This window comes from Anser cygnoides, chromosome 1 (assembly GCF_040182565.1).
Source record: "Anser cygnoides isolate HZ-2024a breed goose chromosome 1, Taihu_goose_T2T_genome, whole genome shotgun sequence".
Lineage (NCBI taxonomy): Eukaryota > Metazoa > Chordata > Aves > Anseriformes > Anatidae > Anser > Anser cygnoides.
The window spans coordinates 195,358,208-195,502,386 of NC_089873.1; the positions used below are offsets into that span (position 1 = coordinate 195,358,208).

A 144,179-nucleotide genomic window follows, 5' to 3' on the forward strand; every position below is an offset into this window, starting at 1 on the left:
CCCGTGGGAGGGACCCCACGGGGAGCAGGGGCAGGGAGGGACCGTGAAGGAGCGGTGGAGACGAAGCGCCAGGGACTGACCGCAGCCCCCATTGCCCTGTGCCAGTTGGGGGGAGGAGGTAGAAGAAGTTGGATGAGGGGAAGGTGGTTTGAGTTCTGACTGCTCTAGCTTGTTATTAATAGGTAATAAATTTTATTAATCTCCCTATTCTGAGTCTGTTTTGCCTGTGATGATACTTATTGAGATCTCCCTGTCCTTATCTCAGCCCTTTAGCTCTTTTCATTGTATTTTCTCCCCTTTCCTATCGATGGAGGAGTGAGAGAGCGGTGGTGGCGAAGCTCAGCTCCCCAGCCGTGTAAAACCCCGGGGAAAACCACCCCGAGCCTGAAGGTGCCGCGGCTGAAGGCCGGCGGGGTCCAGGACCCGGCCCCTGCAGCTCCCGTGCTCCCAACCCCGCCGCGGGGCTCAGGCGCTGCGCTGCGTGCCCGGGGCCGACCCGTGCGGGGCGCTGTTCGCTCCATCGCCGGGCGGGGCCCCGCCGTTGCCCGGTTCCCGTTCCGCCGCACAGTGCCCGCCTCCCGCCCGGCCCGGCTCCGCGGGGGCCCGAAATGGCGTCGGGCTGGCAGAGCGAGGCGAGCCTGGCGGCGCTCAGGGAGCAGCGGCGGCGGCAGCGGGAGGAGCTGCTGGCGGAGGTGGGCGGCCCGGCCCCGGGGGGAGCCTCCAGCCCCTCGGCCGCGGGCTGGGGGTGGGTGGAGGAGCCCGGGGGGAGCCCGGGGGGAGCGGGGGACGGGCAAGGGCTGGCCGCCGAGTGATTTCATGGGGGTTGTGCTGGGTGGTGGGGCCGGGCTGGCCGTAAGGCGCCGCCGAGAGCCCGCCTCTGCATGCTCTACGCCTTCTGCTCGGGTGTTTGTGTGCTTTCATGAGATCCCCCCAGCCTTCTCTCCTCCGGGCTAATCTGCCCCGGCTCTCAGCCCTTCCTTCCCCTGAGACACGGGGCAGCAGCTCGGCCCTTGCCGAGGGGCCGGGGCTGTGCCATGGCAGCCACGCTGCAGCCACAGCTCGGGCAGAAGGAGCAGGGCAGGAAGGCCTTGGGGGGCAGGAGGGCTCCTGCTGGGCCTCCCAGCTGCAGCAGCCCTCTCACGGGTGCTTTGCTGGAGTTGCCCTGACCTGGTGGCCTGTCCTGATCCCCGTGTGTTTTATTCAAGGTCTGCCTGCACAGTGTTTGGCTGCCGATCCTTGTTTTGTGACTCGTAGGCAGAGCAAGCGGTAAAATTGTAAATCACACACTAGTACAAAAACGTGGCTCTTTAGGAAGTCTAGGGAGTGGGGGATAACTACGCAGAAAGCTAAGTGTAAGGGGAGGGCAGGGCACGGGAGGAGTGTGAGGAGGTGGTGATGACAGGCTTGGGAGAGAAGGAAGGCTGAAGTCAGCAGCAGACAAACCAGACCGGACAAAGGTGTTTCTGGAGCAGCGGCGAGGTGGCCTGGCTCGCCTGGTGCTGATGTCTTTTCCCATTTCTCAAAGCAGAAGGCAGAGAGGGGGCTTTAGGTAACATGTGGGTGTCTCCCCGAGTCCACAGGGAGCTGTTCCTAAGCAGCGGGGCTTCCCTTCTGTGACTGCACAGGTCTGGGACAATTCTGCCCTGTATGTTCCCCTCTTCTTACCAGCAGCTGGAGGGAATGGCCTTTCACTTAGCAATAAATCATATTTTACTGCTGATTTTTTTTTTTTTGTGTGTGTGTTATTAATATCTATCTTGCACTTTCTGCTCTGTTTAAATCGCTGTGTAATAGTAGTGTTAGGAGTGCTCCCTTGCCCAGTTCAAACTCTTGGATGTCCACAAAATATTCTTAAAGAAAGTGAAACTTAAGTAGGGTACCATTATCCTGCGTTACCCCTTCTCATACAGCAAGCTGTTTGGGAACGTGCAGCTCTCTTTGTAGAAACATTTTACACTGTCAGGCGTTGTTAGAGTAGTTTATCAATATCAAATAATAATTTTTCTCTTTTTTTTTTCCTTTGCTTCTACTTGCATCAGCAGTGTAATGTGAAATAGAAGTGTTCTTGTTCTGTGAGGGTGTTGTTTAAAAATTTTGACGTAACTTAGTCTTTCCAAATGTCTGTGGATGGCCTTTTACGTCTTCTAAATATCTCTAAAATACTGTTGACTTTAAGTAAGAGATACAGCATTAAACATTTATGTGATGTTTTTTTGGTAACTGGATGGTGATATTAAATATGCTGCGATCTGCGGAAAAATTTAACCTGTCATCACTAAACTAACTCTAAATTCTGGGAGACGTAGTAAAGCTGAGAAAGGTTTGGTTGCAGTAGTGAAACACAACAGCAGTGAAACTAAAGCTGCTCTCATGGAGAAAAAGCTGAAGCTGGTGATGAGGGCTTTTACTCATGCAGGGGATGCAGGGGGGAACGGGATGGAGGTGGCTTTGGCGGAGGCTGAGCTGGTGCTAGAAAGCATGATATTTTGGCTGTAGTGGCTGCGATTCTTGCTCTTGGGATATGTCTCAAGAGGTCTTTGATGGTAATGTAGCTTCATGGGTCCTAACTCTAAGTGTTGACACGTTCCTCTAGCTTTTAGATGCTGCTCATCAGCCTTGCTGGAGAATAATAGAAAATCTGATTTTGAGGTTTTAGGTTGGAACAAAATCTGAATTTATTTTTCTTTTCTTACCAGTAAGTTGTGCTATATTACAAGATATGCTATGTCGAATTTCATTATTTTTTTCCTTCAATTTGACCAAGAAACAGTATCGTTATATTATTCAGCTTGTTTTTAAAATGCCATGAATATGTTTTATTCCTAGGTGGAAATATTTAAAAAAAAAAAAAAAGTACCCACAACTTTTTTTGCAGTGCTAAATAAAACCAAATGCACAAATTCTACTTCTCTCTTTCTGTACCACTTGAGGTATTAATCTTGTGTTCTAAATCACGACCAGTGGAGGAAATACTCTTGCCTTTTATTAACAAAAAATATACAGCAAATAATTGCAGAAGGATGTGATAGAATCATAGACTCATTAAGGTTGGAAAAGACCTCCAAGATCATCTGGTCTAGCCATCCCCCTACCACCAATGTCACCCACTAATCCATGTCCCTAAGCACCACGTCCAACCTTTCCTTGAACACCCCCAGGGACGGTGACTCGACTACGTCCCTGGGCAACCCGTCCCAATGCCTGACTGCTCTTTCTGAGAAGAAATGTCTCCTCATTTCCAACCTGAACCTCCCCTGGCACAACTTGAGGCCATTCCCTCTAGTCCTGTCACTAGTTTTCTGTGAGAAGAGGCCGACCCCCAGCTCCCCACAGCTTCCTTTCAGGTAGCTGTAGAGAGCAATGAGGTCTTCCCTGAGCCTCCTCTTCTCCAGACTAAATTCCGGTTCCCTCAGCCGCTCCTCATAGGACTTGTGTTCTGGAAGGATATTTCAAGATAGCGTTGACTGATCGAATTTCATCTCTCTACTTCCTTAATGTAGGTGAGAGTAAGGCAGTATGTGCGAGGAAGGCAACTCTAATTTACTGTATACAACAGTGCTCACAATTAATTTTTATCACTCAAAAGTAATAACTGGGAAGAAATATTGATCTATAAAGATGCTGTATCATTGCTCATTCAAAAGCTATTCAAGTGGTAGAGATTATTAGGAATGGAGAACAAAGGAAATCATTACACATTACATCTAGCAATAGCCAATACTCAGTGGAGTTTGAACTCAATTTTTTCTTTGAACTTCCTTAATAAACTCTCTTTTGAATGATGTTAAAAGCAGTTTAGTTTTTTTTTTTTTCTTTTCTTTTCACTGTCCGCTCAGAAAAGAAGACAGCAGGAGAGAGACAAATTAAAACAACTCAGTGGTACTCTGCCTGAAGTTTTAGGCAGGAAAAATTGCAAATGACAAATTGGTGGTTTGGTTTTCCTTACTGGGGAAGGTAAACAGTCCTTATTTGTAGAAAACAAAGTATTTCTGGTTTTGTGAACTCCTAAAGATGTTAGTCTGTTGATTAATGTGTACGTAATTGATAATATTGACAAGTGAGCACTGACTAATATTTTAAATGTGTTGACTTTCTCTGCTTTACTTAGATTAATCTGATTATGGTCAGACTGCATGTTGCTGTAGGAGCAGAACAGAATTGGGAGGAAACTACTGCAAGACTTCATCTCTGTGAGCTTTGACCATCTTGCTCGTGAAGGCAAGAAAGAGATGGGCTTAGTTTGACAGACTTACTGCAGTATGCGTGGCTTAAAAAAAGGAGCAGGAGGCCCAGTGGAGGTTTGGAGCTCTTTGTGTCAGGGTGGTAGTATAGCAGTGACTTTTAGCTTGTGGCTCATGTTCTCAGGGCATTTATTTGGTGGTTGCAGTCTTGGAAGCTCCTGCTGTTTGTTTTGGGAGAGGTAACTGGGAAGCTGCATATGTCTTTGAGTGTTCGCTCCTAATAGTCTTAGAGGTTTATGGACATGAACATAAACACTTCAGTTCCATTTCTGAAGGACAAGATGTTGAACTGACTCACCTTAATTATAAAATATGACCTGTATTTGTAAATATAAATTTACTTATCATAAATAAAATTACTCAGCTTGTGATTATAAAATATTGAAAAATTTTAGACTGTCTTCTGCTCTATAGAGAATGTAGTTGGGGCAATGAAGAAAAGGAAACCTCTGACTCTGGTCACCAATACCATCTGTTTCTTGATAGCTAGGACAGTGAGGAGTCCAAGGGAACTCTGCTGTATCTTCAGAAGCAATTCTGCCAAAATCACTGAGCTCACAAGAAGACGCTGGGATCAGCTCACCCTTTTGTATTTGCAAATTGCACATCCACAAAAGTCAAGAGATTAAATATGTTGCAAATTTTGAAACAGTTGTAGAATTGATTTATTACCTTTTATTTTTAAAACAAACTGGACAGAAGAAGTTGCTTCTTGCTGACTTTTTTTTTTTTTAATTACATTTTCCTGGTTTTACTGGTTTTGATTTTATCCTACTTCTTTTGCAAATCAAACCAACCCATTGATTGAGATTTCTCTTTTAAATTTTGGAAATGTATCTTTTATTTGTGTAGTCTGTCCTCCCAACTGCATTTCTCAAACCCCAGCAGCTGGTAATGTTTATGGATAATGATCAGTAATCAAATAATTAAGTGTTGACATGCAAATTGTTATCAAGCTCCAGAAATAGCATCTTGTTTTGATGAGTATGATATGTTCATGATACTACTGTTTCAGTTTGCGAGTTTAGAAGGAGAAGATAATTTGATAGATGTTTGGGTAAGTGCAGGGATGTGTACTTTTTCTAGATGTGAATACATTTTTTTTTTGTAAATACTGGCAGTAATTCAATTTTGAATTAGTCCCTGAATCTGTGCTACCATGTGTATTTTTGTTTTTCAGCGTTACAGCTCTGTGAGTTGGACCTTGAGTCTTTCACTCATTGGTCTCTGAGGCTGATGTGATTTGGCCATTGCTTATGCAGAAATTGTCTTTTAATCATTAGGGATGGTTGAGAGATTGCGAGTTTCTCTTGGTAGCAATACAGAAGGATTAAAAAAAAAAGACGTGTAAGTAAATGAGAACTCAGTATTTTAAACAAATAAGATGTTCATGAAACGATATAAATGAAGTGATTCTTTGAAACAGGTTTGTGGCACAAACAAGAAATGGTGTGTTTTAGTTTTACTCCTTTAGATTTCTGAAGAAATTTTGAGATATGTAATCCAATATAATTAGGAATGCGTTTGCTTTTGACTCAGAATTCTACATTTATTTGTATTTTACATTTTTTATTTATTTTCTTTGAAAATACAGCCTAAATAAATAATAAAAAAGTAGCAGTAATGCACTGTCTTTGACCTCCAGATAAGCCGTGAAATCAGCATGTTCTCCTAAGGTATGGTTAGGTATTTCCTCAGAAGAGCTGCTGGGTTGTTGCGATGACTAGGATTTGCAGAGGTGGTGGAACGCTTTGGCAGCAGCCGACACTTCAGTTCTTAACAGAAAATTACAGGAGCTTCTTGTAAGATGGAAATTAATAGGAAAGCATCTCACCGTTGCAGGTTATAAAGGTATTATTTGTTGGAAGCTGCTTCTGTGCAGTAACACTGAGCTCCCTTTTCTTGCTCTTGCCCTCTAAGTCTGTGATGGAGCGTTACATCCCTGACACTCTTCCAAAGGGAATTAGCGTGTCAGTGGTACTGCACCCACATTTTTGACTAAAATTAGAGGAGTAACGGCAGTGAGAAAGGAATACTGCCTTTTCACAGAAGGCTTTCAGACTTCTTATAAACCACTTTGATACGCATTTTTGCAAGCAGTGCCTCTGGTCGAACAGCCAGGTTACTCAGAGCCCTGCTGCTGCCTTCGCTGTCAGGCTCTGCGAGTCCTTCCTTTAGGGTGCTCTTGGCTGTGAGTTCTCTAGCCTCTTCTTTAAACTCTGTTCTGTAATGGTTGCCGATCACGAGGAGCTTGAATGTTTTAAATCTTACCAGTGATCCGTCTTGTGCACCCTTTGGCAGGTGGAGATGGCAGAGAGCAGTGATGTGTCCAGCTGGCACGGCTGGAGCAGGTGGAGGTTACCAGCAGCCTGGCACAGCTCTGCTGTGGCAGCTTGCGGGGGAAGCTGAGCCCTTTTGCATGTCCTCCTTGGTAAAGCTTCACGGGTGGAAGGTTCATCAGAATATTGAGGGGAGGAAAAGCAGTAAGTGTTCGTGAAAATCGGCGTGTTCAGCTGGAGAACTGGTGTAGGAGCATTGGGACGGTAGGAAAGGGGTATGTTCAGGCTCCCTGGAGATGTGCGCTCACGTAACCAGGCCTTTCCAGCCCTGAGCTTTGTTGTGGTCCAAGTTGGGAGAGCAACACCGGCCACAGCGACCTTTCTGACAGCTTAATATCAGAAGTGGCAAATGGATGGGACGAGTTGTATGGTAGGACAGGAGATAGTTCTGAAATGAGAAATTAAAGCTCAGTGTTTAGATTTTGGGTGCCTTGTTTTGATATCTTAAGGACTAGGCTAGGTGTTTTCTCTTTTGAACTTGCCTAACAGAAAGCTGTTGCCAAAAGGAGTTTTTCCACGCTCCTTTCTCCCAGGACCCCAAGTGCCCATCCTTTTTCTTCTTATTTGCAGGGAAACTGGTAGCCTTCAAGACCTTGCCCGAGGGCCAGCTTGGAAGCTTGTGTGCACGAAGCTGTACCCTGCTCTTGGTGGGGTGCATTTTCTGCCGGGGTAGTTCTCGAAGTGGCTTCCCCCTGAGGCCAGAGTACAGCAACAGGCAGGGAAATGGAAGGAAAATAGTGGGAACGTTCAGGGTGGGAGCGTGGAGGAGGTGCAGGAGTGGAGCCCTGCCCTTCCATGGCAGCTGGCCGTGAGAGCAGCTTGGTTTCCTTGTCGCTTGTCTCTGTCATGCTGCATTGATCTAGTGGTGTGCTGCGGAACTTCTTCTGATTGTTACTTGGAAGAAAAGTGATTTTTTTCCCTCGTTTTGAATGAAGAAGTTGACTGTTCTGTGGTGATGTTTATCATCTTACCCTGAAATGCCAGAGGTTGTCCACGAAAGAAGGTTCGTGCCCACTTAAAGAAGGGAAACTGCGTAGTCTCTATTGTGGTGTGGAGAGCTTTCAGTGGCCTTGGTGAGAGCTGAAATGGTGAACAGAGTCAGGAAAGGGTGTTGGTGGTCAGGGTTTTGGCGTGCTGGAGAGGGAGTGAGCCCTAGGTGAGGCGTGCCCACTTCTGGACATCTGTGAGGTACTGTCCTGTAGCAACCTCTCATTACTGGGTGCCCTACAGACTTTGCCCACTGGCAGTGCGTTTGAGCCTTTCTGCTGCCTCCTGGAGTGACATGCTGTAATGTTTGCAGCTTTCGGTGTTTTGTGCATTACAGGCTGTTGAGAACGAGTTTTTTACTTCACGCAGCAATTACTGTGGTTAGCAGCCCTGCGGGCCGGGACTCATGACCTGTCTCAGCTCTGTAATGAAAACTAGAAAGCAATTTCACTGAACTTGGTTTCCTTTCTCTCTCAGATGGGACTGTGAAATCCAAGATCCTTTGGCCTGCATGTGGTAAAGGCTGCAGAGTTTGTTGTGCTGCCTTGGCAAGCAGTACTAACCTAGTGCTCAAAGTGATTGCTTATATGACACCGACAGCCCTCGCAGAGAGCTTTGCCAGCATTAGACTTCACCTCGTGCCTGCTGCAAATGGGACCGAGCAACTTTATTAGGGTACTGCAGAAATATGTAATGAAGTATGATGCTTGCCCTTCTTGCTAGCTAGTAGCTTTTAGTGGTCCTCTGTGTTTGGTGCGCTCTGCCACTTGCGGAATTAATACATTACTTGGCAGCAGAGTTATTTCAGAAATGAGACATCCTCTATTTATGGAGAATCATAAAATGGTTTGGGTTGGAAGGGGCCTTAAAGATCATCTAGTTCCAGCCCCCAGGAGGAAGCTTAGCAATGTTGTTGCGGTGGCAACCTAAAATGTACCAAATGTTAAGTGCTCGTCTATAAAGGCAAAAGGGTAAATGGTATTAATGAACTTTCATTTGAAGTGAAGGCTTGAACTGCTGTGGATTGAGAGCTGTGAAACTATTAGTTGGCCTTCGTAGCATAGAATAAGGCTGACAGCGGACTTTATTATAAAATGTAGAAAAGGAATTAAAAATAGACAGATGCTAGTAAGCCCTGCGTGATTGATTATAAAAGGCAAGTGGAATAGGAAGGACGTTTGGAGCTAGTAAAGTAATGCAGACAAATCCCCTCCTCCCTGGTGACAGTTTAAATAATTAGGGGTGTGCTGTGAGGGGAAAACATTCACCAGCTATAAAAGTAAATATTGTAATTTGATGGTAGAGGGAGATAAATAGTTTTTAGCAATTGGAAGATCAGAGGTTGTTGCTTCTGGCTTTCTAGCTGGGTGTTAAATTGGTAATTCAGGTGAAAATGTATCTTTTTTAGTCTTTCTAAATCACCAGGCAGCTTTGTCTTTTGTGTGTGGATATTGTTACGAATCTTCTATAGTATCTCGGTGTAAGAAGAACCAGCTTTAGGCTGCTGCTGTTGTGCCTCCCTCTTTTTAGCAGTCTGGTGGTATTGCCACTACAGACTCATCTCGCGCAAGCCTGTTCCAGCCAGAATTTGGGAGACAGCGGTCTGCAGCTTAGTGCTGACCTCGGGTCGTTCTGTGTCCTGAATATGGATTTGTGCACTTCAGCCAAAGCTATGATCAGCCACTTTTATTACGATCACGTATCTCCTTTGCATAAATACTGCCTGTGTTTTTTTTTCTTATTTGTAGATCTAATCAAAGGGATAAAATTTTCCTTTTTACCTTATTTGTAACATTAGCTTCATTTCACTCAAGGTATATTCGTAAATTTTGCAACATGAAGGAAATAGTAATTTCATTTAAAATATACTTTTTTATTACAGAGGAGGGTAAGAGCCTAAAACACAGGAAAAAAAAAAACCAGCAAATGTGAAGAAGTAATGGAAAATAAATGAAAGTGCTAATTGAAAGGGGCCACCTCTGCAGCTCCAAATTAAAAAGTAAATGTCTGAAATGTGAAGCAGAGATGGGCTTGGAGGGCGGCAGGGGAGTAAATACAGGAAGGAGACCAGTGAATGATGCTCAGGAGGAAGACTTGAAGAGGAAACAGAAAAGGGTCTGGAGAATGATTTTATGGTTTGATACTTTTGTAATGTGTGAAAGGACACAGTCGCTTCCCACGATGTAACATTGTCACTCTTCTTGTGTGCGGTCTCCTGGTTTACCATTGCAAAGGCTGTCTGGTAAAACTCTTGAGACTCAGGAAGAAAACCAAATTTCACTTTCAGCTTTTGCTTTGACTTTTGTAAAACTTGCGTGGTTTATCTCAAGCAGTAGAAAACACTGCAGAAGTAGAGTTGTAATAATATAAAATTTTTCCTGTTTAATCAAGTGTGATGATTGCATTTTGGGATAAACAGCTTTCATAATGGCAAATTATGTTTGTGGGAACTTGTTTGTGAAAACCAGGCTTGTGTTGAATGCAATGGAAACTTCAGTGGCTGGAAAGGTCCTTATTTTATTCACATAGTTTACCAGAGTCCTTTTCAGGAGTTGAAGCTACAGTGATTATTAATTTTTCAGAAGTAGTAGTAAAAATATTCCTGTTTTTCTCTCCATAACCAGAAGGGGTAGAACGTCTGGCAGTCCACAGTGCCAGTACTTCTATGCTTCTTGAGAGCTTGCACTTCTGCAATCCAAATTTTGCACCTGGCTGAGATACTTCTAAGGATGAATGTGCATGAAGATAGACTTGCTAGCGGTTACTTTTAAAATTAATAGAGAGTGAGCTGTGCTTGGCAGTGGTGTAATTGCCCAGGTAATTATTTGAAGTAGAAAATCAGAAGGTAAGTCCACTGTATCATATACATATTGTATGCAGTTCACGAAGGCTGTAAGAAGAGAAGATTTCACTGAAATAAGAATGGAAGTTGAATGTCGTTGCCTCACTTACTGAGGATGGTAGGAGGAAATCAGTGCTAGAGGAGCTGCAAAGCTGTAGCTTGAGGAAGGAGCGTGCATAATATGCTAAATGGGAAACTCAGTTAAAACATAATCCTAAAGTATTTTTATTGCTGTCCTCTGAAAGGAGAAATTCTCAAGTACGGTCCTTAAAACTGTGTGTGATTGTGTCAACATGGCTTACAGAGGTGTCTGTACTTAATGCTATTAACTCCATTTGGTAATTTTTCTTCTCTGTTTGTCTTAGGCCAAAATTAATTATGAGAAGGAGGAGAGGCGCAAGCTGAAAAAACATCTGCGAGGTGAAGATACGTGGATGCTTCCTGATGTGAATGAACGGGTGGAACAACTGGAAAAGGTGATGCAACTGTACGTCATTGAATTGTGTTGTTGGCTCTGCAGCATGTCTGTATGAACAGGAAGCTGTGAGGGCTTTAAGGTGCTACAGAAAACCTCCCAGTTTCTGAATTCCTTATGCTTCAAAATTAGCTTAGTTTAAGTGGAAATAATCTTTTGCTCAGAGGAAAAAAAAACTAGTCATTCAATTCCAGCCTTAATTTCTACCACATGCAGATGAGCAAGCACTACCAGATGAGAATAGGGAAGAATTCTGGAGGACCTGAGACTTGGTAGTAAGCCCCTGCGTGGTAATTCACAGGAGAAGCTGTAATGGAACCAGCCAATATCACATCCTTAAGTATTAGTTTAGAAACTTGTACAGGTACTTCAACAAAGGGCACACGCATTGTTGGAGTCATTCCTGAGGAAACAGATCTGGCTGAAACAAACATAAAGATGATCTTCTATGTGGAGTTGTAGTGCCTTAGTTCCGGTGAAAAGGTACTACTGGGAGGGGAGTTGGTTATGGGTGTGAGGCATAGCATATTCCCCCCGCTCCCCTCCACCCCAAGGTGAAGAGAGAGGGTAGTAGAAGTAAAAGGTAGCTATGACCAGCCGTGTGTTTTACCTTTCTCGGTGTGGTTTGGTAAGTAAGTTGTGATTGTTTCTCTTGTGTGTGGGCGATTTGGTTTACTGAATCTCATTTACAAACATTTACTTGTAGGAACATTCTGTGCAGAAAAAAAAGAAAAAGGATAAGCATTCAAAAAAATCTAAGAAAGAAAAGAAGAAAAGTAAAAAACAAAAATCTGAAAAGAAGGATGACTTCAGTGATAGTTCTTCAGTAAGTAACAAACTTTAAAGTGCTTCAAATGATACTTTAAAAACCTGCACCGTTTTATTCTCCAAGGGTACACATGGTTAATAATACTAAGACTGACTCTGTCGGGAAAAACTGTGGCAAAGTTTCTCTCTCTAATATACCAAGTACTTAATCAATTCAGAAGATGCTGTGAGTGCCTCTGAACTTTAGAATGTTCAATTCGCTTATTAGGAAATAATGGATTTACAGTTTTTCAGCAGAGAAAATGTGGGGAAAAAAATCTTGATTTTTGGGGACTCCTAGGATAGACTGGAAAAATTTATAATTCTCTGCAGTCAGTGGTATGTGATAGAACGGTGTGTCTAAATTTGCACATTTGACTTTGATTTTAAGCATGTGTTACTGCTGCCTTTTTCCATGGATATTCAGCTGGGAGTTGTACACTTTTCCAGAGGAAGGCTTAGGCTTGTGCATTTGCATCTGTAGACAGTACAGATTTTGCATCTGGCAAAACACTACAGAGACTGCATTACAAATCAGGGTGCTGCTTTCTGGCCACGTTCTGTAAAACATCCTTCCCAGTGGTTTGGTGCAAGTCCGGTAGCAGTGTAATTGTTCTTTTCAGAGAACCTGCTTTACTGAGTGAATGAACGTGCAGTATGAGGAGATTTACTTTCCAGGGACAGACAATCAGAATTGAACTATGCTTTAAGTATGGGATGTAACCCATGCCACAGATGTCCCACATTTACAGTGGGAATCACCAAAACTCCTCAAATCATATCAGTGGGTCCCAGGATACAGCACAATCCCGGTTCCTTTGATCCAGAGTCTCTTTTTCTGATAACAGGTTCATATAAATAGCAAAGAAATTGTATTCAATGAAGTGCCGTTTTCTTCAAGTGTGAAGTCACAGTGCGTGGTTTGCAGGTGTAGGAGGTCAGGTAGGAAAATGGGAGAAGATAGCCTATAAAGAACTTTAGATTGTACTGTGTTACTGGTTTACTTTTTTCATATAAAACATATTAATGAACATAGACTTTTTAAATTTTGCTTTTGTAATGCCATGACAATATTTGTTACTGTTTTTGTTTTGGTGGTTTTAACTTTAGTAACATTATGCTGCTAGTCAACTGCTGGTCTGAACTGGTATTACGTACTGTGATGTGCTCATGAAGTGTCGCAGTATGTTTTGATCTTAAAGGAACAATTTCCTTGTGGGACTATCAAAATTACATTTTTATTACCAATATTTAAAAATAATAAACAGTATTACATTAGTAGTGCTTAGCAATCAGCATCAAGTTTGGCTAGTTATGTACTTGATAAGTATTATAAATTTTATCAATGTATCTTAAGATCTTCTTCTTCATATTAAATTCTGTATTTAGGATTCTTCAGTTGAATGGGTTGAGTCAAATGCGTCACAGTCAGATAACACAGAAAAGGCTTGGAAGGTCAACAAGGAATCAGATGCTGTGAAAGGACCCTCCTTGCAGGTGAGCAGTGTGATAACTATTCCAGAAATAGATTCAGCATGACCAAATGTGAAACAGGCTTAGGTTTCTTGACAGTTCTTTTGCAATGTATTGAACAAAAACTGTTTGATAGACAAATGTCTATGTTTATCTGGGTAAATGTTACATTTCATTCAATGGAAGACTTCTTTATCTAATAGTTACATAGTATTTAACAAGGTACAGCACTTGCAGTTGTCTAGTATTAGTTCCTTTCATCCTGTTTTCAAGCTCTAGGAACGTGGCCTAATTTTCTCAAAAATGGCAACTTAAAGGTATTGACTAGAGATGCAGCTTTTTCTGCATAATTTAGGTCTGTGTTCTACAGTTGAATGAATTCTTGCTTCTGCAGTAATTAGTGATACAGGTATAAGGAAGGGAGGTGCAGAACTTTTCACCAACAATAATAATGGAATCAAGGCCTATTGATTTCCCTAGGTGAATTCTGTGCCCAGCAGGCACCATTTATTCTCGTTAACAAAGTTGTACTGTTGTAATCTTAGCTGCATAAATGTAGTGTCGTGATGTTTTCATTTGTGTGAAAATGATGATTTTGTGTTTAGTGTCTAGTTCTATTCTTGTTTCTCGTTCTGCAGTTGTGTATATTGTTAAGAAAAATAAAAAGGATCTCTGAATCATTTTTTTTAAATGATATAATAACAAAATGTAAATCCTTATGTGTGTCATGATAATTTATACTGTAAAGCCACTATTTTTGCCAAGCATTTCTTATATAAAGTGACTTGTCCTGTGCATTCTGGGCATGTCTACTTTTGAGTGAAGAGTGAATTTCCATGTCATTCCTACCTTCTGTGTTTTGGATCACTTCATGGAACAGTTTTGGAGCAAGTAAACCCATTTCATATATATAGAAGAATTTGGAGCCAGGCTCTGCTCAGCGGTGCCCAGTGCCAGGACAGGAGGCCATGGGCACAGCCGGGCACCCAGGAGGCTCCCTCTGAGCACCAGGCAGCACTTCTGTGCTGGGCGGGTGACGGAGCCCTGGCACAGGCTGCCCAGAGAGGCTGTGGGGTCTCCTCCTTGGGGATCTCCAAAAGCCGCCTGGACGTGGTCCTGGGCAGCCTGCTCTGGGTGTCCCTGCTTGGGCAGGGGTGGGACCTCATGACCTTCAGATGTCCCTTGCAGGTCTGTGTCTGTTGATCCACATTGCTTAGTAATGTGAGTGTAGAAACTATTGAATCACTTGAAGATATTTTTCAGTTCTTTCTCTTTCTTAGAGGAGATCTGAGAAGTGGAGTGTTAAGCTTCACCTCCAAAACTCGCTGTTCTGTGGTCTAATATAATTTCTGAGCAGTGGAGAAATAGTACCATTCAGCATCTGTTCAGATTGACAACTCAGACTTGAACTTTAATGAAGAGACGTGAAGATACATCTGCAAGGACGTGTTTCAAAATAGGTGTAGGCTTCTCATTTTAATTGCTATGATATACATAGAAGAGTTCTAAACACTTGCTTTTGCATAGTGGTTGTTAATAATGTGTATGTCACTGCTTTCTTCTGAGGCTTGAGGTTTTGTGTGTATAAAGAAGTGTTTGAAATTTGAATAGGTTGTTTACATGCTGCTGTTCTATAGACAGTAGTCCTTATTTTTAAAACGCCCTCAATCTGGCTTAGGTTTAGTAAATGCATCTACCTGCTATTGTGGGTACAGTCCACAGAATTTAGATGAACAGCTGTTTAATTTGAGGGTGCTGTTAGGTGCCTAGATGTCCCAGGTATGAACTGTGCTCAGTGACTGATGGCAGGCTTTGTATATGCTTGAAGAGACGCAGCAGTTCATGAAGACAAAAGCAGCAAAGTGAAATTCTGTAATGATGGAAAAGGAACTGGTCTAGATGTACAGAGTTCATTTAAGCAAAAAATAAGCTGTCTATATGGTTTGCATATTACTAGTGTCATAAATACATTGGGAAGAGTTATTTCAAATTACAGAAAGATATGAAATCATGCTTGAATGCATGAATATTAAAAGACTGAAGGTGTTAAAATCACATTTGCTTTTCATCAAAATATTTCATATATATTAGTAAAACCTATGTTGTTTACTGTCAGTAGCTTTTGACATTAGTTGCACAGGTTGGATTTTTTTTGGAAGTAGGAACACTGATTCTTTGTGTATTAGGTTGGACTACTTTTACTTTACTACTACTTACTACCTTTTTTTTTTTAAGAGAGAAGAATGGATGAATTTAGACTTTGTGTCTTTGAAAACTGTGCCACTAGCATCTTGCAAAAGTGAAAGAGAGAAAGAAAAAGTACTGAAACGACAGAAAGCTCAAGAAATTGAGCAGGTAGGAGGAATTAATATACCAATATTTTCTACATTTTTACTACGTTTTGTATAATAAATTGGTTCAAATACATAGGTTTCTATGTTATTAAATTATTTAAATTTATGTCTGATATTCTGTATGATAGTGATTCTATTAAATTGATCAGATATTTGTTCTGTTTGGGATGGGAAGGATTCATACAGCAGGTTTATCTTGTGGAGAAAAGTCCTTAGTTGTCTTACGGGTAAGAAGAAAGCCAGCTTAATAAGTACTAAGTTCTGTAACGTTTGAATTGCTTCTGAGATGTTTTGTTTAGTTACAGACTGTTGGTCTGTTCTTCTTCCCCATGTTGTGTGTGTGAGGTGCACTGTTGTTTTGTGTAATAAAAGCTCACCTAAGTTTCTGTGTTAAAGCATAAGGTGCTGAGGCTGTTTTTTCATGAAGAAATAATTCAGAACATTTGCTGTGCTTTTCATACAGTAGTTGGACTCTGAACCTCCTGTGTGTTGATGCACAGTTGGGGAAGGCATTGCAGTTATTAAATTAGTTCTATTTACATACGGTTGTTAGCTGCTTCATTTGTTCATTCAGCTCTGTAAATGCAGTGTGGTCTGTTCTGAAAAGATAGTGGCTGATCACAGCTTTTTGGTACTGTTAGGTTTTCCAGTCGTGTTGTTAAGAACTAGACTGACCTGGAGTACTGTTCTTGGGTGCCACGCGGCACTTCAGTTATTGTATTTTGAACAGGGATTAATCTTTTTATTTTTTGAGGTAATATTTTGCTGAACATTTTTTCTGACCTGTTGAAGGACCATTACCAGAATGTCAGCATGTACTGTGTGGTTAATGACAATTTATATGTACTTTTGATCCTGGAAGAATATGATTTTTGTATCCTCTCCCACCAAACTACTTGCTTTCCATGCAGGTTTATACTTTTGTCTTTTCTACACCACAATGCATGGCCTTTATTTGATCCCCAAAGCAATATGTACTACAGGTGTATATAACATGCTGGTGGTGGTGATGAGTTGAAAATATAACATAGACAAACGTAATATTTTATCGGTGCAGGAGTTGCCTATTCAGACTTTTCTCCAGGGACTTTCTTGCCTGTTTCCGTAGCAGTCAGCTGACAGAATCACAATAAACAATCTAGTTGGAGAAAGAAAAACAAGATCTTGAGGTAAAACTAAGAGCCCCTATATCCCTCCTTCAGACACAAGTGCACATTACTGCTACGTAGGCAATGAAGCTGAGCAGGAAATCTTTGTGTAACATAGGTGCCAAGTAAGCTTGTCTTTTGAGAGCTTTTACTTAGGGTGGAGAGCTATGTTTATTTCTGCCTTTCTTTAGCCAGCACAAGTTATGAGTAAGCTGTTCTATTCCCACAGAAGTGTCACAAAATTTATCAGATATTCTCGAAAATACAAACCACCATATGCTGTACACACATTCATATTCTTTCTGTTTTAGGCTATGCTTTCTGAGAGAGAACTCAACCCCTACTGGAAAGATGGTGGTACAGGTCTGCCACCGACGGAGGGTGAATCAGCTTCAGTTAAAAAAGGTAAATAGCAACTTCATTAATGATCTTAAATTTCTGTATAAGCTCTGTGGTCTCTGGGTTACTTGCCAAGTTACTGCTAATGTTGATGTAATAGGATTATGAATAAAGTAGAATATAAATGAAAATTCAGTAATGAACATTGGGTTAATATCATATTACATTGTTTTGCGGAGCTTCTCTTCACTGGTTTTTAATCTTGAGTCATTTAACCTTCAAAATCTTCATAGAAATTCTCAATTTTGAACTAATTAAAAGAAAGAAGCATCATTTAACCAAGACAAGATACGTTTTTGTCATCTCATTTGGTTCCTTTCATTCCGTTATACAAATTATAGTTTTAAGATACTCAACTACAGAAGTCTGAGTCACATTAAAATGAAGTACATTACAGATGCAATTTGTGAAAAATATTATTTCTGTAACCTTTTTTCCTTACTCTGGGGTTATCCTGTCTATTTCCAGTAAGACCATCTAGAAAAATGTTTTTCATAACGTCATGAAACATTTATTTTGTGATAAGAAGCGTCCTTGTATTCTGTCAACAGGGAACAATAGGGTCCCTGACATTTCTCTTTGGGAGCCTTTCCCTGTGGGCAGTCTGTCCTGCAAACCATTAGGCTCATGCCCACTTTTAGGAGTAGCAGAGATCAGCGATCTATAAAAGCATCGGTGAGTATGTGTCCTGAGTGTTAAGACCTGTGCTGTCTTCTCAAATGAAAAACAATGGGTTACTTGTTAATTTTATGAGAAGGAAAATGCACTTGTTTGTACAGAGGAGTGTGCCAAAGAATGGGCACAGAAGGTGAACACCATGAGAAGTTCCTTTAACTTCAGTAAAAATAAATAAATAATAATGCCACAGATTCTCTTGTGCTGCTCCTGTCTTGTATGTTGTGTTCTATGACAAAATGTAGAAGCTTAAATTAAATCAGAGGTATGACTGAGGTACATCCAGCATGGACTTATAAAAACATGTAATTGCATTATTATATTCCTTCTGTATTTCTTGTGCATCCTTTCAGTTTTTACATTAACTTCTGGTGAAGGTTTAATGTCACATACAGAGTAACTGTTAAATAGGAGTGACTACTGAAATACAAAACCATGATCTCTCATTGTTTTATATTTTAGTTACGGTGGTAGAAGATGCTGGATTAAGTTGGTTACGAAAATCATATCAAAGGATGAAGGAGCAGGCTGAGAGAGAGAAACGCAATGTTGAGGAAATTGTAGCTGAGAGATATGGGGTAAGATTCTTATTATTTTTTTTTCATATTAGTAGATGCTTTGAAAAGGTTACTTTCCTATGAAGGCACGTGTACTTAATGTGCAGTGTCAGACACAGGAAAGAAGCAGGAGAAAGCAGCCTTTTGAGCTTTTCTGAAGTGATGAACAGTGTAATGGTACCCAACTTAATTTTGTATCTCTTTTGTTAAATATCAAGATTTTCTGTAGGATATATTAAAATACTTATCTTCTACATTGGGAAGATCAAATGATCCGAGTTACAAAGTACCAGAGTGCTTTCAAAATTATGATGTTTGCTAGGAAATAAGTTTTTCTCCTGCACATATAGTTTGTAGATAATAGTAATGTCAATATAACTTAGAGAGATGTGTCAAATTTTACCAGATATAAATCTTCTGGCCACTTGTGATCTGCTCAGTCCAGATGTATTGAGAAAGGTTCTTGCATCTGAAGTGTTTAAAAATGAATTTAGATGACTATTGTGTTGTCTGCCATGACATTATTAACTCTTTAAGGCCTGTCCCCCTTGCATATTGTAATACGGACCTTAAAAGCATTGGTCAAAGGTGTGGGGAGTTCAGTATGTGTTAGCCATGGTGCTATATTTGAGTTTTCTGTGGTGGTGGTTTTTCTTTTTCTTTTTTTTTTTTGGTTAGGTTGGCTTGTTTGTGGAAATCTTGGATAAGACAGTATGACTTCATACTTGTCACTCCTGAATGGTAAAACAAACAGGGTCAGCACTGGTGGAAATTTGTTGGTGTGAGTGATTTTAAAGAATATTATTTTTAAGAGTCTTTTTCAAGAAACTAAGGTACAAACAACCTGAACACTCTAGCTGCTGCGGTACCAGGGTAGTGATTGAAAGAGATCCTTCCCTGATGTACCTCAGTATGTAACGTTTTGAGCAAAATCGTGTAATTGATGGCATTTAATTCAGCTCAAAAGAGGGAAGAGGAACACTCTGCATTTTGTATAATTGCCTAATGGATAGAGTATTTGTCCAGAAAGCTAGAGACAGAGATTCAAAGCCTGCTTCAAGCTAAATATTTTGAACCTGCTCTCCCGTGTTTTTTAGAATTTAACTGGATCATAAAATGGTTTAGTGGGAACATCATTGGTTGTATAGAAAGAGAGCATCTGGTGAGCCTAAGTGTAAAGTTCATGAGCGAGAAAGAGGAAGCCTAATCTCCAAGTTACCAGGAGGAGACAGTTCTGAGGCTTTGGCTTCTGTTTCCAGGAGTGCTTCAGCACTTTACTATAGAGTCACCAAATGGAAGTTAGAAATAGTCTAAGAGAAGGGATCAAAATGCCATCCCAACAGAGCACCTCAGACGCTAGACTATAAATTCTCTTTTTTGTATTAGTCTTCCTTTCCACTCCATGGCTCATAGCTCTGCACAGTGACTCATTTTCACAGAATGGTGCCTTTCTTGTAATACTTCTTAGAGAGTTTTACAATACCCTATGATCTTAAAAGCAGTATGACGTTTTTATTCTTTCTTGCAGTCAATGGAAGCATTTCAGTCACGGTTAGAAGCAGCTGAAAAAGTTGCATCAAAAAAGGAAAATTATTATAGAGGTGATAGATGGAAGAAAACTGATTATTCAGAAAGTGAGAAGAAAGAACAGCATATGAAAAACACTACACAACACGAAGATGATAGGAACATGTTTGGGAGACATAAGAGAGAGAGGTATGACAAGGGATGGATGCAAGAAGACAGAGGTTACAGAAGAGATGGATCAAGAGAAGACCAAAAACGTGGACACAGTAGCAGAGACTCAGAACTGGGAGGTTACAGCTCCAAAGCTGAAAAACACATGGATGAAAAACAAAGTCAAGGGAAGAGTCTCTCTCTAAGTGACATAAAACACAAATTTCTGAAACCCTCTGAAGATGATTTATCATCTTACAGTGCACCTAAGGACTACAAGCCACAGCAGTCCTCTTCAAAACTGCCTGCTCATAGCTCTTTGAATAGTCGTTTTCAAAAACCTAGTGAGGATACTGCATTGTGGACACAAACACACCCACAAGATAGCAATGAACAATTAGTATCTGATCAAAAGTCATCAGATGCTGTGGCAAAAATTGATGGTGAAAGAACTCCAAGTGATGAAAAAGAGAAATCACAAAAGGAGTTCCAAGGTGATACCTCTGAGAAGAAACGAACATCATCTGATACTAAAACATCATGTTCCAGGTATTTTACTACACCTAAAGCTGTCTTGTCTTTGTGTAGTATTAGTTACATGGTCAGATCTCTTTGGTTAGGAGGACGCTAGCTTCCCATCTTTTTGCAGCCAAAATGTACCTGTTTAGAAGTAATGAACACCCCTACTTCTTCTGTCTCCTCAGCACATTTGAGAACTGCCAGCGATGGATTATTTTGCAGCTTCTTTATAAAGTTAGTGCACACTGCAATGAAATTGGCTTCTTAGCACCCCCCCTGCCCCAAGCAAACAAACAAACAAAACAAAAACAAAACATGTTTCATCTGTTGTTTGATTTAGGAAAGACAAAGATTAAATGTTAGGAAATGCTCACTAGCAGCATAGTCATTACAGCAAGGGATAGATTTGTCACCTGTGAGATATGCTTATAAGCTAAGGTAATAGTGTATGAAAAATAGTAGAAGGTACCGATTACAAAAGTGTATTTTCTGTAAATGAGAAAAAAAATGAACCGGAATGGGGAGGAAAATTCAAGGTAATATGTATTGGGAATTTCAGTCTGCCTGACCTGCTTTACTGGAAGACAATGGAGAGTAGTAAGGAGAGGTGGTCAGAAACATCAGTTGCAGACAACTGAGCTGTTACTCTACTCAAAGCCACCTGTTCTCCATTATTACCAGCTTGCTGATTCTTCCTGTGATATGAGTAGTCTGGTAATTACTGTAAATGGTTTCCTTCAGATCTTTCTGATAGTAGGTAAGCATGTGCAAAAGCGTTTGAGTCAGGGTGGTGTTATGCTGGCACATAGACTTTAACTGCTTGGGAAGGTTGGACAATTAATTATTCTTGGCCTGAGTATGTAAGGTGGTTGATATGATTTAGTCAGAAATAGCAGTTGATGAAATGCAATCAAGTATTAATTCCTTGCTTCTCATAAGCTGCTGTCACTTATTTGTGTAAAAAATTATAGTGACATCATGAATTTATTTTTAATGTTTAATTGTTGGATTCTAATAACAAGGCAATACCTTAAAATTATTTATTTTACCTGCAACTGTTTCTACACACAGTACTTGCAAATACCCTGCTGTGTCTTTGCAAAGGAAAATTGTACATTAAATCATACCACATGGTCAACCAGAAACAGGCGGCTGTGTCTACACAGTTCTTTGTATTGCACAGGCTGGGTAGTTCTTCCTGATTTTACTTACTACATTTTCTGCTTTGAAGGGAGCTAATGAAATTTACACTTTCTTTCATAGCAGAAGGAGAGATTGCATGATGTATACTAGATTTTTATTTTTTAAACATGAGTTTGAGCATGCTTTGTGGGAGAAGTAGTTCCCAATTCTGCCATGAGCAGTTTGCATACATTATATATATATATATATATCTTTACTTTAGTTATTCTGAGAATAGTACCTGGTAGCATTAAACCTGCAGTGTATGTGACATTTAGATGGTCGAATCCAGCGATCCTTTTTGTTTTTCCAGATTTTGCCCAAGTATTTATTGCCCTGTAGTGCCTGGGGCTTACCACTTACGTGCAGTTTGTAAACGTCTGGTTAGAATGATGTATGGCCTATCTCAGCTGGAACCCGTGAGACTTGCTTAGTTCCTGAGTCGTGCTTTGTTCATGACTTCATTCAGGTGCCAGATCTGCACGGTCCACACTTGGCTTCTGTCTGCTTTGCCTTCCATAAGGAAACCTCGGTGTTTGTGTAAGGAGGGATGGTGCTATCGGGAGCTGGAAGAGCACAAAGTGCTCTTCAGGCACAGGCTGCATGAAAATGAAAATATACTCAGAGCTGCATGCCTGGGGAAAATAAAAACGTGTTAAGGAGAAGTGATCCATAGCTGTTTTTGTGCACAGATTAAAAAAAAAAAGGCACGATTATGTGTGGTAGGTTTTTCCCTTTGTCTTAAAAATCTTGCCCTTTTTATATAGATATGAAACTTGTATCTTGTTAATGTTTCACCGATTAGCAGCAAATGCTCTGTGTAAATGTCATATAATCCTTTAGAAAGTCTGCGTAGACCTTAGCTCCTTTTGTCATGGAAGAAATGAAAGGGAGAAAAAAAGATCCTAACACCTCTGCCATACGGCTGGTGTCAAATACAAGTTTTGACACCCGGTGTACCTTCGTTTGACTATGGTGAGCGATTAACAAGGGAGTTTTGGTGATCGTCCAGAGTGCAGATACTGAGAGAGGCCCTATGAAGACCCTGCATCTGTTCTGATTTGCTCCATGGATTTTTGGTTCCTGGGGGACTGGGCTTTGTACGTGCAGCGTTCCCTCCCAGCTGCTTGCCCACCCCAGCCTACTTGCTGAGGGTGCAGAGCGAGACACAGAGAAAGCACTGGTGCTGTACAAGCACTGCTCAGCAGTGGCCAAGACGCTGGTGTGTTACCAACCCTGTTTTAGTCACTGGTGTAAAACACTGCACTGCACGAGCTGCTGTGACGAGCGTGAACTCCATCCTTGGCAGACCCAGTACAGCACATAATGAACAAGCAGTAGTTAGTGATACAGTCACAGAATCCCCAAAGCTCCCGTGTTCCAGTTTGTGCCCATTGCCTCTCATCCTGGCACTGGGCACCGCAGTCACTTCATTGTTGTTGTCTTAAAGCAAGCAACTACCGCTTTACAATCAGATTTTTAGTGTTTCGTTTAAGTAATGGTGACTCACTTCTTTGTATGAGAAGTACAAAAGCTGCACCTTCTACCTTTTGGTTACCGCGTGTAGCAAGTGCAATGCTAATTGTAGCTGGGCAGAATGGAAAATTTGGGGTAACTAGATTGTGTACGGAAGTGGTTTGCTTGTTCAAGTACATTGAATTAAATTGTTATGATAGAAAAGGTAACTTGAGGTAATTTTCTTCTTTCCTTCACAGAAGAGAATTAAGCACAGAAGCTATTTAGCTGATACTTTCTTTTGCATGTTTTCTGTTTTAGTACTGTTAAACCCAATTGTGCATCTTCTTTTATATCGTAATTCTATTTCTTAACCAATTTGATTACCGAGCTGATTTATTAGTAAAGTGAAAATTACTTAGGTCTGGAAAACCATGGAGTCTTTTTACTTTTTTTATTGCCTTATTTTCAAGCTCCTTTAAGCTGACTCTCAGCTCCCTGTGTGCCTCGTCTTGCTGTGTTTGAGACAGCATCTGACCTGTCTCCCTGCTCCCTTCAGTGAGAACTGTGGTTTGTTCTGTCTCTTGCAACTTTTCAGGGTTGGATATTCGTGGCAGTTAGTTTTGGGAACAATTTGAGCTGCTGCTTTCTTCTTCTTCCTAAGGTTTTAAGGGTTGTAGTACATGTACGCTTCCAGGGTTGTTCAGTCAGTCTCAAAAAGTAAACTTTCACTGACACAAAGACTTGAATTAATAGGTGTTGCTGGTTCAATTCCTCATCTCTCACACTGACGATGTACCTTTTAGGTTTTATTGCTTCTAAAACACGGGGAGTTTCTTCAACCTATAAATCAAAGTGTTTTGGACAGTTATGACACAGGTTAATTAAAAGTGCTGATTGGATGTCCAAGGGATCTCCCCACAGGAAAAGTCCATGCAGCTAGTGTTTGCTGAAAAGCACATTTAATAACGTGACTGCTTCAGAGTTTAATCTGAGACGGGATAAAAAACACGTCATTAGTCTCAAAATTTTAGGCAATAGATGATTCAAGCATTAACACTGCTTTAAAACAAAACATACAGAAAGTAATAACCATCTCTTGCTACCTTTGCTGAGGTGCTCTGCCTTGTTTTGAAAATACAGGTTAAGGAGAATTGAGAACTTCATCTATGAAGATTCTCCTTCTGGTGAAGTTAATGTAAAGATTTTTGTTGACTTCTGGGTTTGAACATCTTCAAAACAGACAAAAGTAACTTTGGCAGTCTTTCTCCATGAGAGATCTGGCAGTTAAAAACCACACCGTCTTCAAAACTCTCCCATTCTTCAAATCCTATAGGATTTAATCATACTGAGTAGTGAGTGAATTGTTTTCATTTTAATAGCAAGGACCAGTATCGTAACTATATTCTTATATCTCTTTTGTTAACTATTTTATTTTCAGAGTTGGTTGTTTTTAGTCTATTCTAAGGTTAGAGAAAATGAGCAAAACTTGTTTACCTTTTTACAGTAGTTCTTAGAGGTGTTATTTATTATAAGAAGCTATTAGCAGTAGTTTGCTTGGGAGATTTCATGTTTTAAAAATGGTACCAGTTAATTTTCCATGGAAATTCTGCCATATCAGCCCTAACATTGTTATAAACAAAGATTGTGCAGTAAGTAGATAAATTTGGGCATAGAAGTAGTCTTTGAGATGGCAGACCACTTGGCATACAGAAGAACTAGGAAACGGGTGATTTTTGCTGGAGCTGACATGTAAAAGAGCATTGCCAAAGCCAGAAAGGATGGATACAGGATGGGTTTAAGTTACTTTTTCTACTCTTTTCCTTTCTTTTTTTTCTGCTTATAATTGCAACTGGCTCTTGACTATCGTTTCATGCTGAGAAAGTGTTCATTAGACAGTGCGTTTCATTTTAATGACCTCAAAAATAAAATGAAACATACCTTGAGAAAGTTTTGTTTAAGCTTTTTGGTTTCAGACGCCTTGGTGGTGTTCTTTGTAAAAGAGAATTGTTGTAAGCAATGACTGCTACTGACTGCAAATATATTTCTGTGGTACATTGTTATCGGTTACTTTGACAGTTGGAGCTTATATGCCAATAGAGTAGGTATGTAATAATTACACAGGTGAATACTGCATTGTTTTGGGATGGGTTTAGAGCTGCTGTGTTTTACAGGCATACGGCACAGGACGATCCACCTCGGGTGCTTAGTGAAGAGGAGATGAACAGACTGGGAGCCAGGATTGTGAAAGCTGAGCTCATGGGAAACACGGTAATGTTTTTGAAAAATTGTCATGTTTTACTGGAGTGCTTCGTAGAAGCTAACAGTACTTTAGTCTTCAACAACAGCAACAAAAGTATTTATTCTGGCAATTGAGAAGTTCTGTGAAATTTGATCAGATAAGATTTAAGATACTACTTTTAATGTAACTTCTGATTCAAATGCCATGCTTCATAGACTAGAGTAGAGGGATCAGGTTGCCAGGTTTGTATACAAGGCAGCATATCCCAAAACAGTTGTTCTCTTCCTTTTTTTTTTTGTACGATTTAATGTCTTTTTATTAAGCATGGAGCAGGTGAAAACTGCAAAGCTCCCAGTCAGTGTTTACAAGACAAAGTATCTTGAGCTTTTTGTTATTTCATGAATTTTGTCATAAGAAGATGCTTGTAATCCCTAGCTCTGCTGTATAAGCATAACACGTTAGGTTAGGATTTGGAAACTGAAAAGAGTCACACAAACTGTTGCATCCAGCTGTGCAATGAGAACCACTGTGTAATGTTTTGTGGACAGCGCTGCAAAATGCCTACCCTGCTTGATCTGCATGAGGCTGGGAGCTGAGATCCACCGCTGCACATTTAGTGTTGCTTTGGGAGGCTCGTTTCAGACAGCAGCCTGATGGATCACAAATTTACTCTTTTTGAACACTGAACTCTGGAAGTACATTTTTATTACATTAGGGATGGCTATACTGAGTTATTCAGATTCAGTAATACTGCCGGGAAATTTCAGTTATAACACGGTCATAATTTTAGTTTTTAATGTATGTTTTACAAATGCTTTGAATAGCTGCTCTAAAGTATCAATGACTTTTTATGAATATTTTCATAAGATAGTATTTTTAGAAGTAAATCCTATCACTGTGGACCTTTGTGTTTCTTTTTTTTCTTTTAAGATTCATTATTAGTGCACCTGTTTGCCTCTTGTAACAGCCTGTGCACCAAAATCTGCATCACTAAGAAGTAACGAGCAAGGCATGCTGTGAATTCAAGTACCAGGCTAATATCTTATGAGGGTCACTGATTCTTTGTAGGAATTTTTAGGATGTTTTTTATACGATTTATTGCTGGATTAGGCTATAGTGTTAGTCTTTCTCAAAGCTCTTATCAAAATTTAAATTTGATAGGAAAAAGTGTTTGATAAATATTTTTAAACATTTTATGGATTTTTTTTCACAGCCTTTAGACACAAATGCATGTATGTAGCTTTATAAAATTTGAACAAGTATTTTTAACTCAAAAGTGAATTAGAAGTAACTTACAGCAGAGTATTTTCTACTAAGACATAATGAATTTAAACGATTTAAATATTTGCCTCCATGTTTTAATCTGTATTTTTTTTCTAGTTAATATGTAGGGATAGAAATATGCTGGTGAGGAAAAAGTGTATTTATGAATGAATGTAATTATGTTACAGGATTGTGATGGACTAGTATCAGCAACTCAAAGATGTTATTTTATAGCCTTGTGTTCCCATGGGGAGGATGGTTGAAGCTATCTATACACTAATTCCTATAAAGTGTGTGTGTGGGGTGTGTGTGTGTGTGTGAAGTTTTCCAAAGACTATCATGAAGACCAGCAGAAATTTAGACTTTTTTCATCTTCTGCTGTGCTTCAGTAGCATTGTCCAAATGAATTTTTGAGCACAAGTATATCTTCTTTCTTTTTAGCTGGACAGTAATAGGAGTCTTTTGAATAAGCATGCAGGTGGTGTGTGAAGAGAGTAATTCTTTAATTATTCTATTGTTTTGTTTTGACCAAAATCATGTACCAGAAGACACATTATAATTTTGTTGTTAATTTTATATTTACGTTTTTTTCTACATGTACACTCTGAATTAGTTTAGGAAATGAAAAAATGAGCATGACCCCAACAATATAAGTCATAAAATTACTAATCTTTGCCTTGTTGCTCTTTGAATATTTTCTGTGGATTTTGTTTGTTCAGATCGAAAATGCAGCTTGTTTGAACAAGTTCACCCCACACATCAGAACAGATGGTTATGTAACAGGACATCCTAGTGGCTGGAGCTCAAGGTTGACCATGTGGGACAAATGAAATCTAAGTTTGTTTTTGGTGCTGGCTCGCTGCATGGCACTGATCAAATTACTTAATTTTGGGTGAGCAAAGTGTTGGCATGATTGCTGCAGTCCAGTCATTGAAACTGGCAAAATGGTCATAGTATAAATGATTGTATTTCTTATAGATGAATAGGTTGTCACCTGATACTTTTTAGTAAACCAAGAGCATCTAAATTGCCTTTTCCTTCATGAAGAGATGGGCAAGAGAGCAGGAGTGTCAAAAGCAGTTTTCTCAAAACTGTGTATCGTTCTCATTTTCCATCTCCTCTCCATTTTAACACTCAAAGTGTCAGGTTTTAAGTGCCAAGCTGGACATGTGATGTAGAGAAATGTAGAACTGCATTAGCAGAAATCTCTGAGAGGTTTCTCTAGACCCACTGTGTGTGCACGTGCGTGCGTGTGTGTGTGTTATACACTTGATGTGTTCAGGCTTCCTTATCTAGCTTCTTTATAGTAAAAGAAGTATAGAAGTAGCATCTGTGCTTAGCTACACAAAACATTTATCATTAACTCTGTAATGTTTAAACATATTTTTTCTTGTGTTCTTATTACAATATATGTTTCTGTACTTCAGATACCTCTGTTCTGAATGATTATTTGTGTTTTATCTCTGGTAAAGAACTGTGTGAATTATATTGAGATGTTTTCTTTAGTCTTTTTTTTGTTATTAGGGTTTTAAGAAATATATCAAAATGCAAAGAAATTGAATGAATAGTTACTTCTTATAGAAAGGTTTCTAAAAGTTTAAAATGGTTCAACTAATCAGTAATACCACTTTATTTGAAGGAGTTAGCTTCAAAACTTCAAGAGGAACTTGACAATGCACGCAAATTAAGAGAGACTCAGCAGCAGATCCCAGCAAAGTCTGGTGGAGAGGTAAGGGGAAAATATTACTCTTTTTGTTGTGTGAACACAATGGTATAATTCAGGTAGAAGATGAATCACAGAGAACACGAAATATACTTAAGAATATTAGAAGGCATGACTTGTAAGGAAGGGTCCATACCATCATTTATGGGCCATGGTCCTCATTGATGGAGAAGAGACTTGGACAAGAACATCACAGATTTACCTAATTTGACTCCAGTTCAACAGTAAAAATTCATTCCCATGTTGTCAGCAGAGTTCAAATAGCCACTAATTTTTTTCCAAGAAGAGTTCATCTCAGACCTCTTCTATTGACTAGTATTTCGCTTGTCATTAAGAAGGCAGACTGAAATGGAAGTTGACCTCTATCCTCTACATCATGACAGGCATACTAAAGTATTAAGTCTCAGTCCCTGAATTAACAAGAATTTAATATTGCCAAGGCTCTATGTAGGTAAACTGTATGCTTTGCTGCAGTCCAATTCTTAGGCATGATTTTTTGTGCCTATACCAAAAAAAAAAAAAAAAAAGGCAGACTGGAGTTGTGTAATGACAGAAAAAATACATTCAGGTTTTAAAACTGGAAATAGACAGTGAGGTTATAGGTGGTCTTCAGAAATGTTTATAAAGACACATTCCTTGGAAAATGAGTTACGAATAACAATTTTGAGCAGCCTTAAGCCTTAACCATGCTCTGATTTTTATCTTAATTTTGATATAAATTATTTTTAAAACTAACAACATGCGGTCATTGCAAAAGTACAAAATGTAAATACTGCTTGAATTTTCTAAAGGGAGAGTCATTAAAAAAAAAGTGAAAATATATTTAGCATGAGGCTATTCTAGCCCTTGTCATCCTGAGAGCAGGTGATCTCCTAGCTTTTGCTTTTACCAAGTGATAGGGGGCTGTGCTATGTGGAGATTTCTCCATATGTGCAGAAGCATTGAGTTCAGAAATGCAAGGGTTTGGGAACCGAGAAATTAAACTTATGAAGAATGTGTTTGCATCCTTCTGGTTAGGCCTGTCATAGGTCCTAATCAGTCTTTGTACTGGAATCTTAAAAATGTTTAAGTAGTCCAGAAGGAGTCTTGCTGAGGAATTATAGATATGTTGTAGACTTTGCTAGACTAGAAATATCAGCTTGCTGCCCTGAAACCTTGAAGGAATTATTATTTCTATTCAAGAATATGCTATAATTACGATTTGGACTTGGTGATCTTTGTAGGTCTCTTCCAACTGAACTATTCAATTCTATTTGATTTTTCTTGTATCTTTTGTGTGCCTGTCCATTTTCAGTTTTGCACTCTTCTGTGCTTATAGACTTAAGTCGGGTCTGCAGACTTAAAAAGCACCTGCTCCTTCTGTATTCCCTTTAAACATCGGGGAAAAAACCTGTTAATACTTCTAGTCCACGGGGGCTTGGCTAAGCCTCCAGTGACCACCTTAGTGTTGTGATTGATCTAAACTTTATTTGAAGATTGAAGGGATTTAAAAACAGGGCTCTTTCCTTTCTGAAGTGTCTTGGATGCAAAACATTTACCCTTGTGCTTTCCGTGTTGGCTTTCTCTGAAGCCCAGTATCAACATCTTAGATAATTCCTGTGCATACAAACTTGGTTTTCAGGTCTCTTCACCTGAGAATGCTTATTTTTATGTTAACCCAGCTGTCTTGTGGAAACGATCTTTACTTGGTGAGAACCGGGCCTGCTGACAGTCCTAGTGTTATGGACTTCCCATGGTTTGCTAGTGGAAATGGTGCCCTCCAGATGCGGCAGGGCTGGTGTCAGGGATCCTGTTCACGGTTAGCTCTTGACCTGCATCAGCCTCTTTGCAACCTGCTGTAAAGTTGCACAGCTTCTTAGGCTTGTCATAAATTTCCAGATACCCCAAACCACTGGGAAAATGTTGCTGTTTACATGAAGTTACTCTGGTGACTTTATTGCCAGGGCTTGCTTTCCAGAGAGTGAATGTCTTCTGGTAGGTTTCAGAGGCTTGCTGTGTTGTCATTATGAATATGTCTTGCTTGTGCTTGTTTCACGGCTACTGCTGGCCTGCGTTAGGTGGGTTTTGGGTGCGAGTAGTCCAGCCAAGCCGACAGCTGCTCTGTCCTGAGTCCTATCCCCGGGATAGTTGTCAGGGTTGTCCTACCAGTCGTACAGCTCAAACTGATTTTGGAGTTTTGAGACACAAGCGGAATGGCCCCGCATATCAATGTCATGCATGTAGGAGTAACCTGAAAGTTCAGAAACCATCCTGTAACACGAGCGGCTGATTTGTGAAGTATTATTTCATACTGTTTGAATCGGTCGTTCTGTAGCATTAACCGCCCAACTGATAGCCTCAGTCAGTTCAACCAGCTGTATTCCAAATGGGATCCCTGAAACACTTTCCACAGAAGTGGTATTCCAAAATAATGTCCCAACAGTCTCAAAGTTTGATGTGTTTGCCTCAGTTACCAATAACCAACATGAAGCATTTTGTTTCAGGCAGGTTTCTCTCTGGTTCCTTGAAGCAGCATGGCCAACATTTGTCCCAAAATATGGGTTTGCTGTATTTTCATTTCTGTTGGAAGAACTGGGGAGATAATTCAGGAAGCAGTGAAGGCAATTCTGAATGAATCTCCCTAGTTAGTTTTTTATTTTTTTTCTTCCTTTGTGATTAATTGAACATGGATCAATTTCCCAATTTGATTCACTGTGTGACCGAATAAAGACTCATGCTAGTGTAAGGGGGCATGCACGGGTGGCTGGGGATTGTACAGAGGACAGGATCAATTCTTTTGACAACAGTGCTGGCTTTATTCTGCCTTAAAGTGATCAGGAAACTGCAGAGGAAAGGGACTCTCAAGTGGTGGCTTAAATCCCGCTTCATTTAATTTAAGTGAGAATAGAGATGAACCTAGTTTTTATAGTTGGTTTGATTTGGACAAGAATTCTACCCCAAATGACTCCAAATTGTTGGTTTTATGCACAGTTTTCGAATGCTGATGTTTGGTGTTTAAGAACCTTACCTGCATAGGCTGATACCTTTCACGAAACCTACATGGCCTGTTAGGACCGTTTTTTTTTTACTTTGTTCCTTTTGGCCAAAGTCATGCTTAGTTTTAAGACCTGCTGCTTGGAGTGCCTTTAGAAGTTAAAAGTGGAGATTTCCAGCTGAAAGAAGCCAAAAAGCACGAATGTATCCATCTTTCTGAACCTAGAATAGCAAGAAAATTGTACATGATACTGAAGCAAGGGAGAAGTCCATAGCTGCATTTTGAATAAGCCCATTTGGGTAATTGTGTAGCTAAGATTTATCTTGAGGAAGAGGCTTGTTGTTTTCTTTTTTGTTCTTGGTAGTTAAAGTGACATTTCTATCAAAGTGAGAAACTGCAAATAATAACATTGTAAGTTTCTATTGTATAAAAGTATCCCAGATTAAAATTCAGCGCAGGCTAAAGCACCTTTGGGTTGTCTTGATATTGAAAGAAAAAATAATAGTAACTTTGTCTGAAACTGTTTTTCAGCACTATTGAAGTTTTTTTTAATGCACTACTGGCCCTCATTTTGCCTGTCTAGCATTTAATTTGTTTGCAACTGCTAGCCTTCCATGTGTACAAAGTGCAGAAATGGTAAAATTTTATTAGTTGAATTGTTCTTAAATTGCTTGTGGGTTTTGGGTCTCTTCACAGAAGAAATTATTTTGCCTGAATTGAGATATGGATTTTTAAATAGGTTTTATAGGGTTAGAGAGGTTGGTTTTTATATGTATTCCTTTTGAGTGCATGGGTAGCTGTTATCTTGCTTTTCTGGTACTTCAAGAAAAATACTAGAGAATGTGGTTTGGGGATATTGGCTCACTGAACTTATTTAATTTTTTCCACATTGATTTTGATTTTAAATATTTTATTTCTCAGTTGCACTTTTTCCTACTTCTTTCTCGTACTTTATGCTTTTGATAAAATATCTAAATTTCTACCTATATCCATATCAAACACTTAAATGGAGAATGAATTATTTTCAATAGCCTATGAACTGGTGTGTTACGGCAGTTGTGTTAGGAGAGCTAAGCACTGCTAGTGTCAGGCTTAATGCCTGAAAGTGCATTGAGGAAGATGCAACTTTTCAGTGCTGTCACACTGCTGCCTCTCAGGCTGCACTAAGTTAGCAAAACAGCTCAGTAACAAGGCTTCGTGGAACAGAACACCAGACTAGACAGGAAGACAACTGGTAGTAAAAGGTAGATTTATTAGTATTTCTTCTCTTCATACCTCTAAATATGTCGGTATCTGATATCCGTAAGTGCTTCCCAGATTATTTTCTGTATTAGTAACATTAAGTAACATTCTAATGCTATTTTTCTACTGTGAAACGTGGAATTAAGTCAGAAGGACAGCCCATGGTTAAACACTCTAAACACTGAACAAGCCTGACGTTTGGTGCATTGGATTAAACAGCTCTCTTGGGGTAGAGACTGTGTGTTTGTTGGAAATGGGAAGTCTGTAACTACAAGTACAAATTGCAAAATGCACAGGTGTTTCAACTGTTTTTGCATGGTCAGCTCCAGCGAGAGAGACGTAGACAATACTCGTGTTGCATTTATACAATTACAGCGAATGCATACGCAGTGAACCTTCTTAGGAAGTGAATTCAAAATGTAGGTCGTGCTTGTTTTGTCTTTGGGCACAAGGCAACTTTCTCAGTCTTTGGAAAAAAAAAATAAAGTGTGAATTTGCAGAAGAGACATTTGGATTAAAGCAGAATTTAATTTTAGATGGAATTAAATGATGCTTATGTTCAAATGCCTACGTGTAAATGTCTTTCAGTCTGTTGAAAAAAACAAAGATGCGCTTTGTGCCCTAGTGAAGCTGTGTAAGAGAAGGCTGCTGTGCCACAGTGTTTCTGTTTTAGCATAGATGACAGAAATGAGTACTTATTGAATAGAAGGAGAGAGTGTTACCGTAAAAGCTGGTTGAAGAAACTTTCTAAGACTCAGTTTGGAGTTTTAGAGAGCAGGCATTCTTTTATTGCGGTGCAAGGCGCACAGGGAATCACTCCACCTAGTGTGCACGCAGAGTTGCCCAACTACAAAGGCTACATGCAATCAAAATATACGTATTTATTAGATTTCCAAGGAATAGTTAACATATCCGTACTGTTTCCCGGAACTCATTAACATATGCAAATGTACCTGACACACGCACATTTGTTTCTGCTGGTGGTCTTTTGGGGTCTGCTGGTGGTCATTGATAGTCTTCCTCACTGCGTTTCCTGGTTGAACCCAATTCTTGTGCATGCTCAGGTCATCTTGATCTTTCTTATTTTACAGTTTCAACCTAGGATTGCATACTAAGCTAAGTCATTTACACATCCAAGGACATGTGCATACTGTGAGTTCCCCACCTAATCTTGCTAAACATTCTCAAAGCCGGAGTCATCTTGTCCTCTCTTTGAGATACAAGTCTGTTTTACAGATAAAACTGACTAATTATTAAGTAAGGTAAGATCAGGGATACAAAGTTTCTACACTTCCTTCTATCTAATTAAACATAGTAAAGGTTTGACCTATCTGCTTGTAAAGCATTTTGAATTTGGCTCCATTGCTCTATCAGGGAGGAAATCATATGTCCTTTTGGCTCAGTATCAAGAAAACAGAAAATTGTGGAGGCTTCAGCATTTAAAAAAAACAAACACAAAAACTTCTACCTGTTTCTGGTTTATCTCTAAGCATAGTTTGTATTTCTGTTGTCTGAAAGTGCTACACAAATTCCGATGTGAGTGTGCATTAGTTATGAGGATGTTATCTCTGCTATTGTCAGTACTAGTCATAATTGATATAATTTATGCTTTTATTCTCTGTTTTTGTTTGACAAAATCTATCTAGAACATTATCACTCTTTTGATGCAGCTTGTTTGCAATGGTTTTTAGTGGTACAGAGACTAGGAGGTAAACAAATTAAACGAGGTAAGACAGATTGAAAATAAATGCAGAAAAAGTATTCTTTGCAGAATGGTTGGTCTAAAATGTTGTGGATGCAGGAAGTTTAGGACTGGAAAAGTTCATGAAAAAGAAATCCCTTGGGAATTGTACAGAAATGGTATCTGGCTCTTAAGTCACCGAGTCACAAATGCTTGGAGGGATCCTTTCTTCTTATACTCTTAATTAGGTGTTTACTTTTTGCCATTGTTAGAGAAGGCATTTATGCTTTAATTTGGAGGTAGAAAGTGTTCTTTATGATGATTCTAAATAGTTTACAATGTGCTTTGTGTCCCCTACCTTTTTGCTTTTTTTAAAAAGATTTTTTTCCATTTTCTCCTCACACTTCTTTCAGTGCTCCCTGCAGTTGTCCTCTAAGAAATAGTCAAATCTGTTAAATGAAAAACAGTCTGCCTTTGTGTTGCTAAAAACTGGCTTAATTGTTTGTTTTTTCTAATCAGGAAATATACTGGCATGATACAGAATCAGGTAAATCTAGAACTCTGTTCATGGTGGGGGCTTAAATGTAAATGTATGAATCTTATAAAAATCGTTAATGCATTTTATACTTGGAGTTGAAAATAGATACATTTTAAAGGGGGGAAAAAAACAATACAAAGCAAAACCAAACCAACCAACTGAAACAAAACACAAAAATCACCGTTCTCAACCTAAAACCTATTATTGGATTCCACAGCACTTAATCAGTATGCAGGAAACAAAAAGTAGTCTGTGCTGAGTGATTGCTAGAGACAATTCTTAATAATGATGAATTGTGTTTAAAATGCAAAAACTAATACAAAATTGAATGGAAGGTAAAAGGCGGTACTTTAAGCAAAATAACATGGTAGAAAATATACTGTCATAGTGTATTTAAAAGGGAGTACAGTTCTGAAAAGTAGAAAAAACAATAAAGGCTTTTCTGTTATGCACTTGAGGTAAATTGTAAGGAAAATGTGAATGACTACAGCATAGCGAGTCTTCATTTGAATTACTGAATTTTCTGTGACAATGCAGCGGTCTTTACTCTAGTAGGATTTATTAAACAAATATATTTAAAGTGTAAGGAATAAAACAGCATTCGATATGTATTTTCCACAAAAAAGAGCAAAAAACTCAGAAGATATCTGATAATTTTTTTTCTAATGAAGCATGTGTAGTGCTTCTGTAAAGTCTTTTGGGCAAGATATCTGTAGAACAATAGTCTTCAGTTTTGGCAGGCAATGTATTTCACTTTAGAGTGTGCATCTGACTAACATGACACTGCTTTAAAGAAATTTTTTTTTCTAGACTACCCATTTGCTCCAGACAATGATAACACTCTCCAGTCCATTGCTTGTGCATCTCTCAGATGGAGGGCATGTTACAGTGAAAGGAAAAGCTGCTTCTTAATTTAGCCAGTTTTATGGCATAAATAGGGCTTATCTTTTAGTGAAAACCTTTATAATATCAGGAGCTTGGTATACTTCAAATGCAAAAATCCATTACATACCATTACGTATAATTACGATTGAGCAGAGACTGGATGGAACATAATGAATCTTTATCCGAAGAAATTCACAGAATTTCAGAATGGTAAGGGTTGGAAGGGACCTCTGGAGGTCATCTGGACTAAACCCCCTGCTCAAGCAAGGACATCTACAGCAGCTTGCACAGGACCATGTCCAGATGTCATTGGCAGCACAGTTTTTATCCTGAGACAACTAAACCATATGATAGTAGGATTAGGTGATAGGAATCAGCTGTGGAACAAAACTGAAATAATTCTAATAGGGAGAAATGTGAGTTTTTCTTCCGCCCCCACCCCATGTTTTCAAGATTGGCTGCTTTTCAAAAATACCTTAAAAATTTAAGTGATTCCTTGGAAAGAGAACCAGCTATGTAAATGCCAGGTTGTGTATATATATGTGTGTAGTATGTGTCTAAACTTTAGGCAGTAGTTAAGACTTGGGAACAAGAAGTGAAAGAAGAAATATAGTCAATACCTCAGATGCAATGTTTAGAAAAATGAAACAACCCCACCCTTGAAAAATAGCATTCAAAATTGCATGTGTACCAACATTTTAGGTTTTGGAAATGAGAATATAAAAGCAGATTGTTTTTCTGCAATAAAAACATTTGGTTGTCAAAACTTACCTGTAATATGTTTTAATTTTACAGGGTTGAATGTTTTTTTGTTGTGCCAAACCCAATGCAGAACTTAAGTACAGCTGTAGTAAGTCTCTAAGACTTAGGATATAGATAAAACATTATTTAAAAACTATTTAAAACTTTCTTGTAAGAATACACCTGAAACACCTGTGTAAAAACTGGACTGTTGAGGGTTAATGATCCTTGCTAAAAGCATGATGAAAACCTGTGATTTTGTTTGGCGCTTTGGATGGCGTGGAGATACTCCAACAGATGGGTTTTGGCCTGATTACTCTCAAATGTTTTCAGTGCATCATAATTTCTAATCATTGCTGTTCCATCACACTTGAATCTTGCCTGCAGGATGGCCGTGCTATTCTTTTTTTCAGCAAAAAATCTGTTTTCCCCATTCAGAGAGATGACTCCCTCTAACTAGAACAAGGAATAATAAAGTGGGCATCCATTTGCAGAACAGCTTTAATAGTATTAGTGCTTACTTTTCAAAAATAATAGGTATGTGCAGCTTCTGTGAGAGTATTTCCTGAAAACTCTTGTTCATGTCATTTAGAGAAGATTAAACAATTATAAGACAAAAACATATTAAGACAAAGTTTCTTAACTTCCTAAATGTAATTTAGAGGAAATTGTTTTTTGTATTTAAAAAGTACTCAAGAAACTGGATTAGCAAATAAAAGAAATATTTCTTACTGCTTTCAGTACAATTAACAGGGATAAAAGAGCACAGTGAATAAAACTTCAAGCAGATCATATAAAGCTTTGGAGTATGCACTGATGCTAGGAAACAAAAGTCCTTTTCAGGTGCCGTGCCGCACTTGCACTCAGTGGTGCCATAGTTCTAGCTTGGTTTTTCTCCTAATAATAAGCAGAATTTCTGCATATTTTTACTGCACCTTCACGGTATTCCCTCATAATGAATTCTGTTTTTCGTCACAAATTTCCCTTCTCCCTGCCTCAAAAGAAAAAAAAAAAAAGAAAAACAAAACCATTCCTGGAAAGCCTTTCTGATGCAGCACACACTTCTGATTTCATATGGAAAGGAGGAACCTTTTTTTTTCTATTTTTTTTTTTTTACATATACTCCTTTAATGATGATTTTTCAAGTTGAACTACCTGTCCTGCTAATGAAGATGCATTATTAAGCTCCCCCATATGCTTGAATGACTGTTTGTTAGTTGGGGTACTCTGTTGCTTTTGGTTTGTAAAGCTATCTTTTCTGATACATATTGTTTGAAAATACCTCTTACAGCAGGGCTAGAGAAAATCTCTTTTTTAAACAGGCAACATTGTGGCCTGAACACTTCTGAAATTTCTTGCAGTATTTTTACAGGACTTAGAATTCTATTTACTTGTTACTAAATCTTCATATTTAATGTTCATATTTACTTAAGTAAATAACATATACTTAAATACCATCTTCATTTACACATGCCAAACTTCTGCTTATCACATTGCCAGTCTTATATTACATTTCTATCTTTGATGAGATGGAACAGGAATTTGTGGACTGAAAAACCAATATGCTGCAATACCTTTATTTTTTATGGTCTGAGAATTTGGGTTGTATCTGATGTTCTTGCTATAAAAACAAGCTATTGACTCTTTTTTTTTCTTCTTTTCCTACATCCCATGCTTATAGTGGCGTATTTATGCTATGGTTATATGACTATTTCAAAATGTAGCTAGCAATTTGAAATATCGAATTGCATTTTTAAACCTTCTTCTAAAGTTGTATTCTCAAGGTATGTGGCTTGCCGATAGCCAGTGTTATTGTTGTTAACCTTGTTAGTTTTCCCTGTTACTGGCCACATCACAAGCTGCTGTGCATTGCACAGTACTGGTCCTGATCTTACTTGCAGAGGCTGGCAGTACGGCTATCTGAGATACTCTAAGAAAATAAGTACTGAGAGCAAACAAAAATTATTGAATGCAGGGTTGATTGGAGGTGTTCAGTATAAAGAGGAGAAGAATAAGAAGATCAGGTTAGTTATTCTGAGTAATGAACAGTTTAGATAAAATATCCTTTTTCATAATATAAGAACAAAAAATTAAATTTAAAGGGCAACCAATTTTATATCTATAAGACAAAATTACATTTTTACATAACATGCAATTAATCAATGTCACTCAGTAACTGGGGAAAAAGAGACAAAACAATTAGTAGTTATATATATCTAATCCTTTTGTAATAATGAATGTTTTCACTTATGAATTAGAAGCTATGACTCTTTTTTGGGTCTCATGCTTTCTACATAAACCTAGCACCACCTGATGAAGGTTCTCTTATGTTGGTACTTGGTTGCTGTGTTACAGCCTGTGTTAGATTTTCTAATGCATCTCCCCTTTGTTAAATGCAGGGTGCTGATTATGGTACATCAACTTTCTAATCTTGTAAAAACTGCATTTTTAAATTTTTTATTTTTTTAAATCTTCACTCACTATTAGCCTAATCCCTTTTGAAGTTGTAATAGTGATGCTTATTACTATGTTTACTGGGTCTTTCTTGAAACACTAAGTTTCTAACCTGGGCTGAACCTCTTGCTTCCTTGTGCTGCTATTTCCCTATATTCCTTCATCTTTTCTTCTTTTTTTCTCCCTCTCTACAAGAACCCAAACTGAAGTTTTATACTGTGGCCTGCTGCTACAGACCTGTAATACTAACTTCACCTCGCTATGAGAGCCAGACCTTGGTCCTGTTACGGAGAATGCTGTATCTATTGATTTTATAGGTATTGCCTTCGAAGTTTGCACTGCCATTGTTCACAACAAGCGGCAGACCCTGAAGGGTAGCCTCGGTGCTTTGAAACTTACCTTTCATGGGCATTCAAGGTAGTGAGTACAGCGGTGGGACCCGCTCTTACAAACGGTTAGCACTGAAGGAGGCAGACTATTCATCCTGAATGGGGTTGACTCTTCCTTCTGGTAACTCAAGTGACGATGTGTAAATGCAACCACAGAACTGAGTAAGAGGTAATTGAAATGGGGGAAGAAAACACCTTGAGAGGAAAAGAGGCAGAGGATGGAAGATAGGTCTTCTGCTATGTCCAGCCCGCTGAGAAGTGCCACGTCTCCTTGACACTTAATCCAATAGATGAATAAGAGAGCAATGGATAATGGATTCAAAACATTTCCATTCGCCGTAGACTGTAAGAGAAAGGAAACAGAAAGGAAAGAAAAAAAAAATATATCCTTAATCCAGCACCTAATTTGTTTGAGATCAGAGTTAGTGTTTGGTTGTTGTGGTTTGTCCTCGCTGAACAAAATCACCCAGCTTTGATTTTTCTTTCATTATATCATGTTTGCTTAGGTACTCGGATGTCTGTTCCTGCACGTGTGGTGGCAGAGCATTCTCATTTCCTTCTGCAAGATTACGGAACAGACACAATCTCTGGAGAGTTCAAAAATCTTTTTCAGAACTGCATTTTATTTATGTATTTAATTTAAGCATTTATCTTTTGAAAGCAGACGTGTCTGCTTTGTTTTGTTCAGTTGTGTTAATCGCTCTATAGAGTTTTGTATGTTTGGTGAGAACTACTGTGCACTTTGCATATTTAATTGGCCTGAAGTAGAAATTTATGTTCCTTCACTAACGACAACAAACAAGTCCAGTCTTGTTCAGTAAATTCACACAATCATTGTTTTTTTTTTAGGACTGTAAATTATATTTGTGTAAAGAGTCATCATAAGGTTCAAGGATGGTGACTGAGCCTCTTCTCCACTTTCAATTTTAACATATAATAATAATATGTATCATATTTAATATACTTTATAACAGTAATATAACCAATATTACCATTATGGTAATATCAGAAAAATATTTAGTAATGTCATCAATTTTGTATTTATAGCATAAAAAGTTTAATATTTATTTAATAGAAGTCATTCATTCAGGAACTGGAGAAGGTTTAAAGTAAGCTTTGCAATGCCGTGTAATGCCATGCCACCGTGTGAAGAAACAGATCAATTTTCCAGATATTAAAAGCAAGTTAAAACAGAAGGAGAATCCAGACTCAAGCAAATCTCTGTTTAAAGCACAAGAAGATAATTGGTGCCTCTTCTCTGAAAGATGGTACAGTTCTTGGGAATATTTGTAAGGTCTTATGGGTGATTTCAGAGATTGTAGGAAGAAAGTCGTTACTCCATTCTTGTTCTATGCTGAGTGGATATTACCAGGTACTGTGTCATATAGTCATAGGAATGCAAACCTATAAATATGTTTAAATAAAATAAAACAAAAAACAAAAACAGATAAAACGAGGGGAGAGGAGTGATAATTCTTCTTACATGTGAGGTTTTATGGTGCATTTCTGAATTAATTGAGGTCACTGACAGTAGTTCAGCAGATAAATGAGAGTTGTGAGTGTTCTCTCTTAGTTAGATGGGTAACCCCATGGCTTTAAGTCCTTCAGAAATGTCTAATATTGCTGCGAGTCATGACCTCTCCTTGCAGAGGCTCTTTCCCAATACAGCACACTTGCTCAAGTGTTTTTATTATACTTCCGTGAGTTTGTCCATTGCAAACATTAAATACATTGCCCTGCAATTCCCAGAAATCAGCCTTTGGCACATTTAAAAAGATTTATGTTGTACTTGTCACGCTGTACTATTTTTGTACGGTGGACTATTTAAATGACAGGATGTGTACTGAAGGGTGTGGATGTTATCTATTGGAATTGTTTTTTGGAACCTGAGAGAATCATTTTTCGTGGTAGCTTTCTTGGAAACCTTTTACTGACATTTTACTTTGAAGATGATTGCTAAGTTTTATTCCTTGGTTTAATAAAATAAAATATGTGGAATAGCAACATCTTAAATTTAGAATGCAAATAATTTATTTTTATCATTTTTTGATATTGCCGTAACTGCTTGATCATCTCTTATTTTTCTGTCAAAAAGCTTTCTGATTCTGGTGTGTTTAGAAATAGTTTTAGTGTTTATTTTTAGTGAGATCCTCTTCAATATTAAATTTTGCCTTAGTTTTTTTTTAAATTTACAATAAGCTTTCCAAATTTATGCTGTTTGTAGTTCAGTTATATTTAGATAGGATTTTGACTACTGAAGGATGTCTTTACCTCTAATAACTGCTTTAATCTTCTGAATAACCATGCCTGGCATATTTGATCCATTGGATTTGTTTTGGTTCATAGTATGCATTTACTCTTAGTCTCTCACATGACTTCACATTAACCTTCGTGCTGTCCATAATTATGTTACCCTTTTATCTGCTTCTTTTAATTTCCCTTTGATGGACCACTTTTTTTTTTGTACTTTCTCTTCTAACATTAAAGATTACTCTCTTTTGTGCCTTCTCCTTTTCTCTAGAATATTAAATCAAAATACGTTATGTGTGTCTTGTGTCGGCACTCTGTGGACGAAACAAACAAAAACCCCTTTATCTGTAGGGTACCAGTTCGGAGTATGTGTTACATCTGTTTGTCCTCTGCAGCATTTCATGTGTAAACAGGAGCCTGTTGAAATCTATTGCTCTGCTGCCTTCATCTCTAGTTTCATTGTACACATCTGGGTTTGTCAGTAGTTTTCTAGTCTGTCTTGTTTTCTTAAAACAAACAAAAAAACATGTTCTTCTTAGGCAATTGTACTGTTGTTTTACAGTCTTTAATGTTAGAAGAACCTTTCTGCTACCTAACTTCCATTTCTTCTGCAATTTTAACCCTTTTCTTTTACGCTTTTTATTCCTCATGCAGTTTGTTTGCCAAAACCTTTTGAGTTTTTGCAGCTTACTAGCATGTTTCTAATTTTGTGTATTTATTTTTTCAACATTTTTAATTTTTATTTTTTTTTAAGCCTTTAGTCATTCTTGTTTTTCTCCAGTTTCTCTCCTGTTAAGTTTGCCTCTTTCTGGAAGTGTAGGGCAGAAGGCCATCTGAAGTCTTGCATGTGGAAAAATGGAAGTGTTCCCCCTTCTGCCTGTTCTTCTACCTGTATGTTACTGTGGCAGCAGGCAGAAATCAGAAAAAAAACAGAATGCAACCGTTGTTAGTATCTAGCATTTTGGAGCTTGTCTTCAGTAGCATGTAACATCTGTTTTTGTGAGATGTAGAATACCTTGTAAACTCTTCATTTTGGGAAAATAATCGCTGCTGAGCAATGGCTTCCTTTTTGACATGGCTGCATTTTAAAAGTTGTAGTGAAGTCACGTAAATCTTGAGGTGGTTGTTCTCAGAAGGAATTAGATGCCTGTAAGTTGAAGAATCTGTTTATCATTCTGTGCAGTTCCTGAGCAAAGCAACATTGTGTTGTAATGTCTGTTGTTTTTCATGATTAATCTTTCTGAAAAGTTGTTTATACAATGAGGTGAAAACTTAGAGACTGGGAATGGAAATGATGGAGCCATTCTTCATGGAAAATTTTCGTCCCTTTTCTTGACTCCACAACATAAAAACATGGGGAGAGAGGGACCTAATTAACTCAAGCATCTTTTTAGAAACTCCATAGCAACTTCTGTTTAAGGCAATGGGACCCATCACAGTTCTCAGGTAATAATCTAACAAGTAACCATTTCTGAAGAGTCCTGTTCACGTGAAATTCTCAGTCAGGTGCATCTTTCCACTCACCTGCCTCATGTTACTTGTGTCTCCTCCTGCATGTGGATTTGCCTTGCCCTTATGGGAGAGCTGCTCTGTCCCTGCTTGGCCAGATGGGTTTGTCAGGTTTAGGACAATGTTTTTTTTTCCTTTAGAAATGTCATTTTCATTTCAGACTAATAAACCAAGCTCTGGGTTTTGAATGGTCACTGCAATGTCTGCTGTTACATTTTCAGCTTCCGAACTTGTAGAGTTATCCAAGTCTTTAAAGAACTAGGACATTTATTGTATGTTTCTTATGATATGTTATGTTATTTACTTTGTCTTTGCTCTCCTTATTTGCAGTGCATAAATGTTTACAGTTATTCCCTTCTTACCTTTTCATACTGCTCTTATGATTTTTCCTATACCTGGTTATCTTGCAGTAAGGGTAAAATTAGCCAGCGCGTGCAGTAAAGGTAAAATGTAGCCAGCATGTGCATCTGCATCTCTCTTGTCTTTTCTACCATTTCAAATGAAATTTTGTGGTTATTTCATTCAAGCGTTGCAGATGGGCAAGTTTCTTGTTGTCAAGCAAAGTGTTCCTCACGAAACTTTCCCTGCTAATCCTGGTTTTTAGAACTTAGTTTTTTCTTTGACTTTCCATTCTCCAGTTCCTTCAACTGTTAAAATTATTTCTACTACCACAATACTGAACTATGCTAAGTCATAGGCCATTTAAGCATTACAGTATTCACAAATGTCTACCTGTTTTCTTGACATGCAGAAAGAAATGACAAATGCCCTAGGCATCTTGCACTGGTTACCTGTTTGTCATTATGCCCAGAGTACTCCACTTGCATTTATATCCCATTTAAGCTGGGTGTGCGTCCTGCTTCTTTTCCACTCTCGTCCTTTGTCTTTGCTCATCTAATACTGAGTATTTTGTTGCCGTTATGTTTTCAAAGTAATGGTGCTTTTGAGCAGGGATGATAACTAGCTCTTAGGTCTGTCTGAACAGCACAGCGACGGTGTGAAAACACAGCGTACCCCCGCCTTGGTTGCCAGTCTCAAACCTGCCTATTGCCGGGTTTGAACTTCACAGTATGGGAAGTGCAGGGTGAAGACACACAACCTTTTTTCCCCGTTTCAGTGAATCACCTCTTCTCTCCCTACCCTCTCCCAGGAGAGAGAAAATAACTTCTGTTCTGAAAAAGTAGCAACTGAGGCGAATAACCTGGCTGTACAGGGAACAAGTGGTGGTGTATGCAAAGTGCCTCCCTGAATACACTGGAGCCCGACCAGTGTGGGACATCTTGGTTTGCTCTGCAAAAACGAGATTTGCCTTTGATACAGAAGAGAGGTTTGGTTTACCTAGACAGTTTTTTGTTCCATAACTTCTAGCTTGGTGTCACTTTTCCTGAAAAATACGATTAGGCCATTGGATGCATACTTCAGCATCTACAGAACATTTAGACTTGATTGGGGTTTCTGGGACAGGCTTTCATTAGGCAAGGATGGCAGATGTAAAGCAGACACGTCAGTTGTTTGGTGGAAAATAGCTTCAAATTGAGATTAATAAGGTTGTTTATAAGACTTGACAAAAGCTGTCCTAATATCACCAGATTTAGTGATGTCCCCCTTTTTGCTCTAATTTAATCATCTGACTTACCTAAACCTTTGTTTTTTATAGTAATCAAGAAGCTCTCAGGCTTTCTTTTTTAAAATTTTTTATTCTTAAACTTTCCATAAAGTTCAATACTTATTTTTATGGTGAGCAATTTCTGCCTTTTCTCTTTTTGTTTATATGTGCAAATGTATCTCTGTCTGTCTATTATCTTTATTTAAATCTGATGCACCCCTGTGCAGTGGGAAAGTACTATTGCCGCTGTTTTGGAGGGATCTGGGCTGACCTGGCTCTTGACAGGATGTTCATTGTGCAGCTCAGCTGTAAAGACGGTAACTTCCATCCCAAATGAGGACCCTGGGTGGTGGGAGATAAATTCATAAATTGATAAAGGAGTTTTTGCAGTTACAGTAGTGGATGAAGGTATGAGAAGACTGAGGGCTGGGTTCATAAAAGGGGTGATGTGAAGCAGTACCTCGCCCTCCTGTGCTTTCCTTCTAAGCAGCTGGCAGCGGTAGTATAAGCTACGACTGTGAGTACCTAGAAATGGAATTTGTGATAGCTGAAGTACAGGGAAGTATTTAAGAAGTCATTTGGGAAATGAATATATTCATTCATCTCCCTGGTATTGTGTCAATAGGACTGGGATCCATTGGGGGCCTTCATCACTGGGGTATGTGATAACCCTTCCTTTTCAGCTGCGCCGGTAAATTGTCTGGCTAAATGAGTCCTTCGTGTTTTTTCTTCAGTCTTGCTTATTCCAGGCCTCTTCCTCTTCCTCTCCTCCCTGCTTGGTGGGCAGAGAAATCATGGGAGGTGGATTTGTAACTTCTTGAGCTGCATTCAAGTTAAATCTCCCATGTAAATGAATGATTTTCCTCCAGAATATTTTCACCAAAAGACATGTTTTTCTGCACGGAATCTGTGTCTTGCAGCCTTTTTTGGGCGATTCAAGAGTGTTAATAAGCATTGGACATGAACTAAGCCAACCAGGGATAAAACTTAAGGATATAGGTGCTTAGTCCAGGCATTCTGATTGGGTTTGGATGCAGAATAGATTTAAGCCATCCGTCTCTGGCAAAGTGGAAGCGGTTTTGAGAATGCATGGAGGAATACCTCAGTACAACTCTACAACTCTACTGATAGATCTTGGGGCCTGTAAACTCTTAGCTGCTGAAGGGTAAACTGCGATTTTGGGGATTATACTTTTCTGTCCAAGCTAAAATGACCTCATTTGTAGGTAATTGCTTGAGGAAGATGTTTGCTTCTGGCCTTTCAGTCTGAATATGTCCAATATAATGAGGAATTACATTATCTGGCAAAAAAAAATAAGGGGTCTCCTGTGTGTTTATATGAATGATAGAGACTTCACCTGTCGCTGGCTGACAGAATGAGCTGAAACCAGGCAATTGGCATCTTGTTTCATGGATTCTGATGAAGTAAAACCAACATTATCAGTAGTTTTGGAATTAAACTTCTGTATCTATGTCTGACAGTAAGGACCACTCTGTAAAATTCTTTCTTTCTTTCTTGCAGTGCCAGTTGTGTAGGAAATGAATGTCTGATCTAATGGAATGTATTCAAAAGCCATAAATAGCTAATGTTTTGACTAGCTATTCAGTATTACCTATTGAAGTATTCAGAAGCATTGTATTTCTCCTGGGGATGAACCTTTATGAGAAAAAACAAGGAATACAAGCATGGTTCTTTTTGGAAATTTATGTTTGCTCTGGACTTGAGTAGTTGGATATGTATTCAATATCCTGTCCCTTTTTAATGTGGAAAAGAACTTGTGTAATGTAGCGCTACCTGCTTTGAATTGTAACAAACATGCAACATGTAAAGAATATGGTTTTTTATCTTTAGAGCTTTAAACATTTTAAATAATCTTTTAAATAAATGCTTTTTATTTAGTGTGAGATTAGGTGCTTCTTTTGTTCTTGTCTGTAACCTTTGTTTTAAAATACATCTTAAAACCTGACACAGGCTTCAAGCCGTCAAGAAGATGAGCAAGTGATCCTTGTCAGAACAGATCAAAGTGGAAGGGCATGGCCTGTGACCGCATCAGTTGAACCACAGGAGCCTAGAGGAGGACGCAGAAAGAGACAGATGGTAAGTTTTACAAAAGTGAGTATTAAGGAGTGAAATTCAGAAATGATTTTGTAGATTTACTTCTGTGGTGCATGAATTGATGTGAGTGACTTATCAGACTGTCGATAGGTAGTTAAAAAGTGCCCTTCAGATGATGATTGTAATTAAGTGTTAGAGAACATATTGAGCATATATTAAGTTTATTTTCAGACTTATGTTTCCCTAGGGACTGTTTTAGGGCTTATTTAAACGCACAATCAAGGAAAAGTAAGTCTTTTTTCAAATTATCAGTCTCTTAGCTAAGCAGTTTTTATTGCATAAAATTTGTAAATAATAAAGTTTATCAGAGCTGAATATTTCCAAAATATCTGTGGGTAATTTCACTCTTTTCTGATCAGAAGTACTGTTGCTGATAATAAAAATTATGACCCAACTTTTACAGCAAAGTCTTTTGGGGGACATAGAGAAGCTTGGAGGCTGGAGGAACATTTTATTCTTCTGATGTTTGCAACAGTAAATAAACTAGTATTTTGAAATTCGGGCTGGAGGAGCATATAATACCTTATATTTCTAGTACATGCTTGATTAGTACAACAGATCAGTTTGTAATAGTGATGTGGAGGATTGAAAGGAACAAGAGGTGAGGAACTGGTTGTCATCTTCCTGTTCTTTCTGTTTTGGAAAAACGCCACCTCTGCTATGTTAATTACCATACCCTATGATTCTGCAGTATTTAGTTTCATCCTGCTCTGAAGGACAAATTCTGTTTTGTTGTGTACTCTTAAGATGGGAGAGGTACCACATTTATAAAGTTTTCAATAATGTATTTGATTGCTTTTTCTTTTTTCTTTTTTTCCTTTTTTTTTTATTTTTTTTTCTTTCCTGGCTTAACTGTCTTAGTTTAATTGAGAATTCAAAAACTTCTGTAAATAATGGAGATTACTTTTTGGAATATTCCATCACTGTGAACTGATCAACCATTTCAGTGAATTACTGTGTGACTTTCCTGAGTTGGTAGTATTGGAGCTCTGACAGCATATGGATGTAAGAGATATAGTGATTGTGAAACAAGGCAATATTTTTATTTAGACCTACTGAAACAATTGAAGGAATAGGAAATACTCATTGCTCCTTTCCGTAGGTCAAATGAAGCAGTAAGCCCAGTTGTTTCAGATGTGCTTAGCCTGATCCTCTGTTCTTTAAACTTGTTGAAATTATCAGGGTCTGAATTTCATTCTCCATCTTTCTCACTAGGTTTTTATTGTATTCAATATGTTTGTTTCCAGGTCGCTACTCATGTAGATAAAGAAAGAGTAAGGTACTTTCCGGATGATGACAGTATGAACCTGCAGGATTTAGTCAAAAATGAGAGGACAAAAACAGCAGAGGATCAAAATGCACTGTTCATGCGTATGGCATCAAAGGTAAGGGGTGATGTGTATCGGTTTCTGATTGAGCATTTTATTATAAGAAAATTCAAAAGAAGAGGAGGCAATGGAGCCTCGCTGTGCAAGGTATGGTGCTTTTTGGTGAGAATTCTGATTGTCTTGAATAATGTTCAAGTCTGTTGGATGATTTTACTGACATCAAAGAGATAGAAACATGCATGCAGGAAATATGGTGCATTCAGCTCCTTCATGAACTGATTGTGCCGTTCCTCTGCCTATAGATTTTGATGCTATAAATGCAATCTTCTTAGCTTACCCCTGAAGTTTCTAAAATTTATGGAAAGTATTTTTTGTGTATTCATATATTTGTTGATTCCAAGTTTCTTCGCTTCAAACTGGAAAGATTCTTAGTGTGTGTTCAGTTACCCTTTTTCATTTTTTGTATTTTTGACATTGTACTAAGATAACTTTTAATGCAAGGACTGGATTGTATGCAGGGAAGAATAGCAAACTTGAACGGAGATCAAAGACTTCTATGTTATTTAGTTTTCTAAGTCTTCAAAGGGAAAATTCTGATAATTTTTCTTTGTATTTTTTTGGCATGTAAATGTGTGGGTTTTTTTTTTTCTGTTCAACTTTGAAATATAAATTTTCTATGTTTTTGATGAATGAGGCACTTCATGTAAGAACACCCATACCAGTGATTCACTCAGATTCGTTCTGGGCTGTGACTGTTTAGGTGGAAGTATAAAAGCAGGTCACATTTCTAGTGATGCATCCTCTGTGTGCTTTTCTGGCCATTACCAATTTGAAAAAAATATATAATAATTCTATAGCTGGTATTTCTTTCTCCTTTTGGTTTATGGATTGTTAAGGTAATTGGGGATTGGACTGAATATCCCCTTTTACTTCCTTTCAGTGACTCCTTATCTCCCATTCTATTATCTGTACCTACCGCTAAAAGCTATGGGCTATAATTACTTGATTGGAAGAAAACAAAAAACCTGAATCCTGTGTGCATGGCATCTTTGGTTGCAATCTTGTACCTGCAGGCAGTTCCTCAAAGATCTGTTACCTGCATTATAAGGTTTTCTGGGATAGTGTTGAAATTTAGTCCAGGTAGAAATGGGACTGAAATGGCCTGGCCTCAGTATGTAGCTGTTTTAAAAATAAAAATTCTACACAAATGATCATGAACCTTGGCAACTGAACTACTGCATGCTTATAGAGGAAACTGTAATGTAGTGCTTATTTTCTAAAAAGAAGCAATTACGAAAAGAAAAAAGATGCAGTGTCTATTTACTGGGAAAAGAATACATAAAGAGAAAATGCTTGCAGGCTGTAAGGAATCTCTAGTGCTAGATGCTGACTGCAAATGTGTGCTACTGACAAAAACATTCTAAGGGAGAGAACACCTCCAAATGGGATAAAACTTTATTTAAAAATAAATCCAAGGATGGGCGAACAGAAGAGTAAAGAGCTTTTGGAGGTTAAAAGAAAAATCAAATCCAAAACTTAATAATTATTTTAAAGTACTTGTTATGTCCAAATAAGGAGAAGGGAACAGTACCTGAGCTGAGCAGCCTGAAAGTAAATTTTGATAAAAAAGATTGAAAATTGATCTAGAGAGAATTATATTGAGTAAATACTTTGTTTGCTAAAACAATAAAGTCAGGAATTAAACTCACTGGAAGAAGCCTGCAGGAATGTTGTGTTGCTAAAAACTGATAAAGATATAAATAAAATATTTAGGAAAGATGAGTGCTTGACAGAACTAATGAAATATTTGCATTTGAGGAGAGAGTAAGGGAATTGGGGTTGTTTAGCTTGGAGAAAGGGAGGCTGAGGTGAGATCTCATTGCTCTCTACAGCTACCTGAAAGGAAGCTGCAGTGAGGAGCATGTCCATTTCTTTTCTCAGGTGACAAGTAAGGAAATGGTCTCAAGTTATGCCAGGGGAAGTTTAGATTGGATATTAGGAAGAATTTCTTCATGGAGAGGGTCGTTACGCATTGGAACAAACTGCTCAGGAAAGTGGTGGAGTCCTCATGCCTGGGGGTATTTAAGATGTGACATTAAGGGCCATGGTTTAGTGATAGGACTCGTTAGGTCAGCTTGATGATTGGACTTGATGATCTTGAAGGTCTTTTCCAACCTAGGTGTTTCAGTGGTTCTAATATTAACTATAAATGAGGTCTGAGAAATTCCTACGCATGAGCTTTTATTTATGGACAATAAATGATTAACTGTCTCAACAGTGTAAATGAAATGAAAGTTAGCTCCAGTTTATAAAAATCCATCATTTTAAATCCAAACTTTAATTTGAGATGAATAATAACAAATGACTAAAACCAAATGGTCCCTGCTTAAGTAGTGTGGAAACAGTCAGATGTGACACTGCTGAACCACAAACCGGTGAGAGCAACCTTTACTCATCCATGGTGCTGAGGAACAGAGGATGGCAAGTATAAGGGCAATCTGAAAAGAAAATAGAGGACAGGAGTAAATGGTTAGTTTTTATTATAAAAGGAGTTTGCTAATAGATTCTTCAGGAGTCTCTTCTGCTTAACAGGTACATAAACCATCTGGAAGAAAGTATAACCTGACAATTTGTTACTGTTACATAACTATTCAGGACTGTCAAAACTAGAGCTTACTGTAAAGAATTGTAGAACTTCAAAACAAAAGGCTGAGATTCTTCTAATGTTATAAACCTTGAATCTGAACTGATTCTCAAGATTCATTTTGGAGAGTCACTGGAGAGAAGTACGTATTTTGGTGGTGTGAGCCATCCGTCCAATTTTGAAAGGCTGCTAAAGGATTTTTTTGGCTATAAAAGGAATTAAGAGAATTAGCTCAGACACAGTAAATTGTGTTTCAGACCTCTAGAATGAAGAGAAGGAGATCCGATCATAGTAAATTCAGATGAATGTCAGATTTGCATTCCTAATGCAAAATGGTGGTCATTATGAAGCTGAGTGAAACTAAACTGTGCCTGTACCACATTACTATAGAAGCATGACTATAGGATAAAAAAAAAAAGTTGAAAATTGATTTTTTTTTTTAACTGACAGTTTTATAATACAAAATATATGTGAAGTATTCAGTTTTTATTACTATTAGCTTTAACTAACATGTCTGTAGTTCCTTCTGCCCTCATCTGTAAGTCGTACGGAATAAGTCGTTCCATTTTCCCAAATTCATGCTGTTAAAACTTATGTAATCCTTTCATTTCATCAGTAGATGCTTGTGGGTGTATAGAGACTGGTTTCTAGAACATTACTTCAATAGAAATTACCTTTTATTTGTGTGCAGAAATTCTACTAAGGCATATTTTTTCCTTTTTGATTGTTTTACTAAAAGCAAGTGAGAAAGGTTATGTTGCTCATCAGACCATTTAAATTTTGCCCATAAGCTAATTTTATTTCAAAATCTCTGCAGTAATCTGTAACATGAATTTAAACATATAAGACAATTATTTATAAGTACAAAAGTGCATTAGTAATGCTGGCTTTCACTTACGGATTTAGTAAAGAGAGATGCTGGTATTACAGATTAGCAAACAGGGCATTTACATGTTACCTTTCCTTGGTTCTGGAGTCTGTAAAATGGGAAATTGCTTTCAGCCTTATCATTTTCACTTGCTGTGCAAACCTGCCTGTTGTACATATTTGCATTTCCATCTTCATAAAGCAAAATAATAGTCTGCAAGCACTTTACAAGCTAAACTAAAAAATGCAGGATGTTGCTGCTTCTACTATTATGTAATAAATGTTTTTCTTCTTTCTTTACCTGGTGAAGCCCTTCTAGTGCAGCATTTAACGCACCTGATAAAACTCTTACAAAGCTCTTGTGCGCTGTTGCTTTTTACATTTACTTAACCATCTAAGCATGAGCATGGTGTGCTGTAGAAACATTAATACAAAAACCTGAGGCAAATAGTTTCAAGCATCTTGTCCTGCGTTCCACTAGGTTTCAGTTTAATACACTAGACAGCTTTCTGTGTATATTGTGTGGACACAAAATTAAAGCTGTTCCTGTATGTGGAACTGAATCAACAGCTGCAAGAGCTAGATTACAGAGGAAAACTTGGGAAAAAAGAGGAACTGTGTGGATGCAGCTCATAGTAAATGACTGCATAAGCGTTTCGTGTTCGTTAAGAGTTAGGTTAGAATTACCAGGTGTGTCACAAATGAAGACTTATGCAGGACGGCCTTTTTTATGACTTAAAGTCATCGACAGGGATAATCATAAAGTTAAATGCTAATCATTTGCACTTCTAACATTGTGTGGCTGAAGGTATTCTGTTTGGCTTGCATTAAATGCAGTCGACTTTTACATAAAATTTTATCTGTCCTGATAACTATTTGTAGCAAAATGAGCAATTTTCATTTCAAGTAACAGAAACAGCAAGGAGCGTGGTCCCTAACCCTGGAACAATCGTCTGTTGTTTGTTTCTTCCTTAACTTTCTGCTGCTCCAAGGTGGTTCTGAGCTACCTTGCTCACAGCATTATTTGTAATGTTCTCCTGTCAGTGACATAGGACTTAAAAAGACTGTACACTGATACGTTAAAATCCTTTGATGCTGTATGTTTGGTGTATGATTTCACTGGGAAGATAGCTTTTGGAAATGCCTGTGTGTTGAATTATTTGTGGAATAAAACCTACAAAATCAGTTTCTGTTGTTGTACGGAGGTTGGAGTTGTAATAATAAAATTAACATGATAAAACTTTATCTTGATACGGCTTGAACAAATGCAGTTTGAGGTCAGGAAGGCTTTTTTTCTGAGGTGATTTTGTTCTCAACAATAGGTGCTAAATGCTGACTAAATTTAAATGTGGTGAGATGTATTCTTATGTCACTCAGGTTTATATTCCAAAAAAAATAGTTTATTCTTTTTTTGCAGCTTCCCAAAATATATGATGAGTACAACATTCCACAGATATTAACTCTGTCATTTAAGGTTGAAGACGTCAGTGTTGCCATGACAATTTAAAATCAAAATGGTACATTTTATACAATCTATATACATTTTTTTCACAGATTTTCCAAGCAGATTTACTTTTATTAGCTTATATGGAAGTAACTTTAAATATGATTGTGTTAGAGAGAAAACAGAAGCAGCAGAAGTTCAGCACATAAATAAAAAATAGAACAAGAAAATAAGCTGAAAACCTACCTGAAAAAAAATGCAGGAATATTTCGTTACCATGCTAATTGCGTTTAATGGAATTTCCTGCTTCATCCCCAAATTTCAGAGGAAATCTGAAGAGGAAAAGGTGAGCTCAGTGTATTACGTAGGCAGAATCCCCGTTGATTAGGAGTTGTGTCTCTTGAGGTTAACTTCAACAACATATTAAATTCTTTAGTAGGGCTTTCTTTCCATAGGGTGCACCCAAAGAGCAAGTGATAGCAGCAGAGGGAGAGATAAGAGACGCAGCATGCTTCAGATTGAATATGGAGGCAGCCAGCACTGTATAGGACCCCAGGGGTTTTACTGTAGCAATAAGAAAAACAGAATCAGTGTAAAATTAAACTGAGAGACAGTTCCAGTGATCTGAACAAGTGTTGGCAGAAAAATGAGGCTGACTCTGGAGTGTGTTGAATACAGATCTACAAGAGTTACTTTCGGAAGCAGCCCCATGCCAAGGTGCCTAATGGCTTCAGTAATGTTAACACTGGAAAAAGAGAGAAAAAAAAAGAAGATGAAGTGAATATTATATAATTGCTTACGTAATGTGATAATTAACATGAATAATAAGGATATGCTACAGATTTCATCAGCAAATACAACATTGTAACTTTTCCATCTCAAATTATTTTCATTTATGCACAGTCAGATGCTAATCCTTTCTTGAATTCCTGTGCTGAATGGTTAGAGGTCTTTTTTTTTTTGTGTGTGTGTCTGCCACATTTGCACATTTGCACTGTAGTAAAGCTGTCTAAATGAGAGCCCAAAGGATGCTTTTTGTGCGCTCCTGAAAGACATTTGGATGTCTTCCCTGACTGTTGCTAAATGTTTGTATATTGCAGACCTTTGTTGGCCAGGGCAAGCAAAATTATGATGCTGTCTCTGTTGGTTAAACCAAAGCTGCATCCTGGTTTTGGAAAACAGATCCCCATCAGATGGGTGGTAGAAACCTGACTGTTGCATACCATGAGGTGTAGGATGCTGTGGTGCTAAGCATACCGAAGCTGCCTGTCTATTCTCTGGTTAATTATTGCTTGCCAAAGGAGAAGTTGAAAAATAGAGGGCACATAAGAAAGAAGGATGTGGCAGATCAGCCCAGAACAAAGAAGTGAAATGCAAAAGAGAAGACAAGGGACTGAGAAGATGCTCTCTTGCATGAGGGTGTCAGATCAGCTCTTGTGTTTGGCTGGAGTCCGGTAGGAACAATGACTTCAGGTGCATCATCTTTATAGATGTCTGAACTTCTTATATAAACTTTGGGCTGTTCAGAGATATATGTAGGACATCCAAACTTAGAAGTGATACATAGGTGACTGCCTATTTTGCTGTGCAGCACCTGAAATACAGTGTGCGTAGCATCAAGCATGGCCAGGGAACTAACTGCACAACTTCCAGATGCAGTGTCTTCCACGTCTAACAGGTGTGATACTTCACCTGATGCAGCACAGGGGCTTTCCGGCAACTCTAATAGAGCAGCATAGTTTCTTCTTAGGGTTTGTACCAGCTCTCTCTTTTGTACCGAAGAAAATACTTATGAAATAAATCAGTTTTTATTCTTTGCTTATCTTCTAGCATTTTTTGAGAACTCTCTTGTTGTTCTTTCAATTCCCTAGTACCTTGTTCAGAGAGATTTCATTATAACTAAATCATGCAATTGGCAAAACATACTGGACACCTTATTGGAAAAGCAAGAGAATAAATTTTTGCAGAGAGAATTTCCATTTTCTTCCTGAATAACTTATTTTTTTTTTTAAAAAAAAGCTAATGTTTAGAGTAGTAATTGAAGAGTACTATCTCATCGGCTCTAATAGCAGCTGCATTTTCTTGTATTTCAGTGCTGACACAGGTGCTTGGCATCTGTAGTACTTGAGGGAAGATCATATTTAAGGACTTATGGCCTTAGAGGCCTTTTCACTGCTACTGGCAAAGAATGTGTTAATGATGTTCATTGCTACTATTCCAATATTGCAGGATATTGTACGCTGTCTTTTTTTTTTTTTAAAGGCAGCAAAAACATTGCTGCATAGATTAACTGACATAAGCTTGTAGTATATCTTATTTCAGTAGGAATGCACAATTCTTGCTGGATAATGTTTTTGCTTGTCTTTAGGTTTCTGAACTTTTTTGAACTATTTTGAGGTATGTTGGAAGGACATTGTGATAATAGGGAATTCGCAAAGAAAATGTTTTTCCTTTTATGACTGTTGTTTTTAAAGGCGAAAATATGTCCCGTTTTTAACATTATTTTAAAGTCATCTAAAGGATGTGAAAAACATGACAAGAAGTGAAGACTCAGGGACAAGCTGACCATATATAACTGTGTCTCTTTGTCTCAAAACTGTGGTACAAGGGCACTGTACATTGGTGTGCTAGATTTATTACTTGAATAAAGGTCTTGTAAACTGGTTAAGTGTGTGAAAATGGGGAAAAAATAATAAGCCCTTATTTTTTCAGTTTCCCCTTGCCTGTTCTTCAGCAAGGGAAAGGTATAGTGCTTGAGGAGTGTAGAGCTGGATGTGTGTTATTAGTGGGTAGGCTTTTTTATTGCACAAGCAAGTTGAAATAACTTTCTTCTTAGATCTTGTTTATTTCAAGCACTTATTTAAGGTCTGAAACTGGGGTGTTGGTTTCTTGAACTGCCTTACAGCCTTTGGTGTCTTCTGTTATTGCAGTGGGATCTGTAATGATATTTCAGTGTGTGCCCTGGCAGCCAGGAGGGCCAACTGTACCCTGGGGTGCATCAGGCCCAGCACTGCCAGCTGGGTGAGGGAAGGGCTTGTCCTGCTCTGCTCTGTGCTGGTGGGGCCTCACCTCGAGTACTGTGTGCAGTTTTGGGCACTGCAATATAAGAAAGACACAAAACTATTAAGAGAGTGTCCAAAGGAGAGCTACAAAGATGGTGAAGGGTCCAGAGGGCAAGACGTATGAGGAGCAGCTGAGGTCCCTTGATTTGTTCAGCCCAGAGCAGAGCAGGCTGAGGGGAGGCCTCATGGCGGCCTGCAGCTCCCTCACGAGGGGAGCGGAGGGGCAGGCGCTGAGCTCTGCTCTCTGGGGACAGCGACAGGACCCGAGGGAACGGCATGGAGCTGGGGCAGGGGAGGGTCAGGCTGGGGGTTAGGGAAAGGTTCTGCACCCAGAGGGTGGTCGGGCACTGGGACAGGCTCCCCAGAGCAGTGGTAATGGCACCAAGCCTGCTGGAGTTCAAGAAGCGTTTGGACAGTGCTCTCAGACACATGGTCTGACTTTTTGGGTGGTCCTTTGGGGACCCAGGATTGGGACTCGATGAGCCTTGCGGGTCCCTTACAACTTGGGATATTCTGTGATTCAGTATCTTGTTTGTTGCTAGAAGAGATCCAAACCTGATCTGTGCATATTCTATGTATCCCTTTCTTGTGGCGTCTATTGCCAAAATGCTGCACTGCTACCTACCTTTTTCTTGTTCCCTTATTACTCTGAAGTAGTCTTGTGTCTATGTGATTGAGTTCCTTGACTTTGCTTAATCCAATTCTATTGAACAAAATGTTACATCTTAAACTAGAATTGCATTTTCCAGATTTAGTTTTATAATTTTTATTATTCAATTCAGTTAAAATACCAGTCAGGTGGCTCTTAATATATAACCCTATAACTTTATCTGTTTAGTATTTTATAATTAACTCAGTTGTTTGGTACTGAAAGTACTGAGCATTTTCAAAAGAAACTGTTGATCTGCTTTAGGGAACCTCAGTATTCAGGAAAAGTAAGAGCTGTTGTCTGTGTTTTGGGGTGGAAAACTACCAATATACCTTCCAAAATAAAGTTTTGGTTTTTGTTTTTTTTTTTGGTCTTATGTTATCTAAACAGACTACTGCTGGGATACATGGAAGATTTTCTTTTATTAGGAAGATGCGTTTCACTTATGGCAGTTGGTTTTGATATTGCTGTTTTCTTAATTGCTGGCTACATTTGAACATTAAACATGGCAGACCACTCAACACACTGTATGTTCTTTGAATGTATAAGAAAATTGAATGAAGCAGGCACATTATGTGAAATATGTCGAACATACATAAATCAACAGTCCATCATGACAGGATTTTTTTTTAGGTCTCATTACAAAGGAGATAGTTCTAAAGGGTCTGTCACTCAGAGGGTTGGTTTGCTGAATCATTGTTATTTAGCTTTATATTCTAGGTATCAAACATTCAAATATTCAACTTAATGCTGTTCGCTTGTATTTAATAACTGTTTCTGTAGTGAGATAAAATGCCTGTAACCAAAATATCTGAGAGACTGTATTTGAAGAGAAGTCCCTTAGATCAGACCTCAGCAAGTAATAAAACTGTAATGACACCCTTGACACTAGATCTTTTTGAATCTTTTGAATGTTCACAATATGTGTCTGTAGGTTCAGGAGTCCTCTATACCCAAAGGAAGAGACATTTAGCAAATTGACTACAAAGATCTTTTTTTTTGCGTGTGCTAGATATTAATATTTTGCTTCAAAATATTAAATGTAAAGTTTTTAATTTTCAAACCTGCTCTTTGTGGGAAAAAATACAACTTTATTGTCTCTGCGGGCAGAATGTAAGCTTCAGCTAGTCTAAGTACATCTAGTGAACAACGTCATTCATGTCAATGTTATTTTCCGTGAGAGGACAGTACTTCAGGTCTTGAAAAGGAAGAGAAAATGGATGTACAGGTCTTCAGTTATTCCCTGGATAGATGTTTCTAACTGCTTTAAGAGAGTTTTCAGAAGGTTCTGTTTCATTATCTTGACAAAGACATGTCATTTACACAGTCACAGAAAGCAATCTACCTGTTGAATAAAATGTCTTCAGTTACCTCTAGCAAAGGACTAATGCTACCCCAGTCTGTATTTTAATATGTATTAGCATTTGTTGCAAAGACACCTGTGCTGTTTCTTGAAGGAAATGCTATTGCTAATTCTTGAAGGAAAACTACTCATACATAAATCTGCCAGTGCTCTGAAGGTCCAGCACCTCCAGTACCAAGAGATCTATATAATGTGTTGTTTTTTTCCCCTGTCATTTTGATAAGGAAATTACTGAAACTATTCAAGGTAAAATTGCAGTCAGGTATAGCATAAACGTATCACAGCATAAGGACTTCATTTAGTGAGGAAAAACTTGAAAAAATTATTTTGAAAGCTTTTTACCTTTGCTTTAGTTGTGTATGTTGAATGTTTAGGGTATTACTGGCACATTTTAAAGCTATATAGAGTAGCCAGACAAGTAAGTGGATAAATACTTTCCTAAATCCTTTACAGTCAGTCTTTGCAATCAAGACTTGTTAAGTCTTCATTTAGGCAAGACAACATGGGATTTGTCATCAAGGATTGATAAAGGCTGATGTTACACACACATCCACGTGTGTGCTGAGTGGTGAAGCTTAGTGAAATCTTCTGTCATTTAAGTTTGTCCTGTGACCCACACCCACACGCTTTTCTGCCCTTCCTTTTCTTTCCATTCACTGTCTCTTGCTGCTGTTGCCCTGTCACCATGCATCCAGTTCCTAGCTACAGACTCCATTCCTTAGAAGTACTGTCTAGGTGAGACATAGCCATTTTGTCTGGGTTTCCATATTATTAAGATCCAGTAAGATACTATCGACCCTCAAGCACATCTTCGTAACAAACGCTAAATATTTTCAGAGCTTCTTTTAAATATATGGCATTTAACTAAAATGTAACAATTAATAAACAAACATACAAAAATGTGAATTATTTGGCCTTGTTTCTGGTAATGTTAGTTGTGTTGGTTATGCCTATCTAGCAACAGGTACTTTCAGGAGAAGACTTTTCTTCACAAAATGGCTTAGTGTTGTTCACCTGAGAAGAACAATTGTTGGCATGTTTCTACGGAGTACGAATAGAAGGTGCAGAGTTATGGTCCATCTATTTTACAACAGATGATTTAAAGGGCAGTGATAGTTGTAGTAGGAGAGGAGGAGGAGGAAAGGAAAGACTGAAATAAAATGTATGATAATACGTGATGAAGAAAAAATTGTGTATCTATTTAAAGCTGGAGTTATGTCAGGGTAATATTGAAATACCTAGCCCCTAACTTGAGATGGAATATAGTAATATATTCCTCTCACTACTGTCACACATCTATACTTTAATATCTGTGCTGTCTGAGATAGTGTATGACTGCTCTCAGGAGAAGTATCTGATAATAGCATGTCTTGCAGGTGCTGAATGGATTGCAGCACTGCTACTGCTGCTACATACTTTATCATTTTCTCAGTAAAAGATGTTCCAAAGAGCTAAGTATTTTTTTTTCTTGCCTATTTGTATATAAATGCACTTTTTTGTGTATCTTTTCAGCTGATGGAAAAAACTGACAGAGAGTACTACACTTTGGATGACATGTTTGTTTCCAAAGCAGCAAAAAGAGCACGCAGTGGGGAAGAGGAAGAAATACAAAGAAGAAAAGCAATACGTGAGCACCAACTGCTTGCTGCACGCATGGAAAAGTGTCCATACTGCTTTGATAGCAGTGAACTTTCTAAACATCTTATTATTGCAATTGGTACCAAGGTAAGAAAATAGTAATTTAGCACAAAAGTAAAAACAGAAAAGAAATAAAAGAAGGGAGTGTTAATGGTAGAGTGCCTAAGTTTAAGAACACAATTGCTGCTTTGAAATGTTTTAATGTTCTTCATCTTACTCTCCCAGACCTTCCTATTGATTTCAAGAATTCCTTGAGGGTTGGGGACAGAAAGATACAAGTCTGTCATGAATTATAAAGCTAGTCTTTGATATCAGAACTTCTGATTTGTGGAAGACAGAAGCAATAATGAAAGATTGGAGTGCAGAGATTAGACTGTAGGCGGATTTGTGAAAGACTAAATCACACTGCACTGGAGGAAATTTGAACTGGTTACGAACTGTATCTCGATGTCAAAGAAAGCTAAGTGGAGAATTCCATTCTTAAGCCTAAAATCTTTTGAAATGAAGAAAAGTTTGGTACAGTGAACCTTCTCGTTTCTGTTAATGCTTTTAAAATATGTACAAATATTTGGATTTATAATGTCTGAAATGCTTCAGTATAGGCTTTTTTTGATCATTATGCAAGGTTGTCATTTATTATCGATATTTTTCATTTGATTTTAATTTTTATAAAAATTTTATAGACCGAGGAATTAAATGCACATGCATATACCTACATATATGTACAGATCTGTATGTATATATACATATCTGTATGTATATATATATAAAAGATAAAAAAAAAAAAGCATGTGTATTGTAATGGACAAAACCAGTATGATTTCATAATAAACTGGTTCATAACTGGTTGGTCTATTAGCCTGATATTACTGCCTTTTCAGTAGAGCTGCTGTCTGGATACTGCTGCTTCATTCGAGCTACTGATGGATAATGCCAACTGTCACAATCACAGAATGGTTTGGGTTGGAAAGTGCCTCTGGAGGTCACCTGGTCCATCCTCCTTGCTCATGCAGGGACACCAAGAGCAGCTTGCCCAAAACAAACTTCAGCACAAGAAAAAAAATAAAAATCTTTCTTTCCGACTTGCTTAGGCTTTTACTGAATGTGGTTCAGTAGTTGGGACTCTTTACCAGGGATTGCAGTGACAGTACAAGGAGTAATGGTTTTAAACTAAAAGAGGGGAGATTTAGATTAGATATTTGGAAGAATTTTTTTTATTCAGAGGGTGTAAAGGCTAGGTTGCCCAGAGAAGCTGTGGATGCCCCATCCCTGGAGGTGTTCAAGGCCAGGCTGGATGGGGCTTTGGGCAGCCTGGTCTGGTGGGAGGTGTCCCCGTCCATGGCAGGGGGTTGGAACCAGGTGGTCTTGAAGGTCCCTTCCAACGCAAACCATTCTATGGTTCTGTGTTTTTCAGTCAAGTTCATTAGCTATTGAAGAGTTAGGTGAAGAGCAGAAAAGCTAAGTTGGTTTAAAGTCCTTGCTCTAAATACCTTGCTGTAAGTAGAAGTTAATGGCTTCTATTGGTTTAAAATCTATCACATAATGTAATTCTTAGCCATAGCGACGGGAAGGTTTTTAATGCTAGAAGAATGGGCACTTCAGTTTTTGTTTACTCTTTGTAGGTATACTTGTCTCTACCAAGCAACGAGTCCCTTATTGAAGGTCACTGCCTGATAGCCCCCTTACAGCACCATACTGCGGCCACGCTTTTGGATGAAGAAATCTGGGAAGAAATCCAGGTTAGCTGAGACACCTTCTCATGTTCTAAAGGTTTTGTTATAAAATATTGTTTTGAATAATATTATACTTGTCATATGTATCTGTTTGTATAATTTCCAGCTTGTCAGCTCTTTTTGGTTCTACTAAGGGGCAGAACATTCTTGCACTATGGTTGGAAATTAGTGGTCAAAAATTGATAAAGGGAAACAAAGGGTAAACACTGAAGAAACGTTCCCATTTATAAGCTCTAGAAAAATGTTGCCTAAGAATGTTGCAGAACTTCTATCCTTGGAGGTCTTTGGAAGCAGGCTAGAGGAACATATTAAGAAAAACATTAGGTACAGCTGATCTCTTACAGAAAGTGGAATAACTGGCTTGGCAGCCATTAAGAAAAAGATTGTCAGGACAGAAAGATCACTTATAATAAAAAACACTGGCTAAAGATATGTTGTTTACATGAGTTTTTTTTAAGCTAATCTGGTTTTGTGGTGGATAGCAAGACAGAACTATTTTCATTCTTCTTCATATAAGTCAGGTCCCTGTTAGAATCCAATTTCCTACTTTTTTTGAAAAGAATTATTAGAATAGAGTGCCAAGCATGATGGGTCATGCTTTCCAACTGTCATATGAAGACACTTTGAAGGTTTTCAGTTTTGTTTTCTTTGGAAAATGAAAATCAAGGGAGAAATGTAACAAACATGCCTAAAAGATTGACAGTGATCAGCCTCTCTCCCAGCCCCACCTTTACAAGGGAAAAATAACTTACAACCGGTGTTTTACATCAAAATATTGGAGACTACTTCAGACTATGGAAAAAGGTCATTGCTTGCACAGTTGCTTAGATTTAAAAACAGGTTAATCCCTGAGTTTGAAATGGTTTGAGTAACTTTGATCTTGCCTCAAGCCTGGCAGATGGATTCTCTTACTTTGCACGGTTGCTCCGAGCATTGATTCGCATGGCTGGTGTAATTTTTATGCAGTGTTGCTTTGTTAATTATGCTCCTCCCAAGCAGGAACGAAAAGAACTTTTGCATAGGACAGAAATGCCTTAGAAAGTTGTATAAGAAGCAAATAAGTGTGATGAGTAGGATCAGGAGTTAAAACAGAGCAGTGGGGAGAAGCGATAACTATATTTGTCCTGTATCCTCTATTTATCCTGCTGGCTTTTAACTAAATAGGGGTGTAGAAGAAACAGTTATAAGTAAAAGATGATCACTTTTCTAAATGTATGTGAGAAGGAAAATAGGATAAAGAAAAGATGAGCAAATGCAGTTTCTGTATTCAACGCTAGACTTTTCCTTGCTAGAAAATGCAGCTAGTTGGTAAACCCACCAGTGCTGTGAATGTAATAATTTTCAGTTTAAACATTTCTTTGTAGGAAAGTACTTAGGGGTGATGGACATATTATTTTTCAGCTCCTGTGTAATTCAGTAGAAGGAGTCTGGAAGGCTTCCACAGGAGTATAAACATACACTTAGTCAGTGGCTAAGCTAACTTAATGATGCCAGAGCCATATCTGATATTGTGGTTGAGGGAAAAAAACATCTCTGTTACACTGGATTGAGCACATGTTTTAGCTAACTATTTTTGCTGGGATTTTTTTCAAGATACGTTCAAATGAAGCAGGAAAGGTTCATTTATACTGTTTGGCTTCTGGCACTTGAATTTAACATGATTCATGTTTTAGACTTTTATGCGCTTCCCTTGCCAAAGTAAATATGCATGTAATTTTTTAATATGAAAAGATATAAATCTGCATGTTCAGTCGCTTGAACAGTGGCGTGTATCAACATCCTCTGCATCTGAGCATAAGCCATGCTCTCGTTTGCTCTTACGAGCAGTTTTGTCCTTTCCAGTGCTGATTACCCTTGGTATTTTGGCCCACTCAGAATTTGGAGGAAAAGTGCAATGCATTTAAAAAAACAAGAAACTGCAGTCTGGGAAATGTTAGCTAAAATCTGTAGATATTCTAGGCTTTTCAGTGGATTTGTATTTCACTTGTTATTGCAGGGTAGCAACTTCAAGTAACAGTAATTTTCAACTTTTGGTTTAATGTTTCTCTTATCTCACCACAGCTGCTTGCTTTGGTGCATTTCAGCAGTAGAGGTCTGGGAGGTGGAGGGGGGAGAAGATAGCAAGCTCTTAATTCAGTTATCTGTCTCTGTGCCCAGTAAGGTCCCGTATCAGTCATGGCACAGTGATCTGTTCATCAGGCGCAGTGAGCTGTTCACTAGGCAATATCTTCCAGCTGTGTTTCGTTGGTTGTATTTGGGGAGGAAGGTGTAGCACTGTCTTGTCACAGGGTGGAACAGCTTAGTTATGAGGAAGAATTCAGGGCACATGTGCCCGCTTCGGAGAGCTTAAATACTTGGTTAAGATGCAGAGATTTGATCGAGTTTCCTATACTTTTGGTCTGATTAATACTGTGGAAGATGTCAAAGGGGTGGGGAGAAGAGACCTCAACTTCTAGTTCCGTTGTGGTAATGATTTGTGGTAATGCTTTGTTTTCCATCTCTTTTATTGTAGTACTTGATATATTTATGAATGTCTGTATTTGCTCATGTCGGATTTGTCAACTTTCCAATTGCATTAAAATAGGAAATCTTAAACCTCAGATGGGATTAGCCTTTTAATTGTGGTGTTTGTACTTCTAAGTGTTACTTATCAAGAATGAAAAAAAATCAATGCAAAAAGGCTAATTTATGACTTATGTAAGTAACGGACCTGTGGTACTTGTGGTCTATGAAGAGCACACAGTTTCAGTGAATTCCTGGCTTACAGTATGGGAGTGGTTTAGGGAGTGGGTGTAACACAAGGGCCTTCATTTAAATAGCAGTTTTCAGGATGTTAACTTGAGACACTTTCTGAAACATCCATCCTGTCGTAAAGTCAAAATCTTTTATGCATTTGAAAATGAGTCTGAATGGGTCTCTGAAATCATCCATTATACTCAATAATTTAGTTCAGCGTCTACACTGCAAGCTGTACAATTATGCTCTTGCATCTCTTAGATGCAAATACCAACTGCCCAGAGTCAGGGAGCAACAAGAGCAGGCTGCTCCCCAGGGAAGGTGACGGGTGGAAGGTGACAGCAAGTCAGGGGAACGTCACCTCACTGGCATGATGGTAGACAGGGTCAGCCACAGCCAGTGATGGCCAGACATCTGCAGTGATGAGTGAGGTTCAGGAGCAAGGCAGGACTGATGGCAGCTGGGTGCGTGGCTAGGCACAGGCATCCCTGAAACTTTGCTCGGGCAAGGACTGAAGCGAGGGCCTGAGCTGGGGGCTATTTTCCTAGGCTTCCTATGTTTGTGCCATAATAAATGTAGTTCATATTAAATTGCTGAATAATACAGGATTTTCCTACTATGATTGCTGCCGTTTCATTTTATTATTAATTTCTAAGGAGATATATATATATGTAAGTAAAATAATATAAAATATTACATCTGAAAGTTTGAAAACCTAATTCAAATTATACATTCTTTTTCTTTAAACAGATGTTCAGAACCGCTTTGGTGAAAATGTTTGAAGCAAGAGGCTTGGACTGTGTCTTCATAGAAACAAATATGAGTATGAAGAAACGATATCACATGGTGTACGAATGCATTCCTCTTCCAAGAGAAGTAGGAGATATGGCTCCAATCTACTTTAAGGTATCGGAGTTGGTTTTTTTTTTTAGGTCATTTGAATGTGTTTATCGTAATTGATCTATTTTTGAAAAACTATTTTTGGTGTACAAATACCAGTATCAAAAAGATGGATTTATTATTGATGAAGAAATGTTCCTTGATCTTGAAACAAATCCTGTGAGGTGATTCTGTTTTTCAAGTAGTCAGTGGAAGAGCTGTATGTCAGACTGCAATTGCCTCAAGTCTGACTGCACTGACTAGTTCTGGAAACAGATGAGAGATTCATCGTTTGTTGAAGAGCTGTAAGGATTACAATACTCCTCGCTTAAGTCCTGTAGTATAAATTTAAAAACCCATGCATGTGCCTTGGGACGTATAAAATAAGAAAGTAATGATCTACTGATCTAACAAATATCATTATATAATGTTTCATCTTTATTTTATTTCAGTAGGCCAAATTTTCACGTGTCCTAGGTTTCTGTTGAACATTAGATAGCATGATAAATATTTTTTCTATAGGTTTTCTGGTCTCTTTCAACTAACCCTGTAAGGAAAAGGTCATTGATGCTTCTGCAGGGCCTTTTGACTTTCAGAAACTGGATTGTGATTTGCCTTTATTCGATTTAGTATCTGAAAAAACTTTTATAAGGGTAAATATGGCTGGGTGCACACATACATTAATATTTATAAGTAAATTATTTTATTTGTTCTTTGAAAAATTATTTGTGTTTTCTGGAAATAAGTAATGTGGTTGTTTGTTTTTTGATGAAGTGGAACAGTCAGTGTGACAAATAGCAATGCAGTAACTTTTACCACATTTGAAATCATTGGTTATGCTTTAAGTGCTAGTAAAGCTTGTGTTTTCTCTGAATACAAAGAGAAAGATGAAGTACAAGCTTATACCATTAAAATATACAGTAAATGAAAATTAAAAGGTACCACGCTATACCCACTTCCATACTACGGAAGATACAGAGGCAGCTTTATAAGTATTTGAGTGCAATCAGGCTTCTGATCTGGATTTTTCTCTTAAAGAAAAGAAAAGAGAGAGAAAAAATGCTAATATAGTGTAATAAAATCACAGTGGGTTTAATATGCGCTTAGTAAAAAGAAAGTGTGACCTTTTAGTCCCTAATAATTTTAAAGTTTCTTGTTAAAGATAATTTGTGTCAGGCAAAAGATAAATTTCAGGAAAAATAAGAGGAATAGAATTAAGAGAGTTTCAGGATATTAAACCATGCTTCTATCAAGTATGTAAGTTCTTGAAATCAGAAAGCTTGCCAAAATTGAAGTTACTTTGTTAAGAAATAATTGGTACTTGCAGTGCAAAGTACTTACAATTCACTTTACTCCATTGAAAAGTTAATACTCTGCTTGCTGTATGAAGGACTATTCTCACATCTGGATAAAAATGATTTTACAGAAAGCTATAATGGAGTCTGATGAAGAGTGGTCCATGAACAAGAAGTTAATTGATCTTTCTTCAAAAGATATTCGGAAATCTGTAAGTAATGAAATGTATTGAACACTGAATTTCTCAGCAAATTATTTTCATCTATTTTGGTTATTAACTGTTTCAAAGAGAGAAGAAAGGGAAAACAATTAAATTAGTGGATCAGGAGATGGCATAGTTGTGATGAGAATTAAAGAGTCTGACTGAACTCCTAATTGACATTAAAAAAGATTCCCATTTATTTCAACAACAGATGGACTGAGCTGCAAGCATTGGTTGAGAACAAAGCTGGCATGCTGAGGCCACGTACCAGCATAATTTTCTTGATTAACTTTAAGAATTAAGATAGATCAAAAGGCTTGCAAATTACTGTCCAGAAAAAAATACGGTGTCTCTTTTGCCTTGACCCGGAACAGCCTTTTGTGTTGCTAAATTTATGAAGTGAAGATATAAATAGTATTATAAATCTTTATTTCTAAAAGAAAGGAACAGTGCTACGTCTGTCTCCTGGATACCAAATGGAAACATCTTTGTATACAAATCTTAAAGGAATAATCCCGAAACTTTTAGGTTCAAAGATCAGTCCATCGTTTTAATATGAAAGCGAATGATGTTTGGTGCATAGCTCTTACCATGTGTAGTTTACTACTGTGTAGTAATAATACTTAATTTCTGAAACTATCTTTTAGTAAATATAGCGACTTTATGCTGAAACATCCTAGTGTAGGAGAAAGAAGAGGAGGTGAGTTTTAATAGTGAGATATGAAGCCTTATATGACATAGAGAAATTAAATGCAGAAGAGTAAGAGTTTGGGTGGCTGCACAGTATGAGAGGCTTTGTATAGTGTGAGGACTCAGCTGGAAAATTCGGCTCTGGTTCTAAGACAGTTATAGAGGAGGAGAAAAGACTTAAAGGGGATGAGATGATGGTTTCGTGTATATAGTTTTAAGGACGATAATATGTAGCTGTTCGCTTTCACCAGCTCTGTTAGGTGCAGACAAGAAAGATTTGCTGATTTGAAGCAAAGACTTAGGGAAGATGTAAGGTGAATGAAAACAGAAAACAGAACAGGCACAAAAATAGACATGGTTGAGACATCTAATGGGCTAATTGTGTGCAGAAATTGGGACTAGTGTCCAGAAGCAGAACCCCAGCACATGAGCCTAAGCAGCCAACCCTTGCAGAGCATCAAAGCCTGCTGTGTTTCTCACTCTGCTGCCTGGGCTGGGAAGGGTCACAGCTGGGACAGCTGACCTGGCAGAAAGCACTGTTCAGCAACACCTAAAATGCTGGTTTGTTATCAGCATTGTCCTAGTCACTAGTCCAAAGCACAGCTCCAGGGGGGCTGCTCTGAAGGAGAAAATGAACTCCATCCATGAGCAATATAAGGAATGTTGCTTGTGGAAATTGCAATTATTTGGGTTGTAGCAGAGGAGGTGCATGAGTTTGAGGCTTTTTAAGTCTTATCTGTGCAGGAACATCTTCAACAATTAAGAGTGGAAAATAACTGAGTGAATTATGAAATTATCCAATTTGGCAGGTTAATCATAACTTCCAGTCATGTAGTGGGATTTTCCAGTAATCTATTCTCTGTAAAGCCATTTTCCTTTCTCCCCCTTCACCCAGAGTATCAATATTTCCTGTGGGTAAATATTTATTCTTACCATAAATCACCTGATCTTTAATAAATGCAACTTGCTGGTAATGGTCTTAAAATTTCTACTCGTCCCATGTAATGCAGAGCTGTGAAGTCAGGACGACATTTGCTTGGTGTGCATGCTGCTGTCTGGCTCTTTGCTTGTGTCTGTCCTTCCCAGTCTCTTACCTGATGTTCAAAGGTGTCCTCTGTGGATGTCCTCTGTTCTGCCACCTGGCAAACTGTTTCTTCTGGTTTTGGTGTCTTTTTAGCAAGGTGACATGTATTTTCTTTCCCCATACCTGTTGGTTTTTCTGTTTCTCAGTAGCAGTTTTATACCACACATACATGGTCTGAGAAGTAGTTTTAAATAAAATGTGATACTGCCAACTGTGTAACCGCTTTCAAATTCAGGAAGTTGAGGGGAGATGAATTAAATGCCTACAGTCTGTTAAACATCTAAAAATGCATTTTTGTGCGTATAGGTTCCTAAAGGATTGCCGTACTTCTCAGTGGACTTTGGCCTTCAGGGAGGATTTGCTCATGTCATTGAAGATCAACACAAGTTCCCCCATTACTTTGGAAAGGTATTGTTGTGTAAAAGATCGATTTACCAATTACACTCTGTTGTGTAAATTTAAAGTAATTAAACCAGTTGCTGCCAGAACAGTCACTTTGATGTACCTTATCAAAGTTCATTGCTTATCTTTTCATGGTGAGTCATTATAACTCAGCTTGTGAATAAAGAAATTGTTAATTTCTTCACTGGTTGGTCCTCAGACTTATAGATCCATTTTTCTTTTGAATCAATAGGGACTCTGGAGATTTGATGTGTAGATAGATGGAAAATACTTGCAGCTATTAAAGAAAGAAAAAAGATTGGTTTTTAATGACAGTGGTATCCTCATATAGGTACACTGACTCCTGCTTGAATAAAATAGGGCACATACACACACAGGCTCACAGACAATTCCTGCTGTAATACCTGTGTGGTTAAATTACTGCATGTGGAATAGAGGGTATATGCAGGAAGTGCTGCAATAAAATCTAACTTTTCTTATTCTGTCACAGCGATCAATTATTAAAAGAGTCAGTAGTGCAAAAATGTTAAGAGAGATTGGGGGATAATATAACTTATTTGAATTAAAATGGGTAGCTTTTTTTCTAAACTTCCTTTTTTTAGTCACAAATATTCCATCAACAATCTTGCAATGTTAGGACATTTATGCTGTGCGTTGCTGTGTTGTACTTTAAAGAATTTTGCTGAGGCAATCATCTAGCAAGCTACATTTGTAATTTTGAATTGGTATATTTTTCAGAATTTTCAGTTTCTATAACTAGCTCTCAATAAAAAAACGTTGACAAATGGTTTCATAATTGGGGAAAAAAGTCTTTTATTTTTTATTAAAATAGCATTAAGTGATATGGTATTTTAGCATTTATCATTATCTTTGTTCTACTTGCAAAGGAAATCATTGGTGGCATGCTGGACTTGGAACCACGGCTCTGGAGAAAAGGAGTGAGGCAGAACTTTGAGGAGCAGAGGAAGAAAGTGTTGCAGTTTGCACAGTGGTGGAAGCCGTATGATTTCACCAAGAAGAAAGAATGAATACATCCTTGAGGTCAAGGACTGTATAAGCCATAAATTATACTAAAGGATATTTCGTATGTTAAATACGACACCGGTATATTATATATTGCTAGTATGTTTTAAACCCAGGGATATTGTTTAACTGATTGTCTCTTTCTGGTTTGGATAGTGCGTGTTATCACATGAACCTGCAAGCCCAACAAACCAGATATGCACAGTGTTTCTGTTTTTTCATTTTTTATCTGAGCCAAAATAATAATGTCCCCATGGCTATCGGAATTCTTCAAGGTATAGCTTTTTACTTTTGGAGTTTTTTATAGTACTTGAAACAACAAAAAATTTTATCTTGTAGCATAGATCCAGTACTTAATTATTGCAGTGACTTTTTCTATAAAATGATGTAAATCTTATGAACATGTTGATTAAAACCAACACATTGTTGCACTGCTTTGAGTTTTTGTATTCTGTTGGTTGAGGCAATTGCATTGTAAATTGGTTGAAGCCATTACAATATAAAAGTTCAGTTAAGATGTGATAAACCTCCTGTTGGCCCTCTGCACAAGAATTAATGTCATTTTCTGTACTTTCAATACAAAGTAATATTTTTAAACCGACTTGTTGCACAAAGAACGATGAGATTGTCCGTAGTAGGCAGCAAATTTCAGCTTCAATGGTAACAGTTAATGTTGATGACAATAAAAAATGAAAAGGAAAAAGAGAGGAGGAGGAGGAAAGAAACTTAAGAGGTTAAAAAACAACAACAACAACAAAAAACAAAACAAAACAAAACAAAAAACACCTCTCTGATGGACAGTCAGAAAGAAAATCATCACAGGGACCTCCCTAAATTATTCTTTTCCCTGAGCATCCTCAGGTGGCAGGTGGTCTGCCATAATACTTTCCTGATAATAAATGTATAGTTTTCACTTGTTCCTGCTTATGTAATTGGAAAATGCTTGTCAGTTGTTTAAAGAACTACTCTTTACCATGTTATTCACTAGGTTTTCTGTTTGTTTTTTCCTGTAAAAGTTTACAAAATTGGAGGTGAGGAAAAGGTGGGGGGGCGGGAGGGGAGATTCTCGCATCACTAGCAATCAATCGCTGTGCATGTGAAAGCTGGAGCAGCAGTCCCAGGCTTCTCAGGTGCAGAGCTGGTGGAACAGTACAGGGACAGAAGGACAAAGATGAAGACGATGCCACAGCATGGGTCCCCCCCATGGGTAGAAGAAAGGGTGCAAACTTGCAAACGAAAGACTGAGTGTTGCATGGAAGGGCTCCAGAAAGGCAAGGGGAAGGATGTGAGCACAACGGAGTCTGAAGCAGCGTGCAGGTGTCCCAACCTGCTGCTGCTCTTTTCCTGTTGAGCTACTTGCCTGTAGAGCTCAGATTAAGAAACAGATCACTAAATATTGCAGGGTTGAAAGAGTGTTCACTTCTAGTCCCTTGGTGGGCTTTTACAACTTTTCTGAAAAACTAATACTTTTTTATTGTCATACCCCAAAGTTTTGGGTTTTTTTTCCATTTTGCCCAGTAAGTCTGGTAGAGGTAGAAAGCTACTACGTTGTAAATTATTTTCTGTAAAATCTTTGTAAATTTGTGTTACTATAAGAGAAATAACTTAAAAATAAGCTGTCATGATTATTTTAGTGATTTATTCTGAGATTTATTTATTTTTTTGAACTAGCAAGCCAGGATGAAAGAACCATGTCGACTGTTCTCCAGTCAATTTTGATCTTCCTTAGGCTACTGGAGCATATAGGATGTGAAATAGTAGCTGCTAGAAGTTGCTTACAATGTGGTAAAGCTGAAGCAAATTTAGGTAAAGTGCAGTCTTTGGTGGTATGAAGCATGACTAAAAATTGTTTTCTCTGAAAGCACATGTTGCCTCTGGTCTCATCTGCTCCATGGAGGATAGCCATGAAGCAGCAGAGGTGATTGTATTTTAAGGTTGTAGGAGAGTCTATCAAATGCTGTGCTTGACATGCAACTTTTCTAAATAGTGTCACTTCTGCTCGAAAATCTGCCTTCCTCAAGGGAAGCCGTATGGTTTTCACAAAGGATATCTAACTCATACATAGAAACATCTTCCTCTCTGACTCATCATCTGTGCATATTTTATTATTCTGATTTCAGCAGTGTTTCTAATCTTCCTTAGACCAGAAAGGACTTTGAAATATGTGAGTAAGGGTAACTATGGCAAGGTAGTAATGCCGGAAGATGCATGTCTTAGTCTGTTATAAGTTCTGAGAATGGGAGACTGCTTACCACACGCACCACGAATAGTATCTGGTTGAAATTGGTCACAGACCAGGCACACACAGCTTCAGGATAGGCTGTTCCTTTTCATAAATATCTCTGAAATATTCATGAAGCTGTGAGGGTAAGCACAGCTTAAGACACTTATTTGGAAGGCATGGGACACTTAGACTTCGGTCCTTACTCCTAAAAATATTAAAATATTTTAAATAGACTCCCTTCCAAAAAATAGCCGGTAGCTGGATTGTCTGGGAATGCTGAGGTGGAAAATGTAAGTTCAGGTAACTTTGAGGAGAATAGGGATCTGAATCTGCATTTCTTAACATCGCTATAAAAGTGTGTCTCTGTGCTTATTGGTGTAACCAGGGAGAAAAAAGGGACTTCTCTCACCATGTCAATCTCTATGTATATCGTAACTGGTGTTGGAACGTATTTGTGTCCGTTCCTGTAAGAGAGGAAGATTCTCCTACAGTATGCTGTGTGCTGCTACTCTTCTGCTCAGTGCCTGGCCTAAAATGCAAAATTTCCCCGCTACTGTGTCGCTTTGACTTGTGTGAAGGGAGGGGGAGAGGGCGCCAGAGAGGATTCCGCTGTATTTGTATTTCCTTACTGTGCTGAAGGCATTGCCTCCTCTCACCAGCATTCCTGGTTTTTCAGCACTTCAGGGAGGGAGTGCTGCACCAGCACGGCACCGTTGCTACAGCTTGCTCAAGCCCTAGGTGAGGTCTGAGCAGGAGCTTGGGCTCCAGAGATTTTTGTTCAGTTATGTTTGCTGCTGAGCTCCCTACAGAGAACCAGCACGGGTGATGCAGTCCAGGGGATCATCTGCCTCTGACCTCAGTGCCTTGTCTTGGGGGAAAATGAGCTGAACAGGCGCCTGAGGGATGTTCTCTCCATCACTTTTCCTCAACATGAATATTCCCCGGGCCCACGTGGTTGCTGTAGAAAGCTGCCTGAAGCATGAGGCAGTTGGCTGCTGACTAAGAACACGTTTTGAGGTTGTTACTTTTGCTCAAGTTGAAGGAAAGCACCATGAATTTGTACACCACCGTTAACTGCGAAATGGAGCTCAAAAGCTACCTCAGTAGCATCATCCTTCTCCATAACCGCAGTGGGTGATAGCAAGGTGACTGCCTGAGGTCGTCTGCTGAAGGCGTAGTTAAACTGGGCTAAAATGGAAGGCAAGGCTTTCTGCCAAGTACCGGTGTTCTTCCAGGTAGGTGGAATCCATATTCCACTTGTTTTTCCTGTTCTCTTCTCGGGTTTTCCACCGGGGTAAGACCGTGAGATGCTGTCTTCTGTGCAGTTTTGGTCTAAAGCAGCAGTGGTGGACTGCTGCTTTGTTCTTGTTAGAATATCTGACAGAATGCAATGTGGATTTTTATTGCTTTGCAAGAAAATTAATATAGCAGCGCTCAGTCTCAGGTCTGGTTAGACTTTTTTGTTTTGTTTTGTTCATGAATCCAAAGAATGAGTTTGTCCCAGAGTCATAATCAAATGTGATTTACTGGGTTTTTGCATACTGAGTTCAACCAACTTGTTTTAAATTTCATATGAGTTCTGACTGGAAAATAACATATTAAAATAAATGGTAACTCTCATAGCAAGAGATCACAAATCTTTGAAAGAAGCAGCAATTTGATGTGACCCTTAGGGATTCTCTTTGGTCAAAATTTCTTCAGTATTTCCTGTCTTCTGCATCTGTATTTCTGTCATTAAAGCGTGTTTTCTCTCTCTAATTCCAGCTGGACAAGATGATATGGAACCACATAGGCTGCTGTACTCTTATTTTAAGCATAGCTGTTTCGGAAGCAAGGCCCTTAATATCCTATCTAAAAGTGCCATTTATTTATTTACGTATTAACCCTCACAAATCACGGCAGCCTAATCCAGTACAGAGGAGCAGACTTTACAAATCCACATTTGCTCACATCATAGTTCTCATGGGCACATTGGTAGAGTTGTGTGGAAACAATACTTTTCTAGTTGTATTTTGTTCTGTAGTTAAAGTGAGAAGGAAGGATAATACGCTTCTGTTCAAGAAAATCACGCTGCTACACCCTTTACAGGGAAACCAGTGTAAATTTTACCCCCCAAATTAAGAACCACTGCAAGGTAGTTCTAAGAGAACAGTTAAGCTTTCCTTGGGTCCCAGACTTGAAAGCAAATACAACAACCCCAGAACTGACCTAGGAAATCTTTGGAAAAGAGTTATCTATCATGGTAGACATTTTTGAATTTGTTGTTTGAAGCATTGTATGCTAAGATGGTCAGCCCTGCACCACTGCCCATCCGTGTCTCTGTTCTGAGGCCTACAGTAACGGGTCTGTGTAGTACTAGAGTTACATTTTGGAAGGACTGCATACATTTTTACTGCATAACCGCAGGGCATCTTCAACTACAAGCTTCTCTGCCCTCCCTGGTGTCCTGCCTCCTAGGTGTGACCTGAGCACTGCACACAAAGAGCTCAGGGGCACATCAGATAACACAAAATGAGTGTGTTGGTTTCATGAGAGAAAGCACAGCCTGAACTCTTCTGGTGTGGGTAGGTGTAAAAAGTTCATTTGCAATGCCCAAGCTGCACGTGCCTTTGTATGTGTGGTGTGAGGGCGGCTGGTGGCCCGAAATGGCTCTCATGAACCAGCTCTATGTTCTTTCTTAGAGCTGAAAATACATCAATTCATTATTTTTCAGTTTAAAACTCTTGTGAAAGCACCTTAGAACATGCACACAGTAAAACAGGAATTCAGCAAAGAACTCACAATATTAGCCATTTAGATTACAGTTGAAGGCATTCTCCACAGACCAGTGTCTTTGGGTCAATATTTTTATTCAAGATTTTCTGATTTGGGATGTTTGGTCACTGATGCTCAACCACTGACCACCTGTCAATCTGGAATAATAAAGAGTTGTACTTTGTCCTGTCTTGAGATAGGACTAGATGGCTTCTCAAAGGCCCTCCCAGATCTTTCCTCTTTGATTTTAAGATTACCTTCTTCAGTGTTGGTATTTCATTTTAAAATGTCTCAGAACAACACTTGCAGGACAAGACATGAACACCTAACAAAACTGTCATGCTAAGTGTTGCATTAATACACAGTTATCACTGTACGCCTTTTCCATTGCTGTTGTCACAGGTTTACAAGGTTTCATTCAAGGATGCCAACTGATTTCTCGTGTCTAGATGCCTCTCATAGCCGGACCCAGGCACATGCTTTGTGGCTGTCGGAGACCATTATAACACCTCCAACTCTTCCGAAGTTCTCCCTTTTAGTGCAGAACAGCTCTTTGAATCTGTGAGCCCAGCAGCAGGTCCAAGTTCTCACAACAACTTACCTGTGAGGTGGAAGAAGACAACAATCAGTAAGAGTGGCTATGATAGCACCTCTGACTGGAACCATATAGGCTGAGTTTAGAATGAATGTGAATAAATTCAACCAGAAATGGTGACCCTGTTTTCTCCTGTTTTGTCGCTTTCTCTTCTCTCTTGGCTACTATTAGACAATGTAGGATTTCATTTTCGTATTCAAGCCAATCTTCAATTGGTTATATTGATTTAGCGATGCTTGGTAAGGCTTAGTATTTGCCAGGACTGGCCGGTCCTGCCAGTGAGCCACAAAGGCTGGCCAGTCTGCACTAACACACTGCGTTTTTGCCTGAATCAACCTCTCCCATGGCTGGTGAAGAGGGTTTGCATAATAATGAAGGTACAAAAAGTGGCATGCTTACTGTTTGTCTGAGTAGCACCAGCACTCTGGTTAATCTGGTTAAAGTTTGTTTTGAGTGGTATAATGCTTATCATCTGTATCTGACTTCCACTTAGTTAAGTAGTCTGGCCTGCCCAGATCCTGGGGAGTCCCTGAAGACCTCTACCTTTTGCTTTCCTGACAGGCGGGGTTTTTGGGGACAGTATCTATTTATTGGAGGTGGGGTGCGGTTCTGATTCTCACCCTGCTCTGCAGGAGGAGCATTACGCAAGAGGACAGGTATTGGGGACTAATCTAAATGTGACCGCTCCCACCTCCTCAGGGAGTATGTTCCACATCTGGATCAGCTTATTACTGATATTTACTAATGAAGCCCTAGTGTGGCAACACAGCAGCTAATTATTTTTTGTGCTAAGTTCCCACTTGTTTAATGACAGACAGCAGGACCTTTTAAAACTGCAGGTCTGACAACTTTGCATTAAATCTGTTATTTCAGTTTAGTCTTTAATAGCATGTCTAAACCCCAGCCTGAATCCCCAAATATAATCACATTACAGACCAATTATTTTGCTTGCTGAGTGTCTTTGTCAGTTTGACAGCATGCCTGACAGAAAATTTTGATTCCTTTTAATTCTTTGATTAAAGAATTGAATTAATACAGAATTTTATTTTGTTTAGAGTTATTAAAGTCTGTCTCCCACTGTGTGGTTCATTCTTTCTCCAGTCCATTGCAACTGGATAGGTTTCTTTTGTGGTAAACGTAATAAGCTGTCACACTTCTGGGCAAAATAATTCTTACTGCCATGCTGGGCTGCAGATATCTGGTCTCCCTGTGTTTGAAGATCTACTCCCAGTTCATTGCTTGTAATGGCCAGAAGATGACTGCATTTCTCTGTAGCAGCCGTGAATGGCCAATGCAGTCATAAAGAGGGGCTTGATCCCTTTGAAGGCTGTCTTCCTGATGGATGTTATTTAGAAGAGGGACTCTAAAGCTGTGGAGACAGAGCTTGGAGATGGGAAATGAACTTCTAGACTTGAACAAGGTCCTCTTGAAATTAGCAAGTGTTCAGCCGTAGTGTTTGAACTTCTGGATACTTGGTTGCTTAGAAGAATTGCATATATGCAGCATCTAGTGAAGAGTTAGAGCTGTTAACAGAAAAATACTGTCATGACTAATGACTTCTGTCATTGTAATAGGAAAAGAATTGTATTAACATTAGTATTTTGAAACTATTTATCAAACACAACAAATACATTATAGTTTAGAATTTATGAATATTGTATTGCCATGGGTACCCCTGCAGACCAACTCAGCTGTTGTGCTGGCTGTTACTTAGTCACATAACCAGGCCACCCGTGTCATAAAGAGGTTAAGCTCTGGCTAAAAAACTCAGAGCAGAGAAGTCAAACTTTGCACTCCCATTTTGCTAATGAGCAATGACCCACAGAAAGATGAGAGCTCATGTGAATTGCCACTTGACACTGTGCAGTCCCTCCTGCACAGAGGAGGTCAGCACAGGGCACCATTTAATTGGAAAGATGATAATCCACTTCTAATTTATGGAAATGAAAAATGATCATGAGATCTATGCATGGGCATAGAAAGAATGTGTAGGGATGAAATCAGAGGATTTAAGATGCAAAGCTGACCTAATGACTTTTAGAGTCATAAAAGATAAGGAGAGAGTCTTCTACATGCACGGTAAGAAGGCGGCAGTGGGAGCACGGGATCATTGCTGAGTTAGGGAGACAATTAATCGACAGTGCAAAGGATGGATGAAGTAATTTTTGCTTTTAACTTTGTAAAAAAAGATCAGTTTTGAGTAGATGCTTAGTACAATTAAGTTTACCAAGGAGATAATAGTCAAGTCAAGAATAAGGAAAGAAGAGGTTGAACAAAATGTTAAACAACTTATATGCAAGCCAATCTCTGAAAAATCAGAAATAAACTATCTGAATGGTTTGGGGTACTTTGGGGGATGTAAAAATACTGTTACTGTAGACTATTAAACATTTACAAAAAGACTGTAAAGCACAGTATAATGTTAAAGTGTGCATAAAATTGCATAGAATAGTCCCATAGTTTTGTTCCTCTTGTGAAAGACCTGTTTTTAAAACAAAATCAAGGAAGGTTTCAAAAAGAATTGAATTTTTGAAGTTCTCTTCCTGGGAGTCTTCACACTTCCTTCAAGCAAAAGGAGGACCTTACCTTTCCCTCCAAGCAAAGCTTGCAATATTTCTACTTTTTTTTTTTTTTTTTAAACTCTGCAGGCCAGTTAAAGTTCATCTGTGAAAAAGTTCTTTCAGATGGAGCTTTACTGCCCAAGAAAGAGAGTATGAAAATCACTATCCTCTTGATGATTTGTGCAGCAGAAAGGTTGTTTTGAAGTGCACAAAATCGTCTTTTTCTACCGGGCTATTCTGCACCCTCTTGTGGCCATCAGGCTCCTTTTTCAGTCCCAAATTCCCTGAAATAGACAAACGCATCGCAGCTAGAAGCAACATGTTTCGATCCCAAAAGGCACCTGTGTGCTCTTTCCCTACAATCAAAGAACCCACATCCATTTCAGAAGTGGTATATTCAGAAAACTACAAGTTTTTATTAAAATTTTCCTTCAACAGTCCTCTGCCACTGCTGGAATGAAAACCAATCTTATCTGTAGGAGTTTATGCTTATGAGCTACCTTAACCAGACAGGACTCCTACAGTACTTTCTCAGCACCACAGGAAAATGGCCCTTGGGAATGAGACAAGCTGCGTCTACATGTATATTTATGCATCTTCTGGGCTAACTCATGAAAAGGAGCAGCCACTCCCCACAGTCCTTGTTCCCCTGCCCCCAGTGAAAAGAACATGGGAAGAGAAGCTCACATTTTTGTGGCTTTCCCCCCAGTTAGGCCTATTCTTTATGTGATAGTTATGTTCTGCTGAGCTCCATTTCTCATGTCCTTCTTACACAAACGGTGCTGCTATTCCCTAGGTTATATCCATAGCCTCCTTTTTTGACTGACTCAGTCCTCCTGTCCTGAATCCTGGCTGGCTTTTACAAACTGTTATATTTAACAACATCAGATGGACATTTGTTATCTTCCCTGATACTGGTCTCTGCCCAGGAATGGGTGAAGTCCTCTCGCTTCACGCCACTGTGGTTGCACAGAGAATGCTGACTGAGTTTTCCATCGGGTCATCAGGTACCGGCAGGCGTTCGGGCGTAGAGCTCGAGCCTCCGCTCCTGTCCTGAACACAGCCAAGAAGAGGCCTTGCAGGAGCGGAGCTCTGGATGCTTTAGCTGACAGTAGCCCCCTATTTCAGATAGGAAATATATTGTCAGAGGATCTAGTGTTCCTTGTGGTTGGTATTTCTGGAGGCACTGCAAGAACCACAACAAAAATAAACTCTTCCAGAAGATGTTTTTAGTATACTAATTTCAGCAGTTTAATACTATGTAAAAATACAGCAGGAAATATATATATATATATTAATAATATACAGCTGTAGAGGCCAGGAGTTTGGTTGTGCATCACAATTGCCTACATTTGTAAAAAAACAAAACTCTCTCCTTTTTAACTTTTGTTCAAAGGGCTGAGAAGAACCTCTGGTTCTGGGCTGAGGAGCCCAGGACGTGGCCGCCATCTGCCCTTGTGATTACAACTGTAGCAGAAGAATTGAGGTTTGCATACACTTAGGTTTTGTCTTTTTTTTTTTTTTTTTTTTGAAGAACTTTATTCTGGTAGAACTGTTCAGGACTTTGTAAATGATACGCTGTGGTGTTTCAATCTTAGTTTTGTCATTCCTGATTAGATAGATCTCAGTCTATTAATCCATATTTTTCTTTGGTGTGATGACTTCATTATCTACTAGTAATTTCCTTGATGGAACTGAAGTCATTTCTAAGAACAGAGGGAAAAAAAATACACCCTTTTATTGCTGCTTAAGTCTCCAACAAGACCAGAACAGAAATATTGTGAGTATACTGATGAGGAGTAGTTTCTGTCCCCTAGAAATCACCATCCATTGGAAAGGAAGGACTGTGAGCTTATTACTTACAGATAGGAAATTGAGGTACAAAAAGATAACTCTTCCTGATGCACTGCAGCTGTGATTAGAGATGCTTGTTGTATTCAACATGATTGTTGGGTTTGTTCAGTTCTTCACTTAGAGTATGAGAAGTACTGACATATTTACATAACACTGTTCAACTACTAAACTTAAAAATTTATGGTCCCACATAAAGGGTCACACAAAGCTACTAATATGGTCACACAAAGCGACTTTTTTAGGTCCCTCCTTTGGTAAGACAGGTGCAACTCTTTCAACCAAGGCAGTACCAGCAGTGCAGACTACTTTTTACACAAAATGTAATTGCCAATTAGAATTAAGCTAAACTGGATTAATAAAGGCTAAAATCTTCAGAAATGGTGGGTCCCTGCCCTGGCAGGAGGGTGGACTGGAGGTTATCTAACACTGCTATCTTTTACTTCTTTACATTTGGTGACTTATTTGGGTAGAACTCAAAGCTCATGTCAAACCTGCTGTGAAATGTGCCATAGACTCTTCAGTGGCTCTAAATGGTGGACATCCAAAATACCCTGTGATCTGAATGGTGCACTAACACCTGGCAGTTTGGGTTCCTTTAACCTTATCTGAGCTCCAGCAAACTGCCTTGCTTTGTCTTGTCTAAGTTAAAGAGCTATTTGGGCTTCTACAGCCAACAATGAGTGAAAGATGCTTACAGAACATAAAGTAGGTGGAACAAAAGAACATCTAGTTCATTAACTTATTTGTTTAAGGACTATTCAGTTCGGAAAAAAAAAATAATCCAAGGAAATTGATAAATTAAGCCCAAGGGCACACAAACATTAATGAGCAGGTGATAGCAGAGACAACAGTGAATACAAACTCTCTGGTGGCTGATCAATGGGCCAGTATAGGAACTATAGCACTTCCTTGAAGGTGTCAGCCTCAGCTTTGTCACAGATAAAGAGGGAAAACATGATTATCGTGAATATTGTTGGTTATTTGAGGGGGATTCTGTGCCTCTGTGAAGCTTATCATGGGCTATCAGAAAGGCTTTGTGGAGTTATATAAAACTTGTTATCGGGAATTTAGGGGATGGGCCATCTCCGTCTCATGCAACGAACATGAGAGAATGGAGAGAAGGAGGGATAAAAAGGGTCAAGTGTAAGAACCTGCTGGTCAGTGTGCTCGCCTGTCTGAGCCCTGTGCCTGATGGCCACATCTGTCCTATCTTCCCACTGAATGCTTTTCTTAACCATTCTTTCCTTCGTCTCACTGTGCCATGTGTGAGTTCTGCACGTCTAAGTGCCAGCAGCTGGTGGAAGGGCTGCAGGTCACAGGGCCTGGAGGTCTAGATGTCAGCAAGTGGAGAGACCAGTTTGTATGTGAGAAGCCTAAATGGCAGTGACTGGAAATAAACTGCCTATGTTAATATTTCCCCAGTTAGGTTAATGCAGTGTGCATATGTACATGTCTGCCAGCTGTGAGCTGGACTAGCAGGAGGAGACCTGCCCCTGCAAAGACTTGAGCTCTGGAACAGCGGATGGGTAAGGGACCTGGGGCCAGGCATGGATGTTAGGTGGACCTAGGAGCTGTGCTGGTATTTGACGGCTCTGTGAATGTGGGTGTGCTTGTGAACCTGGAGACTGAAGGCATGTGTGGTTTCACTGGCTGACTTCAGGTCCCCAGGTCCCGTGGCCAGGCAGGAGGTGTCCTCTGAGACCAGAGCTAGCTGGATTTGGTAGTCGGTAACATCCTTAACAAAGGAGTGATTCATTCCACCCTGAGAGGAACCAAGGGCTGCTGTAGGAACTGCCCTCAGGAAGTATCACCTCTCTTCATTAACTGCACAGTACCCAAAGGACTGACTTTTGACCTAGGCAAAATGACCTAATGCAATTTTGATTTAATTGATTTAAATAAATTAAAAAATTTAATTTGATTTAATTGATTTAATTGATTTTTAATTTGATTTAATTTTGACCTAATGCAAAGAGCATTGATTAAAGTACCCGTCCCACTGCTGGTTGCTCCTTTGATTTTCTCTTTCAATTTTTCCATTGAGCCAAGCCGTCTCAATCCTTCTTTAGTGATGGGTTCTGACTAAGTGAAAGACCACAGTAAGCAATACTAAATACATTTAGTAAAGCTGAGCTAATTTGGGAATCTTTGCATCTGAGATATTTGAAGTCTGCTTTGTAGTTGACTGGCATTCCTGAAGACTTTAAGTATATGTTATCAAAGACATGGACTTAAATGAATGACTCTCACAAAATTGTGTCCATATGGTATCCTGCTTCCCTTGACTGCAATGACATCTGCTAACAATAAAATAATAATAAAAAACCCTAGCTAGGTCAAAGGTCATGTGTTATTTCCATGAGTTACAGAAAACAACCTTCCCTAAAACTCTCACAGCCTTGAATGTAATGACTCATTGCCTCTCTTTATTTCCTAATTACAAAGTTCCTATGTGACTCTCTCGATTTTATGGCACTCTATCTATCTGGCATCACTTTCATAATGACTTTGCTCCATGGCATGTTTCATAGAAACACAGAATATCCTGAGTTGGAAAGGACCCATCAGGATCATCAAGTCTAGCTCCTGGCTCCACACACGACTACCTAAAAATTAAACCATATTTCTGAGAGCACTGTCCAGACACTCCTTGAACTCCAGCAGTCTCAGTGCCATGACCACATCCCTGAGGAGCCTGTCCGAGTGCCAGACCACCCTCTCAGTGAAAAACCTTTCCCTAACCCCCAGCCTGACCCTCCCCTGTCCCAGCTCCATGCCGTTCCCTCGGGTCCTGTCGCTGTCCCCAGAGAGCAGAGCTCAGCGCCTGCCCCTCCGCTCCCCTCGTGAGGGAGCTGCAGGCCGCCATGAGGCCTCCCCTCAGCCTGCTCTGCTCTGGGCTGAGCAAACCAAGGGACCTCAGCCACTCCTCATACCTTTTGCCCGTGACATATGTTCAGGCCCAAGCATGAGATTAGGCTGACAGTAAAAAGTACCTGAGGGTTTCCAGTGCTGGAAATCTCAGGCATCCACAACTCCAGTACCTACTGACTCACAGATGAGGAGAAAATGAGTGGGAAATTCCAGAGAAAATGCTGGACATGCCAAGCAGGAGAAGCAGTAAAACGCTATAGTTTAAAGTGTCTTCCAGGTACATATCCCAGCATCACAAGCTTCCCACAGTGCTGTGGGATGCGGCCTCTTGACAATAATGTTGTTGTACTCTGTGCATCTTGGAAGCCAGAAGGAATTGTTGCAATTATCCAGTGGAGTGATGCCCAAACTTCAGTTGAATCTTGCTAATAAATTAACCTTGTTTTTTCTGACTGCCTCTAGTTAGAATAATGTGTACTCCTACCTGTAGCAGAGCCATAATTAATAGGTTTTGGTCATGGTGTTCCTTCTGTGATAGGAGATCTGCCAACCAGAGGAGAAGCTAACCCCAAAAGAGAGTCACTGCACAAAAGGCTAAGCTGCTCTCGGAGAGCTGGGAAAGCTGATCAGAGAGGATGACGAAGTAACTCTGGCAGCCCTGAAAATACCCTGGGCTACCTGCTGAGGCTGCTTAGAGAAAGTACAAAAATGGTGTTTGGGAATAAGAAAGAAAGGGAAAAAATGGAAGAGCAATTGAAAGAAAAGGCTGAGACTGAGTGCTTTCCTCTCTTATTTTCACTCCTGCACAGTGTGAAGATTAGGAGAGACTGAAAAGAGTTTTGAACAAGTCTGAGTCATTTCTTCTAATGGGGGGGTGAATTATTCTTCTGCAAAGTCTTCTCTCCTCTCCTCTTCAGGGTATGCTTCTAGGTTTGGGAATTAGTCTGCCTAACTGAGGTGGTTTTAGGCTTTGCAGAGAAAATTGTGATTGCATTAAGTGCTGCCAGAAGGAAATGGGTTTGGGGTAGTTGCTGAACTTGCAAACACCCACTATTGATGATTTTGGTTCCAAAGGTGACACATCATACCACTGAATAATTAAAGTCTTATCCTAATTAATCTGAACCTACAGATCATAGTGTCTCTGGAAACTTTTTCTCTGTTAATTAGTACTTTAAACACTGTGGTTAGTTACAACAAAGGCTGTGTTTCCCTGGCACAGGATATGTTCTTGCTTTTTTTAAGGTGATTTTCCAAAAGAAAACCAAATTCCATTTTCTTTTTTTTTAAAAATTCTTAAATTGTTCTTTGTGAAATTACTGAGAGGAGTTTCATCAGACACCAAAGTGAAAAATGCAGTAAAAAATAGCTAACTTCCTGCACATTCAGCCCGAGGAGCTGGAGACGTCTTGTTACTACCAGTGTTCAAAAAGTGTGGGTTACTTGACACATAGGCTGCCGTTCAACAACAAACATTTTCCGGTTAGTCCATGGACAACACTAGCTCTCAGCTTTCTGTGCTGTTCAGGACAGCATCACCTATGGAGGAGTTGTGTTATTGTATCATCAATTACATTTCTACCTTAAGAGCGTCAGCACACTTTTTGATCTCTAACATAATTATGACTCAGGTTTTTGTAGCTGTGGTTGACAAAATTTATTAATCACTTTACGTGAAAAAATACTGCTGGAAGCATATGACTCTGTAATGGCTGCTCTATAGCCATTTTGTAGTCTTTGGCTCACTCCCATTACTAATATTTTCTTTTCAAGGTACTTTCAACTCACTCACTGAAAATTGCATCATCAAACTAATATTCAGTGTTCAGGATGTTGGTTAGAAAAAAATTTCAGGAGTTTAAAAATACCTTGTCTTAGTGCAGATAAAATAAGTCAAAGATAAGCTCTCCTGAAACAGCTCTTCTTGTCAGAGCTATTGAAGTTCACATGAAAAGTCTTGGAGAGAGGCAAGCGCAGAAACCCCACAGCTGTTTGAGGTAGTTTGAGGCTCCAGTTTTACAGAAGACACCCTACATACATAATAATATTGAGCTTGCAGACAAAAAGAGGGACGAATAGGTGAAAGAGGCAGGGGAAAAATGAGCTCTGTGGATACCAGACAAAGTCCTCCCAGTCCAGCTGCAGAACCATTCTTGACAAGCTGGAGAAATTTTAGGTACTTGTGACTAGCGGAAAACGGACTCCACAATCAGTAAGATGGTAAAAGTAGGTATGTTTATTCAGTGCTTGGCAGCATGGGGGGTAGTCCTGCCAAAGTCGTGCGCACCCGACGCGGCAACTTGCCATGGTTATATGCACCAAACGGTTACATATGCATGAAGTTTCACAATACACCTATACATATTCATAACCTGTCCCTGCTTCATATTAAAATTAGTTCCAAGGAGTCGTTTCCATAAACTCCTTCCATCTGCTCTTGCGCAGTGTCTCCTGGTGGTGGTCGTTGGGGGTTGTGGGGATGAAGGTTGATGACTTTTCCTCATCACCGCTAGCTGACCTCTTGTCTTTGCGCAGATTCAGTTGCTCCTTGGCTCTTGTCCATCTGCAGGACCAGTTTCAACCAGTTTCTTAAGATAGGCTCACACTCTTATTAAGAGACTGACCTTGGTAAGGGGCCCAAGGCTTCTTGCTTTAGTTAGTTTGCACAATGCACCATAGTTAGCAAAGACACTAAGTAGCATCCTAGTTTAATGCCATCAGCGCTCTATCTCTACTTGATAAGATTCTCCTAACTCCCTCTCTCACTTGTATCTTTTTGCCATCATTCTGCTGGTATACAAAGAGTGAACTAATGGTCTGTAATGCCTATTTCAAGAAAGGCCTTGTTTAAGTGATCCTAAGAGGTTTAAGCAACACAAGCATAGTTTGAGTGGGGTGAATAGCAAACAGGTGTTTTTTTAACTGAGTTTATCCATAGAAAATGTGCTCAGTAAACTGACTTGGTGTTTTGTGCTTACTGGACAGCAAAAATAAGCCTGCATCTTTTAAGATATATATAAAACTGGCTTAAGTCTATTTACACAAACAACATAGTCTGGTAGTACAGTGTAAGGGGGATAGAAGATAAGTGCATTGGAATTACAAACTTTACTATTTGCTAGGGAGTTGTTCTAGACAAGGAAAAGGAAATAATTTGGGGGATATATGTAATGGGCTTATGAGGCAAGGGTTTGATAGTAGGAGGGCTGTGTGGGTGACATCTGTGAGCAGAGCCCAGCAGCTGCCCCAGGTCAGATCAGAGCCAGCTCCAGACGGCTCCAAAAGGGACCCGCCGCTGGCCAGAGCCGAGCCGTGAGCGACGCTGGTTGGGCCTCTGGGAGAGCAGATTGAAGGAAGGGGAAATCTGCTGTGCTACAGCAGCTGGGAGAGAGGGGTGAGAGCTGAGAGAGAAGCAGCCCTGCAGCCCCCAAGGTGAGTGCATCAGGAGGGCAGGAGGTGCTCCAGGCACGCAGCACAAGTTCCCCTGCGGCCCGTGGAGAGGCCCCTGGTGGAGCAGGCTGTCCCCCTGCAGCCCACGGGTCCCACACGGAGCAGATCTCCACGCTGCAGCCCGTGGAGGAGCCCCCGGTGGAGCAGGTGGATGTGGCCTGGAGGAGGCTGCGGCCCATGGAGAGCCCCCGCAGGAGCAGGCCCCGGGCCGGAGCTGCAGCCCGTGGAGAGGAGCCCACGCAGGAGCAGGGGGTCTGGGGGGAGCTGCCGCCCGTGGGGGACCCGTGCTGGAGCAGTTTGCTCCTGGGGGATGGACCCCGTGGTACGGAGCCGTGTGGGAGCAGTTCCTGAAGAGCTGCAGCCTGTGGGCAGCCCCCCAGGCTCAGTTCGGGAAGGACGGCATCCCGTGGGAGGGACCCCACGGGGAGCAGGGGCAGGGAGGGACCGTGAAGGAGCGCACGAAGTGCCAGGGACTGTGACCCATTCCCATTCCCACTCGGGGGCAGGGAGTAGGAGGAGGTGCATGAGGGGGGAGGTGTTTTTAGTTTGCTTTTAGTTCTCACTGCTCCAGTCTTTTAGCAGTAGGCAATAAATTCTATTAATCTCCCTATGCTGAATCTGTTTTGCCTGTGACAATAATTACGGAGTGACCTTGTCCTTATTTCAACCTTTGAAACTTTTTTCATTATATTGTCTCCTCCTGGCTTTTGGTGGAGGGGGAGTGAGAGAGCAGTATGGGGGAGCTTAGCCAGCCATTGATGTGAAACCACCGCAACATCATATTCATATGAGCAGAGAAGTGCTGGAGGGAGGGAGGCCTGCCAGCACTGGACAGCTGAGAGAGGACCCTGGCTGGCCAGTAACTCCTGCCAGAGCAGCATAGAGTACCTTGTCTTTATTGCTGAGGGCAATGGATTGTGTTAATAACATGCATACTGGTAATTTGTCCTGCTCTTCTTTCCTGTCAGGTCATGATATTATTGTTTTTCTCCCCACTCCCCCCCCCCCCCCCCCCCCTTAACTTCAGCACACAAGCTATTAATGAACGTGTAATGCCAGCAAGGCAGCTTCATTATCTAGGCTCCAGGCAATGTAGCCTGGACACCAGCTCCTACCGGACCCCATCGTGTGGAATTTCTGCGGGTTGTTTAATTAATACAGCAAAAACAAATCACAAATTAGGCTGAAATAGAACTGAAATAGTACAAGCTGGACCTGAACTCTGTATTGCGATTTTTCAGCACAAGAAATAAACACTAATGTTAGAGTGGTTTTATGTTCTTTCTCTCTCTTGTAGTCCTTGGGAGCTGATATCTAAAAGTGCTACAAGCAACAGAAAGAAAAAGATGTAATAAAGGCATCAATTTAGGTTTAAAACATCTTCTGTACCTAAGTGGAAGACGCGAGATGACACTAAGTAATTTTTAGGTCTATTACCTTATTACAGATGACAGAGGTGCATTTAGACAACTCTGTAACAGCAGACAAGCAACATTTAGAGACGAAGGGGAACTGGGTGTTTAGGCAGTAGTTGTTTTTTGACAGGCCTTTGTGAGGAATCAAGAAAAAAAATAGATGCATAATGAGGCTTTGGTATATGTACAACAACTACAATCAAGACACAGATTTTACCAAAGTTTTAAAATTGTAGTACTTTTTTGGAGACTTGTTCTTGTAAAACCAGATGTTACTTCTGCATACTTGAGGCTTGAAAGTATTGTGAGAACAGTGAATGGTGCTATCATCTGCATTCTGGATACAACCCATTTCCTTCCTTCCTTCCTTCCCTTCCTTCCTTCCTTCCTTCCTTCCTTCCTTCCTTCCTTCCTTCCTTCCTTCCTTCCTTCCTTCCTTCCTTCCTTCCTTTCTTCCTTTCTTTCTTTCTTTCTTTCTTTCTTTCTCTTTCTTTCTTTCTTTCTTTCTTTCTTTTTTTTCTTCCTCTTTCTTTCTTTCTTTCTTTCTTTTTCTTCCTCTTTCTTTCTTTCTTTCTTTCTTTCTTCTTCTTTCTTTCTTTCTTTCTTTCTTTCTTTCTTTCTTCTTTCTTTCTTTCTTTCTTCTTTCTTCTTTCTTCTTTCTTCTTTCTTTCTTTCTTTCTTTCTTTCTTTCTTTCTTTCTTTCTTTCTTTCTTTCTTTCTTTTTTCTTTCTTTCTTTCTTCTTTCTTTCTTTCTTTCTTTCTTTCTTTCTTTCTTTCTTTCTTTCTTTCTTTCTTTCTTTCTTTCTTTCTTTCTTTCTTTCTTTCTTTCTTTCCTTCTTTCTTTCTTTCTTTCTTTCTTTCTTTCTTTCTTTCTTTCTTTTTCTTTCTTTCTTTCTTTCTTTCTTTCTTTCTTTCTTTCTTTCTTTCTTTTCTTTCTTTCTTTCTTTCTTTCTTTCTTTCTTTCTTTCTTTCTTTCTTTCTTTCTTTCTTTCTTTCTTTCTTTCTTTCTTTCTTCTTTCTTTCTTTCTTTCTTTCTTTCTTTCTTTCTTCTTTCTTTCTTTCTTTCTTTCTTTCTTTCTTTCTTTCTTTTTCTTTCTTTCTTTCTTTCTTTCTTTCTTTCTTTCTTTCTTTCTTCTTTCTTTCTTTCTTTCTTCATCAAAATCATGCCAGAGAGAAGAAAGAAGATTAGGTGCTGTTTTTTCCTTGCATTTAGATTCTCCCCGAGCAGAATTATCATTGCAGCTTAGTTCTTTCAAAGGATATCCTTATCCTCTGAAACAGGAAGAGGAAACCTCATTCTCCCCCAACAAATCCGGTTATACAGACATCATGACTTAGGGAGAAAAACTCTAATCACCACTGCTAAAATGTCCTGGGTAAAATGCATGGTTGAAAATGTTTTGAAAGCTCCACGTGGATGTAAGGAGCAGCAGTGCTGGAGTAGATGCTTGTCCCTTGCTCCTGCTCAGCAAGGCCTCCTCCAGACCTTGGCATACGATATGCCTCCTTCACAGATGTACAAAAGAACCTGTTCCAGATATTGGCAAATAGGCAAGGGTGTTGCAATGTCCCTCCACTCTTCTGTCCTACAGGACAGCAGCATTTGAAAGCTACCCCAAAGGCTGGTTATTCCTAAATCAGCTTCTGAAGCCTGCTTAGGGAAGGCAGCTGCACTTCATGGAAATGTCTGTGCAAACACTGCAGTGAAGCTGGGCAAAACAACGAAATCTCAAACACAGCAATGGGCACTAGAAAGCATGTATATGAAGTCATGGTTGAGGCTGATCTCTTCTTTTGCTAGAAAAATCAGAAGGGGGATGTGAAATGCCAAAGGACAAGGATTAAAAAAAAAAAAAAAAAAAAGAGAGAGAGAAAATATTTAGGTCAAAAGAAACGAGAGATGATACTGATTTTCATCACAGAGACTATGGCCCTTTTTTAACTAATGGACTTTGCTGAGGTGAGGAATTACAGCAATTCATCTTGAAATGACAATGGACAAGTACCCATTATAATTTCATTTAATAAACTGTTCAGCCCATTTAAATATGTTTTCTATCTGTTTTACCCACTAGAAACATGCATTTTAGCAATTCATTAACCTCCTTTTTAATTGCATGAATATAGGCAGCACTCTGCTATGACCCTGCAGAACCACAACACAAGAAATTTTGTTCTTTCATGCTAAGTACATGTTCGTTTCTGAAATGAGGCACAAAGAGGTCAGAGGGATGTAGCTGTTTGTACCCTCCTTTGGATTTACTGGAATAATTACTTGGTTGTTCAGAATTAGCCATTACTTCAGTAAGGATTTTATTACAGGTCAAAGAAACACTTGTGGAAGCAAAAACAAATCTTCTACTAAAATAAAAAATAACAGATAATATCAGATACAGTATTTCTACTACAGGGAAAATATAAATAAGTACTTCATTAAAATGTTCTCAGAGGAAATAAGCTGGCTTGGAAGAGCTCTGAACTTTGGTGACATTTGCTTAATGAGGATCCAAGTTCAAACTTTGCAGTGCTGGAGATGCATTGTATTGCTTCTAAAGGGAATGTGGTGGGCTGCGTGAAGAATGCCATTAACCATAGAGAAGCTCCTAGACTGCAATGCCTTCCGATGCAGTTTATTTCCCAGTTCAGATTAGAGTCCAACACTTGTTGATTTGAAGGAGGAAACAAGAAACTTTCTAGGGCATTTTTGGAGGTAACTGCTGTCATGAAGGTAGTTTGTTTGAAATGCCCAGAGGTGAGCTCATGCTGGATGACACAAGCATTTTGCAAGGTTTTGAAGGCACCTATTTTTCAGCTTTAATATTCATTATTTAAGCTTGTGTGATCCATAGGCAGATTTAAATTCACGCCTTTCAGAATTTGCAAATGGCTAGTATTGCTTTTTTTTTTTTCAGTTGGGAGTGATGTCCAAAGGCTGCTTAATGCACTGGTGGAACAAAACCTGCTTTGGGCAACCTGATCTTGTGGAAGGTGTCAAACACTTGGGGTGTTGAAGGGGTTGGAACTAGGTGATCTTTAAGGTCCCTTCCAACCCAAGCCATTCTGTGATTCTATGCATGCAAATGTGTGGTTGTGAATGTGCTCAGATTGCAAAAAAGACTAGAACATGGACTATCCATTTGCTCCTTGGTTGCATAGAGTCTAGCACCACGAGGACCCTGGTCTGCTAAAGGGGTTTTTACTTATTAGGTCTGTCACTAGAATAGACAGTTGAGACGAGACAGAGCTCCTCCATCAATACAAGGACTCTTAGACGTAAATCACACAGTGTGAATTTTTCTCTAAGAAGCTGTCACATCGATGCTCCTGTCCTCCACATGGCGCCACAGAGGCAATGGCTATGGGGGAAGAGTGGATGGGGCTGACTATTTGACATCAAAGGTGATTTAAAGGCAAAATAGGCATGAATTCAGGAATGTAAGATTAAACATTTTAAAAAGCCCTTGTTGTGCAACAGTGTAAAGGATTGCACAAGAAGCAGAACCATTACTGTAAAATCTTGGGTTTCCATCTGGTATCTAATTCATGTTTTTCTGAGAAGAGAGAGCCACATGCAGCTGTGAATTACAGCTGCTCTTTGAAGGGATGGTGTGTGTGAATGGACAGAAAGTGAGAAGCTGATTTGAGCCTTGTCACTTTATGGTGGACCCCAACAAGCCCTGAGGTTCAGAGTTGTAGAGTAGGGGCATACACAGTACAAAATCCTACATTGGTCAAATAATAAATTTGAAGGAGTAATGGGCATAGATTTCTCTCCCAGGATTTCACTGTTAGATCTCAGCGCAAAAGCAGGGTTATTTATTATTCAAGAAGACATTCTGTTTCATTTGGATTCAGTCCATTTAAGAGTTTTTTTTATTAATGGCGAGGGCCAAGAGCTGGTCAGGATGACCAAGCAATAACTTCTAAGACTAGTGCTCTTGCAGGTACCTGCCTGTGCAGACATAGCATCTGTTTTATATTTAATGCCATGTAAAGGACCAGTGATGTGTACAGCAACATACTTAATTGAACAGGGAATATGAAAGTGATATAATAATACAAAGGTAATACAAACCCCCTTGGGACAGTCATGACAAGAATCACACCATTTTGTCTAAGTGTATTCCAGAATGCCCTTTTTCTTTCTTTCTTTCCTTTTTTTTTTTTCTTTTTTTTTTTTCTTCTTTCTAGGAGAACAGCTGAGTTATGAATTTTCCTGGTACAACTAGTTGTAAACAGGGATTGCTATACCAGAAAACTGAACTACCTTGAGGGCGTTTATCTCTGAAAATTGGATACCCGCCCATGAAGATGTGTGACCTTGCTGCCTGTTCATGCACTCAGTGGTTATCTTTTGATTTTAGGTCTGGTGCTCTCCTGAGTTAATGGATGGATCTGTGGAGTTTGATAGCATAGATGTGGAACAAGAAAAGTACTTGGTGGTGGAGTGACCGGGCAATAAAAACATAATCACTTGAAATGTCAAAAATCTGTTTTCAAGGCTTAGGTGGAAAGGGTTAAATATCCCTGTTGTGAGGCTTCTGACTGCATGCCAAGTGGCAGGCAGTCCATTTTGCTGCATAAGGGCTCTGTGATTTCTTTGGACACTGCTGGAATGCCTGAGCTCCCAGCTGGGATTAAACAAACATACGGCTGAACCAGCTGTGTCCGTGTGTTCAGATATTCAACGTGTGTGTGGAAACTTTCAGCCCATGGGTGCTACCGAGGACCATTCACAGTCTTCCTAAGAAAGAATTACTTATCAGAGAGGATATGAACATGAACAAATTTCAAATATGTGAGTGTAGAAAATGGCTGTGAACTTGAAAGTGTTAAGGAGGTTCTTCCTCCCTCCTTTGTCTTCTGAGATTTCTGCGTCCTATTTCTACTCTTGGTACAAAAGAAAGTTTGTTGTTGTTGTTGTTGTTGTTGTTGAAATCTTTGCAATACACCTTAGAATTAGTTGCTCCTGTTTCTTCCTTCCCACCCTGAGTCTTTCCTGTGCTTGTGGGAAATAAAGCTCAGTGAAATGTGGATTTGTGGCTGCTCCCTGCCCCATATTTCTTATTGCAATCAGCATCCTTGTATGCATGGTTTTGCCTACAGCACCTTGAGCAATCAGGACAAAATAAGAACTCCTGAGAAGAGCTGAGTGGGAGCTCTTAATGCTGAAGGAGGTGATGGAAAGGTGTGATGGAGGTGACGGAGGTTCAAGAAGGGTACTTACAAGATGGTACATTTCTGACTTCATTGGAAATGAATTACAGGAATCTGGGAAACAAAAATCCTCAGGGTGACTCCTTTGCAGAAAGTAATTGGAGATACTGAGATGCTCTGCTGAGCAGACTGGGATGAAAGGAACAGAGCTGAGGCCAGAAGCTGCGTGGTTGATTTGGACATATTCATGGATGCATGATAGTCATCCCTCCACTTCCTAAGCATTATAATGGAGGAAGGGTGAACTGTTTTCATTAAACAATGTCAGGTACAAGTGAGTCTTTCAGAATACAAGGAAAGTTGCAGCTTTAGGGTGGAGCAGTGGCAGAGGAACCCAGGGTGGTAAGGAGAAGCAGTGAAGAGGAGCGAGGTGAGGGAAGAGGCCCTGAAGTGGCTAAGGCCAAACAGGGAGAAACGTTTTACAGCTTGTGGTTGTATCCACAGAGCTGAATCATGCTCCTTTTGATTCACACTCATTGGTAGAGTCTATTTCCTTTGTCTTCCACTTTCACATAACTCTTCCCATTTCCTCTATGTTGGTGAATCTGAGCTTCCACCCTGCCAGCCCTGTCACCCTGTCACTCCCCGTAGGAGTTAGAATCACAGAATACCTCAGTTGGAAAGGACCCACAAGGATCATTGAGCTCAACGCCTTTCTCCACACAGGACCACCCAGAAGTGGGATCCTGACTGGGAAAAGACCCTGCTCAATGTCTGCTGATTTTTTTTTGCTCTCTTTTGGCTGCCTGGGGAGAAGGCAGCCAGAGGCAGTGGCATGGGTCAGTGATTCTGGGATATTCCAGCAGGAAGCAGTGAAAACAATTCACACCAGTAATTAGCTCTGCCTGTGGAAGAAAGCTGAGTGGGGAGCTAGAAAACAAACAAGGAACTAAACTTAGTTTCATGTTTCCCTCTCATCTCTCATTACTTTTTAACCCTTTCAAAGCGAAGAGCCTCCTTCTAGAGTCAAGGTCAAAACCTTCCCTGCTGTAGGATTAAGGAATAGACTGGAAGGGAAGGAAAATCATCAGCTGCGTTTGTTATGCTGGGGTGCAGGAGGACAACACCACTGAATTATTTGGGTAAGTGTCTGCTCATACACTGAACTTTCCCAGGCATCCAGGGCAACAGCGATGCCTCCCACATCCCTGCTAATGAACATTTCCTCAACTGGGCAAGCTCCTTCACTTCAAGCCCTACCTCCTTCCCTCTTTCTTTAACACTCAGTCCTCCACTCAGGGACAGCACCAGCCTGTGAGCCCACGATGGGAGGATTTCTCATTATGTTAGATTGGAAAGACAGAGTTTGAACTTCTTGGTGAGAAGGGGTCTGGAATATCCCCAATCTGTCCTTCGTATGTCCCTTGCTTGTCCCCACACCTTCACCTTGTCTTGGAGAAGCTGTCTGAGAGTAATTTAAATATTGTTCCCTATGTTGAGCTCAGCTTTGGCATCACATATATAAAACCACTATGCAACTACTGTTAAAAATGTGTAAGGAATTCTCTGCAGGTGGTGAGCACGGCTCTTCGCTGAAGAGAGAAAATAAGCAACTTTGACAAAAGAATGTTTCCTGTGTAAGAAACCTTCAAGAACTTGACTGGACATCACTCTGAGAAACTCAATTTTACTTTGATGTTGGCTCTTTGAGCAGGAGACTCAGGTGCTGTGAAACAGCCTTGTCTGCTGAAATGTTATCCAGGACTGAACTGGTATAAAACTGGGTATATTGTGGTGTTACTGACAGAAGTGTGAAGGCAAAACTCTTCTATAGACTTGTCCCTTGAGTTAGTTCTAAACACTTTTCCTTCCCAATTTATTTTCCACCTTCCAGTTTGTGCACGCTGAGTCTCTTTCCTACCTTCTTCAGTTTCCAGATGCAATCTCATCCCTTCTGTTTTCTAAGCCATGGAGGTTTATTCTTTTGAGCTCTTTCTTTGCACCTGCTTCTGATATTTTCTGTGTTGTCTGGGAACTTGGGACATTTGAAGAGTTAAACCCTCCTAAATGCTGTCTACAAAGTCTTAAATTCTTCTTTAATAACAAGCCTTCTGGCTCAAATCTGAGTTTCAGGTGTTCTTTAATCTAATATACACCAAGGGCCTGTTTGCTGATTGCAAACCAAGGGGAAGAAGGGAAGAAATTAAAAAACCCAATGAAAATACCTTGAGCACAAATGAATTCTCCTTGTGAGACTGGATATTGAAAATACAAAGGCAGAAAGGAGATAATGGAAAAGAAAAGGTTTTAACCATCAGTGCTAATCCCTTGGTATAGCCACAGGAGGAAAAATGTGTAATCCCTTCATTACTTCAGGAGCCTTCGTGGGCACAGTGGGACAGAGCTGTGATGCTGGGCTCCTTGGACCTGAGCATGGCAGGGAAAGAGCAGGCAGGCAGAGGGCAGCTACAGTAGAGTTGCAGGATGAGCATTCATCTTGAGCATCCTTGAAGAGCAGTTGCTGGGTAGCCCCCAGTATTTGGAAATGCAGGAGCTGCAATTCCAGCAGCTCAGGGTGATCCAACCTTTGTAACCATTGCTGCTGCCTCCTGTGTCCTCTGAGAGTGGCTGTCAGGGCGAGAGGAGTACGACAGCAAGGCGTAGGGAAACTGGCCACGTTTGTTGAGAATGAGCTTGCACAGCTGGGCAACTGCTCAAAGTTCATTGCTAGACGGGGACATTAGACTGAGTGTAAAATAGGTCCTTCGCTGGCCAAGTGAAGGTGAAGCCAGAGAGCTTTTCTCTTCTCACAGGAGTGACGGCTGCTTCCTACTGACCCTCAGCATCACCAATATCCCCTGCTGCAGCTCCCCTGGGCTCCCTGACAAGCCGTGCCCCAGGCACTGCAGGCACAGACCCCTTCCATCTTTCAGGTCCTCGCTGGGACACGCTGGCTTATGGGGATGGGAGCTTGGCCCCGGCTGTGTTGCATCCTAGCGGCATAAGGACATGCGTTTCTGACTTGCTACTGGCTGGGATCTCCAGGACGAAGCAGATGACATGCATTATGTGTTATTTTTTGTACTCAGATTGGAGACAGGTAATAACTTGAGTTTAGCTTTGTTACCTCATATCGCTTGCTTTGTCTTATTTCTTAATAGGCTTTTATATTCTGTTGTTGTCACAAATACTCTTGCTGTGACCAAATCCAATTTCCACAGAAAAGCTTTGTGAAGAATGAACAAGTTGGCTTCTGGAGATAGAGTCATTAACGGGGAAGCATCAGGCCACGTTGCTATTAATGGTTGTCTGTAAAATAAATCATAAGCTTATTGACTTTGCAGACCACAACAGACTGGAAGAGGACTCAGTGCTTTGGAGGACACAGCTTGAGCTTGGAAACTGATCTTGTCAAACTGGAGAAATAGTCTGGGGACAGCAGCTCTGCAGGGACAAGTGCGAGCTCCTCCCCTGCACAGAAATAAGCAGCTGCATGAGGAAAAATGCCTGCCTTAGCACTGCTCCATGGAGGAGGGTCTGAGGGTCACAACGAGTCAAAGGCTAAGCACGAGTCAGCGGTGGGAGGTCGTCTCCATGGCGAGATATATGAACCAAATTACAGCCTGCAAGACAAATGGAGTGACTTTTGTTTTCAAGGCCTGCGAGTCCTCGGCATGGATGCCCTGTTCAGCTCTGAACTTCCAGAAGGATGTGGCCCAGTTGGACAGAGTTCAATGGAAAGCAACGCAAATTGTCAGAGGTCTGGAAAACATGACCTGTGAGGAACGAGCGTGAGAGCTGGGACCACATAACTGAGAGGGGGGAGGTCTGGGCAAAGGGGGCCATGGGAAGACCCACTTCTCCCCCTTAGCCACCCACTGGCATGTCAGACTCCTCATAAGCTCACTGTGGGGACAGCTTTCCTGGGGTCTCGCCTGCCTTCTTGCTGTGGCCCCAGCACTGCTGCGCTCGGGGACACCAAAGCCTCAGTCAGGTGCCACAGGGAGGGGAGGTGAAATGGGAGATGATGGGCATTTGTGGGAGCTTTCCACCAGCCAGCAAATGGGTGAAGGCTGCTCCCAAAAGCATCATTACAATGTGATTATCGCCTTTGTTATTTTCATGGTAAAATTAGGAAAAAAAAAACGAGAATGTGAGAAAGAGCTGTTGGACAGCTGGGCTCTAACTGTTTACCCAAGCCATTGATGGAGAATGTAGGTAACTGAGATTGTATGTCATTACAGCATGTGCTGTATTTATTGGATTAAGTATATTAAAAAAATACCTGTTATTGCATGGAGTATGTTTTGCTCTGATCCTAAGCCTGATTGAATTTCCCAGCTCCCGTACCACTGGCCAGAAGAGTGGAAGTACTAAATAATGTCAAAACTTTGTTAATACAAGCTGGACTAGCATTGCAGATACGAAACCATCGGACATCAGATTCCTGCTGCCTGGGGAGTCCCTTTCCTGACCAGCAATGTGAGCCTAGCAAAGGGTAAATATCCCCCAAGCAGCAGTGGAGAAAACAACCACGGACATAAATCCTGCCTAGCAGTGCCATGCAAGAAATAGCACAGAGGCGATTTTGTAGGGATACTTGGCACTTCCCTCCAGCTATAGCATTGTTTGCTGAGCTGAGCGAGCACGTGTGGGCCTGCCTGAGGGCTGGCACAGGCCGGGGTTGGGTTGGGTTTGGGAATCACGCTCTCAGACTGGCAGCCAGCTCTTTTCTAAAGTAGGGGTGGGAGGTGAAAGGACATTTTTGGGTCAAACAGGGGAAAGAGACAGTAGGAATAGTGCTTTCCTTGGGTTGAGTTTCCTTGCCAAGAGCTGCAGTAATTATTTAAGAGAAGGAGCAGGACTCACACTTGCTTGTGCATGATAGAAAAAGTTCACTTCTGTGCAATTTTAGTGCAAAGTTTCCCCACTTTGGGTCCCAGGTGGTGCAGCAGTGAAAACCTGATGCAGGAGCAGGGGCAGCAGGTTTCTGATGCATTGGCAGCAGCCGGCAGCATCTGGCCGGCTCATCACCACTGCTGTCCTCTGCGGAGGTGTTTTCTAGTTAGGAAGGTGTGAGGTAAGTGCCAAGTAATAACGAGCCTCCTGGAAAATCCTGCTGCCTCCATCTGCAAGAGATTGCTTGTACATTTCGGGAGGCTTGTTCCAGACCCAGAGAGCTAATGGGGAAAAGCTGCTTCAGATCTCATAAGGCAGAACAAGGGGTCTGATAGGCCTTTGACCATTGCAGGATAGTTGGCCACCCACAGCTACCTGCACAGAAACTGGTTATAGGACGTGTCAGGCAGGAGTAAAATAAACCATTATCAAGAGCCATGACGAGTGAAAAGGCTGTGGTCCCAGCCTACCTGCCTGGTCCTGGAAACCACAGGGAGCATGGTGGTTACTGCAAAGAGTGGGGTGGCTGGATGGTGTCTGTTCCTGGGGTAAGGTCTTTCTGCCTTCACGGCCTCCACCTACCCCATCTCCTCTGGCAGCAACTGAGAACTGCTCTGCCCCAGGCCTGTCCCACCCTGGCACCTCTTTCCCAGCAGCAGTCTTTGGGAAGTGACAATTACTGTGGGGAGGAGAAGCACGGCCCCAGTCAACACTTCCTACCACCCATCTGCCCCGGCACCAGCAAGAATAGCAAATGTGATGGGCTCTTCATCCCTGATCTTCCTCTTCCTCCTAGTATTGACACAGTAAACATAAGCACATACTGACTATATCCTCCTCTTTTGAGTCCCAAAGTTGGATTTTGCTACACTGTGAAGGAGATTTGAACCAGCTCTTATTTATCAACATGTTAATTTCTTGAAAAAGTATAAGAACTAGGGATTATTATCAACAACAATAATAAACTCAAGGCTTATTATTGCAGCCTGCCTAGGAAGGATGCATCCAACACCTGGGGTAAGATTTCCAAAGCCAAGCTCTTTGATGTCTCAGAACAAACACCACCTCATTTGAAGCCTGGCTGCAGCCATGCTTGTCTTGTCTTTCTTTCCCCTTTCTCCATTTTTTTTCTATTCCTGACATATCTGAAGATGGCATTTTTGAGGGGCAGGCATTAGAATTCGGTGTTATCTCCAAGTGAAACTGAGTGCCGTGAAGCAAGTGTATTTTTATATATTCCACACAGGTTATGCTATGATTATCCCTGAAGGCTCAGACTTCCCTCTGCCATCCCATGGGGAGCTGCACTCTGGCCATCCTGAGATGGTCTCAGCCAGGTGTTACCTCCTGGGTGAGGTGCTCTGAGGCTCTGTGGAGCCTCTTCAGCCACTGCCTTCCCCGAGGGCTGTCTGGCTCCAGGAGCACCGACAGCTCTGCAGTGGCAGCCACGCTCTGCCTGCTGCGAAAACATTCTCCTCCATGGATAAATCCCAGTGCTGTGCACAAATTGTCTCGGGCAGGAGGTAAAAACAGAGAGGAGAGGCAGCACTTGCACCAGAGTTAACTGCACCAGGTACATTTTCCCATTTTTCTCTCTCTGGCACTCCTATAGCACCCTCCCCAAGTGCTTTCCCTGTCTGAAGGACTTCAAACTGAAGATGACTCACCACATGGTTTCAATAAAGATCCGCAAAGCAGACTGCTTCCTGCATATTTCCTTCTCACCCAGGCTATAAACCTGAGGTCCTGGACCTCTCACGGAAAAAAAATGAGAGGGTGGCCTTGCCCCCTTACAGCAGCTCATTGTCCCTGGGCTCCAGCAGTACATTAATTGCTTGCAGCAACACAGAAATCACAACAGCTTCAAGCAACATGGGAGGGGAGAGCCTACGCTCGATTTGCATTAATTTATGCATTACAGCTTCCCTTTGTCTGAGGAGCTTTTCACTAATAGATCCCTCATTGGCAGGAGCCAAGGTCTAATTACATGATAAAATTGTGCAGATGCGGCCATAGAAAAGACTCTCACTGATAATGGAGTATTTTTCCACAGTGGCTTGTCCCAGTTTGGGGAGAAAAACAAACTCTCTTCCTTCTTTTGGTCTGCATATCTGCATCTCATGTAGGCACAAGGTTAGGATGAAGACCTCAGCCTCACTAGTGAAGTGATTATGGCCAAGCCATTTGGACCTGTATGTCAAGAAACTTGAGGGCTTTGTCCTTCTACGTCTTGCCACGGGTGAGGAAGGGGCAAAAAGAGAAAAGCACTGAAGAAATTCCCCAAAGTAAGTGCTACTCAACTGAAGTGTGCAGATACCATTTGTAATGTTAGAAGCACCTCAAAGACCAGGTGCAATCCTACTCTGAGGAGCAGGGTATATAGTAAAGATGGAGAGAATAGAGCATTTGAGAGATGACAGCTGGGGCATTTCTGTAGGAAGTTAAGATGGTTCATGCCTTCCTGGATAGGGTTGCCCTATTTTTTGTAAAGGATTTTCTGGAGAAATATCCATAATTATCTAATAAATGGAAAAAAAATCTACATTCCAGCTGCATAAAATTACTGAAATACTGGACATGCAGGGGGAGATCCTGGTATGAGATAACTTTTGGCATAAGATCTAGGAAGCTGTGACTTGCTGCTGTCACTATAGATGGTGATACTTGTGGAAAATTTTGGCTTGGATTTTTAGATGGGGTTAATGACATGTGGGTAGCTGGAAGAAGACGCTGTTGGAGGAGAAGACTTTTACTTTCTCTGTAAATCCATTGATGTATCCATTAAAGTGGTAGTGGAGATTCCCCTGGCTGCTCCAAGAAACTCCCCATTAGGTACAGGAAGGACAAGAAAAGAGTGCTCTCGAGCAGCAGGGGCTAAAAGGAGATCTCTTCTTTGCCACGGGATAAACCTGGGACTTTGTGTTGAGCAACAGGATAAGTAGGAAGGAGGACTATGGGACCAGGTGGGACACTGAATTTAAGGGCAAGAAGAAAGGTGGAGGGAATTGTCTTCCATTAGCAGCCTCCAGACTGTAACCGTTTGTACTGAAATTTTCAGTGCCTGATTCAATGCAAAGTTTCTCCGGAAAGTTTTCTGGAAGGGTAATAATGAGTCTTGAGGGAGATGAACAGAGGAAAGTTCATACTAAAAATGGCAACTTATTTCTCCTACAGCAGCAATCCCCGCTCAGATGATGGAGGTCAGTACGGTGCATTTGCAAACTTCAATCCTACTGATGCCACTGCTTGTATTGCTTGAGGGGTTTAGCTGCTTCTTAAAATTACTTAGAAAATTACACTCTAAGAGGTAAATAGGAAACTCAAGAAGTAGTGTACTGTGAGTAATCAATTATTCATTTAATTCAGTATTTTGATGCGATTAATTTAATATTGAAGACAAAGAAAACTTGGCAGAGTGATGCAGGAAGATGTTTCTGAAGGGCCCAAGGGTGGTAAGTTTGGGACACAACGACCCAGTCCAAAAGGGTCTGGTACATTGGAGTTTTAGCTGAGTGCCAAAAAAAAAGGAGGAAGCACAGAATGGCAAGTAGATGAGAAAGTGACATTTTTCACTGCCCTTGGTTGCTCTGTGTTCTCTAAACCAAAGCGTTCACTTTTTTTCTCCCCCCTGAAATAAGAAACCAAGCAAGAATCCAAAACAGTAGCTGATGGGCCAGGTGTGTTTGCTCAGGCAGGGTAACGCAGTGGCAGCTGAGGACACCCAGACCTGCTCTTGGTTGCAGCCTGCATGAACCTAAAGGAGTGAAGAGAGTCTCTGAGAAAGGGCTGGGACGTACAGGTGGTGCCATAGAAAGAAAAAAGGTCTCTGCTTTTTTCTTTCTCCCTGCTGTTCCCCAGACCTTTTCACCATCATCTATACAGCCGCTCCTGCATGGTGGCAGGGACCCACAGACCAACAAGCAGGCACTCCCCTTGTCCTTGCACTGAACAGGAGGGTCTCCCCCATGTCCCATAAGTGGTGAGTCGTGGGGGAAGAAATGGAGACAGCAGCGTCAAAGTTTCAAGGATATATGAAGAGCAGGGTGACTGGCAAGTGCACACAGGCAGACTCTTTCAGATTAGAGCAGTGAGATAAATAGGCAGAGGTTGGCACCACAACAAGGAGTCTTTCCTGAGGAGGAACTCTTGGGGATGACTGAAAATCTGCATATGGCAGCAAATGGGAAGAGTCAAGTGGTCTTCATGTAGTGCTGCCGAAGGAGACCTGCTGTGGGCAAGTCCTTGTTTAAATCAACAGTTCACCACTAATGATTCCTTGACAGCTAGAGGATTAGATTTTGGAGGGGGAACTAAACAATCTTGCATTCGCTAGTGCATTTAATCCTTTTCAAAACATGCATATAACTTTACAAACGTGTACAAAGACAAGATGTCAGGCACATGCACCTAACCCTTCTGTGACAGAATCTCAGGGCAGGTGATTTTCAGTCATATCTAAATGGAAATTTTAACTCTTTTCAGAGACTGGCAGTCCCCATCGGTGTGGGACACCCCACTGCTCACAGTGACTCCAGAGCAGAGGGGATTTGGAAGCTTGTGCCTGTAGGCTTCATCCAGGAGGAGAGTGATATAAACCAGCCCTGGGTCAGTGCAACTCATAGTAGGTAGGGCTGTGGGTATGTGGCTTCTTGAAAAATAAAAATAAATTTAAAAAATCATCTGAGACTTACAGAAGCAGTAGAGGAGTCAGGAGGCTGTGGAGGAGGGGAAGAACAGGTGTCCTGACCAGGATGCCTAATGATTTCGATTGTAGTTTTGCCAAATCATAAAGGCTTGTGGTGAAACTTCTTTTGTTGTATTCTTTTCTGCAGAATTTCAGGTTCAGATGTTTCTGAAAAGGAGGCTAGGGAAAAATATATAATTTTGTTTTGTTTTAAAAAGTCAACATTTCAGCAACACGTAGTGCTGGCTCAGTGCAAAGTTTGACAGACTATCCATCATCTGTATTCCCTCTCCACATCTCACCTTCCCTAATTAGTGTGAACACTAAATGTAAGCAAAAAAAATAAATGCATTTTTCACCCATTCAGGTGAGTCTCGGCAGCGATTGCACTAAATGGACTCGTTAGTCCATCACAGCAGGTATACTTCACCCCCGAGCTGAGAAGGGTTGTTGCTGCCGCAGCAGCTGTGGCCCCATGCACACCCTGCCTTGCTGCTGGGCAGGAAGCAGAGGCGCAGCCCTCCCTTTTCCTGAGGCACTACCTGGCTTGTACACAGGCAGCACAGGGCCAGAAGTTCCCAAATCAAGCACAGCAGAACCAGAGACCAGATATGGAGAAAGAGGAAAAAATAGGCAGAAATGTTCTGGCACTGGAAGTTGCCGATGAGATAAGGTGAGGACGTGATGAGTTGCTGATGAGGTGAGGGGTGAGAAAATGCCATTGCTTTTCCTAAGATACAAGTGTTCTTTGTGTCCAATATCTCTTCCATAGTGCATCTTCTTCCCTTCCCAGTCATCTTCCCAGTGGCTGGCTGCAAATGAGCACCCCCAATTAGGAGACATTTGGGAGCTACGATGAGCCGCTGGGAGAGAAGCTTCCTCCTGTGACCAAGCACTTTGTTCCTGCTGTGCCAGCTGGTGTCACCTTCTCCAGGTGGGCTTGCACATGGCTGGGGGAGGAGGTGGGAGAGGGTCCTGTGGCTGACAGAGCTCTGCAGCCAGCTGGAATGGCCCCCACGTCTTCTCCCTGTAGCTGTGCAGGCCTCCCCTTGCCTCTGTCCATGTCAATGGTCAGCACCTAGGTACAATGTACCTCCCATACTCACTCTACCCCCTTTGGGACTTTCCTACTCCCTGCAGCTTCCCTATTCCTGTCCTTTATAAGACTTTGGACAAGGGGACAAAGCGGGACCTGTTAGTTCAGAGCCTTCCACATGGTGCGAGGCTAAATCCCCAAGAAAAGCGGTAAGATCCAGGCCTTTGTGGTTCTTATAATTTGGTGACAAGCGAGAACTGAAGCAGTGTCAGGATCCTCACAACTCAGTGGCCTGCTGGTCAGTGGTGAGGGCTTTTGGGCCGTGGTTTGGAGACTGCTAATTGAAGGGCTGAGCTTTTAAGGTGTTGCAAGCTGTCTGCAGTACAGCAAAGCCCTTTAGCACTTGGTGAACTTTAAGGATGTAAATGAAATCCAGAAGATTAATCCTGGGCTTAAAAGCTTTGCTGGATCGATATACCTTGCAGTATCAATTCCAGAGGTGTGTGGCTAACTACAGATGACAGGTTCTGTTTCACAGTAAATTCTCTGGACCAGCATGACAGCATCTCTGTGAAGAGCTCTTGGAAGGGAGAAGACTTTGGCTTGAGCTGTCCCATCAGTGCACATGCTCAGGCTGCAGCAGCCAGTGGTAATTCCCCATGGCACGTGGTGACCTTCCATCACTTCTGCTGTGCTTCCGGGTGGAAGGAGACTGTAATTCCACATATAGGTTTCCTGTAAAAAGATGGGCTTTCTCCCATGAATCTTCATCTTAGACTGATGGGTTCAAAACACTTTGTCAACACCTGCGGTACAGTGGAGACTGTCCCATTGCCTGCCTCTGGGCAGAGTGCGACCTCCAATTTTTTGAGCATGCAGCTCAGAGTAGTGACTAAAGTATTTTCAGTCAAACCTGAACCACATTAGGAGATACAAGTATTTGCTATAAGTAAACAGGTCTTCACAAATATTAAACACTTTTAGACATCTAGATGTTGAGGACATGCCCTCTTCCTTCTTTTCATTCTCCTCTTCAGGATCTGCTAATAAAGTCCCTTTCTAAAAATGAAGATATACTTTGAATGATTTGGTATTTATCAAAATAATCTAAAAATATCCCGTTTTCTTTTCAGGGCTTGGCACACAGTTTCTTCCCTTTTCTCCCTCCCTCCCTGACCCTGAGCAGACCTCAGCCCGCTCTGTTTGGACTGGTGCAACTGAGCTAGCACACAGCCACCCCAACACGGCACGCATGGCTGGCACCCAGCCACAGCAGTGCTGCCTTTTTCCACGGGGCAGGTAAAGGGCTAGGAGGGGAATTGGGGATGATGGTTGACGTCCAACAGTCATAACATGGGGAAGGTGAAGTCAGTGACATGCAGTTGCACGGTCTCAGCTTTCTGTTTTGCTGTGGCTGCAGGGACACTGGGATTGAAGTGCCCGGGGATTTTTTCCTTGCTGGCACTGCTGTTAGCACCAGGCAGCTTTCCACGGCCAAGCAGTGCTGATCAACCTGCATCTCAATGCAGAATGTCCTGTAGCTGGTGGCAGCCTGTCCCCACCAAGGGAACCACAGGGCTTACTGGAGAAGAAAGCCCAGGGGTGCACAGGGTGCATGTAGCACATGCAGTCAGGGGAGCAGGACCCCAACACGGAGCGTGCCCTGAAAGGGGGCACTTTGACCACATGAGGTAGGACACAGCACTGCTCTTCAGGGGACTGAGCAGTCTTGTGGCTGAGGTTATGGCCAACCCTGAGAGCTATTCCCAATGTCTTTTCAGAATAAGTTGCTGGAGTTTTCTTATGCGAAATGATCTTTAGCTGAGGAGGTAGTAATAGATCTGCAGTGGGTGTAAATTGATGTTTGGTCTCTGGCTGTCAGTAAAGCTGCACTACAGGAGGGTCTGGCTCTTTTATTTTTGTTAATTAGCAATTTGAATCAATGGTAAAAAATGTCAAAAGACTAATCCAATTGTAGAAACATATATTGAGCCATGTTCCATGGGAGACTGTTCTGAGTCTGGAATCATTCTATATTTTTATTAATGACTTGCATGGTAGAATAGAGAGTTTGTTTATTAAATTTATAGATGGCACCAACCTGGGAGATGCTGACACCACTAGAAGATGGGGATAGAATTCAAAACAAGCACAGGTAAAAAGTATTACACCAATGTGAGAGAAGTCACCTTCAGAGAGAGAATGACTGGTGAGGCAGCAGTTCTACAGGGAATGAGATGCTGATTCCACCCTTGCTGTCTAACCAGGCATTTTAACTAAGTAGTCAAGAAGAAAGTTTCCACCTTTCCACTACCATGCAGCAATGGCAAGGTCTAAGGAAATGCTGTTCAAAACTTGTGTGACCATCTGGGAGGAGTCCAGAAGAGATCAGCTAAAATGATGAGAGTCTGAAAAATGATGAGAGAAGACAATGTATGCGGGATAACCAAAGAAATTGGGCCTTCTTAGTTGAGGGAAGAGGTGACAGTGGGAAACACAGAGTACATCTCAAACAGCAACACCAGGATAATCTCGTGCACTTGCAGCTGTATAAATAAGTCACCACTGGGAATGATTAACTCATCCACTTGAAGTCTTTTGCTTCTCCATTGTACCCTCATCTGTAGTTTCTTCTCACATTTCAGTCCAAGTGTCTTTCTGCTGTGACAGAGATGTCTTGCCAGGAACAAATCCAGGCCCCAAAGTCTAGTTTTGCTAGACTTCTTCATTCATTTGCTGATGAACCTTGCAACCCTTCGTATTATCACAGGCCTGGGGCGTCTACTCATTGTCTTGTTAATGACTGCTAGTAATATGTGCACTCACTGAGAGCTGGCTGAAGGGTTAGGAAGGAAGAAATCAAAGCCAGATAACACCTCAACTCAAATGAGATGTAAGAACGAGAAGGATTATGAGGGGGAGATGGGAGGGAGACTTCATTTCCTGCTGATTCTGGCCCCTTACACAGCCTTGAGGAAAAGAAGTGGATGTCTCAGTGTAAGGAGTGTAAGCAACCGTGAGATATAAGCAAAACAATTTCTTGGTTACTGGCCATGGTCTCTGCTTCCTATCTGCTGAACGGGTTTCTTTAGGATGTTTGATTTTCTTGCTAGAAATTAGAGTGAGATCTCAATGACAAGTGGGCCCTGTATGTGTTTTCATTCCTTGTGTGGGCATGACAAACAGCAAGTAAAACTGAAATTAATGTATTATGAAGGAAAAAGGCAGGAAGCCTCTGAACAGGAAAAAAACCCACAAAAACAAACAACAGTAGTCCTAAATTTCAGCTGACATGAGAACTGTTCCAAAAGTAAGGGCAGCTGAGCACTATATTGTCTTGTTTAAGGGATTTGATGTGTTTATTATTGGAAGATTTTAAGCACAGGTTGAATAAACATCCTTCACTCTTCAGGAACACTTAGGTGTGGACTGGTCCTGCCCTAGGGCTGCAGACATGGACTACATGTCTTGTTAAGTTTCTTCAGGTTCTCTGTCTTTCAGGTTCATTCATGGAGCTGATTGTTTTGTGGCACTTTCTGGCAAAAATAAGAAGCAGTAATGATGTGCTGGTTCTCAAACAGGAACTGAGAAGCAAAAGAAATTGAGGGCAACCACTACATAGAAATTATGTATTCTTTTGAAAGTCTTAAAATGATATTAGTTATTATAAATCAAATTTACAGTGAGGAAATAAAGGATAAGGCTATACGAACAAGACAAGTGTAATTCATATATGAAGGAAAGTTAGTTCTACTGATAATACAGAAATAAGAAATGTGAGAAACTGTAAAGATTCTAATTTCTGTGTTAAAAAATACTAACGGGTGCTCAGCCTAGTAAATTGGATAATTGAATTGTCTAAGTTTCTGAGGAAAATTTATTTATGAAAGCTGGGGGCCATGGACAGATGGGAAACTGCCTGAAACAAGTTCACAAGAGGAGCACCACCTCAGAGTGAAGCTCTTCGTTATATCCCATCGCTGATGCAAAACCATCTCCTCCTACATGAGAAACAGCTATATTTAGCCTGTTGTTCACTGTAAAGCTTTCTGTGCTCATATGTCTAGAAAATCCTGTCTCTTGACTCACTTTTGAAGTCTCTTGCTTGCATTTTTCCTGCTATTTTTTTCTATTAATGAGTCAATTTAATGAATGAGAAATAGAGGACCAGACAGAACATCTTTTTTTTTTTTTTTTTTTTTTTTTTAGCGTTCTCTTAAATATTTGCCTATACCGCTGAAAAATAATTCTAATTCAGCACTACTGTTTTTAGCCTACTAAAGCCTAAAAACAGACTGAGGTTATAAGACCTTTTTTTTGACCTTTTTTATTATTTTTTTTTCTTTTTTTAATTCCACAGTTCCACAGACAGGAATGGATTTCTTGCTTGTGTCTGACTGGCTGATTCGAGTTATGGACACCAGTATGCATTGCTCGTCCTTTGTTTCTCTCTCTTAGCAAACCACCATGGCAGGCCCCACCCTGCTCCTGGAAACTTCTGGTGTGAGCTGGATCTTGCAAAAAAGGCAGCAAAAGTGCCCAAGACAGGGGGTAACATGCATGGCTGAGAGTTATGATGCAATGCTCACTTCTACTTCTGTCATGCTGCTAAAAGAATCGTCAAACATTTTATAGATGAGTATATTTAATCTTTTACACAGAATTCTACCAAGGGCATAGTAGAGGATGTGATAGAAACCGAATTTCCCTGCCTGACAGAGAAGTGAGATTAATGTCTAGGTTTTAAAAGTGTAAAATTTTAGAGAATTAAAAATCAGAAAGGAATCAATCATCTCACACTTGGTGCCCCGGGTTACAGGGTGGTTTCATTGGCCATGAATGGGGAAAATTATACTTCCCAAGCCCCACAGTGACAGTGCTAGTCCACGGCTTGAGCTTTTTTAGGGGCCTCTGAAGTGTGTGTAGGAGTCATTTCTCATGGCTCCCCATGCACACCATGGGCTCCTGGTGCCCTGGGACCTTTTCTTCTGTTTCTGGCAAGAAACAGGCATCTCCTGATGGGAGCAGAGTCTGCGAGGGGGTGCTGTGGGTCCTGGCAGGCTGTGGGTCTGCAGCACTGCTGCTGGAGGTAAAGCAGCCAAGGTAGATGGTTTGGGGCAAGCAAAAGAGAAACGGATGTGGGGATCTTGCTTTTTCTTTGTGGTGTTACCACCGGGTCCCAGCTGTTTCTTTCTGAGTCCTCCTGCTCCTTTCTGTTCATGTGCAGCCGAGGGCAGGTCTGGGTGTCCCTGGCTGCCACTGTGTGACCCTGCCTGAGCAAACACACCTGGCTTGCCAGCCATGGTTGCACGGTCCCTGGGAGGAAAAACACCTGCCCTCTGGGCTTTGATGCCCCTCTTGGAGAAGCAAGATGAAAGTCCTGGTTTAAGAAGCATAACAGGCTGTGCCTCCACCACTTTTTTGGTGTCTTGCACCAGAAGGCTTGTCCAGATTCCCATCATCTCCATGCACAGATGTCACCTACACAGAAGCACGGACAAGCAGAACGGGGGTAAGGACTGAAGGGTGGGAAAGGCAACATCACCTCTAAATGGGACAGGAACTGAAGGAACAGAGCAGAGATTGAAGGAGAAGTCTAGAAGAGTGAAAATCTTTGTTTTCCAGTAACTCAAGGTTTGGCACCCTATCCTTCTATAAAATCCTGATCCTCAGGATACATTCCTGAAATCTATTCTCCTCTTTGCTTCTTGAACAGAAGAAGCAGCTCCTGCCAAGCCTGGCTGAGGGCCCCAGAGAGCACTGGTTATCGATGTGTGAAGAGAGCCTCTCAACACCAGGACTTCAAATTCACCTCTCCCTGCATTGTGCCAACCTCAAAGACTGTACTCTCAAGTTCAGTATCACCTCTCTGGAAAAACTGTTTTACACCTCTGCTCCTGGTGGCACTTATTTTGCAGTCTCCCTGAGAAGCACTGTGGGCATCCCGGCATGTCTGACTTAAGTTTGTCATGAAGCACTTTTTAATTTTTATTTTTTATTATCGAGATAAAAGTACTAGTGGAAAAAATGCATTGAAACCATAAATAACCTACATATATATCAAGGAATCCTATTCAACAGAGGGTGCTGGGGAACACAGGACGTGAGTTTGCTTACACTTTGTTCCAGACCACGTCCCCTGTGTTACCTCATATAGTTTCTTGCCAGACATCCAGAAATCAACAAAATGGTTATTATGGTTTCACTCAAGAGTTTTCAGTCAAAATGGTTATGACTCGGATTCACTCAAAGAGGCAAACATCCCTGTAGCCAGCTCTCCACCTAGCCAGCAGTGGGAATCAACACTGAGCCTCTGCCAAGCTCCACGGGCACAGAAAGGACAACGTAGGGCTTGCTATATCCCATCAGTGATGGAGAGTGCCTCTCCAGCCACAGCATCTGCTGGTTGTCAAACTCCCTGTGCTCCCAGGAGAGCTCCTCACCTCCTAGAAGCAGGCCAGCAGTGCTGTGTCACTGCCAGGGCAGGAGCTATTGTTCCTACAGTGTTTGTTGATAGACTGATGGGGAAGCCCAGGCTGACTTGGCAGGGTATAAATTCCCTGTCCGTATATCAGCCCTCCTTCAGCAGATGTGGAGTGGAAGAGATGAAGCTCCTCATGCCAGCAACCCTCATCCTGATCTTCTCTTTCTGCACCCTGGGCGCAGCGGCACGTGAATACACCTCTGTCATCACTGTGCCCAATGGAGGCCACTGGGGAAACTGGGGCAGCCAGCAGTTCTGCCGCTACGGCTACGCCAAGGGATTTGCACTGAAGGTAAAACTCTCCCTATTTTCCACTGTTTCACTTCCAAATCTGAGTTTTTAGGAAAATTTAGCCTAGAAAATTTAGCCACCATAATTAGTCCAGCAAATATTTTTTTTGTTTTTTATTACTGTTATTTTATTTTTTAGGCAAAGAAGTCTCATATTAGATACAGCAAAAACAAGCCTACTGTCAGGATTGTTTTGCTGTCAAAGCGGATAGAGGTGTGCCAGCAGATTTGAGGTCTGCATGTGGCTGATGTTGCTGGAGGAAGCCACGTCTGTGCCAAAAATCAGGAGTCAGGGAGAGTGGCAGCCTTTCCCAGCATGTCTCCTGGGACAAAGTCTCTGCCTCACTTGTTGGGTCAGAAAGAGTTAAAAAACACAAAGAAAAACATGTTGCAAGTGTTACGTAGGTACATAACTCTTTCCTGGTGTGATGTGCTTCCTACATGTTTCCCAAGATATTTTCTTTTCCTTCATGCTTCCCAAGATGTTTTCTCTTTTTCAGCCCAGAAAGGAGTTGGGACTGTTTAGGACTTGAAGGACTTAAGGACTGTCCTGTTTAGGACTTACAGGATGTTTCCTGGGCCTTCTCCACCTTGCCTCAGTCCTTGTGTGTCTTCTACTGTAGGTTGAGCCCTCGCAGTTTGGAAATGACGACACAGCTCTGAACGGCATTCGGCTGCGTTGCCAGGATGACTCAGTCATCGAGTCCTTGGTGGGGAAGTAAGTAGCACGGGTTTCTCCCTCGTTTGTCGGCACCAGCTCTCAAAGCATCCACAGGCGTCACCATTTGCAGGGGTCTCTTCTCTGACTTGCTTTGTCTACACAGAGCTGGCATATAAAGTAAACTGAAAGAGGTGGCTGGGCTTTTTGTTCATCCATTTTTAGGGTGGTTAAATTTGGGTACTTCACATTACTGCCTTCTGTTTGCTCTTGAAATTTCCGCAGAGCACTACAAACAACTGAATTACAGTGCCCGGGCTAGAGTCCCTCTTGGAAATCTGCAGTGTGTGGGGCAAATGTGAGGAAAGGGATTTTTAACCATATATTTAGAAACTGTTTGGATGAAGTCCTGGCCCTGCAGAAGTGAACAGCACTTCACCTCGGGATTACAGAGAGCATGCTCTCACTGCTGTCCAATGTGTACTTACGAGACAGGCCAGGGATTTATCACAAAACACACTGTCCTTAGAGCTTCCACCAGAACTGTAACTATCCAATCTGGGATTTTCGGGTATTATTCTAACGAGATACCAGTGAAGAGAAAAGTACATCCTCTGAAGAGGGGGAAACCAAGAATGACAAAGTAAGGGACCACAGACTGCAGCAGGATGTTGTGCTGGTCACTGCTGGGAGCAGGAGCCGTTAAGCTCGAGGGCAGCATGGTAAGGAGAAGGGGCACTTCTCAGGGGATTTCAGAGCCCAGATATTCCTTTGTCTGCTTTTTTTGGCAGGTGGGGTACCTGGACCAAATTCCAAGTTTGTCCGAGAGGCTACTTGGTCTCCTTTTCACTGAGAACAGAGAAGTCTCAAGGAGGAGGTGATGACACAGCAGCCAACAACATCCGGTTCAGATGCTCAGATGCGGCTGTGCTACTAGGTGATGGGCTGTCATGGGGAAGATTTGGCCCATGGAGCAAAAACTGCAAAATATGTGGTCTCCAGACAAAGGTAGAGCCTCCACAGGGGCTTCAGGATGATACAGCACTCAACAATGTGAAATTCTTCTGCTGTAAGTGAGCACTTGCCCCATCTTCATCACTGTTCCACTCATCTCACATCCCACGTCAAATGAGACATCAAAGCTTGGCTCTAACTTTACACGGGGAAATGCCTGTGCCTTTTTAACTAAAATACAATTTATGATCATGGATTGCCTCCATATCTGCAGGGAATGGGTGAGAGACAGAACCATGAAGGAAGCAGCAAGAAAGGACAAAGGAAGGTCCAGTCCAAGCAGAGAATGGGATGGAAGGGAGAGACTCAGTGACTTAGCTTCTTGTGGATTAGCTTCTTGCAACTAAGTCTCTTGTGGCTTAGGTTGTACTTATGTCTTGCCATACCACCTTAGATGAAGATTAGATGATGCCGTAGATAGTGATGCCTTTTGTAGCTACCACTGCTAAGAACAACTTCTCAGTTACCCAGGTGCATTGTATTTAATACAATCATCACATCATGTAACCACTAGCGTATCACTGTTAAAACACCCAATCTCCGACAATTGCTTAGAGGTGAGGAATAGATTTCTCACTTTCTTTTGCTCCGACTAGTGAGTTTCTTTCAGGTTTGCTCTGCCTGTTTGTCCCTTTGTTTGAAACAACATTTGACCTCTTGACATGACAGACAAAGAATGGGTAACAGCTTGGATCAGCTTGAGGTTTCTGACCAAAGACAAAATGACCAATGAGAGCTAAACTGGGGAAATGGAAATATGGGTGGGCTCATGATTATTAATTATATTAACATATTAATTGCCCCAGGAGCTATAGACACTTTTTACAACTATTCTTTTAGCTCATACCTGAGATCCTGCCTTAGGGAATCTGGTTAGAAGGTGTACTTACACTGAGCATTCATGTTAGTGTGGTTATAGTGCTAGTTGCGTGGGTTGTAGCTCCCTAAAACTCTTGTTGATGCTTTGGAGTGTGCTCCACTGGCTCATCTAGGTGTTTTTTCTGCCAGTTCACATCCTGTGTTCAGCACAGACACAACAGCCTTTGACACTAGCTCTTCACCCAGGCTAAATTTTCTTCCTGTCACTTACATCAAAATACACTCAAATAATAACTGTATTTTCTTTTAAGAGCAATGGAATATAGCAGATTAAAGAACAGAACAAGCCTAATGTTTACTTTAGTTGAAAGGGTTTTGATAACAAAATCAGGGGGCTACTCTGGAGCAGATCACTGGTCTGTCTAACTCTCTGTACTGTCTTTGGTTGCAGTGCTCCATATCTAATGCCTGTTGCAATAAAAAGTTTCTCTGTCTCATGGAAGTGATGAGTATGAATTTTATTGGTGAAAACAACGGCAATCACAGCACATTCATTGAAGGTTTGTTATTTGGTAATGTTTTCCAATGCTGGCCTTTGGAGCCCATAGCAATTTTTCGTGGTGTTAGTGTCATTTCTCTGCCCAGTTCCCATTTTTGGCAACACAGGATTTTATCCAAGTGGTGGGTGACAAATGGGTAAGCCAGCCATACACAATTCAGGCTTGATCGAATCTGCAGCAATGAGACACATTTCTCTTGGCTCTGTCTGTACAGTACAGGGTGTTGGTTCCCATCATCTGCTTCCTGAGGGACTGCTGGAGTAAATGAGTGGATCTCCACGGACATCATTCAAAGTTACTTCAGCTGAAGCACTTCCCAAAGCCTCAGTGATACAGCAATAAATCTTTAACGGTTTTCTAGATTTTAATTTCATTAAAAAAAAAAAAGCCAACACCTTTCCAGTCTGACTCTCTGGTTCAAATTTGCATAGCTCTGATTTATTTAACCTGAGGATCCAATTTATTTCTTAACCTCTTAAGATGTTTTTTATAACTTGATATTTTCTAGGTGATCCCTTAACTGCTTTCTGTCCTCCACTTGACTGAAGACATTTTAAGCACACAATTCTTTTTTTAGCTAAATGCTTATTTTGCAAAACCAGCCCAGTCAGCATTTGAAATACATTTGAAATACTAGGGATTCATAGCTTCAAGGCAACATTTTGTAACTTCCATCTCCATTTGGGATTTGCTGAAAAAAACCTTTATTTGTCATATATTTATCTCTCTATAAACATTCAAATCCCTCATCTTTAGTATTTAGCAGCAAAAAAATAACCAAAGTAGCAACCTTTTTTTCTAGCAAGCTGAACCAAATTAAACTAAAACTAGATTCTGATGCTATTACTGTTAGTGGGAGTTCTGGGTTGACTTGTCCCTTTATTTGAAAACATAGCTTCCAAAAATACATTGTTTTCAAATGCCATGAATGGACGTGCCTTAATTTGCTTCTAGATGTTTGTCTTCCATCTTGTATGTGATAGGGAAAGTTTCAACTTGCAAACTGACCATCTGGTATAATTAATGAGGTGAGATTTGACGACGTAAGAATAAAAACAGTTGTATTCACCTAAACAAAACAGGCTTAATTCAGTGAAGGAATTGTGGTGACACTGATATTGACTTAGCCAATGATAGAATGTGCAGGAACAACACAAAACTGCACCAGGGGAGGTTCAGACTGGACATAAGGAAAAATTTATTTACTCTGAGGGTGGTCAGACACTGGAACAGGCTTCCTAGAAGGGTAGTGGATGCCCCATGCCTGTTGGTGTTCAAGAGACTTTTGGACAATGCTCTCATTAACATGCTTTAATTGCCTGAAGTGGTCAGGCAGTTGGACTAGATGATCTTTGAAGGTCTCTTCCGATTGAACTATTCTGTTTTATGGTCTGTATTTTCTTCCTGAATGTGAGGAATCCCTTTGCTCAAGCAGTGGCAGCTCCATGCACTTCACAGAAGTCTTACAGGTCCAGCTACTGGTGTCCTTCCACCACAGCAAGTAGGACAAGTAAAAATTGCCATGTATTTTATATTATGGTATCGTGCTCAGCGTCACCAGTGAATGCAGCAACATGACATTTCAAGTGCTTTTTCTCAGCATGTGAGTAAATTGTGTGTCTGGGAAAGTTATGCTTTGTGAATCCAAGTTGTGTGTGCAGCCAGTTTCCCAAATAAGCAGTTAAGTGTGGGGAGAGAGGTTTGGTAGTTTCTCTCTTCCCCTGGTAGAGTTGGTTTCTGAGAGCTGATTCTTGGAATCGCCATTAGAGCTGAGCTGAAGTGCCTGAATGAAGTAATTACTTTTCTTTTAAATGATTTGTTCAAGAACTGGTGCCTGTTTTCTTATGTGTATGTATGTGCATATGTAGATAATTGAAACAACTTGAACTTCAGATTTCTCATTTATTCTAAGGAGGGTAGGCCAAGCTGGAAGGCTCTGAACATCTGCTTCTTCTCTGCAAAAGAATGATTCAGTTAAATTTTGAGGTTGTACTGGGGGAAGAATTATTCACACCATCAGCTAAACTGACCTTTTATGCTTCCCTATTATGCCTGATGTAATACGGCCTCATATTGGTGTGTGAATAGACACTCCAAATGAGAGCTGTTCCAAGAAATGTTTGGAGAACAGAGCACTACCTCCTCTTCATGTACTTTCCCATATATTTATCAGCAACTTCAAAAATCAAGTGGGGAGGCTTTTGTCATCTGAAAACTGGTGGAATGCTTTCAGGTAGACCTCCTCTGATGGTCCACTTGCATAACATAGATCATCTACACAAAAAGTGGGGTGGGAATGCAATTTAGAAGCTCGAGCTGAGCAGGTCTCAGCTATTTACTGCACTAGTTCGAGAGGCATTTGGTTACAGGAATTACATTCTTTCAACTGAAATGAGGGACTAAGAGTGCACTTTGCTGATGCAAAGTGCACTGGAACTGATGTGGCTGAAACCGTGCATAGCTGAAAACTGAGTAGCTACAGCTGCATGACTTTCAAAACTCATTCTGTGTCCCTGGCACATCTAGGAGCGAGGAGCATGTTGCCAAAGAACTGCCAGCCAGTTCCAGTGGGATGACAACGGGGCCAGTGGCCAGACCAAGGACTAAGTAGGGATTATCTCCACTTCTAATTTAGGGACTGGAGTCTGAGTAGGTGTGGGAGGAATCTCCCACCTATCCATGCACATGTGGCACAGCTCCCAGGGAGACCAGCAGAAGCAGCAGGTCTGGAGCTTTCCACAAGTGATTTCTAAAAGCTATTTCTATTGAACAAGACTGAGTAGTTACGTCCAGAACAAACCTGCTGTCAGTAGTGTTCATCTGAACCAAGCTTTGAAACGCTCTTAGAAATTTGGTCTTGGAATCTTAGCCCTTATGGCAGCATCGTTCCCTCTGTGTGAGGAAAATAAATATTCCTTCCATCACAGAGGTGTTCTGAAGCTTATTAGATTTTGCAAGATGCAGAGAAAACAGCTGAAGATACATTAGCTACATACAATTTTAGATGCTATACATGATAGAGATGTGCATCATGCAGAGCGTGCTGAGTTTGTCTTGGTTACCTTTGCTAGCCCTTAAAGACAACCCTAATTAACTAACGTGATTATCAGTGAGGAAACAATTGACAACATCTGTCTTGGAATTTTCAGAGTGTAGTTATTTGGAAATATTGCTACAGAATGTGACCACTGGAGAATGTTTATCTGTTGGTTCTGAAAAGAAAGACAGCAGGGCGTTGCAGAAGACGGAATTCATGGAGGGTTGAATTCTGGCTTTCATCCTCCCCCACAGCACTGAGCCTTTGGGCATGTCTTTGTGCTTCAAGATTATATAATTGTGGTACTGTGTTTCAACCCTAAGTTTTGGACTGAGAAGTTGCTGCAGGGTTTGTACCCACCGGTTTTGTCTCTATCTCTGCAGAAATGGAGCTTACCCATGGCAGTACAGGTTCTAGCAAGGGATGTTAGAAACAGTTATCCTGGTGGAAAGAGGGGATAGAAGGTACCTCCCTGCTCACTGAAAGCTGGAGAGACTGAATGAGCCAAGATGTCCCAGGGAAAGTCCTGTCTGGCAGTTCAGAAACAGAATTAACAGCAAAGTGGCAACACCAGATGTATAAAAAACATATTTCTCTTTAGCAGGTAAAGTGGAACCTTTCTTAGGCACTTTCTATTTTGGTCCAGATTTCTTGCTCTTTCCATGTCCCACCAGAAAAAAAACTTTGTAGACCTAAATCAGCTCATAGCACCTTACAACATAGTCTAACTTTATGTAGCTTGCTAAGATTTAATGATTACTGCAACAATTCAACTAGTTTGATGAAATTTACCTGCACTAACAATTGGGCCTCTCCAGCAAAGAGTAACAACTATTTTGTTTTGATGACTCAAAAACAGTTCAATGACATCAATGCAGTATAGGTTGGTACATTTCTTAATGAATATCAACCATCACAACACACACACATGGCCTCTTCAGCATCTTGTATAGGAGAGAAAACAAGTGAAGATGCTGCGATGTTGTAAGGATACTTGTATGAGCTTAATTCATTCTGTGGAAAATAACAACATTTTCAGAGGGAACAGGATGATATGCATAGTTAAGTTCCTACACAAGTCCTTGCAGGATGAAAAGACCTGAACAAGTCTGGGATATCCCCTCGATGTTTCTTCTGATCCAACCCCTATTTCTCAGAGGGTGGGAGGGGGGCATTCTGTGTCTGTTCTGTGAATGACTTAGAAGTGCATTGACAAAACTGTATGTTGATAGCTTTGTTAAAATCCATAAAGGGCTGCTCACACCCTAAAGGACAAGGTGTCTTCACGCTATCCGAAACTACTTTAAGTAGGAGGAGTAGGTTAAAAATTAACCTCCTGACATAATGTTGTATATAGAATGTCTTTCACTCCTTGCTCCTCCCTCCAGTGATTTTTTTTTTCATGTCAGCGAATTTTTAGTGGTGAGATAACCATGAGGAACTAAAAAAGAACTTTCCTTCTCAGCTTTTGCTGCTATTTTGCTTATCAAATACACCAAGCTTTATTATTTCTAGTTGATTGCAATGAAACCCACTGCATGGCTGGGAGTGCTATCAATGTGAAAACCTGAAATATACTCCAAAAGTTGATTTGAACATCTTATTTTCCAAGGAGAAAGTGTGAAAATAAATTCCAATTCTTGGCAGCGTTTGTGTTTCACTGCAACAGCCATTTCTGTGTGCTCACTGGGAAGAGTTGTGTCAAGGGGACAAGTTCTTAATTTCAAAAGAGACTTTCATCTCAGGAAAAGTAGCAACTAAGTGAAGAAAATACCACTTCTATCTCTAGGTGTTTGCAAACAAACAGCTGGGAGCACTTCAGTATTTTATGAAAAAACATAACCGTGTTTCTCCTTGGGGTCATATTGGAGTCAGTGAAGTTACACATGGATAAAATAGAGGATAAGTGAGAAAGACGTGAACTTACGAGATCATTACTTCACGATCTACCTGATGAAAAATTTATTTTCAAGTCTAGCAAAATGACTGCAACTTTCCATGTGGGATTATAACACCTCTGCCACAATGCTAAGCAGTTATCCAGCAGTACCTGCTGACTCTCACTCCTATTAGAGGTGCGAGAAACCCACTGGTGTCCTGCTAGACTTTCAAACCCAGCTGGAAGTTTATCAGTGAGGTATCTCAGAGGTGGCTCACATTGAAGGAGATACAGTATCACACTCTTGCTTGTTAAACAGGCTTTTATATAACAGTTATGGTTTCCATAGAAACATAACTAAATCTTTCCTCCAGTATAATCCCAAAGGCTTTCACAGACCTGGAAAATGTGCTGTAAGCAGTCAAATCATTTTTTATGCTGACACAAAGGATGCCACAGTTGTCACCCAGTGAAGTTTCTCATGGGGGCAAAATGAGTTTAAATCCCACATTGTGAAATTGCTTTGCAGCATTCAGACATTTTCTGGTATCCCATTTCCCTGCAAGCTCAGTTTTATAAACCTGTTAATGAAAACTTACAGAACTACATAAGTTATAGATGGGAAAGACCTTATTATTCATCCATCTTCCTAAAGCACATTGGTGAGTGCAAAATAAATAAGAACAGAAACAATACCCATAGTGATGATCTTTTTCCCAGGTCTGTCTTGTTTCCAGTTATGCATTTTTTAGGTTCTTCATGTCTAGGGTTTAGATGTTCCCCTGAACTGTTGGCCATCCCATTATGTAACAGGGAGGGCACTCCACAAAATGATGGATTTGTCAGGCAGAAAGATTTCCTCTGCCATACAGTCTACACTATCCTCGTGTTTAATTTAATCCAGATCTCTTAGCATTCTGTTCACTTTTCTAGGTCTTAATTGAGGATATTTACTTATACTCCTCCATGACAGAAATGGGGCTGATCTGTAATAACTCTTCCATAGCTTGTGGGCTTCTTTATGCTTTCAACTAAAGCAGAGACAAGCAGTAAGGTGGACCCTGACTATTAGATCCTCCTCCTCTTCATTTTGACAGATTTTTTAAAAAAATTATTTTATTGCTATTTTTTTTTAGTGGATGGATAATATGAAAGTCAAAGTTAAAGTAACTGAGTTTTTGGACTGTGGTCTGCCTGCTTGTTATCTCAGTGCTGAGGTGTGCTGGTTTCATGCCAGCTGAACAGCCAACTGAAAGAAAACCATGGATGCTCAAGGCTTTACTGTCTTTGTGCTTCCCCAGTTGGTTTGTAATGTCTGTGCTATCAGGGTATTTGGAGAGGTCCTTTACGTACTATTTCCCACCTATTTTCCTCCCCACTTAGTTTTTCTGACTCCCACTTTCCATCACTATAAAGCTAAAGAAAGTTCAGAAGACTGACACTGTCTGGGTAACTGAAAACTTTTTACACCATTTCTTCTCACCATTAGATCCCCCAAAAACTAGTGATCTCATCTGAAGAAACCTGAATTCATTCTGAGGGCAACACATGCTGAGTTACTGTTGCTAGATGCATTAAGAAGAATTTCTACATTTTGAAGCTGATTTAGCAAGGCCATTTATCTGAACTTTGAGATCCCAAGCCATTTGTCATGAAGCCTTCCTGCTCTCCTTGTACTTCTCTATGTTTTTATTGAGTTCCTGCAAATTTAGTGACTAATTGATCAAAAGAATATTTGAAATGCAGAGTTCGTACCCAACAGAGTTTTCACAGAAGGCCTGCAAATATATAAGACCAAAAAATGTTGAGCTCGATGCTGTCTGTAGCAAAAAGCATGTAGCAGCATTCTTCGCTCAGGCAAATCCCATCCTATGGGGGAAAACCTAGGTTATAGGGAAAAGCCACCACAAAAAAAAACAACCAACCAACCAAAAAAACACTACTACAAAAAAGTGATGGTACTGGGTAGGAGCTGAAGTGGGGGCTCTCCATGGGCTGCAGCCTCCTCCAGGCCACATCCACCTGCTCCACCGGGGGCTCCTCCACGGGCTGCAGCGTGGAGATCTGCTCCGTGTGGGACCCGTGGGCTGCAGGGGGACAGCCTGCTCCACCAGGGGCCTCTCCACGGGCCGCAGGGGAACTTGTGCTGCATGCCTGGAGCACCTCCTGCCCTCCTGCTGCACTCACCTTGGGGGCTGCAGGGCTGCTTCTCTCTCAGCTCTCACCCCTCTCTCCCAGCTGCTGTAGCACAGCAGATTTTCCCTTCCTTCAATCTGCTCTCCCAGAGGTGCAAACAACATCGCTTATTGCCTCTGCTCTGGCCAGCGGTGGGTCCCTTTTGGATCTGTCTGGAGCTGGCTCTGATCTGACCTGGGGCAGCTGCTGGGCTCTGCTCACACAAGCCGGCCCTGCAGCCTCCCTGCTACCAAAACCTTGCCACATAAACCCGAAACATCTGCCTGTCCTGCACACTACTCTCCTGGAGGGAGCAGCCTCTTTTTCTGCTACCTGGTGTGGATCATCGTATTGTTGCTGCTCTGGAAGTTTACTGCATTTTCAGCTTTGAGCAGGAGCATTGCTTTGGCCATGTGCTCAGGCCTGCTGGAGGTTAATGGTCAGAAGATATCAGCATGTTTTACTTGAAATCAATCTTTTTCATTCATTGCAGTGTGAAGAGCATTTAACCAAGATTATGACTGTTCTTTTCTGAATGTCATAAGCAGACCTGAATGTCATAAGCAGACCTGCTACAGGGCTACACCTGTCACTGTTATTTCCCTATAGCAGTGCCTGAAGAACACCAACTTTTGCCATGTAAGTATGGTGGATACAATAGGAGCAATTAGGCATGTGTTAGGTACAATAGATGCCAGGTGATGTAGCTGTTTCACAGAGGCTGTGGTTCAAGTGGGTACAAAAGGGCAAGGAAGGAGAACGTGGGGACTTTAAAGAATGAGAGATTTGTATTACAATGAGAAACAGAAGTGTGAGCATGGTACTTACCTAAATAAAACCTCTGCTCCTCATTCAGTAAAAGGCTGACTTGTCTGTTTACAGTAAGGACTCAAAATGGACTTCGAGGACCTTGAACATATCAGAGGGTCCATAACCCTTTATTGTAATGAGTGAACTCCATATGCAATCAAAAATGTCTTATTGTCCTGAAAAAGGTTGCTTCTCTGCTTATCTGTACTTATGAAGAACAAAACAAAACAAAACAAACACACACACACGCAAAACAAAAACAACAAACCAGCATATTTTACCTCAAATTTTCCTTGTTTCACTTTCCTCTACTATGTCTTGCCTTGAGGCTCTGTACAACTCTTCTGCTTCTGAGACTATGTATGTTGTTGTCTATGTATATTGCTACCTTGCAGGCATGTGTAATCTGTGATTACTGTTCCATTTCTTGCCAATATAAATACAACTCCTTCAGTGTTTTTGTGATTTATTATTCCCTATGTAAAACCAGAAGAACTATGTGGACTTGATTTCTTTTGACTTGAAATTTTAAAAATAGTTACAGTATTTTAAACAATAGTTTAAGCACCTCTAAAGCACACAAACTAACCTCAGTTCACTGCATGCAAAAATTTTGTAATAGCTGTCAGTAGACAATACATACCAATACCAATCTAGTGGAGCTGGAAATACAGTCTTGTGCATTCAGAAACTTTTTGCAATCTGAATGTAGCAGGTTATAAAAATTGCATGCAGAAATAAGTATTTACTGTTGGAAAGATAGAGAGGCTCCTTATAAGCAGCCAGACCAGCAATTCTGAGAAAATTTAGGGACCAAGCTGAGATGAAGGGGGAGCTTATCAAGGACCTGTACATAACTCTGCCTGCTATTTTTGCTCTGTTAAGGAATGTGAGCAGAAAGAGATGAAACTCTACAAAATTCAGACAAAACTATTCTGATTCATCTAATTAGCACTGTATAAAGATCCTTTTTTTATTTTTCCCCTGAAGTTTTAAATATGTAATGCTGCTGCGCTTCAGTTAAGCAACTGAGGGTAGGCTTAATGCAGATGCATGAATATTCCTGTCACTTTCAACACTTAAAATTAAACACGATCCAATGCTTTATTAGAATCAGTCTAAATTTGCTAGCTAAAATTATTCACTGTAAATGACAGATATCTGAATTACACTGCCTTCATGTGGAGTATACCTGACTAGTCACAGGCACCTGCAATGTTTGGTCCACACGCTCACGAGTGGCAGTGTCCTCTGATCCTTATCTTCTGCTCCTGTTACAGGAACAGCATCTGAGATTTAGTAACAACCTAAACCCCTTCTTTGTTTAAAGAGGAAGACGCAGCTCTTTCAGCTTGGTGTTTAGATGATGTATTCCAGTCAGACAGAGAGAAATCTCCCGAGGAGCTGGTTCAGGGCTGCTGGCTGTGGATGAGCAGTCAGCACTGATGGGAGCTGACGGCTTGGTCACAGCTCTCCAGACAGCGGAGAGCACTTGCTGTGCATGCCCTCCCTGCTGTGAAACAGGCAGTCTAGTCCACAGCAAGGAGCCGAGCAAGTTCAGAGCTGGGCGCAGACCTCCCAGACTGTGTACTGCTCAGCCTCATGTGGGAGCACGGCACAGTTGTCAGCTCTCGTTGTGTTCCCGTGGGTGAACCTGCTGCCTTCCCAGCTGGGCTGAGGTCGGGCTGGCTGGCGGGGACCCGAGGAACTACAGCTACACCGGGGACTTTGCTTCAACACAGGGAAATCCCTCCCTGGTTAGCGATCTGTCTCCTGGGGGTAACACGGTCTCTTGGGAGAAGGCTGCTGAGAGGAGGAGGGGGGCGAGCAGTCCTCAGTAGAGACGGCTTCCTTCAGCCACAGTGGGAGCTGAGGCCTTGAGGAACGGCAGAAATCATCGAGGGAATTAGCCAGGCTTCAGAAGGGATCCAGACACAGTCTTGAAGCTAAACCAGATGGAGAAGCAGCTGTTAGATGAGCCATTGTTTCATGTCTCCATGCTTGTCTCCAAGTATAAGAGTTACTTCCTTAAACTTTATTTTTTATATAAATGAACTCATTTAAATTGCAACTTAAGGCTCTTTGCTGTTAGGAGGCTCCAGGAAGACTGTTCTGTAGTACTGGTTTGCTCTGGCAAGGCCAGGGACCCCCAGGATCTGGTTGGAATCTCCCCAGGGCAGATCTACACTTGTCTGCAGGGGCTGTGTACCTGCCAAGCTGCTGAGGTACCGGGTGAAGGTGCTGATGGAGGAGCTGAGCCCACTGCATGGCATGATCCCACTGCTCCTTTGGGCAAGCCCTGCCTTGAGCTCCTTCCATGTTGTGTAGAAGGAGGAATGGCAAAGGACTATCCCCTAGATGGGGACTGGATGTTTGTGACCCATCACAACAGAAGGAAGGCTCCTTCACCACCTGCAGAGGTGCAGGACCTCAGCAGATCCATGGTCCTGGCAACAGGTGAGCCCAGAAGGTTGTGTTGAGGAGGTGTCTGGGCTGGGTGAGCATGATCCATACACTGGAGACAGAAAATTTTGTGTGTTTCAGCTGTGCAGCCAGTGTCCAAGACAGAGCTTAAGCTTTGGTAACTTCCTTAGACCAGTGAGGACAGCTGGGGAAAGAACAACCATCTGAAAAAGTGGTGCAAGAAAAACTGTGCCAGAAGGCTTGCCAACCTAGTAAGTAGGGTCTTACACTGGAATTGTCAGGGGACGGTGACAAAAGTCCAAAGAGAGATGGATGAATCCATATATTTATTTACATTTATTCACCTAGGACTATATGCTGACTTTGTGTACAGCCAGCTTTTTGGGAGGTTAACACAGGGTTCACAGACACAAGGGCAGCACAAGCATGTACAGCATTTCCCACAGACACCTGGTAGCACAGGTATGAGATTCTGTGCTCCCAGTTAGCTCCTCTCCCCTGGCTTAGGCAGGGTCAATTGTGCTCTGTTACAGCTATACTGGGAACTGAAGGGTCTGAGAGTAGTAGGTAGAGTTACTCTGAAATGTTTAAAATCATTTTTAATTCAGTCCTGTTTCTTAAAACATGCAATATCATGCAGAAAGCTTGGTGAGTTTTTGCCTTTGCAGTACTCAGGTGAGTATGCACGTACCTCACGGCCCTCATGCTCCATGCAGTGGCTAAAGGCTGGGCTGTGTTGGCATACAGCAGTCATATTCATGACTCAGGGCTCTGAGAGAGAAAGTAAAGAGGGTGCAGGGTGAGTGAGCACATGTATAGCGTATCTCCAGCTCCAGTGATGGGTACATGATTCCTCTTCTGATTCGAGTGCTTAAAAGACTGGGAACACAGTAAGCAGTGCTTCTTTTGTAGATCACCTGGAGGTGATTCTCAAGGTCTACAGGAGAATAAAGCTGTAAGAGAGTTCTGCTGAATTTGGCACAGCCCTTGGTGCCCTCAAGATGGCAGGCAGAAAGATCTCAAGGAGGCTGCTTAATAGATGTCTAGAGAAAGGGTCCAAGCTTCCCCTCCAAAAGCTTGAATCTGATTCTGGCCCTTGGCTGAAAGGCAGTCAGCAAAGAGGCACTTGGTGATGCATCAGAAGTTGTTTAATGTCCACTTCAAGCCACAAGGACATGGTGAACAGTCATAGAGGCAGCAGTTATGCTCTGAGCATATCTTTACCATGACACTGGATTTCCAGAGATCTTTGTCCTTTAATATAAGTAGAGATTGGATTAATATATATATATATATTATATATATATATATGAATATATATATTTTTTTGTAGTTGTGGTTTCTACGAAGATGGTAAGTATACATCCTGAGTGCTCTGGAAGTACTTGATATGTGTGCCCCAATGTCTAGGGGTTTCAAGGAAGCTGAAGCATGCTGCAGGAGGTGAGGGGCTTGTTATAATCTCAGTAGGGACAGTGATCTTCCTTTCTAAGGCAGATCAAGAATTTCCTTTGTTGCTCCACTCTTCACATGGGAAGGTCCTCCCTTCCTCACCAGATCTTGAATGACCCTGAAGTCCTGAGTGTGACAGCAGGTGACATCTCCTCACCTCCAGACGAGATGAAGTGTCATCCAGCCCTGGCTGTTTGGGTCAGCAGAAAGGTGAGATCTGATGGATGAAGAGGTGCTGGGGGATCTCCCCTATCCCATGGCAGAGAGGTTGGAACTAGATTGTGTTTAAGATCCTTTCCAAACCAAACCATTATGTAATTCTATGATCTGTGACTTAAATTGAGACCCAGAGAACCTCCACCAGAGGATTCTCCTTTTCATAGCCATTATGAAAGAGAATAGCCGTAACAACAGGTTTCACATGCTGACTACGTCTTTTTTGTCATTTCCTATAATGACTACCTGTCCCATTTGATGGTGTCATAAACATGCAATGTAGTGGAATGCACTTAAAAGCCTGCAATGTCTCACCTGGCTCTTTCCTCTCAGGCTGACTGAAACACAGAGACCGCTTGTGAGATAGTAGTGAAGAGAAGGCTGTGAGAGGATCACAGGAATTTGTCCCTGTAGCAGTCCCCATGGAAAGGAAATGAAGGATATCGCGATGGAGGAAAAGAGACTCAAAAGTGACACAACACAGTCTGCAGCAGGTGCTAGACCTGGGGGCTCTGTCATCCTTCCCTAAGCACAGAAAGGGAATCCCTCAGCCCCATCCTGCAATTCCAGCCTGCTCTCCTCAGACCTGGTCATCATCACCCTTCCTGTCTGCAGCTGAACTTGCTTAATTGGTTTTCCCTAGGAAGTAGCTCTAAAACCCAAGAAAGAGTCATCAGCACTTAGGTCTTGGTCTGTGCGCATCTGGTCTTTAACTGGTAAGAATTTAACTCTGGGATATGCATTTAAAAAAAAATCTTTTTCCTTTCTCTCACATCCCAGGAGGTAGCATGTCCTTGCCGTGATGCTAGAGAGACACATTCTCTCTGCTGAGCTCTCTGTTCCTTGTTAAATTTGGGTATTTATGCCATATGACAGTGGCTCCTCTAGTTGAATGCTTTCTGGCAGAAAATGGAGGAACTGTTAATGAGGTTGTATCTCTGAGACATACTTTTCATCTGACATCTCACAAAGCCACAAGAGTCCCTGGCTGTGGCTTGCATTTTCCTGCACCAGGCACCACAGGATCTCCAAGCAGAAAGCCTTGCTGTCTGTACCACTACTAGCTTGCTGCCTCTCCTGCAACGTCACTGCCAGTGTTGAAATCAAGGACAGTTTTCAGGGCTAATAGAAATAAGACACTTGCCAAGTTTCCATATGAAATATACTCTAAAGTTAATTATATCATTGTATTACTGTTCCTTATTTGTCTCATGAAATTTAGTTCCCCAAAGGAGAATTACAATACAGATAGCATGTTGTAAATTCTTATGGGAAGAGAACTCACGCTCTCCTTGGAAAGAGCATGGGTAACCATGCAGGTTAAACTGTAATTGTCTTTCACTCAAGCCAGGTCTCTAGGCTTCTGTCTCCTTAATGGTGACACCGTGGCCTCCATAGGATGATTCAGACCCACACAACTCTAGACACCGTCTCCTGTGTCTGCAGACTGAGCCCAGACTAGCCACTTGGCCTTAAAGTGCCTACAGCTAGCTGAGAAGAATGAAATCCTATGTGGTTACTTGGCCCGCAGTGTTGTTCTGGCTTCCCTGGAGTTTCTGAGTGCTGCTCCGATCCTAACAAAGAGGCAGCTCTGGAGTATGCATGCCAGCTCAGCTCCCGTGCTGAAGCACGGCTTTTGCTGGGTGAGGTATTTGTCAAACTCTGATCTAATGTCAGGACTTCTAATTGTCAGTGACATTTTGAATAATAACATAAATTAACTACTCCGAATATGATCTCAATAGGTATGAGGCTGCCATTGTGCAGTGGAGGTTGACTCATCATCCATATTAAGGGACAATGTTTTTCTGAGTATTTCACCTGTGTGCACTAATTTGTCCTGTCAGTGAGGCTGAGGCAATTCTAGTGATTATTTTGCAACTGGATTTTATTTTGATGCAAAGAGAATTTTATATTGCTGGCTAGATACTTGAAGGTGTCTGTTGCTGTTAGCTCATTTTACCTCCGCGGTTATTCTTTCAAGGACAACTGGAGACAGGTCATATATTAATATTTATTATATCAAGAATGAGAGTGATTGCAATGTTGGCAGCTCATCTATAGCTGCATTAATATAGCAAAACTTTTTCTTCCTGCTATGGAGATTTCTGTGGCTTTATTTTATCCATTTTTTTGTTGTTGTTTTTCTGCAATTAATAGTTTACCTTTTTTAAAAAATTATTATTATTATTTTTTAAAGCCTATATCCTTACCCCATCCCCATCAAGCATAATGGAAAGGAAGAAGATTCTTTTTGTCCCTTCCCAAGACAGCAATGGGTATTTTGCCTACAGAAAGATGGAAGAAAGATGCCACGGGTGGTAAGGCAATGGAATATGCAATGTATCAACATGGATTATAGAGTATGTGCTTCTGCTATGACTTGTTGCATGGCCAGGGGCCAATGACTTTGACTCAGGCCCTTGATAACATTCAATGCTTAACTTTCACCTACAGAAATGCAACGGAGGAAGTGTGCAGTTGCTCCAGGCACATCCAGGTGTCAGTTTGTTTCTGTCCGGTCTATCACAGTCTTGGAAGACAACACCTAAGGGTTGTTTTTGCCAGAGAGGAATTTCTGCATCTGTGCAGGCATGGGGTGAACAGGGAGTGGAGCCTGTCTTGGCAGAGGGTTAGTGTCACTCATCTAATTGGCTTAAATTCATTGATGATGGATTTCAGACTCTTGGCAGTGATGGTCAACACTGTTTATTGTCTAGCCATCAAAAGCCTGTTGTGATGGCAAAACTTTGCATTATCATCCAGACCTTATTCTCTTTGTTCTTCACTGCAGCAACCTGCTGCTCCAGCTTCTCTGAGCAGCTCACTGCTGCTCCATTTCTTTCCAATCTGGTAGTGTGACTGGTGCTAAGCTAGTTAATTGGTGGCATCAAATTGTCAGAACTGACCTTTAAAACTCATACTTCAGTGTAATGAATGTAAGTGAGTGAGATGGGCTGGTCATACCCCTCAGACTTGTTCAAAGATTTTGATAAGCAACCTGGGAATAAAGTAACACTTTCTAATTCTCACAACTACGATAGAAAATTTTCTCTCTCTTTCTCTTTTTAATAAAAATGTATAACCTTGCCTATTGTGTCATATATAACACATAAACAGATTATATTGTTTAAATAACAACCTGTGGTCTGCATCGATGGCCATCCTCTTCCTCCTGCCTCCAAGATGGATACACATTCACAGAAAACACAGGCTCTTTTGTGTCTCTGTGTGAATTCTGGGCTGGATGATGGGGGTTAAAAAATGGAGGTCTTGAGCTGTTGAGTGAGTGGGATGTGTTTGCTTGAGATGATGACTGCTGAATTGGGGGTGACCATATCACAGTCACCATCTGTAACATTACTTTGCTTTTACTAGAGCAGAGACGTTGCAGACCAGTCTGCTAGACCAGACCAGAAATCCAAGTATTTTCTCCTTTAACCTTGCAGATAATCCAGAAACTTTGTAATTTTTAACTATAGCCCATTTCTCATTCAGAATAAGAATTGGGATATTGTATTCCTTAATAACTGTGTTATATTGCTCTTTGCTTGTAGACTCTCAGCAGTGGCTTGATGGCTAAGTTCATCTTTGTAGCTTCTGCTCCAGAAGAATCACTGCTGAATTCAAGATGAGTTGCCTGGGAGACCGACTAATGCAATTCAAAATGCAATGTCGTGCAGACTGGTTGCATGCTGCCTAGTATATGGCCAAGTTTTTTTCTACAGAAGACCTAATTTCAGAAATTCCTGGATGCTTCCTGCTCTTACACTTTTTCCATTGAGCAATCTAATCACGTCTCAAGTATCACCTGTTTGGTGTCTTGTCTCTAAGAAAGGTGAAAGAGGTTTTCTCCTACCACTGTATTTTTGTGTAGTTATGATTTTAATGGACACCTGCACTGGTGCTATCATCTTCCATTTTAAATGTTCCAATGAAGATTTCCAGTGTTCGGTGCCATTGGAATCAATGACAGTGACAGCTTTGAAAATATAACTCTTTAATGCATTAGCTAGACTAGCTAGGGAAGTAGTATTACTTGTTGCTTACTAATGTCCAGAAATGTGAATAAGATCTGTGATGCATTGACTGGTATACTATAAAGGCTAGGATATGTCATATCTTGAAGAACTGACTGTCAAAAAATAAAGCAAGCTCCATGGTCTTCTCCTTCCACTCTGCCTATCTGCCTTTTCTGCATGTAGGATTACCCTGTTTGGGATATTTCATCATTTTCTGTCATTCTCTCTAATTTTTTTCCAGGTCATTCAAATGTGTTGCTGGGTAGAAGAAGAAAGATCATGAAAATCAGCCTAACCTGCAGGAGCAGCTCTGAGATGTGTTGGCTCTGCCAGGTTGTTGCCTCCACCCCCACGCACTGGCATTTGGAAAAGAGGAGCATCAGCTCCTCGGTGCCAACAGCTGTCTCATCACGCACTGATTCATTTGTCAGCTGTGACTCTGACGGCTGGAGCACACTGGTGACCTATGAGCTGCCTTCTCCATACATAACAGACTGGCTGTTTAAACTGACAGGAGATAAGCAGCAAGTATCTGACTTTCCACCCCAGAGCAAGATTCCTCTGTATTGTACCCCCAGCGAGGGTTGGGGGATCCTGAAAGAGGATGGACAAACACCGTGTGCAAATAAAGCATGCTTCAGACTCCCTAACCTGGCTTGAAATGGTTTGTTTCATTTTATCTGATAGTATAAGGCACACCACAGACTTCAACAATGTACATGACACATAGCCCCTGCAAACAACAATCCTGCCAGCTTCACCAGTGAATATCTAGGGAAGGACTGTAACAAATTTTCTTGAATATTGTCCAGAAACAAGCTTTATATTGCTGCTATCTGTATGGTCATTTCACTAGTCTGTATTTAGAGGACTGGGAAATGGTGTCCCTACTAAAAGCCAGGCTTAGTACAATCTTGTAACTCTTCTCAGGAAATATGCCCTTTAGGTCCTATATCTTTTTGGCTTTTACTTAGGTTTATTTCATCAGATGAAAACAAAAAACATTTTTATATTTCTGTGTGTGCATCCTCATGCCCTTTCCATAGTGTGTGAGTGGTGGGCAAGTCTGTGTGGCACCGTCCCCACCCCACCAGGAAGCTCCAGGGGCATTAAGATACAGGCACACCAGCAAGATGTAATCAAGGGGAATGTGTGCAGGACGGAGCTGTGTGCCTAGGGCAAAACAGGAAAAAAAAAAAAAGGGCATCAAAAAATGAAGCCATCAATCCAAGTCACTAGCTGCCTCAGATCAGTGCAGACGTGCTGCAGGTCGCTGTCACTGGCTGGCTACCAGTGCAGGGCTCCTTTGCAGAAGGATGCTGGTGTGGAATAGCCCCGTGAGATACGACTGGAGGAAAAAGGTCAAGGGGATGAAAATTGTATGAAAAAGCCTGATTTGGATGTGATGGAGCTTAATAAGCACTGGGCTGTGATTTTACTGATGATGCTCTATGCCCAACTCTGCAAAATGCAGTCACTTGCTGCTCGTTTGTATACAGTGCTCTGCTGTGCTTCTTGTTCCTTCTCCCTTAAATGCAGACCCAGCTTTCCCTGTGGCCTTTCTGGGTGAAAATGCTAGCAAGAGAGATGTGCATTAACTCTTGGTGTCCACAGCCGGCCTCCAGAGAGCTCCTCCAGCCAGCTCTGGCTTTGGCACGCAGGCTGCTGTGCTCCTGCCCCTCCTGTTGCTCCTCTGCTACCCTGCTGCAGGAGTGCTGCTCTTTGCCTCTGCTTTTTGGGCGCTCAGACCTCCCTGTTCATTGAAGTCAACAGAAAAATCCCTGCTGTCAACCAGATGTCAAGGCATGGACCCTTATCAGAGTCGAAGACATGGAGCAACCCATAAACCCATATACTCTTTGATTCCCCGCCTGTGTTTTACTGCTCTGCTCATCAGCTGCAGGCATTTTACCAGCCATTACCCTGACCACAGACTGTAAAATCATGTATTTATGTGGGTATTTTAACAGCTCAGGCTTTAATTTGTCTGGGTAAGCAAATGTGATCATGTTTTAAATTAAAAGTTTGGCTCATAGAAGGTAAACTGCATGGACATAGCAAAATTTTTAAGGCATTTCAGGACTCTGTGATGTATTCCATCTGCAGCTAAAAAGTGTTTGTGAAGAGCAGGTGAATTAAATAGATTAAGCCTGGGCTCAGTTTTGGCCATGGGCAGCAGTGCACAGGGAGAGGTCCCAGTGTGGGGCTGTGCCTGATGGGATTCTCCAGATGCACCACAATGTTTCCATCAGCATCCTCACAGCGAGGCTAAAATCAGCGAGCATAAGGAAGTTGTAGGTGAGGGTGGCATGACACCAAGCAGTAGTGGGAACTGCATGGCCAATCAGAGCTGTCAGGAGAATTTGGGTCTCTTCAGGAAAAACCATTTTTCCTCCCTCCTGTGCAGAAGGAGCCTTTGAGGTTGGCCACATGGTTGAGAGCACAGTCAACCCGCAGGGCTGATGTGGCTGTGGGTACTTGGAGCAGGCTTGAGGAGGCCTGGTGGGAATTCACTGCCGAATCATGGAATCAAAGCCCTCCAAGATCATCTGGTCCAACCATCCCCCTGCCACCAATTTCACCCACTAAACCATGTCCCTAAGCACCACGTCCAACCTTTTCTTGAACGTCCCCAGGGACAGTGACTCCATCACCTCCCTGGACAACCCGTCCCAATGCCTGACTGCTCTTTCTGAGAAATTTCTGAGAAAAATTCTGAGAAAATTCTCCTCATTTCCAACCATGCTGCATGCCTCCTGGACTATGGAGCATGAAGAAGAATGATGTTCTGTAGAAGTTATCTATCAGGCAGGCTGGCCTGGGGTCCTTCCCTCAAGGTCCCACTCAGAAGAAACATTTGCTGAGAAGAGAGGATTTGCAGACAGCCCGCGTTCAATCCCAGTTTGGGTTGTCCATGAAGGAAATGTATAAGGGAGATGGTGGTGTTTTGGAGTAACTCTCAGCCAAATGGGGCCAAGGTTTTCACACCAAACCCATGGGATGGGGGACAAGCCTAGAAAGCAGACAGGTTGCCCAGAGAGGTTGAGGGACCCACCTCCCTCCTTGAAGATCTCCAGAAGCTGCCTGGACGTGGTCCTGGGCAGCCTGCTGTAGGTGTCCCTGCTTGAGCAGGGGTGGGACCAGATGGCTCCACAGGGCCCTGCCAACATCAGCTGTTCTGTGATGCTGTGACTCTGTGATTACAGTGACATGGGAGTCCATTGTCAGTCCCCTATGAAATACTTGGAGAAAAATGAATTTTCTGCATGCCTCAAGGGAGGGATAACAAATAAGATTGGACAGGTGATTTTGTCTCTGTATGCATGGCATCACAAAGGCCACGCTGAGGAACTGGAAATGGTTCAGGGAAGGGATTTAGATGACAATAAATTTGAGCCAGGCTCTCCTGCTTTCCTCTTGGCCACTGGAGGTGCCTGTGGGAAGTGACACATTGCATCCCAACGTGGGCTCTGGGGTAGCTTGAACCTAAGACAATCCGTAAATGTTCATTTCTCCCATGACTCTGGGGTGCCCAGAGTCACAGATACAGAGATGACAGTGTGCCAGGTATGTCCCACCCCAGCTGTGTGTGTGGTTTCAAGGGTGTAGAAAGGCTGGTGAAGACACAGCAAAGCCCCATACAAACAATGCAATGTTTAGAGGAAATGCTGCATTGTGTGAGCTTCAAAGGGTTTGGTTCATTCACACTACTGGAAATAAAACTGAAATATAATTTCATTGTGACCTGCAAAACCTTTACAGGAAGAAAATATGGTTAGCAAATGGCTTGTTAAGTTCAGGACAGAGGAAGGTATAATGAAATCTGGTGTTTGGATGCTGAAGACAGAAAATTTGTGTGAGTAAAAATAAGGCACTACTTTTAATTTGGCACAACTTGTCACAGCAGTGGGCAATGGGGGAAGGAGCAGGCTCTCCACCTCCTGAGGTTTCCCAGAAATGGAGGATATCTCTCTAGAAGACAGTCTTTAGCTCTAGTCAAACACGAACTATTATAGGCTCAGGAAGGAGTGCAAGAGTATTGTGTAATGGCTGTGACAGCTGAGGTGAGGGATCCTACCATTCCCTGAGGGGCTTCAACTTCTTGATCAATGAGCAAAAGGATTAGGAACTTATTTGGTCTCACAGCAGTCATCGATTGCTTTTTGCAACTCCCCAATTTAGATGTGCACATCAAGCAGAGGGACAAGCAACAAGGCTGGTTAGGTGCACTGCCTGTCACTGCAATAAGCAGAGATCCTACTGGAGTTATAGAAATGCAAAATCTATTTATTAAATTAAAGCAGTCCCACTGAGGTGCCAATAGACACCAGGAGTGTTTTCCGAAAGAAGACTTGTTGGAGCTTCCATCTTCCAGTAAAAGTAGCCGTCATGTGCCAAGTATGCCTTTTACAGATACTCGTCCAACCAATACTTGTTCATATAAAAAAATGGCCTGAGTGGGAGATGCAGAAAATAGGGAAGCCTCTTCAAGGTAGGCAGAGATCACTGAATCATAGAATGGCTGAAGTTGGCAGGGATCTCTGGAGGTGTGGTCAGTAACAACACTGTGTTGTTTTCAGCATGCAGTCGACACAGATGATGCAGGCATATCACAAGCCTCGACGTTCCTACTATCTTGGTGACACCCTGCCCCTTCCTGCTTGTCCCCAGCCCTGGGACTGTGCTCAGCTCTTTGCCAGGTGGGGGAATTCCTTGTCCGTGTGCTGTGAGGGGGGTTGGCAGGGATTTACAGGGAGGACATGGGAGCACCATGGGCATTTGAGATGCCATATTTGCATTCTGGGCTTTTCCCCAGCATTAACCTGCACCCTGGTCAAATAAATCTGCCTCAGCTTTATGCCAGTGGCTCCTCTACTGTATCAAATTCAGGTAAGGACTTAATTTGACTGTGCAGAAAGGCATAGCTGTTCATCTGGAGATTCATTTGCTGCTCACTTTAGTTTTTCTACTGACAAGACATACGCAGTAATTTAAATATAACATATATATCAAAACTTGCAGGGCTATAATAAGCAAACCCATCTGAAATGATCTGACGTTCTCTGGAGAAAAGCTGAGATTGCTGTTTACTCTTTAAACAAAATCAGCCAAGGATTTCAGGTGACCCAAGCCACGAGTTCAGAAAATAAACTGCCTGTGTTATGCTGAGCCACTCCATTAGTATGGATGCCAAGAGGCGCTCTGCTCATCAGTTACACAGAGTACGAGTGATTTCACATGCTAATGTCTTCTTTCCATCAGTGTCCTACAAATGGAGTCGCAACAGCATCCTGCAGCCTTACTGGGATGCTTGTCTTGTTGAAGAATTACAGTAGAAATCTGCACTGAATCCTCACCCTGGCCACCTGAGAGGAGGGTGAGTTTAAAAAAAAAAAAAAAGACCCAGACCAACCTCACCAGCTCCCCTGGGAGCTGCAGTGCCTTGCTGCTGAATGCGATTATTTCCAGATGAGCTTACAGCAATTTGAATGAATATTTTAAGAAGACAGGAACAGCCCCCAGTAATTACAACTACACCAGCTTAATTTACAAAACCCTGTAAATCTGTTGACATGTGATAATAGGGGTATTTCTTCCTGGTTCTGATATTAGATTTCTACAGCTTTGGTACCTGTGGTGCCTTTCATTGCTAATTTCCTCCTAAGCACCCTTCCTTTTTTGAAGATGCACAAAGGAAAAAATTTTCTTTGAGTCTCAACTCTGTGGAAATGCACCGTGAGAGCATATATATGCAGGTTTTCCTCCTGGGAAAGGGCAACAGTTGTATCAAATGTTTTGTATTTTCCAATGGCTTTGTATTTTACAAAAAGCTAAAATTCTGGAGAGGAAAGGAAAGGAAAGGGAAAGGAAAGGGAAAGGAAAGGGAAGGAAAGGAAGGAAAGGGAAGGAAAGGGAAGGAAAGGGAAGGAAAGGGAAGGAAAGGGAAGGAAAGGGAAGGAAAGGGAAGGAAAGGGAAGGAAAGGGAAGGGAAGGAAGGGAAGGAAAGGAAGGAAAGGAAAGAAAGGAAAGGAAAGGAAAGGAAGGAAAGGAAGGAAAGGAAAGGAAAGGAAAGGAAAGGAAAGGAAAGGAAAGGAAAGGAAAGGAAAGGAAAGGAAAGGAAAGGAAAGGAAAGGAAAGGAAAGGAAAGGAAAGGAAAGGAAAGGAAAGGAAAGGAAAAGGAAAGGAAAGGAAAGGAAAGGAAAGGAAAGGAAAGGAAAGGAAAGGAAAGGAAAGGAAAGGAAAGGAAAGGAAAGGAAAGGAAAGGAAAGGAAAGGAAAGGAAAGGAAAGGAAAGGAAAGGAAAGGAAAGGAAAAAGGAGAAGGACGGGAAAAGGAGAAGGACGGGAAAAAGGAGAAGGAAAGGAAAGGAAAGGAAAGGAAAGGAAAGGAAAGGAAAGGAAAGGGAAAGGAAAGGAAAGGAAAGGAAAGGAAAGGAAAGGAAGGAAAGGGAAAGGAAAGGAAAGGAAAGGAAAGGAAAGGAAAGGAAAGGAAAGGAAAGGAAAGGAAAGGAAAGGAAAGGAAAGGAAAGGAAAGGAAAGGAAAGGAAAGGAAAGGAAAGGAAAGGAAAGGAAAGGAAAGGAAAGGAAAGGAAAGGAAAGGAAAGGAAAAAGGAAAGGAAAGGAAAGGAAAAGGAAAGGAAAGGAAAGGAAAGGAAAGGAAAGGAAAGGAAAAGGAAAGGAAAGGAAAGGAAAGGAAAGGAAAGGAAAGGAAAGGAAAGGAAAGGAAAAGGAAAGGAAAGGAAAGGAAAGGAAAGGAAAGGAAAGGAAAGGAAAGGAAAGGAAGGAAAGGAGAAGGACGGGAAAAGGAGAAGGACGGGAAAAAGGAGAAGGAAAGGAAAGGGAAAAGGCGAATGTGAAGGGAAAGGAAAAGAGAAAGGGGAAGAGGAAGGGGAAGGGAAAAGAATCTACTTTAAGCAACAACCACTCAGGAATTTAGATGACTTGCAAAATGCCAAGGCTTGGCTATACAAAACTCTGTACCCACAGACCCAGAAGGGAGCTAGTCACTCCTAGATAGCTTTGAGAGTCTGGGTCTGAAAGTCTGATTGGAGAAAACAGTGAATGAAAACCCAGGTTTTCTTTTGCAATCACAGTTTGCTCATGGGGGAAACCACCATATTTCTCAGACTAATGAGAGCCATAAGTGGATCACATTATCTGTTTTTGATGCTGTAGTTATTCAACACTTTCTTCAAATTAGTCATTAATTCCCCTGGAAAAAAAATAATAAAAATCAGGCCTTAATATATTTGTCTTAAAAAATAATTATAATCTACGGTCACCACATGGTTGCTGTCTGTCCCACAACAACTATTCCTTTAGCAAGAGGAACCATCAGGCAAAGTATACCTGGCCTTACTGCTCGTACTGCAAACACGAACTCCCAGAGAGCATCTGCAGAGCTCTGCCCAGCTGGCGGTGGTGCTGGGGCTCCCTGGGTGAGTTTGGTGCAGGAGGAGGCAGCAGCAGTGCAGTGGCTGGGGACCTGAGGGTGACTGGAACATAATCATGAATAAAACGTATGGGAGAAATTGACTACATGATCCAAAACATTTTGAACATAATTAAATTGTGCTTGGAGCTTTCCCTGACATTAATCAAACAGGTTATTAAATGCTAATATAAGTGAAACTTAAGAAAATATGATGACCATAAAATCCAAATATTATAATGTATTTCCCTCCTAGTGCACTATAAACACCATATTAATCTTGCTGCACCGACTGCAAGCTATTTCTACCTTGGTGTTTTTGTCCCATCCCCTAAACTATTGCAATCCATCCACTACTTCAGCTTTCTGTAATGGATTGTAAAAAGTCCTCTGTGTAGGATGCTGAGTGAGTGATCAGAAGAATCGGACTTTTTTTCCTGCCTTTTCAAGATTTTCGTGCATTATCTCTAGTGACTCATGTGCCTCAGTTTTTCCAGGTGTGCTTCAGGGGAGAATGAAAATAACCCACCTCCAGCATACGAGCAGCCTCTCAGGAGAAACAGCAGCTTTTGGTTATTACTCTAAACAAGATTTTCTGCTGCGAAGGATCCACTTAGAGCCGTCCCTGTTCCCTCTGTCCTCTGGGTAGGAAGTCTCTGCTCAGGCTGCTAATGGCTTGCTATTTTCTTCCTATGGAAAAACAACAAGCAAGCAAACAAACAAACAGGCAAAAGACCATAATCAGCAACACTGTTCATATTACAAATTAAGTTGCCACAGGAAATTTATAGATTTTCATATGAAAATTTCATTATATGTGTGTAGATATAAAGATTTTCATTCCTTTCCACATAGCTCTTTGCAGATCTGCACTAAATAATGAATTTCAATGCCAGTGCTGTAAAAGTGTCAGTCAGCAGCTCTGTTGCTTCTGGGTCTGATGGTAATAGATGGGCTAAGAAATCTGGACACGTTCATTTCGCCAAGGGACCGCGTGCTCCTGGAGGTAATGCACATCGGATGAGATGTCACACTCTCTGGAGAAGTGCAGAGGCATTCAGACAAGCCAAATTCTCTGCTGTTTATATTCTCCTTTACCAATCAGGATGTCAGGATGGAGGCTGAATTTATAAATACTGGAATGGGGTTTGTAACATGACAGAAACTTTTGGAGAAAAGAAACGTGTTAGAGATTTTGCCTTATTATGTCCCAAGGAAAACTGGTTGATTATCAGGGAGGGTAGTGATAGAACAAGGAGTAATGGTCTTAAAGTAAAAGAGGGGAGATTTAGATTAGATATAAGGAAGAAATTCTTCACTCAGAGGGTGGTGAGGCCCTGGCACAGGCTGCCCAGAGAAGCTGTGGATGCCCCATCCCTGGAGGTGTTCAAGGCCAGGCTGGATGGGGCTTTGGGCAGCCTGGTCTGGTGGGAGGTGTCCCTGCGCATGGCACGGGGTTGGAACTGGGTGGGCTTTAAGGTCCCTTCCAGCCAAAACCTTTCTGTGATTTTATGCTCATAACTTAAATCAAATAAATATGTTTGGATGGGGAAGTAAAGAGATTTCAGGAAAAGAAAAAAGTGCTCCAAGCACCACACAGTGAGGGTAATTCTGTAAGAGAGAGGATTGCAAGGAAGAAAGCAGAAAACAGCATCTGGCTGTGTTTTGTGGGGCACAGGTTTGTGAATGCAAGAAAACAGTCTCAAGAATCCTCACCAGTGCTTTGGAGATAACTGTCTCCAACTAGCACCAGTTCTTGACTCAAGTTTGTAAGCTGGTTTTGGGTCAGTGGTAGCTTCCCGATGAAAAAGAAAGAGGAAAAAAATCTGCTCTGGAATTGGTGAGAGCCAGGGAGATGGCTATGATTTCACTGTGGCTGTGGAAGCATGAGTAGCACAGGGAGGGGAGACCACGCTGGGATGCTGTTTTAGGTTTGGCTGTGGAGCCCGCGTGTTGCAGTGAAAAGCAGATGCAACAGTCTGACGCGCATCTCATTTGCTTTCTGCCTTTCCATCTTTTTGCCTATCATGATCTGACTAATCCTTTAAATATATTTTGCATTCATTTCTCAAATAACCAGCAGACATATGGTGATAATGAGAGCTAGAGAGTTTTTTTTTTTTTTTTTTAATGAACGAGAGCAGCTGGTAAGCAGAACGTAAAATTAAAAATGGAGGGAAAAAAAATAAGCCCAGGGGGATAGATAAGGTTATTAATCACAGCAGAATTCCTCAGCATTCCCCTCTAATGAGAAGAATCAGGTGGGGTAGGATACCAGTGACCTTGAAATAAGTAGGGGACAACCTGTTGCCCTCGGGTAAAAGTAAATGATGGATGTGCTTGGCTGTGTGATGGCTCTGCCCTGTCCCTGTGTGGGCATCCTCATGGGCAGAGGCTCCTCTGGCTGCCCAAGCTACCAGCCCACCACATGTCCCTGCAGACCAAGATGCTCAGGTGGGTTTATTCTACAGAGGGGTGCCGAGGCTGGCAGCAACACGTCTGAAAGGAAAACAATTGGAAATGGGAGAAAAACGCTCCATCACATCCAGGGATAAATTTGCCATTTCCAAGTGGTGCTGCATTGCCGGGAGGGTTTGTGGCAGATGCTCACAGCTTTCTGTCAATGAAAACCATTTCATTTTCTGCTATTTAAACATGTCGTCCCCACCAACACAGAACAACATGAGAGCTTTCCCAGGACGCACTGATTGAGAGGCAGCCGCTGTCTGAACACAAACTGCCTTTCTGCCCAGCAGCCCACTGTTTCTGCTGCACTTATTTTTGAATTCAAGCTTATTTCCATTAATGACTTGAGGCAGACAGAGCCCAACTTATGGTTTGAATGCTAACTTACCTTCACCATGAAATGCATGCTTTCCAAGACTGCTCTCAATCAATCTTCTCCTTCCACTCGCATCCTGTTCTCAGTAGGTAAAAGCCTGCCCCTGCTTGAAACCTCCTGCTCCCACAACTGTGGTCAGCCTGCAGTCGGGGCACCTCGAAGCTCTGTCTCAGACCACTCCTAAGCAAGGGCTGAGGTTCCTATATGCATCATGTGTTCTGTGAGATGGGGAGCCCTGGGCTTGTGGTGGCCCTGAGCACCTCCGGCTGCGTTGGCTCCATGGCTGTATTCGTCCCCTCTTTCAGACCCTGTACTCCTCGTCATACAAAGCTATGTGTATTGTAGGTGCAGACAACTGTTAAGGCAGGTCTGGTGTGCGTATTGTCTTTGTATATGTTTGGCCATAAAAACAGAAATTATCTGGTACAGTTTTAGGTGTCCACAGGTGAGCAAATCCCTAGGTTTCTTCCATAGTCCAAGGACAGATAAAGGTGTTGTGACTTGTCTCCTCCTGATGCAGACATGTGAAGCCAGACAGATTAGTAGCTTCAGAAACTTTTCCCTACTGTGGCCAAATCCAGGACAAAGGACAATCCCAGTCCATCCGTGCGCTCACTGGAGCACCCTTCAACCCCAGTAGCTGTGGGGCAGAAATATAATTGAGGTCCCAATTCCCTGCTCCCCTCAGCAGCCTAAGGACATTTGCAAACACTGCTGGCACCTTCAGAAGATGGAATTGATCCTTTAGGTGCTGGGAATGGTGGGGAAGAATGGGCATAGTCCATGATATAGTCTCTTCTGACAGATCTACAGAGCAAAGCAGCTGGTACATAGGACAAGCATCCACATTGTGTACTTTCCACAGTTTTATCTTACTTCCTACTAGTTCTAGTCTGTCCCCAGGGACTGAAGGCTTACTTGCCATGGTAGTGCATTAGGTGCTCAGGTCCTGGGTTGAATCCTGTAGCTAAACCTTTATTTGAAAGGATCCAGTTCAGACCCACTGTGACTCACTCCTTGATGGCCACCAAAGCTCAGACAAAGGGGCGACTGCAACGTGTGTTCTTGGTCTGAACTGAAGCACCTGTCTAGACACACCTCAAGAATATTTGCTGGGCTGCAGCACGAGCACTGCCCGTTGCTGGTTTCTATGGCACTATTGATCTCACTATTGTCATGCTGAGACATAATGATGATTTACACAAGACAAAAAGAGTCTTTTTTCAGAAAAACATCTCTGTGAAATTCCTAATCTCTCTTTGTCCAGTGTCACACAGATGCTGCAGAGAAGCAGGAGCTGCTGCTCTGAGCAGGAGCCTGTGCCATGTCCTGTCCTCCTTGAACACTCTAGGCACCTTTAACTCCTCTGAGGCTTAGTAAAGGTTACTTTTTTTTTTTTCTTATTATTGAGTAAAATACACATTGTTAAGGCTGCCAAGGCACTGGACCAGCCAACATAACAAAAGATTAAGATTCTTTACAAGGTGAGATCATAAAAATCAGGCTGTATGGGAGAAAGCACTTGTTTGAACATGTTATTTGTAACAGTAGCAGGGAGAATATATGCAGCTGAATGACTGTAAGTGGCTTTCTCTGTACAGTGAAATATAAAAAATCTGCCTAGATGAACTGGATGAGCGATGGAAGTGCTCCAGCCCTCAAGGGAAACTCCCGCTGCCTTGCAGGATCGGGCTCCTTTTGCATCTGGGAAAGGAGAAATTGAAAAGATAACAGTGGGAGATGATTGCCATTGCTAACAGCAGCAAAGAATGAGTGCAGCTGTTTTGGGCTGAGCCCCCTGCCTGGTAGCAACCTTTCTAGGAACAAAGAGATTCTGTGCACTGTGGGATTTAATGCAGGAGGGGATGCAACTTCATGGCGTAGCTGAAGATGCTGGAGACAGAGAAGGGAACTGCTCCAAATCATGGATTGGACTTGGATCAATCCAAATTATGCCAACCTGGGAAGCCTTTGGTGGACATGGGCACCTGGCATGCTGTGGCAACCCAGTGTTGTGCCTGTTTGCTCAGCACCAGCAGTCTCTTCCAGACCAGACTGTGCATGACACGCTCACACCAGGGCTGAAAAGGTCTACTAGGGCTGTCTGTGCCAGGAGATTCCCACCAGCCCTAGTGGGGGATGCAGATTTCCAGGATATGACTGAGTCACTTGCCTCTCATTCACTGCCCTATGAGAATTACAGTGACGTTTTTGCTCCTGCACTGAGAAAGGTCACTCGGTGTGCCTGAGCATTGTACAGCAGCGTGGTGCTCTCCCCTGCCTCTCTCAGGCCCCCATCAATCTCTCAGCAGGGGGAAAGAAGCTCACGTAAAAGGGATGTTTGCAATGATGTTATTCCAATGAGCAACATACAAATAAAATGACATTTAGGCATTGCCTTTGCTTCTCAATAAAATTCTACAGGCAAAATTACCCACAATGGTACTTAAGCCTCCTCGGGGGGGGGTCCATGGCTGTTGGCAGTATTTTCTTTCCTGTCTGCTAGAGTTCAAAGAGAAAAATGCTCCTTATTGTACCTGCATAGTCCACAAGCTTGCTGAACAGATGTGAAACACTTGTCTTAAGAGCACCAGGAGGAAGAGACCTGAAAAACAGCAAAAACGTGCAAAAGGAGACATTTGCAATTATACAAAATTCATCCCTATGATTTAAATGTTTCCATACCTTGTTACAGACTTCAGCATTTGCAAGCAAGAATAAAAGCTCACTGCATTGAACAGCTGTTGGACAACATGTTTGTTCAGAACATAAATATTCTAGGGGCAAAAATCAATACTTGGAGGGGACTGAATGGCTCAGACTATGGTTGAGCATATGGAGGCTGCTATGAAGAGCTTAGCACATTGAAATTGGCTCAGGTCAGTAGGAACAGAAACTAATTTCCAGCTGACACCCTTTCTACGGCCATTAGTTAGAGTCTGTCAAGTTAATATGACCTCTTTTTCCAATTTCAAGAGGGCAAATGCTTCCATTTCCTATTTACAGTGTATTCACCACTGGGGCAAAAGCAATCTTAGCTATTAGAGTGGGAAAAAAAATAGCCACAGGGATGGAAAGAGTTCTTCCAAGTCAGGGCAATTGCATATAGCTGGCAGAAATGAGAAGGAAATGTGTACAGCCACGATGATGCACTGGACAGCAGTGTCAAGAATAGTCACGCTTGCATGAGCTTCTGTGAGCACAGGGTTTGCTTTGTGTGAGGGATGAATAAGTGAGGGAGTGGTGCCACAAAGCACAGGGAACGGGCTGCCTATTTTGCTTTTGCATCCACTTTGTTGTGGGGGAACCAGGAGAAGTCCTGGGCCTCCCCACCTGAGTGAAGGGCAGATGGGCACTGAGTGCAGGTGACCGATGTGATGGGTTATGAACTAGGAAGGCATGAGAAGAACATTGCCAAAAGAAGTTTAAAGAAATGGGATGTTTCTAGAAGTCCTTCGCTTTTTCTGACTGAAAATGCAACTGCTGCTGAGTGGGGACTCACTCACACTCTTTGCTCCAGTGTGGCCAGTTGCTGAACTCTTCAGAGGAAGAAAAACCACGGAGCCCAGCCTGCAGGTTGGATAGCAATTGCAATCGATCAGCTGCTGATAGTTTCAGCACATGCTGAAGCCAGGGGATTTTATCTAACTCTAACTGGGAGCTCGCAGGTGGTAAGCAGGTCTGTCTTCGCCTGCTGGAGGAGAGCTCCTTTCTGCCTTGCTGCAGCAAGATTAATTTATCACAAAAAGTGATGCTTCCCACTCCGAAGATCAAATGGGAGGTGCTGGCTGGGAGAAGTGCTTCAACCTGCAGGTCAGCTGTACTACTGCCTGGCCAAGTCAGACATGCCAGAAAGTTAGAGATGTGACTCAGCCGGCGGTGTTTTGGGAGGAAGCCCATTCCAGAAGGGCTGTTGGGCTGTCAGCCCCATGACTTGCAGTACCACTGGGGTGGGAAGGGTGAAAGGTCCCTCTCTGAGCTGCCCAGCTCCAGTAGGAAGATGCCTGTTCCAGGTACAGCTGAGCTCACACGCAGTGGAGAAGGTCACTGGCACATCCTGGTCTCGATGTGGGTGGCTAAGTCGTTAGATGTTGTGGGACACATTTGCTGGAGGACACAGAAACTTGTTAGGCTGTACAAGACCTCATGAGTGTGTTTCCCTTCTCCTGCTGAGGCTTAAGCCAGTCTTTTCAGGTCTGAGGACAGATTTTTACACATTGGGTCATTTCGGTTTCTCTACAAATAAACAAGTATAAACATGCTAAAATCCCTTTCCATGCGCTACTCATGAGAATACCATAAGCAAACACTTCCACGATCTCTAAAGATTTACAGATAGTGGTTGCTATTTCTCTTTGCCCACTGAGAAACCATTTGCATTTCCACAGGACACTTGTAGCCTCAACCTTGACCTAACAGAAAGAGCGGACAGCTGAGTGTGTAGCATTACTTGAGTATTTTTGAGCCTTTCTCCTTTACTTTTGCACAGATAAACTTTAAATCTCTGTGACCTACTTCCAGCTCTGTTTATCTGCAGCAGATGAGAACTGCCCCGTGCTCCCTGTGCTCCTGCACTTGGTGGCTGAGGAAGCCCTGCTGACCCACAGCCCCGTGTCCCCCGTGTCCTCCCCTCTCACCTTCCAGCAGGTGGTGGCACCGCAGCCAAAATACAAATTAAAACATGATTAATACAAAAACAAAATTAATACAATCTGGTTGAGGGGATCGAGTGCACCCTCAGTAAGTTTGCAGACGACACCAAGTTAGGTGCGTGTGTCGATCTGC

The 144,179-nt window shown here is 41.2% G+C and overlaps 2 protein-coding genes across 2 annotated transcripts; both read left to right on the top strand.

Annotated features, from left to right (window-relative positions):
* The first annotated feature begins 536 nt into the window (after positions 1–536).
* CWF19L2 (CWF19 like cell cycle control factor 2) lies at positions 537–73,764 on the top strand. Its single transcript, XM_048078209.2, has 18 exons — positions 537–692; positions 10,775–10,885; positions 11,591–11,710; positions 13,081–13,188; positions 15,400–15,519; positions 16,978–17,071; positions 18,203–18,318; positions 19,826–20,523; positions 25,305–25,401; positions 28,275–28,364; positions 46,599–46,724; positions 47,990–48,127; positions 59,612–59,824; positions 61,360–61,476; positions 64,957–65,112; positions 66,512–66,592; positions 68,664–68,765; positions 69,647–73,764. Exons 1-18 carry the CDS (start codon positions 609–611, stop codon positions 69,785–69,787), a joined length of 2,712 nt encoding a protein of 903 aa, XP_047934166.2. The 5' UTR covers positions 537–608; the 3' UTR covers positions 69,788–73,764.
* A 35,876-nt stretch (positions 73,765–109,640) lies between these two features.
* Positions 109,641–113,076, top strand: LOC106047543 (vitelline membrane outer layer protein 1-like). The gene is made up of 3 exons (XM_013199091.3): positions 109,641–110,058; positions 110,680–110,774; positions 111,506–113,076. Exons 1-3 carry the CDS (start codon positions 109,654–109,656, stop codon positions 111,789–111,791), a joined length of 786 nt encoding a protein of 261 aa, XP_013054545.2. The 5' UTR covers positions 109,641–109,653; the 3' UTR covers positions 111,792–113,076.
* The last annotated feature ends 31,103 nt before the right edge of the window (positions 113,077–144,179 follow it).

Coding starts and splice junctions, on each gene's coding strand:
- CWF19L2 (XM_048078209.2), top strand. CDS start 609: ATGGCGTCGGGCTGGCAGAGCGAGGCGAGCCTGGCGGCGCTCAGGGAG. Junction 11,711..13,080: donor ACTTCAGTGATAGTTCTTCA/GTAAGTAACAAA, acceptor TTCTGTATTTAG/GATTCTTCAGTTGAATGGGT. Junction 61,477..64,956: donor AAATCTGGGAAGAAATCCAG/GTTAGCTGAGAC, acceptor TTCTTTAAACAG/ATGTTCAGAACCGCTTTGGT.
- LOC106047543 (XM_013199091.3), top strand. CDS start 109,654: ATGGAGAGTGCCTCTCCAGCCACAGCATCTGCTGGTTGTCAAACTCCC. Junction 110,059..110,679: donor CCAAGGGATTTGCACTGAAG/GTAAAACTCTCC, acceptor CTTCTACTGTAG/GTTGAGCCCTCGCAGTTTGG. Junction 110,775..111,505: donor ATCGAGTCCTTGGTGGGGAA/GTAAGTAGCACG, acceptor TTTTTTTGGCAG/GTGGGGTACCTGGACCAAAT.